General features: G+C 33.1%; 3 protein-coding genes, 1 long non-coding RNA gene and 2 pseudogenes across 25 annotated transcripts; 3 read left to right on the plus strand and 3 right to left on the minus strand.

Moving 5' to 3' along the window:
- Positions 1–634: 634 nt before the first annotated feature.
- LOC143254421 (uncharacterized) lies at positions 635–49,062 on the minus strand. 20 transcript variants are annotated; one of them, XR_013030215.1, is made up of 5 exons: positions 48,435–48,600; positions 44,051–44,645; positions 38,905–38,978; positions 7,573–7,663; positions 635–2,183 (listed from the first exon to the last, which is right to left on the minus strand). It is a non-coding gene; the product is annotated as an uncharacterized LOC143254421 (long non-coding RNA). The 20 variants fall into 20 exon arrangements; XR_013030195.1 differs by lacking the exon at positions 48,435–48,600 and adding an exon at positions 40,080–40,311 and having other exon boundaries at positions 44,051–44,097; XR_013030203.1 differs by lacking the exons at positions 635–2,183; positions 7,573–7,663 and adding exons at positions 34,990–35,361; positions 40,080–40,311.
- Positions 17,583–35,566, plus strand: LOC143254414 (alpha-(1,6)-fucosyltransferase-like). Of its 2 annotated transcripts, XM_076509540.1 has the most exons (10): positions 17,830–18,028; positions 19,042–19,208; positions 21,259–21,392; positions 21,925–22,108; positions 23,425–23,539; positions 25,077–25,314; positions 26,248–26,485; positions 27,653–27,829; positions 31,848–32,001; positions 35,108–35,566. In XM_076509540.1, exons 1-10 carry the CDS (start codon positions 17,996–17,998, stop codon positions 35,432–35,434), a joined length of 1,767 nt encoding a protein of 588 aa, XP_076365655.1. In that variant the 5' UTR covers positions 17,830–17,995; the 3' UTR covers positions 35,435–35,566. The 2 variants fall into 2 exon arrangements, with proteins under 2 accessions (XP_076365663.1, XP_076365655.1); XM_076509548.1 differs by lacking the exon at positions 31,848–32,001 and having other exon boundaries at positions 17,583–18,028; positions 35,108–35,282.
- LOC143233931 (U4 spliceosomal RNA) lies at positions 29,578–29,703 on the minus strand (annotated as a pseudogene).
- An 18,474-nt stretch (positions 49,063–67,536) lies between the features above and the next one.
- On the minus strand, positions 67,537–113,767 carry LOC143254492 (poly(A) polymerase type 3-like; annotated as a pseudogene). Its single transcript, XR_013030224.1, has 22 exons — positions 113,562–113,767; positions 111,601–111,797; positions 111,076–111,142; positions 103,951–104,032; positions 103,447–103,556; positions 99,507–99,560; positions 98,922–99,033; positions 97,839–97,928; positions 96,690–96,828; positions 91,788–91,860; positions 91,508–91,628; positions 85,752–85,836; positions 84,534–84,587; positions 82,141–82,254; positions 81,305–81,405; positions 76,122–76,191; positions 73,856–73,919; positions 72,696–72,860; positions 71,018–71,203; positions 70,616–70,747; positions 70,093–70,169; positions 67,537–68,677 (listed from the first exon to the last, which is right to left on the minus strand). The product of XR_013030224.1 is annotated as a poly(A) polymerase type 3-like (transcript).
- Positions 113,768–123,792: 10,025 nt separating this feature from the next.
- Positions 123,793–124,683, plus strand: LOC143232666 (zinc finger MYM-type protein 1-like). The gene has a single exon (XM_076468362.1). It carries the CDS (start codon positions 123,793–123,795, stop codon positions 124,681–124,683), a length of 891 nt encoding a protein of 296 aa, XP_076324477.1.
- Positions 124,684–124,703: 20 nt separating this feature from the next.
- LOC143232671 (uncharacterized) lies at positions 124,704–125,255 on the plus strand. Its single transcript, XM_076468376.1, has one exon. It carries the CDS (start codon positions 124,704–124,706, stop codon positions 125,253–125,255), a length of 552 nt encoding a protein of 183 aa, XP_076324491.1.
- Positions 125,256–144,179: the final 18,924 nt, after the last annotated feature.

A 144,179-nucleotide genomic window follows, 5' to 3' on the forward strand; every position in this document is an offset into this window, starting at 1 on the left:
ATAAAAGAAAGTATTAACTGTAATATGTCATAATATTATTCATGTGGTTGTCACATGGCCTGAAATGTCATATTTATCAACTTTAATGACATAATTGTACATGGTAAAATATCTGATCAATTTTATGAAGGGTTAAGGAAATTTCTCATTCATTTGAGGAAAGAGATATTTAAACTGGATCCTAAGAGGCAAAAATTGTAAATAGTGTAAAGGTGGATTTCCTTGGATTCCCATTACCAACAGTTAGAATTCACTGACCCACCTAAGATTGACTCTGTTCAGTATTGGCCAACCAAACAAAGAATAACAACAACCACATAGTTGTCTTTACATATGAAGTTTACTAATAAAGATGACCTCTCCAATAAATGTAAAACTGTAAAAGAATATGTAAATATGACATGGGCAGTCAAATGTATATTATCATGATTAGATTAAAATTAATGTTGAAATATCTTTTACTCATTGATTTCCAAACCAAGTTTTCCTGCAATTGTGAAAATACAGTTACTGGAACATTTTTTTTGAAGAAAATGTAAATTAATAAACTAAAAAATTCTGTTAAAACTAAGAATCAAATATTTTATTTATCATTACTATAAAAACTTTTATTCATGATTAATCAATCCCTTTTTTCTCTATTGGTCAAAAATGAATTTTTATTGATGGCTACATCATACAAAACTACAATTACAAGGAACTTATTAAAATATTTAAAATACTCAAACAATAAATGTTTTCTTTTGTTTGTAATTAAACACAAAGTTAAACATGGGGTTACATGTGCTCTGCCTATCATGGGTATTGAAACCAAGTTTACAATATTATAAGTGTACGGACATACCACTGTGCCAATGGGGGGGCTGATAAATTTAATACAAAATTAAAATCTTTAATGAAACACTGGTAGAATATTTTATAATGTGCAACCATATACATATAAAAAGCTATTGGTCATGTAACTGTTTAGTTTACATAATTAAAAACAACAATGTCAAGTACGTACCATATTATATTCCAACCCTTCATCTTTACTTAAGATACAATTATTTTTACTGTGTTTCATAAAATGCACATTTTATGGTACATGTTGAGGCTAATTATGTAGGGAAAGATGGATATGGAGACCTCACTGATAAGTATAGAATCCTTGATGGGCTAAGAAGCTCCTCTCTGCCCTTTTAAAATTTCATAAATTTATAGTTGCTCTTATATTTCTAGCCTTTGTGTTATTTGATTGAGCCAAATTAAAATATTTTTCCCACTGTATTACAAGACCAGTGTTATTTGTTAGTTTGGCCAATGTATATACAATTGCATTCAATTATTTATGTTATAAACCACCCATTAGAGCATACAGATGGTTGGGTGCATTATACTCAGTGTGTACAGAAGGTACAAATCATATTCAATTTTATCAGTACCCATTCTTTCCATTAGATTAATTTTACCATTAGTTTTATTCAATATTTGACTAATTTGATTCAATCAGAAAAGTGTTTTTTTTTGTTTTTTTTACAAAACATTTTACACTGTAAAACTGAGGATTATGTAGAAACAATATTTCTTAATTATTGATTTCAGTTTACTTTTTTTACCATTATTTGTGATTTTGTTAAATTTTTCTCATGGCTATTTCAACAACTATTTAATGTTACGTACTGTGACAAAACAATATCACAAATGATGACTAGAAAAGTAAACCTAAATCAGTATATATAAAAAAAAAAGAATGTAATTTTCAGTATACATCCACGTTTTGTCATGTCAAATAGTTTTTAAATAAAATAACAATCTTAGGGTTTATAGACCATAAGAATAATGAAACACAGTCCTAATAATTTCATCTCAAATAAGTTTGAAAGATTAGAAAGTCAAAAGGCACATAGATGAATGATTTTTAAGTATGTAAACCCAGTATTTACATAATCAATGGACACTGTATTCTTTGAGTATTTTAAATATTTTAGCAGAAAAATTTTTTCACATCGTCTGTAGAATCCAGATTAACATTTGTACTTATTATTACTGTATGATTACTGAATTTTGTTACTCTATTGTTTAAATTTTGTTTCAATTTTTATTTTCTCATATTGTTGCAACAGAAGTTCTTGATTGTGTATATATACACAATGCTTCCTTCTGTTCAGTTTCTGAAAATTTTGGTGATGTCAAAAATAAGCCTGTTTGAGAAATCAGTTATGAATAAATATGTTTTCTCTTCATCAAAACAAAACATAAAAATATTAAATCAAAATGTACATATTCTCTCTCCATTTTAGTGAGAAAGAAATGACTTCATAATATAAGACAGGTAGCTTCTTCCCCCTTTTAGTAATTGAAGAATGACATTAAACTTAAGATGAACAGGCCCTCCCAGTTACAGTTATTTAAAAATGACATCAAAATTGAAGATGGTAAGCTCCTCTCCATGTTTCAGTGATTAACTACACATTTATAGCTGTCACCTGACCACCCATTACTGACATCAAATTTCTTGACAATCATAACTGTAGCTTGAGGCATAACATGCCAAAATAAGAGAAAAAACAGATCATGTGAACTGCAAAGTGAATATTTTATATGCTTTTTTGTTTTTGTATTGGAACAAAGCTACAAATTAAATAACCATGTTATGTCTATCATAGGGATCAAACCCAAATTTCTAATAATTCAGATCTGAAACAGCTAATAACTATCACTAAAAAAAGTGTGGAAAAGTGTAGTTTCCATTGTAAGAAAGTACCAATGTTTGAAACTAATAACACACAGAAGGATGCTTAATTCAATATTTTCTATCAAATTTAGTTAATTAATGTAAAAACAGGTGAACATTAACATGCAAAAAAGATAAATAATTGTAAAACAGGTGAAGAACAAGAAATTATTACTATCATTATTACAGATATAGAAGAGGTTGAGGACTTGAAAGCATTGTAAAAATAATTACAGAACCAAAAAATATAAGAATTATTAACACAATTACAGAACAGGTAAAGTAAATTTAGCATATACATAGTACATGAATACAGCACTGCTTAATAAAGTAACTAAATGTAAGAACTAGGATCCAGCAGTATACAAGTAACATTATTATATAACTTGAATCCAGCAGTTTATAAGTAATATTGTTAGATAACTTGGATCTGGTAGTTTATAAATAACACTGATAGAGAGCTTGAATCCAACATTATACAAGTTGTGTTATTATATAACTAGATCAAGGGGTATACCAATGACATTGTTAGATGACTCTGATCCGGCAATATACAAGTAACATTGTTAGATAACACAGATCCACAAGTGTACAAATAACGTTATTTTATAATATGGTGTGAGCAGTATAGAAGTAACATTATTAGAAAATATGTATCCAGGAGAATACAAGTAGCACAGTTTGAATATTTACATCCAACTATATAAGAGTAATATTTTTAGATATTTAAACCTAGCTGTATACAAGTAACATTGTCAGATATCTTTGATCCAACAGAATACAAGTAATATGTTAGATAACGTGGATTTGGTTGTGTAGAATCAAAATTATTAGATATCTTTAATTAAGAAGCATAGAGATAATATTTTTGTATAACTTGAATCCATAAACATAATAAAAGTACTTACTTATGAATTTTAGATTCGGTAAGGAAGTGACCAGTAATGGTTCTCTTTTTATATGATAATTTAAAGGGAATGTGTTATCTGAAGTAAAATCCATGTAAGATGTTTTCTACAAAGACAACAGGTGTATTAAATGCATAATAATATAAATATTTTGAAACAAAGGAATTTTTTAAATAATTCATACATGTTATTTTTTATATATCTGCAACAACACTGCTTGTTCTATTATAATGTACTGATTTTGGATAGGTACATTATATCGGTGTTAAATGGAATATTTAACATACAGGTAGAAAATGCGACAAAACAGAAAATAAACTATGAGTACATTGTAATCCAAACGTTAATGAATACAGAGGATAGGGTATATTATAAACCATACAGTATACAGAACATTGGGTAAGTTATAAACTAGACACTTGTGTTGTATATCGAGGGTTGGGTACGTTATAAATCAAACATCAGAGTATACAGATGTTTAGCTGCGTTATAAATCAGAAACTACAATATACAGAGGATTAAGTATGTTATGAACCAAACATTATTCTATCTGTATAAACGACTGAAGACACGTGCACAAATAATTCTTCCACTGTGTAAGTGTTCCATCACCATAAGTCTCAAGCATATGGAGAAAGAAATGAGTATTTCTGCTCTTTCGTACAAATACATTCCAATTAATTTATCCTTGGAATCAGACTTCCGAAATAGCGTTCGGGAATCATCGCTTTGTTCACTAGATTGCATAAGTAAAGCAAACAAGTACGAGTTTGCTCTTAACCAGTGGTTCTCAACCTTTTTTTTGTCAGCGGGCCACATGATGACACGATCTGGACTCGCAGGCCGCAAGTCACTAAATTATAGTAAATTCTCTGATAAATTGATGCCGTCCTTTTACATCTGATTGAATGGTTCGATTATTAGAGTGGTTACCTCCTATTACACTTTTAGTTGCATTGCAACGTATGTTATGAATTATTTCTTGTGCGGAGGAAGCCAAAGAAAAAACGCTGAATATCGTTTCACTTTGGTCCACGTTAGTATGTTATTAAGTTGTATACCGATACAAATTATAAGTAATAATTATTTTAAGAGGTGTAAATAAGTAAAATGTCAGTATGACCAGACAGACAATGGATTTATTGAAAATATATACAAAAATATTCCAAGTCATATCCAGCACACTCGAAGCTATTCAAACCAAAAATAAATTTTAACACCCAACCATGAACCTGCAAGTCTTTGTGAATTAGTCAATGTGACTGTTGGAATTGTTTCTGCGAGTCCACCAAGGAATCAAAACGAGGAGTCATTGTTGTTGAAGCGACTTGAAAAAGCTGGGTCATGTGACTGTCAGTAAGACGACTGCGGAATTTCGATTTTATGCGAATTAATTTCGAGAAAACCATCTCGCAAGTATATGTTGATCCGAATATGCACGCCTGACGGTAAGCATTTTCAAGGAGCTGAGGAAAAGTTTTTTGAGGCATGCGTCGCCAAAAATCGATGAGAGAATTTCCATGGAAGGCAGTCTTGAGCGAAATATCTGCCTGCAGGTCAATCAGCTCTAGCTGGTATTGTGCGGGTGCATCACTTGGGTTGCATTGAAAAGGTGCGAAGAAAAAATGCAGTTCCTCTATTGATGTCTTGAAATCCTTGAAGCGATGATCGAATTCAACCTTGAGATCCACAAGTACTTCTGTATATGAAAACGACGAAGCACTAAATTCAGCCAAAGTCGGAAAATGAAGAGTACTGCCGCGCTGAAGCTGAGATATCCACAGCTCTAACTTCGATGTAAATGCAGTAAAAGTGGCAAACAACTCGTGACACATTTTATCCTTTCCTTGAAGTTGCAGGTTAAGATGCGCCAAGTGACCTGTTATGTCAACAAAAAAAGCGAGATCTTGAAGCCACTGATTGTCGTTGAGCTGAGGAACATCCTCACCTTTTTCCTGGAGGAAAGTCCGTATTTCTGGGAGTAAAGCATGGAATCTTTTTATGACAGACGATCGGCTCAGCCAGCGCACTGCCGTGAAAATGATGACGTCGCCGTAGTCTGCGTTGATATCAACAAGAAACTGCTTAAACTGGCGATGATTAAGCGCATTCGCACGGATCCAGTTCACGGTCGAGAAAACTATGTCCGTAACATGCTTAAATTTCAGCGATTATGCAACTAAGTTGTCTTGGTGAACGATACAGTGGTGCCATACAACAGGTTTCAGTTCCTCGGCCTGACGCCATCTTGTAATGTGACCCTCTGCATCTCCTCACCGAGGCCAAGCATAGAAGGAGCACCATCGGTTGCTACGCCGACTAACTTCGCTGGATCAAGCTCCGCATCCTTGAGGACAGTCATCATCTGTTGGAAGATCTCAGCACCCTTAGTCGAACCATGAAGAGAGCGAATAGAAAGAAGTTCTTCGGTGATGGTAAAATCAGGCTTAACTCCGCGAATGAAAAACGCGAGCTGCTCGATGTCGGCAATGTCTTTCGTACCGTCAAGGGCAATCGAATAGCAAACGAAATTCTTCGATTCACTCATCAATTGTTCTCGTAGGTCGTTTGAAATGCACTCAACCCGTCTGGTCACTGTGTCGTTGCTCAGCTGCAGTTTCGTTGCCTTTTGAGTTGAAGTCGGGCAGCAGTTTTCAGTGAATAGAAGAATGCCTTGTTTCAGGATCTCACCATCGGTGTACGGTCTCATGCGACTTGCCAACAGATGACTAAGCTTGTAGGACGTCAGAGTTACATCCCGTGATTCGTTTACAATTCTTGTGAATATGTTTGTTTGAGTTCGATAGTTCTTTTCAGGGATTCGAGTTTGGCCTCACGTGCATGTTCCTTGTATTTATCCAGGCTTGAGGAGTGAAGCGAACGATAGTGGCGTTCTAAGTTAGATCGCTTCATCACAGTTATGATTTTATTGCACAGAAGACAACAACATCTTCCTTCTTTTCTATGAAGAAAAATCTAATTCCCACTCGGTGTTGAAACGGCGATTCTCGTCTGAAACAGTGCGGGCTTTCTTCGGCAGCGGCGTGTTCATCTTAATGGGGTCTTTACAAATAACAAATTTTCAAGCGACACGCCTTAGCGTTCACTGTATATTGTTCCTATGACTACCACCTCACCTAATTCAAGCCCTTCGGAACACGAGATTCGCGACAGCCGTTTCCGACAAACGGGGAGAAGTGAGAAGTAGGTCACAACAATAGTGCGTCACGAACTCGAACAGCTAATCAGCGTCTTAGAGGAAACAATGGAGAGAAGATGAGTCATGGCGAATACACGCAGGAGCGGGCGCAATGGGCGGTGAAACCAGAACGAACGTGATCGGAGGAAAGCTCGTTGCTGTTGGCGACGCGGTAGAAACGTTGGAGAGATATCGTCACTATTGTCGACGCGGTATCGAGTCAAAGTTAAGTTTCATTGCATTTGGGTCAAGGCAATGGCTAGGAAAGCGTAAACAAAGGCCGAGGCAAATCGCAAACGCGAAGCATCATAGAGATATTAAAAGTAATTGCTATTCATCTTACTTGAAGGTTTAGATTATTATCTGCACACACACACACACACACACATACCACAGTGAGTAGCCTACATGTACATGTTATATACAGTGCATATTTTTAATTTTTGATTATTTGAGTTATATTAGGATGTCATCATTGGAAAGTGATCTGCGGGCCGCAGGTTGAGAACCACTGCTCTTAACGGACTGCTGTATGATGGAACATTTGCAAAAGAAACTATGCTGTCAGTGTGCACGGCCATCAGATTGAACGTAATCGAACATAGTGGCATGAATTATAATGACGTCGTGAGGGTCCAAAATAGTTTTAATATAACGTGTACTATAGTGAGATAATTTTTTTATTCTAGCCATCATAGGTCACCTATCGTAGCTAGGGACCGAAATATATTTTAACAACTATTACTTACACTGTCTACTTGTTTTAGCAGGTGATAATTATAAAATCCTTGAGCTGGCCACTTCCGTTCCAGCTTCACTTCGGACACTGGTCGTGTTTTCCTAGATATACATCACATAGAACAAAAGTTTAGTTTATCTACTGTTTTCAGATTGTTTTGATACGTTTTTATTGAATAATTCTCATCATATTTTTAGTACCACATTGTTTGTGTGAGACAGGAGTTAAATTTACAACACAGTGACGTAGACTTTGAAAAATCACATTGTTTAGTAACAACTCACTCATATGCACTTTTATGTGTATTTGACGTTGTTAAAATATCCCTTACAATGCTTGTTTGTTTTTGAATTTGGCGCAAAGCTGCACGAGGGCTATCTTCGCTAACCAACAACAATTGTGCAGTGTAAGACCAGAGGGAAAGCAGCTTGTCATCACCACCTACTGCCATCTCTTGAGCTACTCTTTTTACCAACAAAAGTGGGATTGACCGAAGTTACAACGCTCCCATGGCTGAAAGGGTCAGCGTGTTTGTTGTGACGGTGATTCGAACCCGCAACCCTCGGATTACGAGTCGAGCGCCTTAACCACCTGGCCATGACAGGGACAATTACTGAATAGAATAGAGCAACGTTCTGTGTATTAAAAGTAGTCGTGGCATTAATTAAATCAATTCTTAATCTTTCTTTAAGTATTATCAATAAGTGATCAAGATATATTTCTCTTATATTGCTTACACATTATGAGATTATTATTGAGCTTGAATGCAAACTTTAGAAGATTTTTCGTCACCTGCTGTAGGTCTGTTGTACAAAATAATTTGCTTTCTTAGTTACTTTTAACCATTTTCGCCTTGCTACGTTATTAGGAATAAACATCTTCCACAAATGGAAGAAAACATGTTTCTGATGTGGGACTTTGTGGGCTTGAAAACCTATCAAGGTCAGGATTGGAGTATTTCATTGTGAAACTAAACGTAATTGATAAGAACGCAGAGAAAGCTGTAGCTGGAAGGATTATCCGTGAAACTAAACACCTACTGCCATCATCATTAGTAGATGATTAACAAGGTAGACAAGCAACCAGAATCAATGCTGCTGAATGTGCCGTTGTTTTATATATAGCAAGACTTTAAAGCGGGTCATAACACTTTGGAAGTAACTTTAAAGCTGTAAGATCCCTACAGTAGAGCTGAGCAGTCCATTTGTTTTGACAAAGAAATCAAAACAAGTGTTAGTATAACATGTGAAATATAGGTTTTAGCAGTACTACATATCAAAAGATGAATCATGAAGGACAGAAGCTGTAAGTCAGATTGGTTCATCATTATCACCAGTTTGTTTCAAGTATAACCACTCTTGCTAGTTCTATTTGACACATCGTCCCTAAATTTCCAGTCAGATGTTGTTTTTTAACCTTTACTGTAAGCATTCCAGTATAGCAGAGCAGCAATAAAAGCAAGATACAATTAGCTCTTAACATGGTGACTCAGTGGTGCAATAACACAAGAATGGTTATCAATTATTCCAAAATACCGCCTTGTTCTGCACATTCAACAAGAGATAAACTGGTGATGACAAGCCTTTAGTGTTATTTATAGACAATGCCTTCCCCCAGAAGAAACACTTGGGATGGCAGGAATTTTCAATAGACAATTAACCCAATGTTAACAAGAGCTACTAGCGAACTAAACGTTTTTTCAGGAAATACAGCTGAATAACTTCACCTGTTTATGCCGTATAAAAGCCTATGTTGATGCATTGCCGATAATAATTGTGAGCGGTGAAGAACTAGACATGATATAGAAAAATATAAAACCTTTGTTTAATAAAGGAGCATATAGGTAGTAGCCAACAAATTAAAAACCTCTAAGTAAAGTCACTTAATACGATGTTGGGCCATAATGTGTGTCCTGTATGCACCGTGACATAGAATCTACCAGTATCCGAAATTCTTCAGGGGAATGCAGCACCACTATTTCAGGATAAAGTCAGTCAACTCATGCCTAATTTATGAATGTGGAAAATACTGTTTGAAGCATTGTTTCAGAAGATCCTGTACATACGCTCGATTTGGTTCAGATCTGATGACATATGGATAATGCAAGGGTCACGCTCATCAAACTATTAGGTAACTATTGGTGCTCTGTGGATGGAGACATTGTCATCTTGAATGACATCCCTCTCTGGAAGACATAAATGCTATAATATTAGGTGAAAATGATAACTCAGTACAACTGACACTAACTTTGGTTTTGAGGGTATGAAGCACCAAAACCATGCTTGGAAAATGCATCCCACACCATTATGGAACCACCAAATTGTCACTGTTGGAATCAAACACTCAAGACTATCGAGTTCTTTAGGTTGGCGTCACGCTCCGTTCTCGGTAATCTACAGCCTGCTCTCTTTGCGTCACTGGATGCACAGCCGTGCATTCTGAGGTGTGATAAGTGGTTCGGGTGCTGCAACCTTCCTATGGTATCCCGTTATGTGGAGCTTTCAGCAAACCGTTTTTTAGAAAATAGCTGCTCTTGCCCCAGGTTGAAACTTGCCATCAACAGATCTGTGAACGATTGCCTGTTTTACCTTGCAGTTCGAATTAATGCATTCAAATTAATAACAGACTTCACGATCATGAAGTATGCACTTCCACCCACTTTTACTCCTTCCTGATGATGTCTTTCCTTTAAAGTTGTATGTTGATATCACCTCAGACACAGTTGTTCGTGAAACATCAGAAAGTTTATCTGTCTTGGTCAAAGAAGCTCCTACCAAACACGCTTCAACAATCACCCCTCTTTTAAAATCACTGAGGTCTCCTGTGCAGCCATGCTAGTCGTGATTATAGGCAACCAGGCTTGTGTAGCACTTTTATAAATAATCTTGTACGATGCTTTTTTGTTAATTAATGGATGAGCCACACTTGTGTGGTAGCCTCTGCATTCAATATACTTGTTGTCCATCATTTACGGTTCCTTTTTTTTTTCTTTTTTTTACAGTATCAGTACTTAAGCCAATTTAACCAGTTACAGTTCGCAGCAATACCGAACAACAATAATGCCTTCATAAATTTTTCTTAATTAGTGTAAAGGCTAAACATTTCATCATTTAACCACCGTCGTCTTCATTTGGGGTGTTTCAATAACAAAATCAACAGAACAAGGAGTTGCCTAAATATCGTCAGGAGACAGTCACTGTGAGACAAGTGCTGTAAAGCCTTTACTGAGATACTTCATTACCGTCAGATCTCGGATATCTTCATGATGAACAAACATCTAATACTACTTTTATCTATGAAAATCAGCATAGGAAAATGGGCAAAGATTAAAGCAGAAAAACATGTCTGCACCTCTTGAAATATCACAGTAGACAGACAGCTGTTGTTACAGCTACAGATGGTTCTTTCACCAAAGATAGCGAGAGAATTAGTTGAGCGTTTATCAATTTGTGGAACAAAAGATGAATCTGAAATCCAAAAAGCAAACTTTTCCCTGGATTGCTGGGGGCAATGAATCACATACACACACATATATATATACAGCGCTACCAACATAATATTGTAACTACCTCATTCAGGACAGTTATTTCTTCTTAATGAATAGCAGAAAGAAAAACAACTGAATGTCTGCGTGGGCTTAGTGAGATTTAAAAAAGAGAGAAAGAAACAGGTAAACGAGGAAGCTCTCCAAGAGAATCCCTCTAACAAATCCAACAGAATTTCGTATTGGAGAACTTCCTCGTTTACCTTTTTTTTTTTTTTTAAATCTCACATGACAAATATTGGTAACTATTTTGTATTCAAGGATAATGAATTTGTTGTAAGTCAAAGTACTATACAGTGTAGGTAAAAAATATAAGGAATAAATAAAATAGTATTCATTTACATGTGAGGATTGTGAACAGAAGTTATCAATCATCACTCATAATATTTACCACTTACTTGTGGGTCTTACTTCAGTAGGGTATATTATACTTTTCCTATGCAGTAATTCAATAAACGCTTTTGTTTCTCTATGTCAGTGGTTCCCAACCAGGGGTGCAAAATAACGTTCCAGGGGGTACGAGATTACATTTCAGTTTCTTTTTTTTGTTTATATTTGTAATATTTTTTCTTTTCCAAATGTTTCGTTTTTGTTTATATATCATTAAAAACTAATTATAAAAATTTGTTTTGGCCACCTTCACCTTTATTCTTAAATAATTACTGTGAGGGGTGCGAGAACATATTAAAAATTTTTAGGGGTGCGGGGTATAAAAAAGGTTGGGAACCACTGCTCTGTGTTTCATCTGCAGGGCCTGGCATGGCCTAGCGCGTTAAGGCGTGCGCTTCGTAATCTGAGGGTTGCGGGTTCGCGCTCAAGTCGCGCCAAACATGCTCGCCCTCCCAGCCGTGGGGGCGTTATAATGGCACGGTCAATCCCACTATTCGTTGGTAAAAGAGTAGCCCAAGAGTTGGCTGTGGGTGGTGATGACTAGCTGCCTTCCCTCTAGTCTTACACTGCTAAATTAGGGACGGCTAGCACAGATAGCCCTCGAGTAGCTTTGTGCGAATTTCCAAAAAACAAACTTCATCTGCAATCTGTTCGACTTTGAAACGATTTGAAAATGTTAACCAGGATATGGAAATAAAGAAAGTATTGTATTACATCATTTTTTGTATTACATGATATATATATATATACTTTCAAGATAGACCCTTATATTAACTGAGATGCTTTGAAATTATGTTATATATATTGTTCTTAAATAAAAAGGAAGAATTAAAGTTAAAAAAAAAATTATTTAAATAATCAAGCTTAGTATTATTACGTACTTTGCCCGGCATGGCCAAGCGTGTTAAGGCGTGCGACTTCTAAACTGAGGCTCGCGGGTTCGTATCCCCGTCGCGCCAAACACACTTGCCCTTTCAACCGTGGGGGTGTTATAATATTACGGTCAATCCCACTATTCGTTGGTAAAAGAGTAGCCCAAGAGTTGGCAATGGGTGTTGATGACTAGCTGTCTTCCCTCTAGTCTTACACTGCTAAATTAGGGACAGCTAGCACAGATAGCCCTCGAGTAGCTTTGTGCGAAATTCAAAACAAACAATTACGTACTTTTAATCTTTATTTTGGAACTGCGATATTTCGGAAAATAAAACAAACCTATTTTTATATATTTATAACTGTTAATTTTAGACACGTTGTAACAATATGGAACGTTTTAGCGTTCGAATCAACACTCAAGCCTTTTCTAACAATATTAGGTTGTATCGATTTAAATACTAAAACGTTCTTTACCGTTAAAACTGGGCCTGGCATGGCCAAGGGCGTAAGGCGTGCGACTCGTAATCCGAGGGTCGCGGGTTCGTGCCCGCGTCGCGCTAAACATGCTCGCCCTCCCAGCCGTGGGGGCGTATAATGTGACGGTCAATCCCACTATTCGTTGGCAAAAGAGTAGCCCAAGAGTTGGCGGTGGGTGGTGATGACTTGCTGCATTCCCTCTAGTGTTACACTGCTTAATTAGGGACGGCTAGCACAGATAGCCCTCGAGTAGCTTTGTGCGAAATTCCACAAACAAACCGTTAAAACTTTTGAACTTGAGAATGATCGCACCAGTGACTGAAACGTAGTACCAGTACTAATAAGAATCTCACTTTAACATTGGAATTTGTATGTTTATGTAATTAATCAGTAGGCAAACTCAAAGGAAACTATTAATTTGCTATTTTGTTTAGACCCATTTCACAGTTAGTTCTTGATATAATCAGAATGTATGAACTCTTCCATACAAGTACATTAACTGCGAACTGGGAGAGCAAAATGGGGATTTCTATCTATTAAATGTATTTCACTCATATACATGACAAGTTGAATAGGGCTAACTACCCCTCCTTGCGAGACACTTGCCTCCGGAATAAAATGTACATAGTTGTTCGACACATTAGCCCTTACTTTTCTACTAACAAGAACGTTCGAAAGTTATCATTTAGATAAGACATTATTTTAAAGTAGAGCTTATTTTAAATAGAAGTTGACAAAATATTTAAAAACGATCAGAAACTACGCTTTGAACAACAAACTTTACTCTCTTGCCACAAACGAAGATACATCTTAATATTTCTAAAACTCGTTGTCTAAACTTCCCCATTCTTTCAAGCGTCTTTTCAATTCAAAGTGCAAAAAATTATTATTTTGGAACGAGAACGTTATTGGTTGTTTTGAATTTCGTACAAAGCTGCTCGAGGGCTATCTGCGCTCGAGAACGTTATACTTTTGATATTATTGCATTTCGATATTGTTTTTATTTCAATTATAGCAATTTCTGAGGCATATTATTACACATCACGTGTCTTTTTCACTGTTTCTGTTCTGTTGGAAATGAATTGTCAGTTCGTATACAACAGACAAAACGAGAGAATACAGGTGCTGAAATTGGGAGAAATAAAATATGAAAGGAAATAAAACTCCAAAAATATTTTGTTAATGGTGACTTACAAAAGACAAGTGGTAAAACTCTCTGGTAGAACAACGGTATACTTTGGATGTGCAATGCTCTAGTCAGGGTTCGTTTCCCGTCGGTAAAAAGAGTATATCCCCTGATGTGACTTTGCTATTATAAAATATATAAAAGTGGTAAAGTCGCTGATAATGTGTGTTTATTTGTGAAGTTATTTTCCTGACGAAAACATGTATTTCTTTTCAGTAAAGAAAATATATAATCAAGCAGTATGTGTTCTTACTAAAAGAAATATTTGGTTATGTTTTGTTATATCGAAGACACATCGGACTATCGACTTGTGTCCACCAAGGTGAACAGAATGCCCCGATACTAACGTTGTTAATCAGAAGACTTACTGATGACCCACCATGGCACAATTAAATACGTTTTTGGCAAGTGAAAAGTGATGCGTCTATAACATTTTAAATACGAATTTGTTATTAATTGATTATAGTACAATGAAATTATTTAATAACAACGTTCCTAAGTAAATTAATAAAGTGAGCATTTCTGAATTAGCTTAAAAAATTTCGATTTTGAAGCAACATGAAAAAGCTTCTATTATTCTGTAAACTGTCGGTATTATTGTGTTTTGCGCTTGTCACGAACCATTAATCTTAGGCCTATTATACTTTGAACAATACATTTTCTATGAAGTTCTTTACGAATTTTTCAAGGCTCCCCAGTGGCTCAGCGGTATGCCTACGAACGTACAACGCTAAAAACCGGGTTTTGATACCCGTGGTGGGCAGAGCAAAGATAGCCCATTGAGTAGCTTTATGCTTAATTCGAAACAACAACGAATTTTCAAGTATTAGATGAGTCTATAATAATAGTATTTTGATTACACGATATTTGTCATATCAATTGCCGACGAATTGTTCAGGCAATAAAAACTGTTGTAAAAATAGCTTATATAAATACTTCACCAATCATCACTGTGTTTCTTGTTTTCTAGCTGGCTTCTAGAATGAATGAAACTCGTTATCGGAAATGGACAGTAACGACATAGTGTGGTTGTCGCACAGATTTTCAACTTTCTAATCCTTGAAAATTCCTTAGGGACTTTATAAAAAATGCAGCGTTAAATTGTTTTATGGTAAGTATAACTACTTATAATCATGCTTCGACATTTACATCATAACAAGTTTTATGATTTGTTGTTAACTCTTTAATAGCAGTTGGTTTTATTTAATTACAAGCAAAAGTTCCTGTCCATAGTAACGGGAAAGTTTTAGGTTAATCTATCAAATGAAATTATTTCCTGGATTTTAAAAAAATTGTGTTGCACTTTTGATTACATTTAGAGTAAAAATTCTCATATTCTTATTAAAAAACATACAGTAAGTCTACATTTTATTTTTAAGTCATGTCATATTTTAAAATTTGAATGACAGTGTGATTACTTGCTAGCAATTCTGTGTAAAATATCCTGCTTGCAAAATAAAATTTCGAGTCAATATTATTGGTTTGGTTTGAATTTCGCGCAAAGCTTCAAGATGGCTATCTGCACTAGCCGTCCCTAATTTCGCAGTGTAAGACTGGAGGAAAGGCAGCTTAGTCATTACCACCCACCGCTAACCCTTGGGCTACTTTTTTACCAAGAAATAGTGGGATCGAACCATAACATTAGAATGCCCTCTCGGCTGAAAGGGCGAACATGTCTGGTGTGGCGAGATTCAAACTCATGACCCTCAGATTACGATTTGCATTGCTAAATTAGGGACGGCTAGCGCAGATAGCCCTCGTGTAGCTTTGCGCGAAATTGAAAACAAACCAAATAAATCATATACGTTCGAAACATCGCTTTACAGAAACCTTCGTGTCTTTTAAAGTAATTGTTCTAGGAAGGTGTGTAATAAAATTTAACATTTGCATTGATTTTTTTTTTTTTTTGTTCCTTTACTTCATACATATGCCCCCCAGTGACTCAGCGGTATGTCTGTAGACTTACAACGCTAAAAACCGGGTTTCGATATCCGTGATGAGCAGAGCACAGATAGCCCATTGTATAGCTTTGTGCTTAAATTAAACCAACAAAAACAGCTTCATACATAATACAGGGGCTGGCTCCCTAAAGACAAAGATTGTATAACGTACAAAGCATTTAGTATCTTATGATATAGTCATCTAATGTTCATCTGTTATTGACTGGTAATTCCTGTTTTACAGTGTATTTCAGCTTTTTAAACGAACACCACACATTTGTAAGAAAACTAACTAAAATACTGATGTTTATTTAGTGTACATAAAATATGTCACTTGCATGATTTTTGTTCATTTATATATGTGTACAGCCTTAGCAGTCAATAGTGAAGGTTTTATAATGTTTGAACCGAATCGTTACTGTTTTAAGGTGCTTTTCCCTTTTAATGTTCTTTTAGGGTTTTGTACAATTCCTTGCGCTTTCTATTTTGAAGTCCCATCGTAGTTAACCATATTTTGTTATCGTTAACAGGATATTGACGAAAGATTTCAAGTTGGCTCATACTTGCAAGCCATAAGTTCACAAGTTTCCAACCACATTTTGAAGTTCACGGTTACCAAAGAAAAGGAGTTGAAAAGTATATTTGTTTTCCATAAAGAGATAAGTTATTTTGAGTAGAAGCGTGAAATGAAATGCTGTGAAAGACAGTTTGAAAATATACATAGGTAAATAATGGCAATATTTTATCGAATATCTTATTTTCAGTTATTGTTAATTGATATTAAACAAAATGCACCTGTTTCCATGTGTTAGAACTGACGATTGTTATTGCTGTTTATTGAAATGCAATCCCACACAATCGGTTGTCTTTACTCTGTCTAATACAAGAAATCAAACCCCGAATTTCAAATCGTAAGTTAGGTAAGATTACTACTGACCCACTGAAAACGTTGTTTTTTTGTTTATAGCAAAGCCACATCGAGTTAGCTGTTGAGCCCAGCGATGGGAATGGAACGCTGATTTTAGCATTGTAAATCCGTAGACTTAGCGCTGTACTAGCAGGGCGTGAGATCTACTGGAGAACTAAAAGTCTTGAACTAACTTCCTCCAGCAAGCATTATTTTAATTTTTTTCTCATATGTCTGTAGGGTATGTGTGGTAACAGTAACAATTTATGAGCACTCGATGTTATATAAGAAACAGTGCTTACTTCAAACCGTGTCTGGTGTAACGTTTTAACTCTTAGTTGTTTCACAATAAGAACATAATCAAATATGCCTCCGCAGATGGTCTGGGAAAACCTTTCTTGTAGAATGAAATTAGTTGTTTATATAAACTCATGCGGCTATGCACGTAATGTACCCAAAAACTCATGATGAGATGTGATCACGTTTCTTAAATTTTGATAGTCACAAACTGTCCCGTAATTTGGTAAAGAAAAACAAAAAGATATGTTGAAGCGTTTTTGTTTTGTTTTCTAGAATTACTAGTATTTCAACTATAGTCAACACGTGTGTCCTTCATTAGGAAGTCAGTGTTATAGCGTACTATGTTCGTATATCAGATTCAGATAGTCCACCCAATATTGAGACTTTAATGTATGCAACTGTAGGCAAACTTTCTTCTGACGATAGGTTGTGAAAAATCGTCATGTGATAGAATTATCTTTGCAGCCGGTTCATAACCTTAGTTCTATAGATTTTGTACTGATTTAACATTGCTTCGCGTATGTTGCAGTAATTCCATCATCTATAGCAGAAAAGATAACAGAACGTATTAGATCTTAATATCTTAATATTTTATTGTTTTCATAATTAAAACCTAAAATACACGAGCTATTGTAATCAATGACCTTTGTACATTGAAATTACATATATAGTTACGTCTTGGTTTATATAGTAGTTGAACTGTAAAAAATCCTGAGAACACGACAGGTGGGAGAGGAGCTGAACCTGTAACGTCTGTGCGTGTTGGTTAGTTGAAAATATGATAACATTTCCAAACGCACAATATCACACAAGAACATGGGGCTACAAGGACTTCGCAGAAACTGTAGGGTAGGTACTGTTTCGAATTACATGATGAAATATTTTTGTTTCAGTTCAGGTGATTTAAAGTATTTTCCTCAAAGACGAGCTAGAAAATACAGCTCGAATAACTATCAAATAGCTCTGATCTCAAGTTTCTGCTGTAAACATAATAGTAAATAATAAAAAAGTAGATAATTAGATTAGCATAAACTCTAACCCGTAGTTGCTATTGCAAAATTCCCTTAGAAGCAGAACAGTTTAACAAATATCATCCTACATAACTATCGCCTCTACTTTCTGTTATACGTACTATTTAACCAATAACACGGTTATAGTATCTGCTCAGACTAAGTTCACATCTTCAGACAAGTTCTCACCTTTAAATTCGCCTGTGTATTATATGAAACACCAATTTTGGGGCAAACCACTGCTTAATCTGGCGAACTACAGCTGAACAAAATATAGTAAGTGGCGAATTTTATAGTATGTATTTGTGTAGTAACTAATGATATTCCTAGAAAATTAGAGAATAACACGATATGAAATAAATTGTAAACATGGAGCTGTAAACTGGGAGTCTGGTTGAATAAAATGGTGAACTCATTCTACTCAAGTAATGCTTCCAGAGAAGAATGCATAAATCATAAAAATGAAACATGTTTAACAAAGTAAATTCGTAAAACCGTGAACCTGGAGTAGATAAGAGTTGCTTGTTATATAATATGCGATGAATATGATGAATCTTTATTGCACTAAACTACAACTGTAACATATAATTCTGTGCGAGTTTCACAAGCAGATATGGTCGATACGAACAAAATTATAGTATCGTGTAACAAAGGGCTTACAAACTACAAACAGCCAACCTCTTTATTTAATAAAATTATTTACTTGCAGTTGAGTAAACAGACAAGTAATGTGTTAGTCAACAGTTCAGTACCAAAAATGTCTGCCAATGTGTTTCCAATTGTTGGATGATACATGTTTAAACTAGCATTTTATCTGAAACGTTTCACTGTAATATATATCTGTTTCTGAAGATTCTTGGCCTTGTGAAGATTATTGTCCTCGTGACAGTTTTGTGGATTGGTTTCGACAGTATTATGCAAGGGTCTATGTTCTGCAAAAAAGGAATGGCAAAGAAACAAGTGGTGGCCAATCCTATCCAAGAACAAAGTACTTTGAACAGCATTGTAGATTATCTCAAGTTAGTAGTGATGGTTTCGTAAATCCATTTCTTTGTATGTTTTAAGACATTAAAATGAATGTAAGTTTTCGTGTATTTTCGTTTTCACATTGATGTCAAGTATTTTTTGTGTGATTTCCAGTTTTAAGAAGCAATTTGGGACTTTGTTATGAAAAAAGAAAGACACCAGAAGTACCTTTAAAGTACAGCTCACTTGAAACTTTCTCAAACACTTCATAACACTTTCACTAAAAAAATTTAAAACTAATATATTTTGTATTCTAAGCAACTTACTGTAGGTGTAAATTTAAACAGTTTCCTAAAGTTCAAAATATCTCATCAATGTTTGTTCTTAGTAGATTACGTCAGTTAACGAGTAATACAAAATCGAACGATTCTTTCTTATTTCAGATGATCGTTTCACTGAAACTCTGGTAAAAGTCAATATCAGAGAAACTTGATCTGAAATCTGAAATCTACAGGTTGCGAATTCATAATTGTAATGAATAAACCGAAAATAGAACTCTATCATAACTGCAACATATAGGCCGCAAAACAAAACTCAACCAAAACTGCAATTTATAAGATATATGATTAATATGCCCTATTTAACAAAAAACTTGTTTACATAAAGCCAAAATCTCTTAAAGCACCAACAATAACAATTGCGCATTATCTTAACATACTCACGTAATAAATTTGAGCAATCATATATTAAACTGGGCGCGATTTAAGATATTGTCGCTAAAATCAATTGGGTGGGTGTGTTTGTGTGTTTTTCTTATAGCAAAACTACATCAGAGTATTTGCTGTGTCCACCGAGAGAAACCGAATCCCTGATTTTAGCGTTGTAAATCTGAAGATTTACCGTTGTCTCTGCGGGGAACAAAATCAGTCGGAAAACAATGCATTAGTTCAGTACAAAGGAAGTAGCCTCTCCAAACGCAAAACGACTTACTTCTCTGTTGAGAAACCCAACGCTTTATCTAAGATGCATCGGTTATGTACAAAAGTTCAAATCTTGCTAAAGATAATAAAAGACATAGGCCAAACATTAAAATTAACTTCTTTTATGGGCTTCTCTAAAAGAGGGGACCCTGTTGACGGCATTGAAAGTTAGATTTCAATGGATTTGTTAAAAGGCTGACCTGAGAATACGTCCACTTCAAGGCATTTAGATTGTTTGTTTTGGAATTTCGCACAAAGCTATTCGAGGGCTATTTGTGCTAGCCGTCCCTAATTTAGCAGTGTAAGACCAGAGGGAAGGCAGCTAGTCATCACCACCCACCGCCAACTCTTGGGCTACTCTTTTACCAACGAATAGTGGGATTGACTATCACATTATAACGCCCCCTCGGCTGAAAGGGCGAGCATGTTTGGCGCGACCGGGATGCGAACCCGCGACCCTCAGATTACGAGTCGCACGCCTTAACACGCTTGGCCATGCCGGGCCGACATTTAGATGTATTGTTTGCTAGAGTGAACACTGGATCATGAATGGTTGGGCATTCATCGGTCGCACCAAACATGTTTCTTTCAGCCGTATGGGCGTTATAATATGATGGTCAATCCCATTATTCGTTGGTAAAAGAGTAGCCCAAGAGTTGGCGGTGGGTGGTGATGACTAGCTGCCTTCCCTCTAGTCTTACACTGCTAAATTAGCGATGGCTAGCGCAGATAGCCCTCGAGTAGCTTTGCGTGAAATTCAAAACAAACAAACAAACAAATCATGAATGGTTTAAATTAAAAAGCGTTAGGATTAAATGTTTGCAGAGGTGTCGCTAGGCACTGGCGCGCAGAGTACCTTGAATTCACAGTTAAAGTCTTAAAAACTTAGAATAGAAAGCCGTGATCGATATTACACTGAAACGCCGAAAGTTCTCGCACCTACCGGCCTGATCCATGAATCTTTTAAGCACCTAGCGACGCCTCCGAATATTAATAAAGGTTTTCTTAAGTTAGTGTGAAACAATGGATATTATTTTGTTAAAATCTTTGTAAAGAAAATGCTAATCTAATGATATATTTATGTTTACATACTTTACGTTTCTTTTTTATGTATTTGTTCTAGAGTTCTAGTCTCATCTGAAGGTAAGCTAACGGAAGAAGAGTTTAAAGAACTTAACAAAACATTAACAAGTATAAGTAAACTTACGAGGAATTTACAAGAGAAACACGAAGAACAAGTATTTACCTACACAAAAGGTAAATATCACGAATATGAGGCCCATTGCTTTTCAATTATCACTAGTTTTCGACTTTTAAAACTGTAACTTTAAGCGATAATTTTAATAGTGACGCTTAAAAGCATCTTTTCAATACTTGTTAATGAAACAACCTTATTTTCTTTATATTCTTAAACATTTCTATTCAGGATTTCAAGTATGGTTTATTAAAACCGTTACAGTTTAAACTGATGTTGTGGAATATTTTGTTGTTTTTTCAGAACTTTTAGTGGATATTGTAGTGAATTACACATTTTGGTAATAAAATCAAACAATACCTTTACTCTTGAGATAATAATAAATAAAATATTTTTTCCGACATATTACCAGTGCGGTTTTATCAGAACTAGTAGTACAAGTTTTTGTAGTACTAGTGTTGTTGAAGCCATTCCGAAAAATGTTGGAAGAAATAAAATGTTCATTGTTATTATCTGAAGAGCAAAGATTGTTTTTTATTGTTAAAACGTTCGGAAATATTATTATTTAATGTAGATGTTTATCTGTTATATCAGTGTTAGATCAAAAGGTACCTACTACAGAATACGAACGCACAAGAAAAAAAGTGGAGGAAGATGTCATTGACATGTGGTACTACCTTCGATCGAACATTAAAATATTAAACGAGATGCTGAAGTCAGGCAAGAGAATTACAAATACGTTAAACAGTCTCTTGGAGGATACAGATCAGCGTACAGGGTAAATAAAGTTACGGTTCGAAGGTACATCTGTATTTCTACCATTGAAGAGAAACCATAATGAAAAATTACTGTTTAAGTGCAAAAAAACATTACAGTTGTACTTAAGTAACGATTTTGTGGCTGAACAATCAGGCTTTACTAATCTGTACTTTCTTTAATTCTACACCAAATTTTAAATCCTTCTCTGCTGTGGCTCAGCGATAAACCGAAAGGTTTCTAATGCTGAACGACAAACAGTTAGTTTCATAAAAGGGTTTCATTCATATTTATTTATTTATTGCTAATCGCACAGGTACATAATGGGCTGTCTGTGCTGTGCCAACCACGAGTTTCGAAACTCTGTTTTTAGTGCCCCCCAGTGGCACAGCGGTATGTCTATGGGCTTAAAATGCTGAAAAACCGGGTTTCAATACCTATGGTTGGCAGAGCACAGATAGCCCATTGTGCAGCTTTGTGCTTAACTTCAAACAAACAAATTGTTTTTAGCAGGAAGACTTATTCCTACTGAACCATTAAAATATTTTAATCAAAGTTGGAATATTTACATTAACAGCATTAAAATTAAGAACTTTATCCTTGTTATTCTACAAGAACATATTCATTGAAAACAGTAAGACGTCACAGAGTAAAAACACTTTAACGCAAATAACATCATAATGTATAAAATTAATCAGATCCAAGTCTTTATTTCTAAGATCTAGGTCTTCTATTTTAAAGAAATATAATAAAAATTACTTATTTTAGATCGGAGATGTAAGAGAAATGAAGAAAATGTAAAATTACGATATCGGATAGACACGTGAAACTAACACATTAATTTGATCAGTGTTTTGCGTTTTGATGTCTTGCTTTCTTCTTTTTTATTTACTATTTTAATCAACCAATTTGAAATAATGTAATTGGTTAAGTAAAACAAAAAACAAAACCACGTTAACTCGATACACCAGTCAAATGAACTACCTAACAAAACAGAGTGACCTGGTGTATTCAGTTTAAACACTTCGAACTATATAGAACAATACAACATAAGAACAAAAACTTTGTACTCCATAAAAATGACTATTTCTGTATCTTTTATTGCGAATGACCTTAAACAACAACAACAAAGTTAGACTTAAGTGTTACCAAAATTCTTCTGAAGATAATATGAAGCACATTTTATTTTTTGGTTTCAAATTTTAATAAATAAAAATATCATTTGAATGGTATATTAATGCTGATATGTGTATCAGCTAGAAGCAGCGTTTATCAATCCACTAGTAACTAGTGGGCTACCCTATTCGGTTTTGTAACGATACGCCATCTTTTTTGTAGGTCTCTTATGTTTAACTTAAAAAAACTCCAACAAGTAGATGGCATGGAAACATGGAGACAAAAAGAATCCCAAGAACTTAGTGATCTAGTCCAGCGGAGACTTACATATCTGCAGGTATGTTCCCTATTCAATATGCTAAATGAAGAACATCAGTAAGAATAATTTATATCATAGGTTTTTTTACAAATACAGGAAGTTTTCAAATAAATATCAATTTAAACATCTCCAGACATCTTCGAAAAACAATAAACGAACTATATATGTTCGAAAAATCACAACTTTACAAATGAAATACAAAATTGCTTTCAACTTACAAAAGAAAATGTTAAATAGAATTTAAGGATCACGTAAATAGTTAATACTACTACAGTAAAACCTGTCTAAGGCGGAATCGCACGGGACCGAGTAAAATTTCCGGATTAAGCAGGTTTTTCCGGCTTAGATAGTGAACCTGCATTTCGTTAATTATATATAATTTTTGAGCGGGACGTTATAGTTGCTTGACTCAAGAGAAGTAAGGCGTTTGTGAACAAATTATTGTACTGTTTATGGTGTATTTATTACAATAAGAACAAAAATAGACATTCAAAATATATATAAGTACGCAAAATCTTAATCAAATTTATTTGAAGAAATTGCCCAGTTTCAACCGTTTCGTTGTTTTTTTTTTTTAATGGGCTTTCTCATGTGGTTAAAAGGGAACTCCAATTCTACGGCCTTTTCATAAAGTTCATTTTCCCATTTCATTTTTGCATACAATTTGATAGCGTTAATATAACTTAAGTCTAGTTAAGTCTAATATAAGTCTAATTTATTAGTTTAGGATAATTTCAATTCATGACAAAATAAAATTCGTCATCAAGCTTTATTTAAACGGTGAGATCAAAGGCATCGCTAGGTACTTAACAGATTCGGGGTTAGAGCCCATAAGCGCAAGAATGTTCGGCGTGTTAGTGCGAAATATCATGGTTTTTAATTCTGATTTTGTTTAAGACATCAACTGAGAATTTGGGGCACTTTTAAATATAACCAGGGTGTGAGCTCATGTGCCATCGCCTAGCGACGCGTCTGGATGAGACTAATTCATTCAGTTATTTATTTTTCTAACCACTATGTTTACTTTTGTACAGATAAACCGAAAATACACACTGTTGTTAATGCAAATTGCTATATTGAAGTTCTGAAAATGCTTCCATCACAGTTGCTGGTAAGGATAGCAACGTTAAAAGGCTTCGGCCTATCCCTAAATACCAGACGATTGGTTAGTATTCCAGTTCTATGAATTATGTTTCAGTATCTGTTAGATAAAATTGATTTTAGCTTCATCAGTTTGTATCATAAAAGCAAAAAACAAACATTAGTTTATTTTGGCTTTAACTCGCAAAAAACAAATATAAGATCGAATTTTTGCATTATGGTATAGTCAGTGCTTTGAATTGTAAAATAAATTTAGGAGTATAGTGTGTATCGTAATATCTTGGTACTCTTTATAAACAGGTACACAGACTTAACGAAACTCATTTTGTTATTGTGTAGAACCATCAGTCTTGTGGACGTTTTCCTCCTCTCTAACCTTATTTTAATTTCTAGAAATTCACGGTGGTTTTATAATAGTTAATGCAGTAAAGGTTCTTTATGTTTCCACATTTAGAATCCCAAGGATTGCAGCAAGACTAATAAGTTAGTGTGTGACATCGATAAAAACTGTGGTTTCGGCTGCCAGGTTCATCATGTCGTATACTGTTTTATTGTAGCATATGGAACTCAGCGTACCTTAATTTTGCGATCTAAAAACTGGAGATACTCAAGAGAAGGCTGGGAAACGATGTTTAAGCCAATCAGTGTCAACTGTATTGACGAATACGGGGTTTCTCGAGCTAACTGGTCAGGTATAAACTCAGTCTGTATATATCTATGTAAAAATCCGAATGAAAGATCTGATAATTACCTAAACTAAATTTCTTGTGCTAAAGCTGCATCAGCATAAGCTATAACCATATTCCAATTTTTACTATAGATGCCGACATTGTGAACTATAACCGTACTAAAATGCCAGTATCATGACCTATAATAGTATGCCAATTTTGTACTAAAAGTGCTGACATCACGAGTTAAAGCCGGATGCAAGTTTGGTACTAAGGATGTCAACATCACGTGCTGTCGTTGTGTGCCATTATTATGAGCCATAACAATTTGCGAGTTTTGTTTTTCTTGAAATGTTTTATAGCTACTAGCTGATGAAAATAATTCATTTACTGTTACCACCTTTCTCTGAAGAAGTTTGTTAAGTTCAGTTAATCTAATTCGGCTGAAAAGTACATGATAAGATAACTTATAAGATAAGAAAATTTAAACATATAGGTTTAAGCTCATCACAGAAACAATGTTCAAATGTTTTGAAGTTTGAATTATCTGAATGTGATTTCAACAGCAATACAGAGGTGCTGAGTATTTACTTGGTTCAGTTGTTGGTGACTAGAGTTTTACATCTTAGACCAATAAACTGATCTTATGTTTAGTAAAAGATATGATACATTTTTCTTGTTTTCTATTAGTAGTGTTAACTCTATTCGTACATAAGGCTCAAGGAGGATCACAAATATAAAGCCTTAGTTTCTAAATGAATGGTATCAAGATTTTTGGAGAAGAAACTAGGAAGATTTTAAGCAGTTTCGGTCGGTACGTAAAATTCTCGTGTGGTACACTAATAACATAATCCAAGCACAATTGTTATTTTTAAATACTGGCATTTTATTGACTGAATTCCTGTATTGTGCGAAAATATATTATTAATACATGTATGTGTTTGTGTCTTCTTTCAGAGTCAAATGACGCCCAAGTGATTTATCTACCGATTCTGGACGAAGTCCATCCACGTCCTCCTTACCTTCCTCCTTTCATTCCTAAAGACCTGTCTGATAGACTGATCCGTCTCCATAGCAGCCCTATCGTGTGGTGGATTGGTCAGTTTTTGAAATATCTTCTACGTCCTCAAGGAAGCTTATCAAAGTTCATTAAAGAAGCAGAGAAAAAAGTGGATTTTAACCTTCCAGTGGTGGGGTGCGCATTTAGGTGCTATTTAATCAGAGGTTAAATAAAATTATATATTGAACGTTCAATCAAAAACGCATATGTGGGAGGAAATGCATACTTCTTGTATATTCATTTTTTAAAAGTTAAAGAGGTGGTAAAACTTGATTTTTAAGATTATTATCTTATCTTCCTTGGAGTTGTATAATGAAAAAAAGATAAGTATGTTGCTTATTCTGGGAAGAGATGTTCTTATAGTGCAGTACAATTACTCCAAAGAGAGCCTTAACCTTCAACTAGTTGCTTTAAATCTATTTTTTTAACTGTTTTGGAATCTCAAACCATTTGTCAACAACACTTTAAAGGCCGAGAAAAATCTAAAGTTGGAAATATTTTCTCTACTCTGTTTTCTAAAAAACGCATTTCCAAATATAATAAAACATTTTTATGAAAATCATGAAGTAAAAAGGCTTACCTTTATTGATAGTCACCAGAGCTTTCTTCTGAATCTATTGATGCTTCCGCCATTTTGTTAGCAATACGACTATAATTCTGTGAAAGGTTTGTTTGTTTAAAATTAAGCACAAAGCTACACAATGGACTATCTGTGCTCTGCCCACCACGGGTATCGAAACCCGGTTTTTTTGTGTGTAAGTCCGCAGACATACCACTGTTTTACCGGGGGTTCTGTGAAATGAAATCAAGTTACGATAGACCCAACTGACGAAATTTGAATGCAGGTAAAACAGGGTTCCCCATTCTTCTAGATTTTTAATATTTTGTTCAATGTAGTTGTATCTACTAGTTCACGGGAAAAATATTAAAGAATTAGTTGCAAGCTAAAACGATTTTTTTTTTTTTTTACTATTAATCATTTATGTTGTAATCTAATAGAAATGGTTGATTAGGAAATTGAACCACTTGTTGCTAAAATATCAAAGAAATATATAGCCAACATGACTTATAAATTCCTCGTTTAATTATTCTAAGTAGTACATCTGGAATATGTGGGAAAATAATAAAATGATTAAGTGTTAGTTAATTATAATAAAGCGCGGGACCTACACTCGTATTAGTAAAAAAGTGTAACCTGATGCCTTATTTAGGCTTACTAGGGAAAATTTAAGTCGTTATTGTTCGTTTTTGCACTCAAACAGTTTTATTTTTATTGCTAGACTTATACATTTTAATTTCTAGAATCCACGTGCGACGAACAGACAAGCTATGGTCGGAAGCAGCTTTTCACAAACTAGAGGAATACATGAAACATGTAGAAATCTTTTATAAGCAGCTGGAATTGAAGCAAACAGTCCAAAAACGACAAGTGTACATTGCTACGGATGATCCTAATTTACTAGAAGAATGCTGGAATAAGTAAGTGCTACTGTCGAGTTTGAACATCCCTTGTAAATACTTCATATATATCTCTAGATATGAGCACAATCCGAAAAATTAATAATTGCTTAAATGTTTCCTTTTGTGAATACATCACAGAAATTATTTACTAAAGATAATGTATGAGGTTCTTTTTTTTAAATTAAAATAGTTACACTAAACTTAGTGTTTTGAGAAAACAACTTTGACGCTTGATTGAACTACCAAAAGTTCCAAGACATTTTCTGACATATTAACTTTCCTGAGTGAGAAGTTACAGGTCTTCCTTGAACTTTAACACAGCGAAATACTTCGGGTAAAATTAGTAAAGTATTGGATCTACGATTTAAGAAATATTTTCAATGAGTGAATTTTAAAATATAAATTTACAAAATTACTTGTTACACCCAATAAAAATCTGTTGCTGTTTTCATATCATTAATTAGAAAGTAGTGAAAAATGTCACGTAGACTACTAAAAATAAACTAAAAGGTTTTTTCTATTGTTCTTTGTATCAAATATTTGATAGATGTTTACTTTTAGACCCAAAACAACACTCTCTCTATCCAAGGTCTGATATTGACTTTTAAAACAAAGTAATCAAATGTAATGTTTCAACATTTATTTTTGTAAATAGTGATATGGTTTCAGTTGTGATATTTCGAAAACCGTTGGCTGTCGTCCATACGGTAATATTCTGGTAGGTTGTTACCTATTTTGTCCAAGAGGTAGCGTGGAGAGACTGCTTTCCCTCTGGTCGATATGCGCAAAAAAAATTTTATGTAGCTTTTCTGCGAAACTTTTATTTTACTGAAAATATAAGCTAATCTCAAAATAAGAAAAAAAAACTTTTCAACTGTAATTCAAAACGACATGTAAAGATTAACAATTGTCCGACGCTAAAATCAGCAGATCTGTTCCCTGCAGTGGTGACAGCAGATCGCCCAATGTGACTTTATTCTAAAGAAACAAATAACATGAATACGCTAACCTTTCAAATCTTTTTCGTCATTTCATTAAAGATATTCTTAATCTATTTCTTTTGAGTTTACTTACTGATAAAGTATATTTGATTACATTTTACAGTAAGTAAGATTAATTTTTAGAACATGTACAATGTTTCGAACGTTGCGATCGTTATGAAGAATAACATAATGTAAAATTAATATATTTTAATACAATTTTGTACTTGAAAATAATTGCACTAGTGTTCCAAAAGTCGCAACTGTTCTAAAAACTAAACTTACTTACTGCAAAAGCTGTAAGTTGCAATAAAATATTCTTAGTCGGCGTTACTTTAAGAACTGTTAGTTGCCTTCCTGTGATACTGCCCCCCCGCTAGTACAGCGGTAAGTCGACGGACTTACAACGCTAAAATCAAGGGTTCGATTCCCCTCGGTGGGCTCAGCAGACTTTGCTATAAGAAAAAACACACACACACACACACTCCTGTGGTACTTTTCATTTTCCACTTATACTGTTTGAAGTTTAAGAAAGTTAAGTTGAGGTTTCTTACGAAATACGGCCTGACATGACCAGATGGCTAGGGCACTCGACTGGCAATCTGAGAGGCGCGGATTCGAATCCCTCTGTCACCAAACATGCTTTCCATTTCAGCCGGGGGACATTATAATGTTACGATTGATCCCACTATTTGTTGGTGTAAAGGTAGTCCAAGAATTGATGATGACAAGCTGCCTTCCCTCTAGTCTTACACTACTAAATTAAAGAGGGCTAACGCAGATAACACCCAGGTAGCTTTGCATGAAATTCAAACAAACAAATGAAACTGTTCTAACTAGAAAGTTTTCAACTAGCGATAGTCGCGCCTCAGATAAATTTCACTGGCAGTGACATCGTCTTTACACAACAAAACATCTTACCAGACCCATCACAGTAACAAAAATACAATGAAACATAAAACCTTTGAAAAACAAAGCACCAGAACAAGACAAAACTTAAAATATATTACTCAAAGGGCCTTTGGGATTATTAGAATACTTCACATCTTTTTACAATTTATCTCTAAAACCAGGATACGAACCGACCACTTGGAAACAGACTGATGTTATGTTCCAGAAGGAAGTAAAATCAGTAAATAGCGCTAAAAGTTACATAAATTCAACAAGCAAACTAGAAAAATTACTCGAAAAAATAATAAATAGTAGACTCGTAAATTACCTTGAAGCTAAATCAACACTCCTAGAAATACAAAATGAGTTCCGAAAAGCAAGACAAACAACAGATCATCTTATAAAATTAACAGAAGAAATAATACACGAATTTAAATGTACAGTCGCATGATTCCTCGATGTTGAAAGAGCATTTGATAAAGTTTGGCACAACGTACTCAGATAAAAACTGTCCAAACTGGGACTCCCCACAGAAATTATTGGCTGGGTTTTTAAAGTGCCTTGACGATAGGAGTATCAGAGTGAATGTTGAGGGCATTTATTCCGAGTGCTGCACTCTGGTGACGAGTGTATCTCAAGAAGGAACACTTAGTCCTACCCTGTTTATCATGTATGTCATTGACACGCTTCTCAAAGACCTAAACCACACTTTTTGCTCACACTTCGCTGATGATTTTGCAGTCTGGAAGGATGCTCCAAACTCAACTACAGACATATGCATTATACAACCACAACTAAATGAAATAGAATTGTACTGCAATAAGTGCAGAATTAAAATAAATGCGCACAAAACAAAAGCTATATTATTTACAAAATCGTATAACACAAGCTAATTAAAACCACAGTTATAACTAGACTGGACTCTTTTACAGATAGCAACATCAGCAAAGTTATTAGGGATTACATTTGACTTAAAACTAACCTGGAAACTACACATTAACAGCATAAAAATCAGAATTTGGAAAAAAGCTAGTTACCTTAGGAACCTGAGAAGCAACAAGAAGCTTCACCATAAAACATTAAAATTTAAAGAACATAAGACTACTCATAAAGTATGCCTATATAACATGGATAAATGTGTCAGAAACACTTTAACAAACTGCAGCAAATACAAAACTATTTTAATGAAAACATATAGAGTCCCATGATCAATAAACTGAGTATTTCCACACAACTACTCAAACACGCCAACACTATTAGACAGACTCCTGGATAATTCGCTTGTACATTATTACTAAAATACTAATAAAAATAAACTGATGAACAAACTACAGAATTATATAATACATGGTGAACCAATTCTTAAGTACTTCTTCTCTCTAAACGTTATAAATAAGAATCTCACAGGCCAAACAGTATCAGGCTAATTGAATCCTAGACACAAATTAAGCTCTATTTTTAAAAGGGTTTTGTATATAAAAATAGGATTGAGTGTGTGTGACTGTAAAGTCTATTGTGATCATGGACTAATAGTGCGATTATACATAAGTGAAGCTGGTAAAAATATACGAGTTAACATTATCTCATAAATTGGACATGGCACGAAAAGTGCATGTTAATTAAAACTGTAGACAATAGACAAAATTTAACATATTGCGAGTAATGTAACAACGTAAAAAGGGTTATTACCTAGGATTCAGTTACACTGCAAATAAAATAATTCCTGAGGGAGGAAGAGGTCAAAACATGGAACGAACTCCGTTGATTTCTTTGTTTAATCTCAAAGGAAAGCACAAAGCTATATAATGAACTATCTGTGCTCTGCCCACCATGGGTATCGAAACACACTTTCAGGCGTTGTAAGTTTGCAGACATACCGCTGTGCCACTAGGGGACTAATCCTGTTTTTACCATCTTTTTTATATATTTGAGAGTATTACGATATGATACACAAGATGTTCCATAACTTAAAAACAAGTCATTAAACTGAATAGAAAATAAACATTTTTCTATATAGGTTCGTATCTTTCGGTTTTAAAATACGATCTAAGCAAACTGTCTTCCTTTATGGCTTCAGATGAAGACCTTAAAAACGAAACAACTAAATATGCGGTTTACTAGTACTAGTATACAAAACAACATTTTTGTCGTTATTTGTTTTTAAGGTTTCCTGACTACACTTTCATTGGAGAACGAGATACAGCTAAAGTAGCAGCCGTCACTGATACACGTTATTCTCCTGAAGCGCTGAAAGGTGTTGTAAAAGATATCTACATGTTATCGAAGACTGACTTATTGATCTGCACCTTTTCGTCACAAGTGGGTATTAATTCATTAAAAACATTCTGAATCAAGTGTTACTGCTAACACTGTGTTATTTTTCATTTTATTCTTATACTTTTGAGATTAGTAGTGCGAGATGTACATTTACATTTGTCTTCTTAACTCAAAATATTGTGAAGGAAATTTTTTAGTATTTTGATACATAATAGCAAGTTCGTAAAGCTAACTTTAGACCTCACTAGCACTAATGTTGCCCAGATATTTACCGGTCACAAAAAACTGACCCCACTAGGCATCTCGACAAATTTTGGAATATTATATCCCAGAAGACATTGATTGGTAGAAATAAACTACTTGTCTCTGCTATTCAGATTTGAAATCCATGAAGTATTTTTGTTTGTTTTTTGAATTTCGCGCAAAGCTACATGAGGGCTATCTGCGTTAACCCTCCCTTATTTAGCAGTCAAGACTAGAGTAAAAGCAGCTAGTAATCACCACTGACCGCCAACTCTTGGGTTACTCTGTTACCAACGGTTAGTGGGATTGACTGAAACATTACAACGCCCCCACGGCTGAAAGGGCGAGTATGTTTGGTGGGACGGAGATTCGAACCCGCGACCCTCAGATTACGAGTCGAATGCCTTAACTCACCTAGCCTATTTTTATATGGACTACCAAATTTTGAAAAAAAACACAACAAAACTGTCTAATTTAAGTAACATTATAGCATATCTAATTCTAAGTACAGTTTATTGAAGTATTGATATCTGTAGTGAAAGATAAAACTATCTTTCAGTTTTAAGTTCGCGAGGCATTTAAAAATGCTGAAAATTTGAATTAAGACGTTTTTATAGGCAGTTTTGACGTTGAATCATCATATGCAGAAGAAAGTATGGATTCATGTAATAAATTTTCACTTTTTACTTTTTCTGATATTATGAGTTGTTTACCAACTTTGATTTTCTACATTAAATTGATTTCGTACAGAGAGTCGCGTGGTCACGTCACTCTACTGATCAAATCTGCATGATAATAGCTAGCATCAAGAATGACCACCTTATTTTAATGATTTTATAGAAAACGTTGGTCACACTTTTAAACCGCTTTATCAGAGAAGATATCTTAATGAAAACTTTGGCCCAACAAATGTTAATATTAAAATCATAGTGGAAAAATATAAATCGAGGTTACCCTTTTCAGATACAGTTGTGTATAAGAATAGTAAGATTTTAATATTAGAATTTATCGTAAATTTATATTTACGATTGCTGTATTATCGTGATTCTTATGATTATTCATTTCAACTTAATCAAGAATTTTATTACTGCGATATGTAGACGAACTAATAATTACGAGTTGCTTCATGATGAATTACCAAATATTATTATTATGTTTGTACTTTAATTTTCTCGCTATATCTCATATATGTTTCTTTTAAACTCTTAAAAAGGGACGATCGTATCCTAGGGATTAGCTATTTGTTTGTTGCCCTTCCCCCCAATAGCACAGCGGCATGTCTGCTGACTTACAACACTAGAAACCGGGTTTCGATATCCTTGGTGGGCAGAGCCCTCTGTGTAGTTTTGTGCTGAACAACAAACAAACAAACGTTTGTTGCATTTTGTGCAAAGTTATAGAAGAACTATCTGCACTAGCCGCCCTTAATATAGCAGTGAAATACTAGAGGAAAGGCAGCTAATCATCATCATACATAGCTAATTCTGGGCTACTCTATATCAACGAATAGTGGAACTGACCATCACGTAATAATGCCTCCATAACTGAAAGGAAGAGCTTTTTCGATGACAGGATTGGAGCTCTCAACCCACAGTCGAGCACCTTAATCACCAGTCAACGCTTGGTCCAGATGCTATCGAGATCGGCAGCTTCAAGGCTCAAATCCATGATATCACCCTGAACATTCTCCGCACTTTCAGCTGAAAGAGCAGTATAACTGACATTAAATCGCTATTCAGTTCAGAGTAGTCGCTCAAGCGCTCCTCACTCTTTGTCCTTCTTGGGTCGTTAGTTCTAACTTATGGATGGCTATGTCAGAACCTTGGGGAGTTTTCACTGATTGACCGTTCAGTCCATATGTCGCATAAGGTGTCACCCAGGTTGGAAATAACAAAGTCAACTTGTAAAAAAGTGATGTTGAATTCGTACATTTTAAAAACATTAGCTTATATTCTACAACGCTGAAAAACTGTACACCCAGTAGTAGTAACTTCCAAATTACAGATGAGCCAGATGGTCACGTCGATTTGCATAATTTCGCATTACGTTTTCAAAGTTTGCCGTTTAACATTCATTTCTTTTTATAAACAATTGGCTTTCGAAGGCATCTTTGATCGATTCTCATATAGATCGTTCCTGCCTCTGATGCAGTATTTGTCAGAAAAGTGGCCCGGCATGGCCAGGTGGTTAAAGTAACGCACTCGATTCGTAATCTGAGGGTCGCGGGTTCGAATCCCCGTCACACAAAACATGCTCGCCCTTTCAGCCGTGGGGGCATTATAATGTGTCGGTGAATCCCACTATTCGCTGGTAACATAGTAGCCCCAAAGTTGGCGGTGGGTGGTGACGAGTAACTGCCTTCCCTCTTGTTTTACACTGCTAATTTAGGGACGGCTAGCGCAGATAGTCCTCGTGTAACTTTGCTCGAATTTCAAATACAAACTAGCTTGTCTAATAAAAGTAAACAGATTCGTCTTTAAAAAGTCAAATTAACACTATCATACATTTATATTTGTCATAAGACATTGGTGTTAGTCTTATTATAATTTTAAACATTAAAATCTTTTTATCTACTACCTAAAAAAAGAATAGTGTTTAAAAACATAATAGGCCTAATATCGATGCCATGTTTGTTTGTTTTTCACGGCAAAGCTACCCTAGGCTTTTAGCGTTATAAGTTCCTAAATTTAATGCTGTCACACAGAAGGATATTTCGTATGTTAAGTATAATTATAACAACACTTCGCCAACTCGTAAACATCGTTCACACCATAACAATTGTCATCGTACAGTGTTATAATCTAGTTTTTATTTTTGAGAAATGAGATTTACAGGTGTAAGTGTTAAAACGTTTAGCTACTGATCCATTAACATTTTAATTTGATTTTTCATTGATCTCTCTCAGATGGGGCGTTTGGCTTACGAAATTATGCAGACTAACCACCCTGACGCTTCAAGCAGCTTTCGCTCACTGGATGACACACACTACTATGGTGAACAAGGATCTCCATATCAGGTGGTTATCTATGACCATCATCCTCGCACGTCAGAAGAAATCGAACTCAAGAAAGGAGACATAGTGATCCCCCGTAAAAACCTTTGGAATGGATTTTCCACTGGAATGTCAGTGCGCAACAATAAATCTGGAGTTTATCCTTCCTACAAAGTAGTGGATCAGATCCAAGTTCAAGACTTTCCACTTTATGAAGAAGCTGACGACACTAATTCTTAATAAAGCACAACATTAATGACTTATGATACAAGCGATAGAACTTTAAAACATTTTGTCTTCATTATACTATGAACTGTTTACATATCCTGTTATTTAATTGGAGTAAATATTAAAGTAAAATCAACAACAAGAGGTGAAAATTGTTTATGAAACACCTATGTCCTACTATTGTTCACTGTATGTTTAAGTCCTAAATTTGATCGACTCTTTCACCCATGACCTTGAAAAGCTACTCAGATCTAGCAATGTATGGTAGTACATGCATACAAGTTTCTTCACTATCTATTCATTCTGTACTGAAATATCATGCTCACAAAGTTGGAAAATATTTCCTACGTACCCTTCACTTTTGATTATGACTTTCAAAGGTTAATCGCGTCTAGAATTTTGTATGTAGTAGTAGTTTTATAAATTTAGTTCATAATCCATTCTTGAAGTATTCTGTATACAGATCAGGGCAGACGAACGAACAGACATGGTCAAACCAATAAGCCTTGTTCTTCGCTAAATAGTAGGGGCATAATAAGTATGAAAAAACCAAAACTTTGTAACTCTCCTTAAAAATCTTTTGCGTATTTTCCAGAAACTCTCCTGTTGGATGACCTAAAAATTAATTGATGTATATAACATTTTTATGAAATATGTAGTTTATTTTTAACCTTTTCAGAGAAAGCGGTATCAATAACTTAAGATTTTTTGTTAAATTGAAATGACAGAATATACAAATCTAAATTTTCAGTTTTAAAACCTCAATGATGTAAAGGGCCCAACTCTTGGCAACATAATACTCTCTTATAGGTGCAACGTAGTTGGTGTTGTGGCAATGATGAATTTGCTGACAGACCGTTTAACAGCATAAAGTCACTGTCGTTTTTTTTAAACGGAAAAATACGCAGTGAACTATCTGGGCTGTGCTCACTGCGGAGTCAAACCCCGCATATTTACGTTGTAAGTCCAGAAACTCACACCTACCCCACTGGGAGACAAGTCATAAAGTAAAGAGAATACTCTATTAGCACAGCTATGTCATTTATTAAAAACAAATCAGAAATGCTTACGGCTATATTCGGTAATTTTGAGTTAGAAAATGTCCCTCAACGTTTTATTTAAAAAAAATTAAATTTTCAAAGGTTCATAATGAAATGTTTAGTTTATTAATACTCTCGCCACCCCACCCATGAGGAATCAAGTCCCGGATTTTAGTGTTAAAGTCTAAACTTACTGCTGGTCCATTTGGGAGCAGTGGTGGTTGAAAGATTGTATGTATCAAAAGGGTAATGTTTTCCACTCTACCATATACCCTCACAGTACTTTTAGTAACTTCTTGGCCTTCCATAAAAACTTTGTAAAATGCTGTGTTTATTTACATAAATTGAATTGGATGTAATCTTTAGAATACGTGATTTTTTTGTTTAATACACTAAGAGTTTGGCGTCACAGATCGAACGTGATTAAGATATGTCAACCCACTCTGAACATTGCGACTGAAAAATTTCCTAAGCAGTCAGAATTTACAATTTCTTGTTAAAATTAACATACTAGCCAGCTTTTAAAGGCCTTTCGTTATATACAAATTTGTATATTACCCAGGAAGTATACAGATTCAATAATAGCAGGTCATAACAGTGGTTGACCTTTAAAAATCACCCACTATGTTATCTGCATTGCTTATATTTTCCTTTATATACATATAAACACTCACACACATAAACTGACAACGTGAATAAAATAACTTAATGTGAAAGATATTTCAATTATCTGTATCCATAACAGATTATGGTTGTAGTAGCTTCAACTGAGAATATGTTGAATGGTGGAAAAACATATTAAACATCTTTTCTTACGAGTTCTTGAAAAACCCTTAGCAATGACCAATCTTTTATAAATAAAGGGTACAATTGTTATCATATCTCTGGTGAAATTTTGTTCTTCTGGGATAAATAGTTCAGAAAATATAACAGAATAATTTTTATAATCATGGTGTATCAAGAATGTATGTTAACAAGAATATTCACAGGATAATTTTACACCCTAAATTTTAGTAGCTTTCAAGGTTTCGTATTTTGAAATTTTTACCTTTAAAGATATCTGCAAGGATGTAAAGATGAGGATGCATTAACTGATTAAATGTCCACAAATTTTCAGAGGTTTCTATGCTTGTTTATAGAAATTACCACTTTTCTTTTTACACTTAATGATCAGTCAAGACTAAAATACAATAGTTTTTAAATGCTAAGTCAAACAACTTAAGTCTATGTTAACATGAATGTAACAGGCATCTAACTTGTAATATTCAGAATATCAACATACTAAAGTTTGGAATAAATGATGGTTGAAGCATGTGGAAAGAATAAAAAATACATAGCAAATTCATACTTTTTTTTCTCATGGAAAGAAAAAGACAACATACACACATAAATGCTACTCTGAATTGTGCTAAAGAATAAAATGTGTATATATGAATGGTAATATAATACATTAACACTTATGTTTGCCTAAAAACAAAGATTTTTCATGGCATACACCTATAAAACAAAATTACAGTTTGAATTGAGACAACAGTGAGTTAATGATTACTACTGGAAGTTGCACATAATTTGCAAGCCATATACTACTTACACATTCATGTTTCTACTCCAATATATTAAATAAGTGTGTCATGGTAATACAGAAGTACAATAACTTTATTTCTTTGTACAATGTAAGCACAAAGCTACATAATGGGCTGTGCATACTATGCCTACCATAAATATCAAGACCCAATTTTTAGTGTTATAAACTCTAAGAGTTATTGCTGACCCAAATATACATTTTTAAATTAAATAATTATATAACTAATCCAAATACAACTTTGGTATCTGATACCAAAGAATGGTATAAAAAGAAATTTGACAAATCTGTTGGGAAAACAGTCAACTCAGTCTAAGATTTAGAACAGATTTATGATAATGTACAGTCTAAACTATATTGACCTTTAAGAATATTAGTACTAAAATAGAAATACCAGTATTCAATTTAAAAGAAAAAGCATCAATTTTAATGATAAAGCTGTTAACTGTCTTAACAGGAAAGTCAGTAGCTCAGAAATTGTACATATTATAAACATGTTTAAATGTAAGTAGTGAAACATTCTTTAAACTATCTTAAAATTAACAAACTAGTTGGCTTGGTAAATACTGATCAAAACCAAGCACTCCCCCAGAAATTATACATTAAAAGCATTTTTAATATATTAAAAAAGAATGTTAACTATCCAGCAGTTGGTGATAGTGGTAAAAACATAGCTTATCTGAAAAATGGTATGAGGTCAACAGATCTGATAAAACTTGTATTCAAATAATAAAAGTTTATAAAATATCATGAACTAGCAAACTATCTGTGTAAAAATGTGGAGGGACACTTTCTGAGATTTAAACTGTCATACAGATCACATGATCCAGCTAAGAAATAAATAAATATGACACTTGTACCTCAAGTTCACTCCTGATGATGACATGGTAAACAATGAAATATGTAGTCCACACCTTGGAGGTCACAGATTGGCCTGAATTAAAAATATTTTTAATGATACATCTGTGTGTTATTTATTACTTTAACTAGCTTAAAAGTTGTAAAAGGAATTGTGGTATCTTAAAAGTGGTACTAGATCTGCAGTTTTGACAAAAGTTACAGACTATCTTAAAATGTTGAAAGCTGAGTTTATAATTTTGGTCACATCTGCTATCTTTAAAATAGTACAAGACTGCCATTTTTAGAAAATTATTATAAATAGTCTTAAATTTATATCTGTTAAGTAAAATATATACATTTGCTGAACAAGCAGACAGATTAAAAAGTGTAGATTTTTACTATGATCACCATGTGATGTTAGCAGCTACAAAGATGTAAAATATCATATAAAAGTGGTACCACTTATACACAAGTTAATCACAGTTCTTAGTTGTTTTACAAAAATATTACATGCCCTTCAGAAAAAAAAAATCCTGAAATACCAGCCAAATGCTTGAAAATGAATTTTTTGGATATGATTAAATGGTTTTACTTCACTCAGTTTTTCAACATTATTTAGTGAACACCAATAAGTTACCTACGAATTTCCTCTTCAATATTTCCAACAATAAGGCATACATTAACAATCTAATATTACATCAACATACTGTCCCCTAGGTAGAGCAGTGACAGCTATTTTTTTTTTCTCTTTGTAGCTACAGTTGACTTACTTTACTCGAGTTCCTATTTGCAAACCATACCTACATATCCAGTTTCCACTGTCTATATTTATATTACACATATAAGATTATACAGTTTCACAATTCTGAAGTTAAAAAATTGTTCATTTAAGAATTAATTTCATTAAGTATATAACCAACAGTAAAAGAGAATGACAAACATATTTTAAAAGAAATGCATTTATTAACTTTTCACCAGTGCTTAAAGATTTAATATGAATTTCACTATTTTATTGAAAGAAAATATTTTACTCTACTTTTGTTAGAATTTTGAGCTGGTATTAATACAACAAGTTATCAACTTTGAGTAAATTAATATTGAATTTAATATGATACTCAACAAAGTATCATAGTAGTAAAGTACAGTCAATATTTCAGGTATGAAACATAAATCTGAAAGGCAAATATATTTATACCTTCAAAGAATGCTGGTGTAAAACCCCATCTCAATAGCAAGTGCTGAGCAGGGGTAGATGGGATTAACATTGTCTGTTATCCTATACTCGATGCTTATTTTGGGTGTGAGAAGTATTTCCTGTGAAGCCACACTAGTAATGTGGCAGCTTCAATAATTACCTCCAGATACACAAACACAATAAAGTGATTGGGTTGGCTGCAAAAAATATCAACAGCTCATCTCCTTAGAATCTGTAAAAACAAGAAAATGGCAATTGCAAGGAGATGAAAATCTGTGACAGAAAAAACTACACTGTGGTGTAAATAATGTGATATAAAGGTCTTAGGAATCATCCAAATCCTAGCTGTAAGATCTTATCTAGGGAGAAAGAAGCTAAAGGCAAAAAAATTTGATGGTAAATCACATGAAAATGGCAAACAGCATCCTCGCTTATAGAGAGATGAATTAGCTGGAAGAGCTGTTTAACCTAACCCAGTGAAAGGAAAAAAAAGTCACAAAAGGATGAGAAATTCCACTATAAAAAAAAGTGTCAATTGCTTCAAAAGAAGTATGACAGGCAGGCAAAATAAAAATGAATGAGCTGCCAATACATGAAAAAGGAGACAACTGTACAAAGAAAAAGCAAACTGAGCATGACTAGAGAAAGCAACCTAAATCTGTGAAGGAAGGAGTTGTCTGGAAACAAGATCAACCTGTTTGTGTGGTAAAGAATGTATAAAGCATTAAAGACAAAATTTTCAGAGCAAGGTCACACATAACTGAGAAACACATATCAGAGAAAACTGGAACAGGAAACAAATAAACAAAAGTTCAAACATGGTAATATGAAAGTCCTAACTGCTAAACAAAAAGAATCAAATGAAGAGAGACTATAAAAGAGGTTTATAAGAACCAGAAGAAAAATTTTAAAAAATGTCCGGGAAAAAATAGAAGGAAGGTCATTCACAGACATACAGAGAAGGGCTGAACCAATCCTTTCTTAGAGCATCCAAAGCCAGAGATGCAGAGTTCTAGACAGGTGATGAGAAAAGTTGATACTTTGTAGTGAGGAAAGTCATAAAGGTGGCAATGAAAATACTTCCAAAGTAGCAACAAACATGCCAAGACACCAGAGGATATAAAGACTACTCTGTGGGAAGTCTGAAGGAAATAGACAGGTTAAAAATCAAATGTGATGTTTATATACACACACAAAAAAACTTATAGAGTTAGAGAGTAAAGGTCCAAAAAGCTAATGCTCTGTGTCAAATGATGCAAGAAATAACAGAATTGTTTGAATGGATCAAAACAAACTGACCAGATAAAAGATGATGGCAAGCAACAACTTGAGGATGTTGGTATAGAGAAACCATTCTGCAGAGACCTCTGAATAAAGGTATCTGTGAATAGAAGTAGCTCCAGGTATGATGGGAGAGAAAGAATGCCTAGAGTCATGTGGTACTGATTGAATCACCACAATAGTGAAAAGTGAAGAAAAGGACGAAGATACACAAGAAAAAACAGAAGCTCTCTGGCTATACTCCAGCCAGAGTCCAATGAAAATAATGCATAATGGCATGTTCAAGAGGAATAAGGAACATGAGAGAAATCAGAATTTCCAAAAGACAAAACTTTTCATTCAGGAAGAAAAGGAGAAGTGTGTGATTTGGTAACACAAAGATACAGTATGCCTTGCAAATGGGTTGAAAAAGACCCAAGTGAATTTGATACTAAGTGGGAGTCAAGACTGATTTAGAGAGTTTGAACTCCCCCCTCCAAAACAAAAAGTAATAAAAAATCTCAAAGGTAAAGGGAGGATGTTTATTTGGATGGAGTGAGAAGAAAGTCATTGTACACAACAGTGGAAGAGTAGGCCAACAAATGCATTGTCCATGCAAGTAACCTCTTAACCTAATTAAGAACATTCAAGGCCATAGCCAACCCAAAAGAAGAATCTACAAATTAAAGTTCCAACTATAGCATATGAACCGGAAGAAAATGATGGGCAGTTGGACAAACTAGAATGTGAATATGAACATCCTAAATAATATCCTTGGTTATTCATGGACTGCAAGAAAATACCCAACTAAGATTGAGAACCAAATACAAGAAATTGGTTCAAGGATAACAGATTTATGATAGGTCACTAATTTTTCATCTTCTTCTGAATGACAAAAAAATGTTAGAGTCAAACCCTAGAATGGGTTTGAGGGCTTGTTGCATGGCATTCATAAGCTAGAGAAAAAATAGTCTCTTCCAGGCAACAAGGGAGAACTAAGCTCATAGCAGACCAGAAAGAAGGGGCAATTTCACAATCTATGGCAGGCAGCCCTCTAAGAGGGTTGATGTCATAAAATAGTAAGGGGAATAGGAGCAGAAGAGAAAAATAATACTACAAGGCTCAAAATGACAAGAAACCTGTTGTGACCCCTTAAGTAAGCAAAGATTAATGTTGATAAGCTGCCTCAGTTCAAGTTGCAAATGCATAAAGGAATTCCCCCAAAACCTCTATACACAGAGGTCTCCGATATTAGAGTGAAAGAGGGAAGTTACAAAAAGCAAAACATTCCAACCAACTAACTCCCAAAAACAAAGTGGGACTGCAAATGAAGAAATCAAGACTATAGTGGAGAACAAGGATGTGTAAATGTTCCCAGTGAAGCTGTCAGGATCACAGAAGAACCCCCAAAAGATGCTGAAGCATGGACAAATAATGAAGAAGATGACAAGACTAAAATAAGCAGAGTGAAGGCAAGAGAAAGACAAAGAAGGAGGAAATCACTAAGTTAACAAAACAAATTCACAGTAGTGAACCCGAAAGTAAAAAGCAAAATCACAACCAAACAACGGATAATGAGGCTATAAAAGTCTGGATGGACAAAACTGTTGAGGTTCAGTACAAAGCTGACACAAAATGGTGTTAGCATGAACATAAATATAAGGGGAGAGGTCAAAAGAAGAGAGTCAGAAAAACAAGAAGGCTCATGCAGCAAAGTAGCCTGAGATTTTAAAAAAACAGTGGAGAAAGAGGAAGAATATCACAGGAATAAATCAAATAAATGAAAGAAAATATAATAATTAAATTCCAAAGTTTTAACTGAAATGTTTGAAATTTTGTATCTTATTTCTCCAAACAAGAAATAAAGGGAAGAAACATCACAAATTTGAATAATAACTTACAGTTTAAAATAATAAGCAAAACATTTTGGGAGCAGTAATAAAAACAAAGGTCTCAAACCAAGCAATACTAATGAGAAAATGAGCCTTTAGTATGCACTGTGTGCTCACAAGGCATTCTGGACATGGAAGATATGCTGCTCTACTACTGGTGGAAGGCTATAGTTTAATGTTAATTGCACCACAGTCTGGCACAGTATATATTAATGTGTACGGTGGTGCAAGTTTTATTCAAGGCTTAGAACATGTGCAAAAATCCTTTAGGATGAGTGTGCAGTAATAGCTCTCTTTCTGTGGAAAAATGAGATGCATTTCTTAACTATCTTCCATTACAATTCTCCTTATAATAAAATCATTGGTCTAACTGCCTAAGCAAGATAGTTGTCTCAAAACCAAAGCAAGATGCAGGAAACAGAGATATAAAAGTATGCTCAATAGCATGGATATCACTTAGTTTTACCTAAATAGAACAAACTTTGTGTGTAAATCCATGACACATAAATAGTATATTATATTCAACATTAATCTGAAGAGCAAAGCTTTAAATGTACATGAAACACTCATTTACTTGAAGTTATATTTACTATAATGTAAAAACAAAAGAAGTTTGAAATGTTTCAACACATTTTTCATTCCCAAAGCAGGCACACACATCATGTTCTAAATTATCATGTGTGTGTGTGTGTATATAGAAAGAGAGAGAGATAATGCAGAAAAGAATTTCATTGATAAAGATTCTATTAGAACAATAATACATCTATAGTTGAACATACATGTAGAGACAAAAAATGGCATTAAGAAAACAGTACTAACTTTAGAGAGTTCAAAACATCATGGAGTGGATATCGACTGTAAAGGAATATCGACTGTAAAATGAAAAATCCAGGAAGATTTTCATACAGCGAGATGTTATCTTTAATGAAACATAATTTGGTCAAGAACCTGTGACAAATGAGTATATCTCATCAAGTGAACAGATAGTGGACCAAGAAACAGAAGTTAAAGCTAAAGATAAAGCTGAATGACCAGCAAGAAACAGGAAAACCCCTATCTGCTATGGATATGATGAGTATGCTGATATGGCAGCAGCAAATGAATCCGTTTGTCACACTGCAAACTTATGCAGTATGTTAGAGCCAAGCACATTAAGTGAAGCAATGTCAAGTGACAATGCAAAGGAGTGGAAGTCAGCCACAGATCTGGGAATTTGAGTCTTTACAAGAAAATGACACCTGAGATCTGGTGAAATTACCAGCTGGAAGAAAACCTATAGGTTGTAAGTGGGTATTCAAAGTTAAGTATGGAAATACTAGAAATGTTTTGTTCTTTTAAAACATCCAGCTCCTCCACAGATCGAGTGAGACATGCAAAAACTTCATCAGGTTCTGTGTTGTAAAACAGAGGTCCACTAATGACAATAACAATAATAATAAGCCAGATTAACAGCAAACCAAGAATGACCTTACCAATACCAATTCCCATTCTCACAAATGGAACCTACTTAACAAAACAACATTAAACAGTACTTTAAAAAAAGTTCTACGGAACAGTGTATTTGATAGAACAAGATATCTCTTTAAACAATAAGTCCTAACAATTAAAATACACATACAGATGTAAATGCCATCCCAGTACAAAATGTAATTTGATATGGTGTAATAGGACACATAAGAAAAAGATTGCATTCATGTCTGAAAGTGTTTTTCTTCTTTTTCTACAAAATCAAGACTTGATATTTTTTTGATATCATGATAATAAACATATATATAAATGTTTATGTATAGTTAATTTGAGAAACGACTACATAATGTATTGGATAAACCTCAGTGATAACTGAAATATGTGAAAATGTTTAAAGGATTCAGTATAAAGCCAGACAATTAAGCTTATGATAAAGTATACTGAACAGCAGTCTTATCAACTGTAAAGTTTCCACAATATAATCTTTTAAACAGCAACAGTCTAAAGTTTGCAAAACAATAATAATGTTACAGCATCTTCCATTTTGTTTTTCTTACCTTTTGTATCCTTTCCCCTATGAATTGACGAGATGCAATAAAACCTTCACAATGTTAAAAATACATAACAGTTTACTAAAAATGACACCAAGTTCACTAGACTATTACATGTTTAGATGGTACTACTACACCATCACTGGTAAAGTTGTCCAACCCTGTATTTTTAGTTTATTCAGTTAATACAATTTGAAAAAACATATGAACAATAAGAAAAACAAACTGAACAACTTTCTTGGTGACAGTGTAGTAGTACTGCCTAAATTTGAGGAATTACTAAAGAGCCTGGTGCCATTGTTAATAAACTAATGATCAATTTTTAATTATATTGTTTGCAGTTTGTTTATAGCATTTTTAGCTTATTTAATTTATTGACATATACTTTTTTCCATCCTTGCATTAATCACTTTTATCATCAATTAGGATCCAAATGCACTGAATGTTTCATATTCATGTGTGATGCATCAAGTGGTAAACCAACCAAATCAGTGTGTGTGTGTGTGTATTTACTAGTAAATTTACTTTAAATACAATACATAAATAATCAGAACTGCAGCAGTATCTCCATACCAGTAAAATTATTCAGAACTAAAAACTTAAACCTTTCAAATAAGCACCATAATAAATGTCTATGATGAAAGAGATGATTTACACAGTAGAACACTTAATTTGAATTTACAAATACATGTACAAGTAATTAATTTTAAAACTACTAATATTTAACTTATAAAATTTTCATATCCATAATACTTTATGATATTAAATTTAAAAAAGAAAACTGTTATACAAGTATATATTTTTCAAAACCCAAAGAAATTTACAGTATCTTACACTTTTAACCTACATGGAGCTAGAACTATACTTCATATGCATATTCCTATAATGTGGCAATTCAGTAAATTCCTAAAGGGTTATTTATAATAGTTTCATATCTTTAACAATATTTATATAACTCAGGTATACATATCTTGTACACAAGTTGAAATATTATAAAAGTACTAAATGTCACATGATGAAAGCTGACGTCTTTTCAAACACGTGCCTTACTCTTTTTTGTCTGTCTCGTAATTCAGTAATGGTTTTATGTGAAGAATAAATAGGCCAATATTAGAAATGATTGTTACACACACACACACACACATCTGCATATATAGTAAATATTAGTAGTACTTTTATTTTAGTCAAAAATGATATTGTTTTTGAATAAATCTTAATGAACTGACTGACAGTTTGTCAACGTTTATCTAAAACAATATCAGGTTTAAAAGTTTTTTTGTTTTTATACAAGTTAGTTAAATCTAGAGTAATAGAATTATCCATCATTATTTATTTTTAATCAATATTTCTATCGTTACTAATTAAGTCAATGTTGGTTATTATTTAAGTTCTTAAAATATCTATTATGTTCTAGTTAGAACATTGACTAATTTAAGAGCAACTAGATTATATTTATAACTAATTCTAACTTTCCTGAAATACAAATAAACTGTAAAGTCACTATCTGCATAAACCTTTGTTTTAGATTGGTTTGAATTCCATGCAAAGCTACACAAGAGCTATCTGTGGTAGCCATCCCTAACTTAACAGAGAAAGACTTGATGGAAAGCATTTAGTTATCACAACCTACTGCCAACTCTTGGGCTACTCTTTTACCAATTAATACCATCTCACCACTGAAAACACTTGCGAGAATTTGACAGAAACTCCAAGACGTTACAGTAACATGGTACATTTACATCCATCACAACTACACTGTAAAAGATTTTAATATACAAATATATTCATCTTAAGAAATAACAAAACCTTCACATGTAAAAACTGGTTTATTACCATCAAGATCAACATACAAGTCTATAAACCACTATATAAATGTTGGTACAAAGAAATAGAGAAGAATCTAAGTAGTAATAAACATGTACTTGATTTACCCATCATTTATAAAAATCTGGCATGCCTAATGAGAGAAAAACTCAGTACTAATATACTTGTCACACATTTTTTATAATAAACTAGCTTGCACAAACACTGCTAATCACCTTTCTCACAGTTCCTTCTTAGAAATAAAAAAATCTGAGAAGTACCTCAATGCTAAAATAAAGGGAATATAGTTTTAGTTTAACATTTTATAATAATAGTCAAAATATCTGCATTATCCTTCCTTGAAAATGCACCACAGCAAATCCTTAACCAAGAGTAAAGGTTAAAGCTTGTTTTTTTTGCAACTTAATACTTATTAATAATTAGAATATGCACAAGTTTAGTAAAATTGGCTTTAAAACCTATTTCCTCAAACCTCTAGTAAAAGTTTCATCTCTCATTTTTTAACATCATTCTAATTACTGTGACTGAAATAAAAAACAAATTATGATCTGACCATTCATTATTCAAATTCAAAGAATGATTCATATAGCCATGATTTTTAATAAGCATGTTGCATATCTCAGAAATATTTACAACTAGTTAAGAGAAAATGAATTTGTTTCATTCAGAAATGGACAACCTTTTACTGAAATATAATTAAAACATTGTTTTGTACAAATATCAGTAAAACAAAAGAAAGAAAATCTAGCCATAGTTATTCTTTCAAAATATTAACAATTAACAAGAAATTCTTCATTTAATACAATCTTTATTTTTAATACACAATCATAGGTGATTTTGCGATTTTGAAATGTTTGCATTGTATATAATTTGATAATTCTGTTTTTAGACTCTCATCTTCTGCCTAAGATAATTTACACTCTACTGAGTCTACTCTATACACTACAATAAATAGAAAATAATAACAGCTTGTAGTTGGAGTTGTGCTTTATAAATATTGATTTAACAAATACGGTTACTGTTTTGGCTAGGCTTATTATTAGTAATACTGGTAATTTTAATCTCCAAGCCGATGTTTATAAGAGTTAACTTAGTTAAACTAAAATTAACCATAAACAGTACATTTTACATCAAAGTGATAACTTAATTACGAAATAGAGCAAACTCCATTTAAACTCCAAAATTTACGTTTCGAATTAAATCTAGATACAGTAACAATTCTACTATCAGTAATAACAGTAATACAAAAATTCTTGATTCAGTAGTACAATAAAATAAACCACTGACAAGACCTTAACTTCGACTATAAATAACAATCCTGTATACCACAATATTTAGTAGGAGTTTAAAACAACCCCTACGGTAAATAAAACTTTTCTCATTTTACTAGTGGCATCACAGATATAAATAATTATTAACAGCCTGAACTCTATATTACTCAATTTTATTGTATTTTCTTATAACAAAGCCACATCCGACGATCCACCATATCCGGCGAAGGGAATCGAAACCCTTATATATCCGAAAACTCACCGCTAGCCGTATCACGAATATTCAACATTCTCATCACGTGAAAACAACCATTGGCGTATTTTGGTAGTGGCCACTGGGAAGGAAGTCCTAGGGCCATGGTCTTAATGGGGACTCATTGATAACTTTATTCAATGTAAAATTACATGGGATGTAGAGCACACATAACTTTAAATCCGCCACTGACAACAAGAACAGATTTTTAGTTATATTTCTTCACACAAAAAAAACAACACGAAAATATGATTAATATTATAATTTTCATATAACTGATGCTTCTATATTATAAATATATATAAAAAAATGAAATAATCAACCGTAAGTATAAAACAGTCTGATTAATTCGCGATACATTTCTTTAAACATCCCCAACACTATCTTATCCGAGTCTTTTCGGTATTAGAATAAATATAAAGCTCTCTTAGAGGCTATGTTCAGTTTCTACTCATAAAACAAATACATTTAAACCACGTCAAAAGATAAGATCGTCAATGATATAATTTATTCTACTTTCATTTATAAATTATGGTAATATTATGCATTACTGTTTATGGCTGTTTTGTTATTCAATAAATGACGAATTCGCTTATAAAATTTCACTGAAGTCTGGTTGGAGTATTAGTTATTGATGCTCAGATCATTTTCATTTTTTTTTAAACATGTGACGGATTTACTATCATATATATATATATTTTGATATTTATGTTTGTTTTAGTTAAATATAAATTTATAAGTGCATGTAACTAATACTGTTGAATGTGTATTGCGAAATTTCTGCCTCTTTCATAAATCTGTAGAAGATCCTCGAGTATAAGATTCAACAGTGTATATATATATGCATGTAGATACTATAATTGTTACCACTGAAATTTCGAGAACCTCGCCTAAAGTTTACAAATCGACGGGCCAAAAGACAGTATACTGTTACTGGTTTGCTACATTTGAAATGCTTTCAACCTTGAATGATGCAACTCTGATTAACGCTTATTAATCGCGAAACTACAAATACTTGATCAGGAACGTCAAAATATTTCGAACATTACAAACTGTTTAACTTCATCAGATTAACTTCAGACTTTCATATTTTTATAAAGACATTACATAGCTTCAATAGTGAACGTTTCAACCTGTGATAAACGAACACTGAAGAATGTAAAGCTATCTTGCCGTTCAATAAATTGAACTGTACCGATATTAACTTGAAATTTAGTCTCTCATCGTAAACCATCCATAAAATAGTCAGTTCCAGACCAGATAGAAAATTCAATATTGTTTGTAAGTTACAACTTTTGTACATAAGTCATTATTAGTAGTAACTATTTGTAAGAACTATTATTATAAATTGTATTATTGTTTGTATATTAAAGTATATTTGTGTTAAACAACTGTTTATAAATGTTGTCGACAAATAACACAAATTTCACACATATCAACATTTAATTGACTTCTATATTTAAAGTAAAATGTAAACTAGTTTTACACTATTTTAAATTATAAATATGTGTAACATTAAATTGGGGGCTTGTCTGGAATCTGAATCAGAGAAAAAATTCAATCTAAATTAGAATTCAAACCTTAGTTCAATTTATATTTATCAGTGTCAACAAGAGTTGTTCATATCTAGTTATCAATGTTTTTTTAATTGCCTTCCCTAGAGAAACTAGAAAGATATAACAAAAATAAACTGCTTGAAATTGCCAAAATTTTAGAAGTTAAGAAATAATAACAAAAAATGAACTGAAAAGGCATATCACTGAAATACTAGTTGATGATGATTCGTTGTATGAGGACACATTAGGGTAATACTATTGTATCTCCATTAGCCAATCTGAGTTGAGTGATATATACTAGTCAGAGATCCAGTTAAAAGTCGAGAAATTAGCCTGAAAGAAATGGAAATTAGACTCAACTTTTATCAATCAAGGCAAAATAATAAATTTGAACTTAATCGATATGTTAAAGTACCACAATTCAATGAAAATTGATAAATATTTCCAGTCTTTGAGAAAGATAGCAAAACTATAGAATGACCCACGAAAAAATGGTCATTATTATTACAAAGTGTTTTAACTGGTAGAGCATAAGAAGCTTATGCTGCTTTCTCTTTAGAATATTATACAAATTATGATAAGGTTAAAGCAACTATTCTTTAGCATACGAGTTAGTACTGGAGGTTTATAGCCCGAAGTTTCAAGGTCATCGCAAGTAATAAAATCAAACTTATATAGAAGTTACCCACGAAAAAGAGGTTTATTTTGATCAACAATGTAATTCTATGCATATTAGCAATAGGTTTCGACTGGTCATGTTGCGTTTGGTTGTTGGTGAAAAATAAAAAAGCTAAGTGTTCATACATGGATGTAGATTACAGTTGATGTAGTCAGGGAGGAATTTAAACCTTTTATGTCTATTGGTTCTGTATCTCTGACAAATGACACAGCTAATCACATACCCATACGTATGGCACGGGGTACTGAGGCGACTCATTCATTGTTGTTAGAAGGTATATTCTCATTAGATTTGAGTTCTACCACTCACTGGTGTGTGTGCCATTGCTCAAGGTAGAGAGAATGGCTTTATTAACATTCCTCTTCATAACATTTATTTAGCATCAGACCGAAATGTGGGAGCAGTTGTTGATGGAGTAAGGCCTGCTCTGCCAATTAGTGTACCATTATTGTTGGGAAACAATTTGGTTGGGGGAAAAGTTGTTGCTGAACCCAAAAACTGTTGGATCTAAGGATGATGTTGTCGAGGAGAATCCGAATACGTTTCCCTTCTCTTTTGTGACTAGAACTCAGGCTAAAAATAAGCCAAAAACAAATGATAAACTCGTATTCAGAGAATAATATTATAAGATACGTCTAAGACATTTTCGGATTCGATGAGGATCTTGTGAATAATTGTCCAACTGACAATTCCTTGGCGAGTGACAATGATAAACGTTAAGGATCTATTTCACCTAGTGAAGTTCCATTTGAATGAAGTAAACTGATTACCAAACAAGATGATGATCCACAGAAATCTTCATATTTTAAACATGCACTCCCAAAGAATGAACTGGAGAAGGTTACAAATGTTTTTAGCTTTTTTCAAAAATGGCGTGCTTATGAGAAAACAGAGCCCATCTCATGTACCAGCTTCAGAGGACTGGACTGTAGTTTATCAAATCCTTGTTCCGAACGCATATCGCTCTGAAATATTGAAAGTTACCAATAAACTCCCCATGGGAGAACACTTAGGTGCTAACAAGACATTTGACAAAATTATGAGACGTTTCTTTTAAACAAAAATTTGGCAAGATGTTTCTCAGTTTTGTAAAACTTGTCATACCTCTCAATTATTCGAAAACCTAACAAAGTTTGGTTTGTTTTGTATTTCGCGCAGAGCTACAAGAGATATATCTGCGCTAACCATCTCTAGTTTAGCAGTGTAAGACTAAAGGGAAGGAAGCTAGTCATCACCACCCACCGCAAACTCTTGGGCTACTCTTTTACCAACGAATAGTGGGATTGACCGTAACATTATAACGCCCCCACGGCTGAGAGGGCGAGCATGTTTGGTGTGGCTAGGATTCGAATCCCCGATCCTCAGATTATGATCGAGCGCCTTAACTACCTGGCCATAAACCTAAGAAGATAATTTTTATTGCTCCTTTGAAACTTATCCCACATTTCCCAAAACCTCTCAGTGGTGTGATTATTGATTATGTTGGGTTTTTACAAAAAAATAATATTTGTGTTAATGCACTTTCATGTGCAAAGTAATTTTATGACCATAAAGTTATTTGTATTGATTGTCACTTTTTTAATAATGTATTGTTTGCTTTGGACATGTATATATAATATCCCAGTTAAAAATTGGCGTTATACATGTTTGGTCAAAGTAATTCTAAATAATAATAAATCATTCATACAACAGGATGAAAACGTCTAGATTATAAGAAAAAGTTAAAAATTTAAAGATACATATTCGTAACAGTATGAATAATCTAAAACTTTTGATTAATATTCAGTGTTACATACTTAGAATTTCTTTTTAAATTAGGTGTTGTGAATGTTTTCGTAACTTCTAACTCGATGATTAATTACTTCTACCTTCTTATAAAATTGTGCATTTATGAGCTGTAAAAATTTATTCCCGATTTTCGATAGTATCGCACAAGTAGCACATATTTTGTTTTAGCTTATTGTTATATTTTATTATTATGAAAGTGTTATTAGTAGTTCTTATTAGTAGTATCCTTAAAAACAAATTATTAAGAACAAATACTATAAAGATTGTGTGTTGATGTGGAGTTCTGTATGTTCTGGTTTTGATGTTTCAACCAGAATGCTTCCAGATCTTAATTTTTGGACAGATCTGGGAGAGTAAGGGAGCCCTCACAATCTCTTCTAAATAAAAGATGGAGACTTTTCAGATAGTAAGTGTACAATGAGGAATCCGAGTACATTATCAACTGTAGCTTGGGACCAAGTAGTAAAGCTCTCCAAGTGTGATCGCTTACCAGTCAAGGATTGTTTAACTTTATCAGCGAGTCGATGACAGGTGTGAGAAGCCATGAGAAAGAGAAAAGTTTGATTTCCATTGACCCCTACCCATAATGAAACCCTACGAGGGAAAGCAAAAGGCTCTGTAACAAAACCAAGGTTTCGTGGGCATTATACCCAAACACCAACATCAGACATAAGGTACAAAATACCTGTTGAAAACGTGCAATACTGGTATTCAGTTGACCCTAGATTCTGGGGCCACCCATCTACAGGATTTTAAGAACAAAGTGGTGTACTGGAGTTAGAGCATTTAACCATCAGGATCCTCTCCTCGCCTTGACGTGTTGGTCGCCATGTGTGGCAAACACGTTTAGATCCCAAGAAGAGGTAAACTGAAAAGATAGAATCTTCTATCGGAGACCCATTCATCACGTACAGGCATTCACATCGAAGGTACCCAGGCAGGAGTGGAAAATATAACCAGCAGAGTTGAGTGCTAGCCGCAATGCAGTCTTTGTAGTGCACATAGGGGTTACTAATGTAAGGAAAAGTAGACCAGAAAAGCTCATTGTTAAACACATTTTGAGGCCTTTAAAGATAAGGGTCATAATAACTTAAGTCTTCGAAGTATCCCTGACAGACTTAAGTTATTATGACCCTTATCTTTAAAGGCCTCAAAATGTGTTTAACAATGAGCTTTTCTGGTCTACTTTTCCTTACATTAGTAACCCCTAAGTGCACTACAAAGACTGCATTGCGGCTAGCACTCAACTCTGCTGGTTATATTTTCCACTCCTGCCTGGGTACCTTCGATGTGAATGCCTGTACGTGATGAATGGGCCTGTCAGGGATACTTCGAAGACTTAAGTGTCGGCGTTAAAGTGTAAGTAGGTTACTGAAGTGCTAAATTTGAGTTAACAATTAAAAAAGTAAATTGGTTGGATTTATGGGACAAGGGAGTTTTTGGAATGGATGGTTTACATTAATATAGGTAGATGCTGACTTGTTTGGAAGAACTATTAATTGACTTGTAAAGATACATGTGAACTAGGATGGGATAGTGAATAGGGCCAAGATAATTAAAACAAGTGATGTAGAGAACTGTTTTGTGTGAGAACAATGTACAAAGGTAATTTTTTGTGGTAGGTTAAACTGTTATTGTTGTAATGCTAGAAGTATAAGAAATAAAATGGATGACTTCAGAGTATTGGTTGAAACAGAAGATTTTGATGTGAAGAAAATAACTGAGACCTGCCTAAATACAGAAAAATCTTGATGACAAAAATGTCTGAACTACAAGATTGGAAGTTGTTTAAAATACAATAATAAAAAGGGGTGGTTTTATATATACAATGTGAAATATAACCTATTGAAGTTGAGGATATGAAAATTAACAACAATAAGGATGAACCTGTTTTGGTTTCATAAGGGGTGAAGGCTTTTATTTGGTATTTTTTAGATACCACCAGAAAAAAGTGATGAAATTAATAAATTAAACAGTTAATGAGGTTTAATTATAGGAGGTTTTAATTTTATACATATATCAGGTCATCCCTTAAGTAATGCTCGATCTTAGGTTCAGAAAAAGAGAAAGGATTTCAAACGCTTTTGGTGTTATTTAATCAATAATGTATGTTCCATTATTATTAATTACTTCCTGCCAACGATTTAAGCTTCTGAATGTCACTTCAATAAAATTCTTGGGGTTTGGAGGAAAAGAATGTAGAGAGCGTAGTTCTGACATCTTCATGTGTTTCAAGCTCTTTTCCATCAAGATACTTCTGTAAACTTCGGAATAGATGTTAATCAGATGGATCAAGATCTGGAGAACAAGGAGGATGAGAAAGGTTTCCAATCTAGCTCTTCAATCTTTGCAGATGTGATCTTTGCTGTATGGGGCCGAACATTATCCTGGTGTAACACAACACCTTTACAATTGATCAAAGCACAACACTCAAGCGCTCTAACTGTTGATAATAGAAGTCGATACCCGTAGTGGGCAGAGCACAAATAGCCCATTGTGTAGCTTTGTGCGTAATTCAAAACAATAACAACACATTCCTTAAAGAAAAAGAACCCTCATGCAGTTAAACATCTGAGCTGGCTCTATATCCCTGAGACAAATTAGAGAAGACTAAGCCACACAAAGATTGGAATCTAAAATTAGCAACAAAGGAATAAGATATTAAGTGGGGTTAAGAATGAATTTTTTCCAATTTAATAAGAAAATCTCACTCGATTAACTTCCTAAAGAAGTAAGTACGTGTGATTGATCAACGAGGAATGAGAAGAGGCAAACAGGATCTAATCATCCATGGCAACAAAACTCTGAAGACACAAGTGAACATGACAGGCAAAAAAGCATACCACTCGACAAAACACGTGTAGTCAAAGGCGGACTGAATAGCAGTACCAAATATTGGGAGACATGACCTTCATGGATGAACCAAAGAAAACAACGTGTCACTGTAACACTAAGAATAGGAAAAGGCAACTGTCACGATAATTTGGTTTATCCATAGTTCCAGTGAGAGGTTGGATTCATAGAGAAACGAGGCTGCTACAGATAAAAATACAACCAGAACAGGTCTCCAATCTCCATTCTTTCGAGAGACAACAAATTGCTGTGACTAAAATCCTAGTAATAGGTCTTGAACAGACGAGGCAAGGTGATTGGAAAAACTATGATCCCGAAGATCAGGGAAGAAGATAAGGGTAAGTGGAACTGAAGGCAGAAACCTACAGACAATATCCGTAAAACCCATGGAACTGTTGTTAAAATAGCCAAACACATATAAATGAAACATAATTAGAGAAAGTACTTAATACAAATGAACTAGCAAAACCTAATAATTTTAGAGTCTACAAATTACATAAAAATAATGAACTTCCAAAACTATGAAATTGGACCTAAAACAATAAGCAACACCTAAAATACAAAACCACTGAAGAAACTTAAACTTAGAAGATAAAATACATGTAAATATCAAACTGAAAATCCACTCAAATAATAAAAACTAAGCACTCGAAGTATTCTTTCACAAAATAAACTAATTAGTAATATTTACACTAAACAGTCTTTTATATCATGACATAAACCCCTCATCAAGAGAAATATTTACAATATTTTGTCCTTATATACAAAGACTGTTTTCAGCTGACATACAGGTTCTTGTCTCTCCTAGGGTAGGGTCTACAGTATGGTTCTTCCTTGACAGGATCTCTTGTATTCATCTTGACCTTGTGTTTGTGTTGCCCGAGGTCTGTATTTTCTGATTTATCCACATACTGACAGTAGATTTTGCTCTTCTTCCTTCTTGTCAGTCAGTTTGACATTTTCAATTCAGTGCTTTTAGACTTAGTGAATCCTTATCTTCTATAATAAAGTCACTGCTTTCAGATTTTGCTTCTATGACAGCTGGATTTATCATGTCTACTTGTACATCAATAACTACACTCACAAGGTCTTCCCTCTCTAAGTATCTCTTCAACAGATTGGCATGGCAGACCTTAGTCATTTCATTCACTTTATATTGCATCCTATCGACGACATCCTATACTGTGAAAGGTCCTTTACACTGCTGAGTAAGTTTGTTATCGTTTGTAGGTAGCAGAACTAAAACCTTCTGCCTGATATTGGAATACCAATTCTTGGCCTTATTGTTCAGAAATGCTTTTGATTGTCTTGAGATACATATAAGTTCTGCCGAGTAGCTTGGCAGGTCTCTTCCAGTTAGTTTCTGAGGTCTAACACATACCAATATGTGTTCGTTATGTCTGGCTCTTCTTCTTCTTCTGTTGATAGCTCTTTCAATATCTGTATCAGACCTTATACTGTTCACCCATACAGTAACTTGAAAAGTGAAAATCCTGTACTTTCTTGTGGGACTTCTCGATAAGCAAAAAATATCGCCTACAAGTACTTATTCTAGCCAAGTGGTCCCTCTCTTGGCACATCTTCTTTAGCACGCTCTTTAACATGCCATTGAATACTTCACAAAGCCCATTAAATTTAGGATTGTACAGGTTAATAAAGAGCTACAGAGTAGTGGTGAGTCTATACAGTTCTTGCATCATTTCTGAAGTAAACTGGGTTCCTGTCACTCCAGATTTTTTTTTCAGAAAGCCTACTCTGCAAAATATCTCCAGTAGGGATACTGCTACTCTCTCTGTCTCCATCCTTTCCAGTGCTATTGTTTCTAAATATGTGTTGGATAGTCAATTACTCTCAACACATATTGGTTGTCCTTGTCAGACACAGGTGCTAGTGGGCTGATCACGTCTACAACAAATTTGCTGAATGGCTCTTCTATGAAAGGCATTTTCCCCAACGGCACTTGGGAGATGCCACACCTGCAGAATCTACTCCCCTTTCATAACTTCCGGCCAATGGAAGTTACTGGTAATTCTGTCTGAAATTTTTTTGTTCCTAAGTATCCTCCCACAAATGATTCATGAGTCAACTTCATCACCCGAGCACAATATTCCATTGGCACGTTAACCTGTTTAACTTATCCAGTATAAACACCTTGACAGATTTAGTATAACACTCCTTTCCGATCCTCTATTCTATCTTCCCCTTTGTCTTGTGCTCAACTTTCTCCCAGGCACTGTCGCAAAGTTTCTGTAGTGACGGGGCTTTCCTCTGTACTTCTTCAAATTTCTGCAAACCTACATTTGGGATATCACCTTTTGACACATGCAGGGGCCTAATGTTTTGTTTGTTCTTTTCTTGAGCTCTGGTTGTAACAGCAGATGTTTCATCAATCTTCTTTCTACATAGTTCCTTCAAATTTCTATTACCTGGTACATTTCCTCTCAACAAGTTGCACATTGGTTTCTTCATACACATGGCTTCAAGGTCTCCGACATAATATAGAATATCTGCCTTTATTTTTGCTACGGGAAACTTTCTCGCTGTCTCATCGATTAGCACACACATGTAATTTGCCTGCTATCTGATCATCGGATACTAGACTGGTTCTCACTGCTGCACGCACTGTCTAGCACAACCTTCATTTTCTTCACACATAGGCTTATTATTATTATTTGTTAGGACATCTTGATGTTTGTCACATGCTCCCATCACTGATGGCACTGTTTGTTACGTATTAAAATAGCCTGAAACCGAGTTTAATTTTGAGGTTAATTAAATGTTGAGATGTTTTAAATTTATGATATTTGCCAACAAAACTGATATAGACAGTTCTCTTTCCTAATACAAATATATTTGTACATACAAACAATAATAAATAAACTAATAACGGTTAATACAAATAATTATTATAAATAATGATTTATATACAAGATTTACAAAGTTATACACAATATTCATTCTTCTATTCCATCCAGAACTTCCTTGACGTCTTATTCAGGGTTGACGATGGGAGAATTAAGGCTGATTTCATAAGGGATCTAACTAGCTCTTCACAAGTGAGTTTTTCATAGCTGAAGCTATACAGTATTTTCGTATAACTATTAACGCTCGAAATTAATATGCTGAAGTTAAATGGTGTGTAATATTCAAAATATATAAATGTTCCTGGTCAAACATTTGTAGTTTCCCGATTAATAAATGTTAATCGCTTCAGAGGTTTATACTATACCAACTGTTGCAAAACAATAATATATACTGTTTCTTGGCGTGGGGCCAAGATTGAGAGTAGATTTTCTAGAAATTTGATCTAAGAAAACAATACTGGAATTTATATACATATATACGTTGTAGATTTCTACCCTCGAGAATCTTCTACAAATTTAGTGAATAGATGGGAATTTAGCAGTACATATTGTATAGTACAAGATATGTACATTTACTAATATATATTACTTAAACAAATATAGATATTAAAATAAATATATAACAGTAAATCCATTACAACGATAACAGTTGGAAATGCTGTGGACAGAAATTCGTAATATGAAAGGAAAAAAATCGCCTGCGAAGTAAATCCTGTACTTCTTCAGCAGACATTATTGACCTGAAATCTAACGACTTGTATCAGAATCGTAGTCGACTCTTTTGGGAATTACCATCATCCACCACATTTAATCTTAAATTCACATGAACAAATTAGAATTCGGAAAACAAAATATTTTTAAAACAAGCGAAAAGTAACAATGGAAACCAAACATAAGAAGTCAAAACGTGAAACTAATTTAAAATTTTAATCAAATTTTTATTGTAATATCGAGAACGAGTTAAAACATACGTCTACACACTAGAATGTCGATCAAAAGGTGAGGTTGTTCTAGAATAGTACAGGGAGCTGCTTGCATTACTATAGATTGCGTAGTATAATATTTCTGGAAGCTAGTCACATGATCAACCCATGTTCTGAAATGGTACAAAACTGATGGCACATGAAAAATTGGGGCATTGTCAGCAAAATATTTTAGCAATGCTTAGCGAGCGGTCCAGAATCGATATAGTTTTTGGAGAGGTGAAGTAAGATCATTCCTAAAATCCTAAAAACCTCCGAAACATGGAAAAAATACACTTCTCCTTATCACGCATTACAATACAAAATCAAGCACCTTAAATATCTATTAAACCACTGCCTAATCCTTGATCAGACACCAACAATTGATCCTTACCAAGTACCAATTTTACCTTGTTTTCGACACCATATGAACTTCATTTCATATCTTTTCATCATCGAGTATTATATTAGACAATTTCAGAAAAACTATTTTTGTATTGCTTATACACTACTTATTTTATTCACTTGTTTACCACCAAAAATTCTTCCTAAGTTTTAATTAATGTACAAGTACAACTAAAATCATAATATATCGATCTCTGTTCATAAATGTTCGGTAACTAACTTTTTGTTCACAAATTATGCATCAGGTTTCATTGTATTAATTTTCCTTTTCTTCTCCAATTTCAAACCTAAAACAACATATTACGCATCAGACAGAAATAATCCACGAACAGGGCCAATTTTTTTAGTATTAGTATTATTAATATTTAAATATACCACAGTTGAATGAAAAATAGGTTTAATCATATGTGAGATGCCTTAGGGCTAGGACCTTTGCATTTTTTTTTTTATCTACTTCAATGACACAGATTAAAGAATGGTCATAAGATTTAAATTAGCTGATTATATTCAACTTTTGGATGTTGCTGACTGCAATAGAAATGCTACTATTTCACAAAAATATTTAGAACATTTGGTGAATTGGGCAAATGGCAGATAATTACAATAAATGCAAAGCAATGCATCTGGGATACCACAACTTGAATTATAAGTATAGTTTTGATGGGAATAACCTTAAGTGTAACGGAGGAGAAAGATCTCTATTAAGCCATCCAAATATTGTGTTCTTATTATTGGCAGGGCATCTAGGACTATAGATTGTATTTACAGAAACGTAGAATACCAATCGAATGAGATTATAATATCACCGAGTAAATCATTTGTGAGGCCACATTTAGAGTCCTGTGTTAAATCTTGGGCTCCTTACCTTAGAAAAAGACACCGAATTGTTGGAAACAGTTCAGGGGTGGGCTTCTAGGGCATCTGGGATGGAAAAATTGTTATACACCCTTGCACAAATTAAATCAAAACAAGATGGAAAATTAAGATTTTTTCAATTTTTTACATTTTATTTTTGAGAATCCAAAAATTACTCACAAATTAATACATCATATGACCGCCTTTATTTTTCAGAAGATCATTAATCCGACTTGACATCGAGTCCACGAGTTGACTGCAATCTTTACCAATTTTTGGATCGCGGTACCACACCTCAATTAGCTTATCTTTCGTAGTACAGTCTTTCTTTACAAATCGCCCAAAGATTTTCAATAGGAACTAAGCCTGGAGAGTTTCTTAGCCAGTCCAGCACCTTTATTCGCGTTGTAGTCATAAAATTCTTCACAAGTTTCGATGTGTGGCATGGAGCCAGATCTTGCTGAAAAATGTCAGATCCATCTGGAAATCTCTTTTTCAATTCTGGAAAGACTCTTCTCTGCAAAACTTCGATGTACTGTGGTCTTCGCATCATTCCTTTTACGATACGTAAACCTCAGACGCCATAGTAGCTGAAAAAGCCCTAAAACATCTTCTTCAAGAGATGTTTTACGAACTGATCGATGTGAGATTCTCACCTGGAGATCTGCGAACATGCAGACTTCACTGACTTTGTACGAAGAAATGAGTCTCGTCACTGAATAACACCTTCCTCCATTGTTCTTGCGTCCAGTTCTTGTATTTCAGAGCCCATTGATACCGTTTTTTCTTCACTGAGTTGGTAAGAAGTTTTTTGACTGGTTTCCTTGCCCTTCTAACGCAATTTCGAATGACATAATATTTCTCAAAATTTCATATATCCCAAAAATGGATCGACTGTACTGCAAAACACAGCTAATGACGCCGTCTGTGTGAAAGAATGACAATTAAAGGAAATCAGCGGGTCCAGCGAGCCTACACCGACCGCCATGCTGAAAATATTGTAAAATGACTATTTGTTTCAATTAATTTGCACAAGAGTCTACAATGTCAGGTTAGGATATCTGAACTTGTTTTCTCTCGAAAAATGCGAGAGGTGTGCTAATTGAGGTATTTGAAATTAAGATAATTGATAGTGTTTACGTATTATATTCAATGGGAAGAATGCTAAGACCAAGAGACACAAATATACACTTTGGCAGGGTAGATGGCATTGTCAGCTGTGACAGCATTATTTTTTTAACAGGGTGGTTGCCTTCAGATGTGGCAGATGCAATTAATTTAAGGGAAAGTTCGATAAATATTTGAATAATGAGGATCTGCTTTCAGCTAATTCTTCTACTTTTTAATTTAATTTAGTAGATGGACGAAAAGTTTCCTAATCTTTTAACGTTACATTGTGTTAAAATTACCAAAGACTGCCATCCGTTTCTGTATTAATAAGAGAAAAGGGGACAAATGTATTCTATATAAACAAGAAACTACTGAAAAGAGAAATTGTATTAACATATATTTTCAATTAAAATTTAAAATTACAGAAGAGTTTTATGGGCAGTTTTCCTTATTTATGGTTTGGTATTGTAGTCTACTTTTTAAAGTAGACATAGCTCACTGTTGCGCAATTTCTGAGAATATAATAATTGCTTTTCATCTAAAATTTTCTCTGCTAAAGGTGACTTCAAAATACTTTAGATTGTACAGTACAATGTCTTTAATAAACAACTGATTCGTACAATGAAAATTATGAAATACTTCCAATATTTTGTTACTGTATATTTTAAAATATGGTTAACACATGTACACAACAACTCACTGTTAGACTTAGTGATAAGAAAAAATATCAAACATCCAATCAGAAGATTTGTGAAACAAATATTTTCACCGAGCTGTTTTTAAAGAACTTTTTTAGATTATGCCAAAAATACTAAGTGTTTAATCTATAAAACTATAATGTTTGTCGACTTTTGCACAGGCTACTCGAAGGTTGGTTGGTTGGTTGATTTAGTGTTTTATGGCACAAAGCAGCTAGGCTATCTGCACCAAACATCCGGTAAAAAGTTAAAAGTAAATTTAGTAAAGCTACTCGAAGGCTGTGTCCTAGTTTTGAAGTGATAGATTAGAGAAAAGGCATTAGTCAAAATCACCCACTGGAAATTTGTAGGTTACATTAAATTGAGTAGAAGGATTTGACCATTACACTTCCCCAAAGTGCAGGCCTAAAACCACAGTCTATCATGCTAACCACTTAGCCATGCTTGCAGGCCCAAACCAAAATGAAAGTTTTAAATAGATGCTGCAAAACCATGTTATTGGTATGTCAACTATAATCCACAACAACGATATCTGGTGGAAGTAGGAAAGAGGATCATATAATCCTCACCTCATGTTTACGAGACCAGAGGAAATCTAGTACCTCAACTCATGAACAGAGCATGTGAATATGATAAATTAACAGATATATTCAGGAAACTGACATCCTGTATCAAAAAGATGTCTACATAATGTAAAACATCTCCCATAGAAGTGAAATTGACCACAACCATCCCAAGCTCACTAACATCCTCAGATTAAGAAACTTAGATAGTAGAAGGAAAAGAACTGTAACAATCCATAATTACCTCCATTGTAACCAACAATACTGATGGAGTATAAATGAAGGTGAAATATATACACATCTGTCATACATGTGCGAGGAATTTTCTTGGCTGGTTCTACTCTAAATCCAAAACCTGACCACTGAAAAGTGACATTCATGTGGGGGTAGGATGTGGGATCTTAGTCGAAGTGTTGAACTGCAATTTTGATGTCTCACATCCACTGTTTTTTCTTTTATAAATATCACCTACATCACAAAAACTCTATTTGTTCTACTCTCAACTGAACCATTTTTACAATCATTTCTGTATTTTGTTTGTATTTAATTAACTCATTCAAAACGATGCTTCCATGGTCCACCATCCCAACAGCTTGGAATTGGAAAGGACTCTCAAACTTCATTAGAAGAAAAAGGAGTGAAAACATGGTGGAGAGTTCAGAGAAATAATATTTGAGACAAGGATGGGCAGCTATTCCCCTCTACTTTACACATGCAGTCCAGTGTAGGTACAGTATACGCCAAGTAAACTTACGAAGCAATTACAATTATATTGCAACGATAATAAAACTATAAGCAATCACGTACAACACCCCTTCTCTGCAATGTGCATTACATGAGCATGGAATTTTAATATCCAAGTTAACATGTCTTGACAGCGTAGGTTTTGAACAGTTATAGAATATCTTGTCAAACATCACTTGTCACAGAGCAGGATTCAGACAATTAACATTAATAAAAGGGAAAAGCACCACTGAAAAGGGAAAAAATAATAAAAACTTACCTAGTCGAAATGTCATTGAATTCTGATATTCTAGAATGGCTACAGACAAAAGACAATAACCTAAAGATGAAGAAAACGATGTTTCGATGGAAATAGTGAGACAAATATATAATGGGAAATCCACATGGTTAATGAAAGAAGTATCTCCAAAGGACAACAATGAAATGCCACTAAAAATGTAAGGGGTCAAATTGGATGAAAGGTTACTTCGAACAACTAATGGCAGGAAGATGAGAAAGAAAAGCCAATTGCGTGAACAGCCAAACCCAATTGATGCAGGAGGAAGGAGAAAGAACATGAAAAGAGGGGCAGTTGCCAAAAAAGAAAGAGGCAATAACAGACGCTACAGAAGGAAGCTGTGAAGGCAATATAACAAAGAAAAGCACTAAGACATAGAAATATATTTGGATCAAAATTAGGATAAACAAAGGTGTGAAACGGAAAGAAGAGAAAACAGATAAATGGAGGAATTATCCTCATAAGCTGCTGAAGTGTGTGAGAGGAAGAGCAATCTGAAGAACGTAGAAAATATGTTGAAGGATAGAGTATGTGAAACAAACAGATGGCAAACAAATAGATCAGAAACATACACATGCATAGGTAGTAGAGGAAGAAATGGGAGATGGAAGAACTACAGAAACAACTGCAACAGCTAGAAAAGAACTATCTAGAAGAACTAAATATGGATTGTCAAGACTGAAGTAAGTCACCCACAAAAGGAGAATGGGGTGGAAAAAAAGAAACAAATATGGAGGTCCAATCCTGGCTGAAAACATAAACAGCCAAAAAAGAAGATGAGAAATCTGAAATAAATAAAAAGTGGATTTTGCAAAAAGCCTCAAAGTGAGAAGTACCTCACCAAAGTCAAAACCACTGGAAAACAAAGAGATCAAGAGACCACTCTGTCAGATAAATGTTGTGTGAACAGAAATCCAATCTGTGAAAACAGTGAAAGCATCTGGAACATGACATACAATGACAGGAATGTCAAAAGAAAATCCAATAAAAAATGTGTGCCACTCTGATAACAGTGATGAGCAACCACTGAAGAAAGTCGAAATGAATCATTATTAGACAACTGGCCAGATGGAGAAAGTGGATCAAAACATGACCTATGGGTTAGAGGCACCAGGATGTTGGTAATGATAAGACTTTTCAGCTGCAGACCCAAATCCCCAAATTTACCAGATGATCAGTTCAAGTCCCCATCCCTGAAGGGATATATCCATAAAATGTGAGAAACTGGATGAGGAAAATAATGATGTTGAAAAATGGCATATTTAGCCTAGCTGAATTTGCATGAGGGGTAGAGAATATATGGCAAAATCTGGTGTAAAAAGGCTATCAAATTTTCATTGGTCTGAACATATTCAGCTTGTTCAGGAGATTAGTAGGGCAAGTGTGGGTGAAGTGGATTTACCTATATAATGCTTAATCTCATAATGGATAATAGCAGAGAAATCCAATAACAGGTCTCCCTCATCTACAACCAATGAAAATAGTGCTAGAAATGTATCATCTGAAATGGGAGCATGAGCCACCAGAATACATGGTATGTAAATTAGACAAGTGTTTGATGTAAAATATGCAAGTGTGAGAAAACAGTCTGTTAAATTGAAAGATATATTCAATATAAAGAAAAAAAACAATAATGAAGTAACCCTACATCTGGAATTAAATTATTAAAACCATGTTTCACACAGAGTGCTAAAAGAAAAGAATATTTAAACACGAGTACTGTCAAATGAGCAGTGACAGTTCAATGGAATTGAATAGAGAGAGTCACACATGCCATGAGAGTATATCACTCTTGTTGGTGGATGGTTGACATATGATGATTTGCATGAGAGATACATTGGAAACACTCAATTCCAATGGAGGGGAGATAGAAGGCTTGTGGCATGAACAGATTTTTTTCATATAGAGGGCAACACTGAATGAGAATAGCTATTTATGTTAGAATAGGTAGTGTACTGTATTAGAAGCTAAAATTAGGATGATATTCTGTGGTATCTTATTGATTCAAGCATGGCTTGCAAGCTCTATCACAGAGCAATGCCTATATTACATTACATAACTGTACACAACGTAACAAATACATGAAAACAAAATTATTTGTTCATCACTCTTGAACAGTACAATGATTTAGCTTTTTTTTTTTTTTGTTAAAGTTCAAACTATGTTATGGTTACCTGTTAGAGGAACTTTTAATATTGGTTTTTCTTCCTCCATTTATGAAAAACTGTTTCAGCAATTTTGCAGGAGTGTTGTTCAGATATCATGGAGCTGCCCATAATTTTAGAGGTGCAGTGGAAGGAAGAAGCCCACTACTATTTTTTACATGTTATTTGTTAAATAATTTATTTTACTTTTAATTTAAAGAAAGTGGAGATAAAGGTTTTTAATTGCTGCTAGACACTATACCAACAGGGCAAACAAATAAACAAAAGGAACTGAAAATGGTCTGCATATATAGTTCAGTGTCACTGGAGAATTGTTACTTGTCAAAAATGATTAACAGCAGATGAAAAACACTGAAAATGCATTTTGAAATGATAATGTTTTGACAAAAGCTCTTAATTAGATAATGCCTAAAATCAAATAATTAAATCAAACACAACCTTGCATTAACAAGCTCATATACAACTGCAAAAACCAAATAAACTAACTTATCTTCAAAATAAATTGAAATTACAAATTATATAAAATAACATTTGTTACTATAATTTGTTCTGAAATGCTCACATTTTTCACTATTTGATAATCAACTGAATTTTCTACTTGCTATATCTAAAGAAAAACGTTCATACATTAAATTTTTGAAAAACTATATATCAACCTAAAATGAAAGGATGAGCTTCATCATGGGGTAAAAGTGACAATACACAACTATTTGAATTAAGATGGTTCAGTTATCAATAATATATAATTTACTATCCATCATAATGCACAGAATGATACATACACTCAAAATAACAGCATGTTCAAATTAGAATTAAAGCACCTAAAGAAAAAAATTGTATAAATACAAGTAATGCCAAATGAGCAGTGATAGTTTGGTAAAAATGAATTAAGGGAGTTGCACCCATCATGAGAGTATGTCTCACCACTTTTGGTGAAGGGTTGACACATGTTGCTTATCATGGGAGATGCAATTGGAAGAGTCAATTCTAATGGAGGGGAAATAGAAGGCTTGTGGCATGCACATTTTTGTTGTATATAGAGAGCAACACTGAATGGGAATAGCTGTTTATGTAAGAATATATAATGTACTGTATTGGCAGTTAATATCAGAGAGGTATTTTGTGGTATCTTATTGATTCAAGCCTGGCTTGTAACCTCTATTACAAAGCAAACTTTGGTCCATTTTACATTACTTAACTGTACATAATGTGTGTTCAATTCATTTGAGTCACGTTTTGGCAATACCTTTTCATAAGACATTACACTTTTATATGTTTTCTTTATTTTTTGTGAAAATAGAATATGACTGAAAGTTATCATTAATTGCAATTTTTAGGTTTCACATTATTTGCTTTATCAAGTTTCAACAGGATATATAAATTTATATGTTTTTCCCACTAATTCAAAATTAGAAAAACATAAAGATAAACTTTATTTATCTTTAAAAAGTCATACACTATTACAGTAATCACAAAATTTTACTGTAGTAAAATAAACAAATACAGCACTCAGAGTTTCAAAAATTATCCATCAATTACATATTCCTTATAATTCTTCATAACACCAGCAGACTAATTTTCCACTTTAAACTCAGGACAAGATGATGATAAAGTAGCCCATTTCAATCCAGAATCACTCCTAACCTTTATCCAAAAGAAGATTACAATCTGAACACTCTCAGATAATACTTTTCAATTTATCTACATGTTATTTGTGGAAAAATACAATATGATACAAAAGGATTCACTTGGCTAATAGACCAGACTCAGGACATTGAGTACTCAGATGTTGAAACAATATAATGAAGAATCTTCATGTGTGGACAGGATAATCAACTTTATCTTTGTTACTAAAAGCAAATGGAAAAATATATTCTGGGAATGTCAGCAGATATTAAGCAAATTATAATGTTCAGGCAGATGTAGCTATGAATTCCAAGTTATTTATTTTTCAAGTGCTCTTTGAGTTCTTCAGATAATCCCTTTTGGATAATATCTACTACGTGTTCTTCATGATTCCATGATGAACCTCTTGGTACATGTATTATCATATTTTCCCAGAAAAAACTTCTCTTTTCCTCACTGTGTTAAGAGCTTGAATTGTAGGGATTACAAGTGAAAGAAATGGTCTCAGGGACTAGCTAGATTTAGATAGCTTACAAGTCTTAACTTAGTACTAAATGCACCAATATAAAGAAGTAATGAGAATATGAGAAGCAATATTATTATCAGTGAAACATCCCCTATATATATTTTTAAACAGTTCCCCTTTTGATATACACACAGCTGGATTTTGTTCTGACCTTTATTTTAAATAATAATGATGATGAAAAAAAACCAAGAAGTAACAGAAAGATTCACAAATGGTTCAAAACTTCTTTTCAATGAAACAATCTGCAATAACTTTGTTGCATAAAAGACAGGTATCAATTAATTTGTCCTCAATAATTAACCTCATACTAATTATTCTACTTATCACTTCAACTTTAGTTCACCTCATTTTTATCCATCATGCTCTCAAACTTACTATGAGGATCATCTTTTTTTATAGTAGGGATCTTCTAAAAAAAACAAAAAGAGAGAGAGAGAGATTAAAGCATTTTGTTTAATAAAGGCACGTAATGAATCTTTCAACAACAACACAAAAGTCTACTACTTTTGGAAAATAGACCTTGATATTTCATTTTGTTACACTGAATCTGAATAAGATGATAAAAATGCTAAAAATATATTAAAATTCTTTAATTCAAAATTTCATTTTATTTTCAAACACCAATTTCCTAAACAATTTTTATTATTTATAAAATTCCAGTAATTTCCAATAAAAATACATAAAAAAGATAAGCAATGAAACAAAAAATTATTTCAGATGAAAAAGGGGTTATTTAGGGAGTTCATTTATTTTGTACATGATTTATTATGCTAGAAATAAAAAGTTTAGGATAGAAATGTTTCAAGTTGATTTTGCATTATTCATAAACACACATACAAACCAACTATAATTTCTAAATATGATGAGAATTCAAGAGAAAAAGTAAACTATAATGACTGAAAAAAAAAGAAAGTGGAATATACAGAATTAAAATAAAACATGACCCACAAGAATAAGACAGATTAACTTTAATAAAATACAATTAAACAAAATACAGTGAATCTCCCATGAACTTTTTAATAACAAAAGTTCTTCAAGAGACTAGTGGTAGATATTTTGTATCACATTTATTAACTTTTTGTTTCAGATTCTTTCATTAAAAATAAGAAATTTAAATTATTTTATCCATTTCATTTATTTTCTCTTTTTTGGCCACAATATTTTGTATGTAGCTGTTCAAAACTTCTTTAAGTCATTTTTTATTACCATGATAAGCTTGTGCATTGGAAAAATAGATAATTCATTAAATTACTTTTACTATGGTAATAACAAAAAAACAAACAAAAAAACGTTGAGCCTAAAGGATTTCAAAGAGAAAAAACAACTCACATAAATCTTGTTTTTTGGAATGCATTTCTACATATGTTTAATACCCAATTCTGTGATTCATTTCAAATATTTAAAGAATTAGTACAAAGTACACATTTACAAACACTAGAAACAAAAAGTACCATGATTTGAAATTTTAAATAAAAACACAGACATCTGTAAGGAACATTTAAACATATTATCAACATCTCATTGAAATTTTAAAAAAAACTTTTAATATGTTCTTTTATACACATCCTCTAATATGAAGAGATATGATAACTCAAGAATTAATCTAATATGAAGAGATATGATAACTCAAGAATTAATCTAATATGAAGAGATATGATAACTCAAGAATTAATCTAATATGAAGAGATATGATAACTCAAGAATTAATCTAATATGAAGAGATATGATAACTCAAGAATTAATCTAATATGAAGAGATATGATAACTCAAGAATTAACGAGATAAAATTCAAACCTGTTCATTTGAAAAAACAAACTTTCTTACCATACTGTCATCAGGTATCACTATAGCAGGTTTTGAGACACCTTTCAGAGGTTGTCCTCATCTTCTACACCAGATGACTAAAACACATGGGGAAAAAAAAAACCACAAAGCCATAAACACTAATGTAATTCACAGCTTTCAGTTACAATGATTTTACAGGTAGGAGATGTGTTCACTTTTCAAAATTTTTGACAAAATAAGTAGCCATAACATCTAGAAGCAGTACAAAGGCCAGCTAAAACATACAATTAAGATAAAAGTCATAATCTGAATAAGTACTCAGAGAGTACTCATTCTAACTCTGGTGTAAGATTAATTGAACTCATGGCTAAATAATAAAATATTTATAATAATATTGGAAGAACTTCAATGGAAAACAATTCCTGTTTTCTAAAAGATACAGAGGATGTTTATAACACATTATCTCTCTATAGAAGTATGATACATGTAAAAAGAATGATGCTCAATAAATCTCCAGACTTGAGAATACCACTGTCAAGCAGTGTAGAATAGTACCACCAACCTCATTTAAATCATTGTTTATATTAGAAGAGCCCATGCTTGTATCACCAAATTCCTCTACAAAACTTTCCCTTGACTGTGTAGAAGTATTAAGATTGTCTCCAGAAACAGATTTTGTTTCTAATCCACTTATCTAAAGGATGAAACAAATCTTACTATGTTGGTTAGAATGAATAGCATTGCTTATAACAGAACAAACAGTTAGGGTTAATAATATAAACATAATTGCAAAATCATCATTAACCTACAAAAAGTATACTACAGTTTTTCCAATAAATAAAAACTGTATATAAAACAAGCTCAACTTTGCTCATTACCTTCTTCCTCAGAATATGATATTAAGAACATAATAAATAATATAAAATTCACACTTAAAACTCTTGGTGTGTTTAAAATATCTTACCTGGAAGTTTTTAGGGCTTTCTTCAGGTTTATTATTATATTTTTCCAAAAACTGCACACAGGAATCCTGGCAATCATTTAAGTATTCACTGTGAAATCTTTTCATTTCAGAGTTTAAATCTGAAGATTCTACAGATCTTTTCAGTCCTGGAGTAACTGAAGAACTAACAAAGTCTGGCACATCCATCTGAAATATGGACCATTTTTTTCATACTTCAAAATTCCATAATGTATATTATAAACCACGAATATGTCTTTTAATATACTTCTCAGAATATACAAGTTCATAAATGATTAGCAAGAGATTCAGATTTTTTTCATTAATTCTTCTGAATGTTATGTTTTATCCACATAAAAAGATTCCTGGGTTTTAAGTTTATAAAGACACCATGTATATAAATAATTATTTTAAAATATTCATACAAAACTACAAAAAGGCTACATAACTAAATTTTGAGCTAACAGACTAAAAGAAAAACAGCTAATCTACAGCATCAATGCCAGTTATAACTAAATGTGGGACCTGACTGTCACTGTTATAATTGCACTTGCAGCCCCAAACTGCAGAGCCTTGAACTACATTTATTTTATAATTCAGGTTGTGCAAGACATCACATTTTTCTCTTTGATTATCAATAACTATTTTGAGCTGTTTATCAAAGTCATTTTCTGTGTGCAAACATATCATGAATCATATTTCTACTTTAAATTAATTTATGTTGACAAAGGTATAAATTTGTCAACTTAAAACAATATCTATTTACTCAAAAATAAACTATTACAAGAACATACCATTCATGAAGAGTGTACTGCTATCATGAAACAATTTCTTAGTATAGCTGAATGATACAAAAATTTACTTTGTTTACACAGTTTTTGAAAGTGAAGGTCACTAAATCTTTTAATTTTTCTTACTTTGGTTGACCTACTTAGAATGAGATTGGTTTAATATTTTTTAAACATCTTTTACTAGGAATAAATTATTTCTGGATTTTTTTTCTTTAATTTTTATTCGTAATTACTACATGAACAAAGCTCCAGCAGATAAAATAACTTTGTATGTTTTTTATTTGAGTACATATCAATCTGATGGAAATAAAATTTTGTAGTAGACAAAAGCATTTTTAGAATTTTTCTCTTCCAGAGAATGAAATATATTTCTCACTACACACCTTGTAATATTAAGAAAAGAGAATTTGTGTTTTGTGCATAAAGATAAGTCTTTCTTACCCACCATTTACACAAGAAAAAATAACTACTGTATACCATTCTTACAGAAGTTAAAGAACTGTCTACAAAGTATACAACAAAAGCTGTTCAAGTAAGAAACCACTTTTCAAGGTGGCATGATGAAATATTACAATGAGAACTTCTAAGAAGTTTTAAAAAATTAAGTTTATAATGATGTTTCAGCATATTTTTAGACTAAAAAGAACTCATTGTTGCTGATTTGCTGACTGACAGAGACAATGACTAAGGTATGTTTTTTTATTCATTATCAATTACATAAGATCAGAAAAAGCAAGACAAAATCGCTGCACGAGAAAAGAACATTATTTTACAAATTTATTTACAAAAAAAACAACAAAATCCCTGTATATTATAAATATTTTTCACACTGCCTCTAACATATGAATACATACAAAAATAAAGTATTTTTTTTTTCATAAAAAACCCACACTCGATCTGTTATGCATTTTAACTGATGGTGTTTTGGTATCCAATGTGTTAGCAAAATCTGAAACAGACTGATTCTGTTGAGATGTTTTATTGGAGTCTTCACTAAATTCTGTTATAGGGGTGGTCTTCAGGTTGTTCTCAGGCGGCGTGTTAGTAAACAATGGCTAAATAACAAATAATTGATTCAGTTTTGTCACAAATAAATGTGTTCTTTTATTTCTTCCACATAACACTGACTTAAAAGCTCATTTCAAATTGATGAAATAACTTTAGTAAAGCATCATTCAGAATTTTAAAAATGAGAATTCATTTTTTCAAACAGAAAAACACTTGAACTCCAAAAAGTTGGAAAAAAAAGGAAATAACACTGAGTTAGACTCAAATATGAAAGTCATTAAAATAAGAAAAATCAAAGAGCAGGATTTCTTAAAATAAGCAGTCTTCCCTCCAAAAGAAAAAAAAGATTATGCTAAAATAATTAGATAATAGTATGGTGAGACAAATAAACTGTTTTTTAATTATTGTGTAATAACTTACTGTTCTTAAAGCCTAATCTTATGAAAATATTAAATGGCATAATTATCATAAAATACATTAGAACTTTCTACATAGAAAATCAACTTACACTGTTAAAAGTATATGTATTTAAGTTACATAATTAAATATTTTCATCAAATCTTTAACATATAACAATAATAATAATCCTTATTAAATACACTAAAAAATACCAAAAATTTTGACATTTCCCTATAGTATTGAAATTTTCTAAATGTCATGAGATAAAACTTTAAAACAAAGGAAAATTTTAATTTTTTTTAATGACACTAAGAAGATTTGATAGTTAAATACAAAGTACTTAATAATAGTATTCCACCAACTTATTTTATAAATTGTTGCAATTTATTAAATGATTTAGCAAGCTTCAGAGAAATACAAGCTTTCAACTAATTTCATAAGTTCACACCTTTTAGATAAAATAAAAACACAACAGAGAATGCATTGAAAATATCTATACTTAAATATATAAGCTTAGACTTCTCCCAAATTACCATGTTGTTGGTCTTCTTTTCACACCTTTTAGATAAAATAAAAACACAACAGAGAATGCATTGAAAATATCTATACTTAAATATATAAGCTTAGACTTCTCCCAAATTACCATGTTGTTGGTCTTCTTTTGTTTGACTAAAATACTTGAAGGCAGATATTTGCTCAATTCTTTCCTAAAAACACAAAAGATTATGCATCATTTGTACAGCTTTCAATTTTAATTGCAAAAGTTTTTAGTTTTTTTATTACCATATTGGTATAAGTTCTCAAATTTTGTATATGTACATCTATAACAAATAAAAACTTTGACTATGAAGAACACCCAACAAAATGTGAGCTAAAAACATCATTTAATATACATAAAAATAAATGAAATAGCTTGAAATAAAATTAATCAAGTGGAATTTGGAAACTCAACTTATTACAACTGATAAATCAAAAGAAAATATCTACCATAACAATTATTTGATGAAGCTACTCTACAAGTGAAGCTTAAAAATGTCAAAACCTTACTAATATTGAATCTACTATTTCTCAATGGTCAGTTAACTTTAGCACATATATAAGAATTAAATGTGTTATTATATCATAAAATGATATAAAACTAACTTAATGAGTTTGGACTTTTTTCACTTTCAAATATCTAAATGGGTGAAATTTTGATTCTTGCTTGTTCTTCATTAAATTTTCAACAATAGAGTTGAAAGCTCACCAAAAATACATTTGAGTTAAAGATAGTTCCAAAATCCTCTACTTCATAACTTAACTATCAACTGACTCATGCTAGCTAACCTCAGTTATACTAACTGTATTGAAAGTTTTATTTAAATTATCTTCCTATTATGCTCTTCATTGTTTTACGTTATCAGAGTACCTTAATTTTGAAGTAACTAACTATTAAAGAAAGGGGTTTTATTGTTACTATTTTGTTCTAGCTAGTAGTTTAACATTAGTCCACAACCAAAGACAAAAGTAATTTGAGAAATTTAAATTTAGTGTTTGTTTTAAAGAAAAGCCATGGTGGACTACCTATTACGTTTACTATGGGGAATCAAACCCATGATTTTACTGTTGTAAGTCCATAAACTTATTGCCATTCCATCAGGAGATGGAAACTGAATGAAATGCATGCTTGTAAAAGAAAAAATATACATATATGTAAAAGAAAAATGGTTCAGACAATTTTAATTGTGATTTATAACAATATTAAAACAAGAGACAGTCTCAAATTTCCAGCTTTATACCTATCATAAAATGTCACTATCATTATATTAAATAACCTCAATGGTACCCCTGAGTTCATTTTTATGCAAACCAAGCATCAAGTAACCACTACTGGAGCCAATGTCAGTAAGTGGTCAGTTGATACTGCATTGCAACCCACCAAATAATCAGAAAATGATTAGTATGAAGAATCACCACCTCAAACATTAATGCAGGTTACACATTAAGGTGATATGTTTACGAGTGAATCTGAGCATTTATAAAAGTTTAGTCAGATTCGTTCAATGAGCATGATGGTTAGTTCAAACACTTATTCCAGAAAATTACCTCATTGGAAGTAAATTATCATTCATCCACTAAAAGCAAGTTTCGACCAACTGCATCCTCATGTGGCAACACAAATGTTTTTTTAGGGTTGCATATCAATGTCATAAAGCATTCGTAGTACTATGTCATAGCACACAGATGTCAGTGTACCCATCAATAATGATTCCTGTTCAGACAAATATGTTATCTTTGCCAAATGCTTGTTTTACCTCTATGAAAGTAGGTTGGATGAAATTCCAGCCACTATTTAAATGTGTACATACCTCATATCTGTTTGAAATGTGAAACATGATTCAGCTGTGAACAAAACATTTGTCTGAATAATTTGGCCAATTCACCACCCTTGGCACTGCTGAAGACTATTTGGTTAAAGAATCTATATTCCAGTATGCATACCAAAAACTCATGGTATAATATACTGGCAAAAATAAAATACAAACACTAAATTTTGTACTTTTGCAGAACATCCTACATGTGCTTCTTTAGCTTCACACAAAAATACAACTTGCATTAGTGTTTGTACAATTATAAAGTATGCATGCTTCACCTCAGGTCACTGGCCTTGTTCTTTAGAAACAACAACCAATGAAGTGCAAATGTTAAAGCCCATAGTTAGTAGTCTGACACTTATTCTGGATAAAAGGATAACTCTAATAAAATTTACTATGCCTTATTACAGCTAAAATATAGAAAACTCTGATGATTACTTTGAGCAATGCATTTTATACATTTAGTAGATTTTATGATCAGCATGCATTTCTTCCATACAGAATTTGAAACAATTTCAAGTATAAAGGATTTTGTTAGTACAATTCATTTTTTACCGTTTCACGTGTTTAGCTTCTATCCTCATTCCAGTCTTGTACAGGTTTATCTGTGCTGCTTGTCGCATGACTGAAACAAACAATACTAATTGAAATTTCATATTAACCATAACACTAGTATGATAACAACATTGAAAGAATTTTAAGTTTATGATACAAATATTAAAAACAACTAAAAAACTGGAGAAACTTTCCTAAATATCCTGATGAAAGTAAAACAGTCCATAAATATAATAAAACAAAGAGATAATTTACAAATCCTCTGTTCATGTAGAAATACACTGAAGAAACGGGTTGAATGATTAAACAAATACTAAAAGAACATAGGGATAAAATTAACAGCACTGGTAAAATATAATTACAAAACAAACCATATAAAAAATGAAAAACTAAGGACTCTCTTTTCATCAAATCCCACCAACTTAGAACACACCAAGGCCAGGGGAGGGAGTTCAAAATGAATTAGGATTTATTGACACCCTAAAATGCTTTTAATCACATTTATGCAGCAATTTTTCAGCTATATAATTCAGTTCCAAAAGTCAAATTCTGGCATAAAAAATTCTTTAATAAACCTATCTTCAAGCTATGCAATGACTTGATGGTTACTATTTTTATACAATGATTAAGATTTTAGTCAACATTCAGGTTAAAAACAAATGAACTAACTGATGGTATTAATTCAAAATTTAAATTGGGTTTGAATGCCAAATGAAAACTTAAGATCCTTTTATGCCCATGAATGTCAATCTTCTTTTCTTTTTATTCAAAATGTTAAAATGAGTTATAATTTGATTTAAGGCCTGTTCTTTAAATGGTCTTGAAGCACAACACATCAACATGTATGAAAGTAAATTCTTTGTGCACAGAATGTCAAAGGGCTGTGCAGACTTCATTTTTTTCCACTGCAAGTGACTTGGTTACTCTACAGAAATTTTCTTGTTCACAGGGTATGTATGATTGGCTGCTTTGTAATGAGATAATCAGTTACCACTGCTGCACATCACTATGTAATTTTTATGTTTTGCTGTTGTCTATTCTTAAAGTTTTATGTCATATGAAATTTATACAGCTTTTACAATTAACAAAACTGTGTAGTTGAATGTTTTAGGAAAAGATTTTAGTGGATTAAAAAATAGTTTTAATTCATTATGTTATGCACATTGGAACTTTTTAAAGACATGCAAGTTTATACGAGTTAAAAATATAGAAATATGCTAATCCATGGAAAAGTCTGTTAGTTTGAGGAATTAAAGAACACAAGCATTAACTATCTTCATCAAAACTTTACATACACAGCTAGTCAAAGCAACAAATCTACAGTTAAAAGGAATCCTGGGATCTTTCCCTTGCTTACTAATAGACAACAATAGCTCAAAGCTATAAATTGAAAGGCTTCTCTTTCTGTCAAACCCAGTTAAAAAGATTAAAAAGAACCAGAACAAGATCTAGAAGCAGGATAGGGATGATATAGCATCTCAAAATGTATATCATCTGTTCCAACTGATGTTCTACCACACTGGTAAAAAGGATGCTCAAGTTCCACCACAGTAAGCATAGACAAAACAGTTACAAGAAGATATTTTGGAGTATATAAACAATTGATTGTGAAAAAAATCAAAGGAGGTTTGGAATACATGGCCTGACTCTGCAATTCAAATTAACCTGCCTTTAGATTGTCAGGTGGACACACTGATGTTAATTTCAAAATGAAAAAGCTATTTATCTCTGTATGACATGAATGGTTAAAAGAGTAATAGAGGCCAAAGCACATGGGTGTCTAGATGCCACATCTAAGATGTAGTCCAATGAGGGAGTGAGGAATGATACTGAAGCTTCTGCATTTTCCACAAATTACAGAAAACTTGAATGGATTAGAACAAAAAACTTAATATACTTTACACCATGCGTACATCTGAGGCTGACACATGTTCAGAGCAAAATAATTAAAGCTTAAAAGTATTCTAATACCTGTTGAATGTTCCACTATTTTTCAAGCAATACATACTGAAAGTGATTTTTTTATCCTTGTCAACTTCTTTGATTCCAGCTTCATCATTTCTTTTGATAAGTTCTGTCATCAATTTTTCTCATTTTGTCACTTAAAATGTACATTTTCTTACTACCACTGAAACAATGAAAGCATTGACTATATTTGTAAAAATGACATCTGGATAATGCCACTAGAAATAACTAAACAGATTTCATTTTACTGACAGTTAACTATCTTAACCTCCTTTATCATTGGACAGATATTCTGACAACTGACCAAATATAAACATGGTACATTGAGAAGGTAGAAAGAACAAAACAATCCAGATTTGACTTGCATGTTCTACTTATCAATTTGGCAGTCTACATTATGACACTCCTCTACCAAATTTTCTCCTCAATTTTACATGGATCACAAATCCACACCTGATAGTTAAAAAGGCAGATATTATTGATGGAAAATTACCATCCTTGAATATGTATACCATATTTCCAAATGGAGATTTGCTTAGTAACTGGAATATCCTGACCAAATAAGGATATCCCACATGACAATAGCTCCTCTTGAATTATTAAGAGTATTGTAGAGGATTATCTCAACGCTTATTTCACCAACAATTTTCAACTTTAAGAGAAGTTCACTGTCCTATGGTTATGGTGTTTCAACTGGCAGGCCCCATACCTTAATTTGGTTACAGAACTTAAGAGTTGCCAAACCCATTGGTTAGAAAAAATGAAACAACTTGGAAACAGATGTTTCTGATAATGAGTGTAGAATCAGGTACCAGGGGTATAAGATTTTAAGAGATGATGATAGTATGCCTACAGAACTATATACACTGCTGGTCAAAATCTTAAGGCCAATGAACATAAAGAAAAAATGTGCACTTGCATTGTTAGACTCAACCACGTATTTGAGTAGAGCTTTAAAAGATGAAAAAAAGAAAAGGAAAAATAAAAATAAAACAATTTTTTAACATTTAATAGGGAAAATGTGAACACTATGAAATTAACCTAAATACTAGCTGGTCAAAAGTTTAAGACCATACTGAAACAAAGCGTTTACTGATTTAGTCATTTGTGTTCAAGCATTAGCATTGTCAACATCTCCCACTGACATCTCCTGTGTTACATTGGGTAAAAACATGGCAAAGGCTAAAAAGTTGACAGAGTTTGAACATGGCAGAATTGTCGAGCTGCAAAAGCAAGGTCTCTCTCTTCAAGGTGCCATCACTGGTGAGATTGGGTGTAGTAAAACTGCTGTTGCAAATTTCTTAAAAGACCCTGAGGGATATGGAATGAGATTTTCAAGTGGTTGGCCCAAGAAAATTTCGTCGGCGTTGAGCAAAAGGATTCTATGGGTTGTCCGACAAGACACCAGATGATCATTGAACCAGATTAAGGTCCTTACAGATGCAGAATGCGGTTCAAGAACAATAAGATGGCATCTATGAGAGAAAGGCTTTAAAAATCGTAAATGTCTTCAAAGGACACGCTTCCTTCCACATCACAAAACAGCTCAGTTAAACTTTGCTAAGAAGCACCAAACATGGGACGTAGAAAAGTGGATGAAGGTTTTGTTCTCTGATGAGAAAAAAATTTAACCTGGATGATTCAGATGGCTTCCAACGTTACTTTCACGATAAGGATATCCCACCAGAGACATTTTCTACATGACACAGTGGAGAAGGTTCCACCATGATCGGGGGTGCTTTCTCCTTCCATGGAACAATGGAGCTTCAGGTTATACAGGGGCATCAAACAGCAGCTGGCTACACTGGCATGTTGGATAGAGCATCCTTATTGACTGAAGGCCTTGTTTGTGTGGAAATGACTGGATCTTTCAGCAGGGCAACACTGCAATCCCCAATGCCTGCAGGACAAAGGACTTTTTCATGGCAAATAATGTGTTTGCCCAAACTAAACCCCATTGAAAATGTTTGGGAGTGGATGGCAAGGGAAGTCTATAGAAATGGACGTCAATTCCAATCAGTGCACAATCTTCGTAAAACCATCTTCACCACTTGGAATAACATTCCAGTCAGCCTTCTGCAAATGCTTAAATCGACCATGCCAAAGTGAATGTTTGCAGTTATTTGCAATGACAGCCATGCAACTCACTACTGAGACCTCTTGTTGGGCATTTCCTACTTTGTTTAGGACTTCTTTTTTGGTGTGATCTTAAACTTTTAACCAGCTAGTATTTAGGCTAATTTAATAGTATTCACATTTTCCCTATTAAATGCTAAAAGGTTTTTTTTATTTTCCCTTTTCTTATTTTTATCTTTCAAAGCTCTACTCAAATAAGTGGTTGAGTTTAACAATGCAAAATGCATATTTTTTTCTTTATGTTCACTGGCCTCAAGATTTTGGCCAGCAATGTATATATATTGTCATTTAGTAGTTTTTTTTCTTATCATTTGAGCTATAAGAAAAAATATAAATTCAGTAGTCACTGACTTTTGCTACCATGAAGTCCTCCAAGGGACATTCATTCTAAGATTTCACAGACATAATATTTGAGCATCAGGACCAAATATCTGACACAGAAACTCAGATCACACTATCCACAATTAACTAACTGTTTCTGGTAGGGAGTGTGTGAGCCATGTCAAGGAATTCTCTATCTGTAGCTGTCAAAATTCTCTTTTTCACTACATAAGATGACAAAAAATGGCAAATATGGCTGGAGGTTTGGGTCCCAGAGAAAGTAAGCTCTAGAAGACCCTCCTACCACAAACATGAATCCATATCCTTAAAACAGTTAAAAAGATTTAGTAGGTGTGGTTCTCATACAAACCAATAAAGAACTGTGAACATCACCTTAGTGTTGAATATTATGCCTTGTTTAGTCATAGTTATAATTTGAAAAAAGTTCTTTTATTGGTGAAATATTCCTTTAAAACTGTTAACATTTTATAATGTAAAACACATTTTCCAAAATAGCAGATTTTAATCAAAGCATTATACAAAATAAGAAACTGTTCAGGGTTAAGTCTATAAAAACAAAGAGAGTCTGACTACTTGTACATTATCTCAATGTACAAGGTTTCTTTGTTTTTTTGTTATGTACAAAGCTACACAATAGGCTACCTATGCTGCACTCACAACAGGTACTGAAGCCTAATTTTTAGCTTTATAAGTCCCCAGACTTAATGTGGGAACAATGTAAAAGCATTTCCAAAGCTCACCTGTGTCAGTGAAAGACTGAATATCAGATGTGAGATCCACATTGAGATTCTCTGTCTTGGCAAATTGAAGTCCAATAAACCAGTAGGACTGAAACATATCTCTAAACCCAAAAAACAAATTTTTACATTCTTAATAGATTTATAAAGTTACTTGCAGGACACAAACATTTTACAAAATATATCTTAAAGTTATTTGTTGCTTACAATCATAACACATAAAAACAATATTACTAGCCAGTACCTCAATAGTTCCTTGGTTATTGGACATTAAAACAAGAGTATCTAAATGTTAATGATGTCATGAGCTTTTGAAAAAAAAAAAGACTAGCATCCAACAAAATCAAATTTAAATTTTGATTTTAACTGTTCAAAATGTTCACATTAATAAAAAAAATGCAATCAAAAGTTTAATCCTAGAAATTATTATATAGCAACTCTACTGAAACATTCAAAACAAAATATCTTAGATAACCAAAAAAACAAGTTGACGTCAAGTACAATATCAAAAGGTACAGAGGATTGAGTACGTTATATTAAATTTACTAGCAGAAACATTGCCCAACAAGCAGCTGTTTGTATTAGTAATTACTAATCAAAGTATTCATATCTCATTGAAAAAAGATAAAAAAGGAAACATTTTCTAAAATAGGAATATCTTTTACAGCAGGGACTATGCTCCACAATTACCTAATATATTTCAAATAAATCAGAGAACACCAAATTTTAATTGATTTTGTTTTTATCATATAACATTAACATGAAGAATATTTGGAATAATTCAGTAATATTAACTTTCTTTACTTAAAGAGTGATGATAAGGAGAGAACAGTACTTACATCTCTGGTTCTGAAGAGGAATGAGATTCAGGATTTATATGTGCTAATGCTATAGATGGGTGTTTTTCAAGGTTGTTAATAAGTACACGAATCTTGGATTCCACTAAACCATGCCTATGGTACATCAAGTATGAGTATTAGAATTTTTAGACTGAGGTTGTTAATAAGTACACAAATCTTGGATTCTATTAAACCATGCCTATGGTACATCAAGTACGAATGTTAGAATTTTTAGACAGCAAGAAAATAAATTTCAAGGGAGCACTGTAAACCTTACAACTCAAAGAAAAATAAATACAAAATTATCAAAATAAATAAAGAACTTAACATGTTATTTTGTTTTCTAACAGAGTCTGAGAAAACAATTTGATGTTTTATCAGGCAAGAAATCTTTTTTAAACTACTGGTTAGCACCAATTTGACAATAAAAACTGCTAAGTACTTTTTTTCTGGTCCAGAATTATTTAAACAATATATTCTGAATAAGAACAATGTTTTTTCTTTTATTTATCAAAACAAATATTCTGAACATTTTAATATTTAATTGTTAACATAAAACTCAGATAAGCTTGTTTTGCACTAATAAAACTAGATATGAGATTGAACTTAAATCAGTGTACATTTACATATACACAAAGTGATATATAATTCACATAATATTATTACAAAAAACGAAAGATACATAGAAGATATGCAAAGGAAAAATAAAGCACAATTTGGTCACAAGAGAGTTGTTCAGTACTGCCAACTATTATGCTTCTTGTGTGAAGCTATTGTTAAACTATTAAATCTAGTTGCTGTTAATCTTGGAATTGTGCTTATGGTAGGATGCTTACTAGCAATATCAGTAGCTACTGCAGCAAATTATACACTCATTTTCATCATACAGCAAACTTTGTTCAGTGTGTTCTGCAAGCATAATGTATTGATAACTGTAAGTATTAAGAAAATGTCCCAGTGAATGCTATATTTTTCTTGTGAGATTACTTTCATTTCAAGTTGCGTTCTAATGTAAACAAATGGTTGTTGCATATACCACAGATATTTTTCTGATTGTGCAAATCTTGAATACCCAAAGTGTGAAACTTTACATAGAATTTTGTCTGTGGTGCCATCCAACAGATGATGCAGTAGGTTTGGTTACATACATAGATACTAGCAATATGGAGTATCATGAACTTACCTGAAGATAGCATTCAGACTGAGCTCCAATTCCTTAATTTCTTTTGTTTTTCAATGCAAAGAATTTTAAAACTTTTGAAACCAACCGCTTTACGATTTATACACAGTGTGGTCATTATATGAGAATATAGAATAATTTAATACTCTTAACAAACATTATTTTAACATAATGTTAAAGCATTTCCTACAAGATAATCTAATCACTTATTTATCTTCCTGTTGTGAATCTGAATTGGTTTATAGTTTACATTACAAACTGACTATTACAAATTTTTTTTTTCTTTTGTAATTATAATGACTTTTGCTTTTCTTAATGAGATTGAACAAAACTGAATTTTATGATGGGGTAAAGGCAAAAGAGGGAAAAACTGCAAAAATAAATAAGTTCTTGCTAGATTAGTATATCTCAGTACTCCTACCTTTCTAAAACATATAAAAAAATATGCACCCAAATGCATATAGGTTTCATTCTCCACTAGGCTTAAATAATTCAAGTAATGAGTACACACACATAAAATGAAATACTTATTGGTATGCATACCAAAATGCACAATTTGTTTTGCTCAACAGAACACACAAGTTATTATTCCACTAATTTTGTAGTTTTTTTGAAGAGTTCCTGTGTCACAAGTGCACATATATGCTTTTTTGTTAAAAATGTTAATATATTGTTTGTGATCAAACATAGGCTACTATGAATAATAAAAACAAGATGCTTATATATTTTGCAATATTCTTTTAATATTGTTTATGTTAAATGTTTTTCTACTTGGCATTATCCACTCAAAGGTCACTTCAAATACTATTTTTCAAATGTAAAGTTTCTGCCAAACACAAACCTTACAGACTTAAAAACATAAAAACGTTGGATTTTTTCATCAATTAACCCAAAGTAAAGCTTATAAAATATCAACTGCTATACCTAATGCTCCTCTTAAATGAAACTGACACTTATTTAATCATCTGATACATAATATTAAACTTGTAAATACCTTGACAAAAACACTCATTTCACACAAACACTACTAAATACACAGACACTTCTTGGTTTAAGTCGGTAATTCTATACAAAGATAAAATTTGTAATGTTTGATGTCAACAGCTTTATGAAATGCAGATGCCAACATAGTATACACAAAATTGACTTTAATGTACTTTTTTTCTTTTTTCAGTATACATTTTGTAAAAATCATCTACAATAGAAACATTACCATTCTAGATGATGATCCTTAGATGATGCTGTGGCTTGCAGAACAATGAAATGTCTATAAAAAGATTAAGCTATATATTGTTTTCAACAACAAAATGAGCCTTTCTACAAGCAATGAATGTTATTTTTTGAGACTCTAACAAGACAATGATAAGTTTATATTCATAAGTACATTCTCCAAAAAAGAATTCTTAAACTTGGATTTTTGTTTAATTTCTGGAATTCGAATAAACAGATTTTAATTAGTTCCTTATAGGAGGGTTTTCTGTATAATAGTAATATGTTCAGGTCCATTATTAAACCTTTCATGCTGACTGTATATGGCTAAGTGTTTTATAACAAACAGTATCTATTTTAAACAATAATTTGCATTTCAGAAGTTCTTTGGGTAGCAGACTCATAAAAGTTAATAACCTAAGATACTGTTAGCCTTACACTTTTTAACATTTAAGAAATAATTTTATCATTAAAAGAAATATTACCATTAGTTTCAAATATAAAAATAAATTTAATTTTATAACCATGTTTGATTTTACTTGGTGTAGATGTAACATACTACACTTAGCTATTGAACAGATTGTAACTGTTCCTGTAGTAACAGAAAAGAGTATAAATCTGGCTCACTAATAAATAACAAAATATGAAGAGTTCTATACTTTCAGGACAAGACAAAATAAATACAAATACCTAAGAACTTTGTTCTTTCAAAATATAAACTTTTATTCTTAATAGTTTACCTTTGGTAACAGAATACCTGTTTAGGTTGAAAGATGTTTTAAATAGTGATAAACTAACCACACATTTGTATTCATATCTCAAAAGGTGTATAAAGAATTTTGATATGAAAACTACCTAGTCTCACACTTGTAAACTGGTTTCAAAATGTAGTAAGACAAAATCATAGACAATTTTTAATGTTTATTATATTTCAGTAAATGTTTAGTGTGTCTGTTGAACACTTCAACTTTTTTTTAACCTTCTTTACAGTTGGATGTTGCCAGCTTTCTTCAGTCTCTGAGCTATTCTTGAAATAAAATGAAATGTTTCTTCTCTCACTTTCTAAGCACAATATTAATAAATTCTGTTTTTTTTGCAATAAAAGTGAAAAAAAATATTACAAAATTTGTTTTGTCATTTTAAAGTAAAATGTTTTCAGAGTACTTGGTTTTCTTAAAACATAACAACTTTGGCTATTCATATGTTTTGAAATGATGCTTACCTATATTTAAGGAAAAAACTTGAAGGCTCAAACAATTTTGTCCAATCTGCTTTTCCAAACATAATATCATCTGTTACTGCCAAACCTACAACAGAAACACAACATGATTCATTTAATATTTATGCAAACTTAAATATGCTAAATAATGAAACTGTATTAAAGGTTGTTTATACACCTTTTAGTTAAGTCATAAATATTTTACTTAATTCAATATATGTACAATACAAAACCTGATCCTAAATTGCCAGCATGTCAATGAACTTTTCTCACTCCACTATTTTTTAAAGATCAGCCTCACTATCACAAACATTATTCTCAGACAAGTGATGGTCACAATTAGCACAGTGAAAGATTGTGGTGACAGATAACCATGTTTTTATATTTTGTGTTAATTAAAAAAACAAAAAACATTATTACAACTTCCTAATCTATTATATTAATAAAAACAATCATGTAAGAAACTATAGATACAATAAGATTTGATAACCTGAACCAATTTTAGAAGAAAACTTGCTTTGTAAGGGAACATTACCTTTCAAAACTACTTGAATTATTATAGTTTTGTCAAAAGTAACTGGGTTTCAGTTGCATCAATATTGTCTAAACTTTAGCATGCGACTTCTGTAGACTTTAGCTTGGAATGCTCTAGAAGCTTCCCCAGTTTCTATAGGGTAGCAGATTGATGTAATCACACACATATATCTATGTATGTATGTATGTATGTATATATTTTGTAATGGATTTACCATTGTACATTTTAGTGCCCATGCTTGTTTCTATTATTTTCATTCTTTTGCATGTCATGTATACTCTTGACTATGTATCGCATAAGTCTCACCTGTTTTTGAAATTTGTAGCAGATTCTTGAAAGTAAAAAGCAACAATATCCGTTTTATGAAAACATGCTAAAACAATGTTGAAATTTCTACTAATTCACGTAATTCCTATAAAAAGCTGCTAGCCGAGAGACAGAAAATTATTATTATTGGTCAGCTAGAGTCAATGTGCTATAGGCCTTGAAAGCTATAATTGTGATTAACACTTATTACTCAGAAAACTACAGAATTGGACCAGGAACATTTATATATTTTGAACATTACAAATCATTCAACTTCAGTGAATTACTTCAGATGTTATTACTTCAATAAGGATATTAATTATCTACCTCTGTAAGAAGTGAACTTATAAAAGGAGTTAGACCAACCAAGCTAGTTAGCTAGCTGAAAGCAAAATTTGAAAATACCAATTCAGTATTAATTTATTCTGATAAGATATTCAGTTTTTACAACAACTATTAGTAATAAGAATTATTATAAATTGTATTGTTTTTATCTTTGGATATTAAAACATTTGTATTAAAAAATGTAATTCTCTGTATGAATCTCGTTCGCAAATACCAATTTCATACATATTAAGATTTAATTAACTTCTAAATTGAAATTAAAATTTCCAGTTATTTGAAATAGTAACATGTTAATATACATAACGCATCCAAAATTTGAATAGATCTGTAGAGAAAAAAAGTGTACTAGACTTCTGCAGTTTCAGGTTAACTTAACTTCTGAACCTTATTTTTCTTTTCAAATATCTATTACTATACATTTTCCTTTTACCTTATGCATATATGAACAACTTCAGTTAAAATAAGGAAAAGCATATCCTTTCTTTAATGTGACCTAGGTTGATTAATGTAAGTACACTTCACCAGCTAGAATCATATTTACCATTTTGCAACGGGTTTGGTATAATATACACAAGTGTGTCTAAACATTTGCACATGCTAAGTATTTGTATTGTAACTTTTGATACAGTATGTGTATCTGCACTAAATTTGGTAAAATTAAAGATTACAATTTTTGTTTGTACACAAAAAATTATATTTTTTTAAAATTAAATATTTTTCTAAAGATTTGTTTTTGAAAATATAGAGTTTGTTTTGTTACTAGTCTCAGTGCAAAGTGATTTTGTGTTTTGACGAAAAGAAACTACGCTTCATTCTAAACATCTCAAATATTATTTACATTATCTCTAAAACCTCCTAAATACATTTCAAATGTTTGTTTTCAGCAGAACTTTATATTTTTTTATATTCTAAGTATGTTATAATACAAAATACAAATGTTTAATCTAAGTAGCTTAAGTCTAATAATGCTATATATTTACACATATATTTATTATACTGACCTCCCAGTTGTGCCTACCTAACTTTATATAGCTTGCATTGATGCAGTGCACGTGCACTTGGGTAATCTGTCCAGTAATATAAAACTGACCTTTCATCTTCCCTGTTTTGACTCTATTTTAGTGGACTAGTATCTTTAATATACAATCACATTTCAATTATTATAATCTATATATAATGTAAATTATTACTATTTACAAATAAATTACTTTTTTTTCTTAAAATATAGAACAATAAATAAAGAAGTAAAGTAAACCATTATCTCTTCTTGCTATGACCTACATATAATTGAATAACAAAAAATCATAAATAACTATAATGTTACCAAAGAATTCCACTTTAATTATTAAGCTTAGCAATTAAGTTTTTTAATATTCTACAAAATAAATTTTGAGCAGACTAAAGACACAACCATCCTCCTTGAAAACTTGGATTGAAAGAACATGGAAGCCTTTTCAAAGATTTAAGTGACTGAGAAAACCACTCTTGGGAAATTTTAAGCTGTTGATTGGTTATTCACATATCACATACTGTAGTAACAGTATATAAGGAATTGTTTTAAAAACAGAAAAAGTTGAATGGGGTCATGTGTTTGATTCAGTACATAAGCCATATCTCAGAAAAAATAAAAAGACATGAGGTTCTTATTTTATACAGTAGCTTGTAAATATTAATAATTTGAGTTCCTAATTTATACAAAATTATAGACTTAGTATTTTGACATCACAAACATCTAATTTTAAACAGTGTTGCATTCAACATGCTGTAAGACTCACTAAAATCTATATTTAAATGTATTCATTTAATATTTACTTTTAAATTAAGAAATTACCTCATACAAAATATTAAAGTTTGAATTATAATCCACAATTTGATTCCAAACTTCACAAATTTATAAAATAGTAGTTCAATAAAATTTTGAATGCAAGTCAACAAACATGATGACATTGCCTTTGAATCCTGACCTGTTGCTAAAGGGTTAAGGGGTTTCTTTGTTATTTTGTAATCAGCTGCTTTTTAAATAAATCTAAGGGTTTTACCAGTATTTTAAAATGAATTTATTAGTAGAAGCACATTTAGTTTCAATTTATCATAGATTATCACGGTAATAATTAACACTCCTACGAAAATTAGGGCCTAATAGGCCCCAGAGCAACTTCAAAGGTTATTAATATTAGGCTAATAAATTTGTATTTAAGTGAAATTGCCATTTCATTTGATTTAATGAATCAAAAGAATATACATATTTCACATACAAAAGAATCATATCTTTTAGTGACATATTTTTAATAAACTAATATAAGGGTTTGTACATTAATATATTGAGTATTTGTTTTGAATAGTCTGTGTGCAAAGTTATTTCATGTTAAGATTTAAAATACCTTATTTCATCTAAAAAAATCTCTTGTAATCCCTAAAATCTCCTAAATACATTTCAAATGTTTGTTTTCAATAAAACTTCATATTTTATCTGTTATTTTCTATACTATACCTCTTTTACAAAGTTGTTCAACTCGACTTACCTTGTAACCCACCGAAATGAAATTTGATGAAATGAATCAAATGAAATGGCAATTTCATTTAAATACAAATTTATTAGCCTAATATTAATAGCCTTTCAAGTTGCTCCGGGGCCTATTAGGCCCCACTTTTCGTAGGAGTGTTAAACACTATGAAGCTTTACAGGTACCCATTATATGGAGCTTAGAGGGTGAAACTTTGTACAAAAAGTATTTTATATCCATATTAAAGTATAAATTGTGCAAGTTAACACTTATGCATCACATATTTAGTTGTAATTGCTTTAAAATTAAAAGATTTCAAAAGTTGCCTGTATTTAAAATAAATTTCTTATATCAGTATTAAAAATTATGAAATTATCAATCATTGTTGCTCTTTTGAATAAACAATTGCATTCTGTCATATATTTTACTATGGTTCAGAAGACCATTTGGTTGAAAGTAGCTTGCTTCTGTCTAAATAACAAGCCACAGATTAAATCTCTTGACATCGGCTTGTTTAATTTCACAGACTATGTGACCTCTTTGTACTTGTTTAAAGTCTTTATAGATTTAATATTTCTATCTTTCAATATATTGTGCATACCTCAGAAAAATTTGGAAGGCTTTCGGCAAACGTGTCTTTCACATGCAAAAGAATCATATCTTTAGGTGACGTATTTTTAATAAACTAATATAAGGGTTTGTACATTAATATATTGAGTATTTGTTTTGAATATTTGTGAGCAAAGTTATTTCATGTTAAGATTTAAAATACCTTATTTCATCTAAAAAAATCTCATGTAATCCCTAAAATCTCCTAAATACATTTCAAATGTTTGTTTTCAATAAAACTTCATATTTTATCTGTTATTTTCTATACTATACCTCTTTACAAAGTTGTTCAACTCGACTTACCTTGTAACCCACCCAAATCTAAATAAATTTAAATTTCAAGAATGACTTCAAATGTAGCATGAAACATTTTTTTATTCTAAGTAGCTTTAAACTCATAACAGTACAAATTTATTTATAATTAAATGTTATTGTTTTACTGCTTTTTGAACCATCTAATTACTATACACCCCATTATATGTTGCAAATTACGCTTTAATTGTATTACCTATGAGCTGCTCCCGTGAATGCCTCGTGAAATATTTATTATATTGTTATAATTTATTTTATAATAATACTAATATATAAACAAGAAATAAAGAACTACATATCCAATCTTCTTTTTCTTTTTGTCACTTCTTGATGAAATTTAACCCTACATTCTTTATACTAATGGTAGTTGTGTACTAAATAATGCACCAGAGTATACAGACTAACAACATGAAAAAGTAGACAATATTCTCTAACTCTTAAAATTTTTCCGACTTCCTAACTATGCAACAAGAATGGTCAGCCATCTAAAATAGTTGTCAAGTTTTCCACAAGAATGAATCATGTATTATAAGTAAAACTGATTCTTATCTGCTTATAACGTTATACAATATGTTATTTGATAGAGAAAATCTTGACTTTCTATTGGTTATAGGTAAGAGAATTATTAACAAATCCTGGAAGTGATGATGTGATAGGTGGATGTGGCAGGAAGGGTTCAAATTTCTATTTGATAACTCTGTAACTAAATAAAATTGAAATAATAAAAATTATGGTTTGTCTGAGAACTGATGATTTTATCCACTGAATGATGAAGATCAGTTTCATATAAAAACTAATGAGGATGTATTGAAATACATAGAGACAAGTGATGAAATATAGAGGAAATGAAAGATGTGCTACTTTGGGCACATAATGAGATTTGAGGGAAAGCTGGAAGAGATTCTAATGGGTAAAAAATTGAAGAAAAAAGAGCAAGAGTCTCATTTAGCTCAATGACATTAAAAAATAAACAGGATATGACTGAATATGTAAAGCTGAAGAAAATAATGAAAAAAAAACCCATAGTTTTCAAGGTTCAGAATTTAGAAAGTGTGATTTATTGCTTGTAAGTATCCATTGCATTCCCATATTATTAAATTACTATATATCACAGCTATATTAAGTCATTATTTTAAAATTTAGCATACCTTTCTTGAATTCATCTTGCATCACTGCCTTTGTTGAGCTTGAAACGTTAAAAGTTGAATTCTGCTGAGGATATGCTGGAGTGATGATAGGCATAAGATGGAAACGATCTGCTACATTTACCTATGTAAACATAAATGTAACTTATTTTAAAACAAGGTTATGTCACAGAATGTTATGCTTTTGATAAAACTTGAAGTTTATATACTAACAAAAACCAATTCTTATTAAAGGTGTCAAAGAACTTGTTTAAACAAATCTACATATAACTTAAAAACATACCCTAGGATCCCATACTGCAAAACCTAGTTTATTTTCTTCAGGTTGTTTCAGTAACACTGGATTTGGCCATGGCCTATAAAAGAATTATTACACAAGACTTATTATTGAATGTTGCAACAGCTAACTGAATATACAAAATGTATTTATTTCTTCAATTCAGAACCTGTAAACTAATATTAAAAAAACATTGGCAACTCTCTTGATAATTTAATATTTTACAGCTTTTAAATACTTTTCTTGCATGTAGTCTCAGTACATTATAGGAGTGGTACAGCAAAATACAAACCCTAACTGGGTAAAACTTGAGCAAGTAATAACACATTTTCAACCTATAATAATACTTAAGTGCAAATAAACATGTCTGTTGCAGTAGGGGTTATGTAAAGCATAAACATAAGGAAAAAATAATCAGTGGCCTAACAGAGTAATACATTAGTATAAAATTAATTACATGAAGTGCTTACTATGCACAGATAAGAATAGTTGGCTAGTATTTTATAAACTAGTGTCCTTTTGACATAATTATAGACGCAATGCAAAACCAGAACATTATATCTTTATTTGACTATAGACATACGCAGGTTCTTACATATACAAAGACTAGAGCATTTGTTTGTTCACTGTTAAGGATAATGCTAATGGATTGTTAAACTCTGCTCAGTGTAGGTATCAAAATCCAGTGTGTAAAGACTGAACCTCTGAGAAGGATGGGAGGAAGCAGACCAAAATGCTATGTGCAATGTAAGGGTACCTGGTGATGTTTAGACAACTCTAAAGGCTTTTCTATGCCATCATCTTCTATCAATACATTACTGATTAGCTTTGGTTTACATCAAATTTAAGATAGACAGTCCTGTAACAGTAATAATCCATATTAAAAACTAAATGAAACAAAAATATCAGTAATACTCATGTTCCATTTAAAACAGTAATAGAAAAATAAACTATATATCAAGATAATATTAAATTCCAAGTCAAACAATAAATGAAGGAAATTCTAAATTTCTGGGTAAATTCAGATAATTAATATAAAAATGTTAATTCTCTTTTTCTGTGTTTTAAAAAATAAATGACAAAATACAGAGAGCATGTACAGTATTGATATTATTCAAGTGAGATCAAACCATTACACAGACTAATTTTCTCTTGCCATAACAAGCAAGATGGTAGCAGAAATTTAAAGAAATGAGTGTTGATTGATCCATTATATAAAGCATAAATTATATAACTGAAATTACTTAAGTATCCACCATTGAGCTCAAATGGTGAATATTTTTATACAAAGAATTTTATATTCACATTAATTTTCTCATGTTAACATTCATGTATCACATATTTTGATGCAGTTGCTTTAAAATTAAAAGATATGAAAACTAGCCCATTTCTAAAACTGCACCTACTATTCTTTAATTCTTTCAGTTATGACTCGGTCCTTGAGACTGATCTCATTACATTTTGTGCTTGTTACAGCCTTCATTCTATTACTTTCAAATTAGTAAGTGTATGTTCATAAACTTTAGCAGATTGTTAATAAACATTACAAGACATTCATATGCAAAATATCAGATTTTTTTTTGTTAAGTCTTATGGTTTGTTAAGCAATGTTTTTCTTTTTTTTAATTTTTACATGTTGCCTATCCAACATGAAAGTAATTTTCATTAAAATTAAATTTTCATTTAATTTTCATATACAAGTTAACATACTTGTATATATCAGAAAGTTTTCAAATTTAATGTGAAATTCTTATAGTATCTGGACAGTTTTATTAAACATTTCTTAAGAAAAAACATCATATTTATGTTATTTTTACTAAAACATTTATTTGTGGGTTCAGTCAATTTGAATGATCTTGTAACTACCATATAAATTAAGAAATCAATACAAATCATGTCTTTTTTGTTCTAGAATGACCACAGATTATAAAACAAAAATATAAATGTTTAAAGTAAATAGCTTCAATCTTATAATATTATACATTTATATATATTATTTTCTATTATACAGACCTTTCAGCTGTGCCTGACTAACAATAGAGAAGTTACAATCACAAAGCACACATGCACTTATGTTACTATATCTAATAATATAAAACTGACTTTAGTTCTACAAAATAACCTGTCTCATATGTGTTTTAGTAAACTAGTGTTTGGAAAAATACGTCACATTTCAATTATTATAAACTGTGTATGTATATTGATTATTACTAATTACAAATATGTCCTTAAGCTTATTTGTCTTAAAACATAAAACAGTAAATAAAGAAATATAGCACACAATTATCTTAATGTGATTATGACCTTTGTACTTGGTTGCTGCTTACCTTAGCTTGCTAAGCCTAGAGAAATTTAACATATGAAGGATGTGAAACAAAATTTTTTAAGGTTTTATATTTATCCATGTAAATTATATATATCTATATACACTGCTGGCCAATATCTTAAGGCCAATGATCATAAAGAAAAATTGCCTTTTGCATTTTTAGACTTAACCACTTATTGAGTAGAGCTTTGAAAGATTAAAATAATAAAAGGTAAAATAAAAATAAAAAACTTTTTTAACATTTAATAGGGAAAATATGAACACTATGAAATTGGCCTAAATACTAGCTGGTCAAAAGTTTAAGACCATACTGCAACGAAGAGTTAATTGGTAAACACGTGACAAAGATAAGTCATTTGTATTCAAGCATTAGCATTGTCTACATCTCCCACTGACAGCTCCTGTGTTACATTGGGTAAAAACATGGCCAAGGCTAAAAAGTTGGCAGAGTTTGAACGTGGCAGAATTGTCGAGCTGCAAAAGCAAGGTCTCTCTCAAAGTGCCATCACTGGTGAGATTTGGCATAGTAAAACTGCTGTTGCAAATTTCTTAAAAAACCCTGAGGGATATGGAATGAGAATTTAAAGTGGTTAGCCCAAAAAAATTTTCCCTGGCATTGAACAGGAGGATTCAACGGATTGTCTGGCAAGACACCAGCAGATCATCAAATCAGATTGAGACCCTTATGGACACAGAATGCAGCTCAAGAACAATAAGATGGCATCTACGAGAGAAAGGCTTTAAAAACTCTAAATGTCTTCATAGGCCACACCTCAAAATAGCTCGGTTAAACTTTGCTGAGAAGTACAAAACATGGGACATAGAAAAGTGGACAAAGGTTTTGTTCTCTGATGAGAAAAAATTTAACCAGGATGCTCCAGATGGCTTCCAACGTTACTGACACGATAAGGATATCCCACCAGAGACATTTTCTACACGACACGGTGGAGGAGGTTCCATCATGATCAGGGGTGCTTTCTCCTTCCGTGGAACAACGGAGCAATAGGTTATATCGGGGCATCAAACAGAAGCTGGCTACACTGGGATGTTGGAGAAAACATTCTTATTGACTGAAGGTCCTCGCTTGTGTGGAAATGACTGAATCTTTCAGCAGGAAAATGCTGCAATCCACAATGCCTGCAGGACAAAGAACTTTTTCATGGTGAATAACATGATTCTTTTGAAAATGTTTGGGAGTGGATGTAAAGGGAAGTTTATAGAAATGGATGTAAATTCCAAACAGCGCATGATCTTCGTGAAGCCATCTTCACCACTTGGAATAACATTCCAGCCAGCCTTCTGGAAACTTTTATATCGACCATGCCAAAGCAAATGTTTGAAGTTATTCGCAATGACGGCCGTGCAACTCACTACTGAGACCTCTTGTTGGGCATTTCCTACCCTGTTTAGGACTTCTTTTTTCATATGGTCTTAAACTTTTAACAAGCTAGTATTTAGGCTGATTTCATAGTGTTCACATTTTCCCAATTAAATGCTAAAAACGTTTTTTATTTTCATTTTCCCTTTTCTTATTTTCATTTTTCAAAGCTCTACTCAAATAAGTGGTTGAGTCTCACAACACAAAATGCATATTTTTTCTCTATGTTCATTAACCTTAAGATTATGGCCAGCAGTGTATATAGGTATTATTTATTTATATATAATATAATAACAAAAAAAAACAAATTATTTTATCAGTAACATGGAATTCCATTATAATTCAAGTTTAATAACTAAGGTGTATTTGTATTTATAAAAAAAAAGAAAAAAGAAATTGCAAACAGACTAAAGATTCAGCTCACCAGCTTGAATGTTTGTATCAAAAGAAAGAGCAGCTGTATTTCAAAATGGCTGAAAAAAAAATCACTAAAGGGACATCCTGAAGTTCTGATTGGTTATTCACATGTCATATAAAAGTATGTATATATAAGAGACCATTTCTAAAAATGGAAAGAGATGATTGGGAGGGCACTATGTTTGATTCACTAAATATAGTGATAGCTCAGAAAATAGAAAAGATAAAAGCTTTTATTTTCTATTCTAGCTCCTAAATATCAGTACTTTGAGTTCCTAAATAATACAAAACCAAAGAGTTTGTATTTTGACATAACAAACATCTAATTTGAACCAGTGCTGCATTCAATACACCATGACACACAAAAGCCTATGTTTAGGTGTGTTTGTTTAATTAATTAAATGATGTATAGTGTAAAAATTGGAATTATAATCTACAGTTAGATATCAAACTTAAGGGGATAAATTCATAAAATAGTAATTCAATAAAACTGTGAACACAAGTCAACGAATGTGATGACATGACCTTTAACCCTTGACCTATCTCAAATGGTTCAATTGATGATAAATGTAATCAACAAAACTCTAAAATGCTAATGTAAGTGGATTAAAAAACGTTTTAGGTTTAAATGTATTTCAATATTGGCAGATAGTCAAACATAGCTCTCATGAAGCAAAACATGTACAGGTTTAAAGCTATGTAAGCTTCTCTCCAAATATTGGTTTTCAAAACATATTTTGCAATTAATTTATTCATAAAGAAAATTACTTTATGTTTTTTAACTAACCATTGAGAAAAGACCAAGAAGAATTTTTGAACTAAAGTAGCTGCAGCAGCATTTGGATAAAGTTGACAAGTCCTAGCAACCAGCATGGCCCATGACACTCCACCAAGGTAACCTAAAACATTAGAATAGACACCCCGACCTGGAAAAAAAAGTACTGCATCAATATTGATTTTTGTAAAACAATTCAGCATTGTGTTTTAAATAAGACAAATACCTTAAAAACACAAAAGTTTAAACACTTGACTTTTTATTTACAAAAGAACAACTAATATATTAAAAATTCCACAGCTTAAAGATATTTAAAATTGAGTTTTCCATGATAAAAATGTTTTGCAAAATAACAATCAGCTTTTAAAAACAAACTGTGTCATGATATTTTAGTAATTCATGTTAAAAAAAATGTCACCACCTGAAAAAGTACCTTAAATTCTATATCTGTAACATACAAATAAGGACCATTTAGTATAAAGGGAGATCAACGGTATTTTCATTATTATTCAACAAATAAGCAACATAACAGTCTTATTATATTTACACATTGAAAATCAGACAATATGGCATACCAAAACACATGAATAATAGTCACAGACATAAATAAAGACTTGTAAGTTTGCCATTTCTACTCTCATCTTCAATTTCAATTTTGAAAATTATAAAGCTAATTAGATTTTCACAGGAAAGATTGTGAAATACACCAGGAAAATTGTCTCATTCGAGAATGCCAAACTCCTATGGCACCTCAAAAAGTCATCAATATCTCATTCTTCATGTCAGTCACTGGTAATTTATGTCATGAGTTATCAGTATAATTTCAAATATATAATCTACATGTAGCTGCAAATATTAATGAAGGATTATTCTTAATTACTTATCTTACAGTTTAATGAAAAATACATATAAATGTACTATGCAAGTATTTAAAACAAAAACCTGATAATTTTCTTTGGCAGAACTGGTATACTATGTAACATGTTAAGTTGTTAGGTTTTATTTGTATTTTTATTGTAAAAGCATACACTCCCTCAGGTGTCAATTTTGTATTTCACATTTTGCAGTACAAAATTTTATTATACCTGAATTTTATGCATTCATGTTAAAATTATATAATATTTAAACAATACTTAACACTGATCACATGACACTACTTACGTTTTGCCCACAGCTTAATACCTCTTAAAGAAAGCCTGAAACTTTCAATACATGGAACAAGGCTAAGAATTTCATCAGTTACTCTGCAACCTGAAACATATCATACCATTACTGATTCCAAAGCAAAAAAATTCTTCTTTTGAGAGAACTGGAGTATGGGATCATATTACTTTTGTTTTATTTAAATATATAACAATCTTTTAAACTTTACACTTTAAAGGATAAAGAGTACTTGATAACTACTACCAGGAAATGAAACATGAAATATACTCAAAATTTAATACCAGTCTCTCTCCAGTTATGAAATATTTACACTTTTTGGTGCATTTTAAAATTTGTATTCCCTTCATTTGAAAAGAAAAACCTAAGTTTATTCAGCTTAGTGCACAGACTATACTCACCTGTTAGGATTGCAAGTTGTAAATATTATAACCTGCTGAAAACTACATTTTTAAGCAGTGTCAATTCTTATTTGCCCAGCTAGTCAGTGACAAACATTGTTACCTAACATAGCTTTATATGTAGAATATGACTTTTAAGATAAACACTTCCTCTTTGTGGGCTACAATTAATGTGTACAAATCTGTAAAATGAGAAACAGCATTTTTATCTGTTTGGATACACTCGTGTTAGTAGACCCAAAGTAAATACCAAATGAAAAGTTCTATGACTGAAAAAGAACGTGAAAATGTCTAATTTTATTTACAAGTCATCAATTAATTTCTTTCCCATCTGGTAATAAGCTATTGCAAGTGTAAATGTTGTGAACATGATAATGAATTGATAATTTCAAGTTAACATAGAATAACTTCCTTCTATTGAGATAGTTTATTTTATTAGAACCTCTGTAAGAAAAAGTTAAGATAAGAAAATACATAAATGATAGTTAAGTGCTGATAAATGAATTCAACACTGTCTTACATTAAAAGTACTTTAGCAAAATCTAATAAAGTTTTAGTATAAGCTAATGGTTTAATGCCACCAAAGTGCCAAAAAAAGAATATATATATATATAATTAATTTAACAATTTTGTTAATGAACCAATCCTAGGTTGTTTTCTTTTTCTTCAGAAAATTTCTTACCATTTAGACTTCTGACACATCGAGGATCCAAATTTTTTAAAAGATTCACATCTCACAAAGTTTGATCTTCTGGAATGGCTTTCAGGTCTAACCTTGCAAACAACATATCCAACTAGAATAACGTAATGAATTAAACAGAAATATATTTAATGCTTTAAGAGAGAGAAAAAATTGTATATACACAAGATATAGTTGACATGAACATCTTTCTTTAAGTCATGGAGTAATCATACTGAATTTATTTTTGTAAAATGAATATATGTTATCTTTCAGACAAAAAGTTTATGACAGAAGAAAAAACAGAAAATAAACAGATAAATTATAAGTTAAATTATCTTGTAAATATTCAAACCTTAAAATTATACAGACGTTTAACAAAAATATACCAGATACATGTTCAGTATTGTTACTGCAGCTTTCAAGAAAATTTAAGTTTAATCTATTATTATATTTACTTCTATTATAATTTTTATTAAAGATTTAATGTTAAAAAATCATTTGCAATAGTCTTATGTTTAACCTAATAAAGATTTAAGTGATGAAAAACTGAAATGTTACTATTAATGAAATATGCACATTGTTTACCTCAATACCATCAAATTTCATTTTTATCACAGGAACATAAGCTTCTTCAACTGCCTGTAACATTCAAAAGAAGAGTATTATACCACTCACTGTAAGTAACACTTGTACAAATTAAGAAACAAGTTAGTATTTATTAAATAAGGTAAGAAGATATTATTATGGTTTGTTTTGTCTTGAATTTCGCAAAGCTAAACAAGGTCTATCTGTGCTAGCCATCTCTAATTTATCAGTCAAAAGCAATGAGGCATCAGCATCCCCTGTGCACTCTAGGGCTACCCTTTAATCAATGAATAGTGAGATTGACCATCACATTATAATGTTCCCATAGCTAAAAGGGGCAAGCATGTTTGGTTGAACAGAAATTCAAACCTATAACTATCAGATTGTGAGTCAAGCACTCTAACCACCTGGTTATGTTGGGTGATATTTATCTACACAACGTAAATATTTTCTATAGTCTAATGTATACTTTTTCATAATCAAGCTAAAATCATCTAGCCTTATCCCAAGGTAGTTAAGTGACTCACATTCCAAGTTTAATTAAACTAATTTTTGTTTTTGTTATACCAATTAATATGCCATAAAATCATTGCTAATAATCCATACTTTAATAGTATATAAAGCAATATTGAAAGAAATCCTGAATTTTCTCTAATATGAGAAATGCAAGACATTATATCTCTAGACATCCCTTCTATAAAAAGTACAGTTTTACATGAATTAACCACTATAAAATTTCCATCATTCAGATAAACCATAATATTTAAAGCCTTCAATCTCTTTTGGTTACATAGCTATCAAGTAGAAAATCAGAACCTTCTTGTGATACCTACCTGTCACATCCTCTCTTCAAGGATTTGTTAATGTTCCCATACTGGTCACAAGCCAAAAGCCATATTGTGTTTGATGACTTGAATTCAAAATTTTATTGAACTCTATTTTATGAATTTATGTCACTAAGTGTGGTATCAAATTGCAGATAATTTAAATGTTCATATTATATATTAGTTAACTTTTATAATTTGAAAGTTAATATTAAAAATCACACCTAAACATCAATTTTTGTGTCACTTGGTACACTGAATACAGCACTAGTTTAGATATTTGTGATGTCAAAGTCTTATTTTGTACAAATTAGGAACTAAGATTACTGATAATGAAGACATAAAATAAGAATCATCTATTTTTATATTTACTGAGGTATTGTTCAGGTACTGAATCAAACAGGTCTAGCTCACCTCTCAAATTTTAAAAACGGTTCCTTATGTACATTTACTTCTATACGGGACATGAAAATAACCATTTGAAAGCTCAGAATGTCCCTTAATGGCATTCTCAGCCATTTTCAAATATAATGGTTTTCTCTCTTTCTATCAAGACAAAACATCATGATGGTATGTTGAATCCTTAGGCTGTTCAAAATTTCATATTTTTTAGACCCAAATATAGCTTAGTTACTAATCTTGATAAATTATAATGTATTTATACAGTATCATCATAGTAACTATTTTTTGGTTATTCGAATGTCTATATAAAATCTAAAAAAAAAAAAAAAAAAAAAAATTCATACACATTCTTCACTTGTGAAATTTCTTAACGTTTATCAATCTATAAGAAGTAACCAAGTACAAAGGTCATAACTAGAAGAGATAATGATTTTCTTCCTTGTTTACAGTTTTATATTTCAGGAAAAATAAGTTTAAGAATACATATAAAAATAATTTAGATACACAAACAATGTATAATAATCAAAAATGTGACTATATTACAAAATACTAACACTAAAACACAACCAACACAAGTTACTTTGTAGAGACTAAAGATCAGTTTCGTAATATTGGATTTGGTAACATGAGTGCACTTGTGCCACATCATTGTAATTTCTGTATTGTTAGCCAGGCAAGGCTGAAAAATCAATATAATAAATATATAATGTTATACAATTTAAGCTATTTAGTCTAAACATTTATGTTTATATGTTATAATATATTGTCATTTTAGAATAAAAAAATACATAATTTATATTTATTTCCTAACTTATGTTGGTTACAAGATCAAATTTCCTGCACCTGTCAGTGATTCACTAATAAATACAACAGATAAAAAAATTTCTTTAGAAATGTTTGATAACTATCTGTACAGTATGAAGATTTTGCATGTGAAATTTAAAAAAAAAATGATGCATGAAACGATTTTTATTCTTAAAATGGAAATTATTTTACATGTTGCCATCCAACACAAAGAAATAAAGGGCATGAGAATAACATTATTTACCAAACCTTAAGACTTAATATACAATATGATTTTTACACATGAAAGCATTGTAATAATTATTGGTAATCTGGCAATTTTTGTGCATAGTAATTTGAAAGTTATAGCATGAAAACTCTAACAAGCACAAAATGGTTATGAGGTCAGTCCCAGGGACCAAACTTTCACTGAAAGAGTTAATAGTTTTCTCATATCTTTACTATCTATTTTATAACCAATAGAAAGTCAAAATTTTCATCTATCAGAAAAATCCCAATTTCTCTTTTAGTACAAGCTTCATTCTCATAAGAAACACACTGATCAATTTGAATGAATTTGTAATGGTTCTTGTCACATAGTTAGAAAGAAAGAAAAATTGAGATAGATATGGTAAATAGTCTGTTTTTTACGTTATTATTCTCTGTCCTTTAGTGGATTATTTGGTTTGTTTGGAATTCTGCATAAAGCTACTCAAGGGTTATCTGTGCTAGCTGTCCCCAATTTTGCAGTGTAAGACTAGAGGGAAGGCAGCTAGTCATCACCACCCACTGCCAACTCTTGGGCTAGTCTTTTACCAATGAAAAGTGAAATTGACCATCACATTATAATGCCCCCACGGCTGAAAGGGCGAGCATATTTGGTGTGACAGGCATTTGAGCCCGCAACCCTCAGGTTTTGAGTCGAGTGCCTTAACCACCCAGCTATGCTGGAGCTGGTGGATTATTTAACTGAATAAAAATTATTTAGTGCTTTACTACCATTAGTGTACAAAAATTAGGGTTAATTACCATCAACAGAAAAAAAGAAAAACCCAGGTAAGTACTTTATTTCTTATTTTACAAGCTTATTATTTATTTATTATTATAGAGTAACAAAATTGTAAAAGCAAAAATCTCTTTAGGTTAGCTAAAGTTAGGTTAAGTAAAATAAATAATAAAAATATTTTATCAGGCACACATGAAGTAGCCTGAAGAAGGCTCATGGGTAATTTATTTTGATAGCACAGCATGAGATCCCAAGTGATTTACAACTTACAGTGGCACAAACAGTAGTTATACACAATTCAAAAAACAATAAAATTCAAGTATATATAGATGTGCACTGTTACAAGTTTATAGCTACTTAAGATAAACGAACATAGTTTTATGCCACTATCTGAATTCATTATAAAAAAAAAACGAAGGTAATTTCAATTTATTTTGATTTTTTTGTGGGTGATTATGAGGTCAGTCAAACTGACCAACCTTGTAGTGTTAGGTTAGAGAATATAAAAGATAGAACGTAAAGTATTGCCTGAAACAAACTTTTGAAGTGAATTTAGAAGGTTTAAGAAATTTTAGATTTTTGGAAATGAAAAAAATATTTTTAATCTTAACATGAAAATCACTTTGAACCATTGACTATTCACTTTGACTATTCAAAACCTGATATATTCACATATAAATCTTTTAGTTTGTTACAAATGCTATTAAAAATATCATTTTTTGTATGTGAAAGACTTGTAATGTTTACTGAGTTTCTGTCTAGTTTTGTGAAGATATACATGCCATATTAAAGGTTAGTAGTATCAAAACTATAACAACTTTTAACAAGTACAAAGTGATCATGTGATCCATCAATCTGACCATGAATGTGTAGAGAGAGTTAACTGGAAAGCCAATACAGCACTAAAACCTGCACTAAAACCTACTCTAAGATCTTGAACTTCAGGCTGCTCTTTTAATAATTCCACAAAAGAGGTGAAGAAGTCTGACCTGTGAATGTGACGTGGTGCAACACACAAGGTATCTATATCAGCTCCTGGAAAAATTAGTTCATATTTTCATTATCTAAAATTTACTGAAAATAATACAAATTAACTTTAGTTTCAAACATAATTCAATGAAAATTTACTTAATAACTTTGAAAAATTATGAAAATTTCTAATAACATATCTTTTGCATCAGATAAACTAAGCATCAGAAAAACATAAATTCAGCTACTACAGAAAAACTTCAATCAAAACTAATGCTATACAAGTAAACCTGAATGATGGGGCATAATGATGTTAATTAATATCTAGCTGTGGTAATAAAATTAGCTATCAAAACCAATCCACCACACATATATATGTACACACATACATATATATAACACTCCTAATAAACTATATTTCTTTTCATTATTTAGAACAGACTTTCATGAATCATCTTACCTTTGGTATGAACTCCGAGGCGATAAGACCCAAAAGTAAATATTTTTCCACCAATGCTTTCAGCAACATTCAGAGGCATATTCTGAAATTAAAAAAAGTATATGTAAATATATACAAAAGTTACTCAACCCTCTTTAAAAAAAGGTTTAAAGCTGGATAAATATTTATATTGACAACTTTGTATAAACCAAGTAGATGCAACATTAAATTAATGAAGAAATGATGTGCAACACATATACTTCAACAGACTTGAGTGAAAAAAAAACCCAACTAAATTCAGTATCTAACAGATCTGGGCTTTTTTGCCATTTCAAATAAAACATTTCATATACTATGCAAATATTTGTTGGTTGGCTGTTTGGTTTGGTGTTTTATGGTGCAAAGCAACTAGGTTATCTGCACCAAATATCCAGTAAAATGTTAAAATTAAAGTAAAATTATTAAAATTCATAAAATGACATTAAGATAAAACAAGGTACGGGTTAATTTCTGAATTAAAAACATGAATAGCATTAAATCCAATTTATACATCTAGTCTACAAGTTTTAAAAGACTTGTAGCATAATTGTAATTTTAATAATTTGCCAGAATGACTGATGGGTAGTTCAAACAGCAGCATTAGTCACCTGAAGTTGGCCTTTCCAGTCCTGCTTTCGAGTTATTTGATGTTACAGCCATTTTCTAATTTCAAATCAAACTAGATGCACTTTGATTCTTAAAAGGAAATCACGTTAAAACAGGTCTAATATATAAATTAAAAAACTTAAATAGTATTAAAAAGATTAATGGCCTTTAAAAAACAAACATTTCTAAAGTGGACAGTGTCACCATCACCAATAATATTGTTTGACGTTATGGATAAACATTAGGACAAAACATGTTTAAAATGGTGCCATTGTAACAATTCTCAACGATGGCAAGAGAGTGAAATGAGGCTTATTGTGACCTGAGTGTTACACAGCCAACACATTAGTGCATCAGTCCCAGATAAAATAAAACTATGAGTTAAAAAACTGTGACCAATGCATAGTCTAGTTAGAACAACTTCCTCTTTCTGACCCTTATGGAGCAAGACAGCCAGAGTCCAATAGATGGTTTTATTTGAAAAAACTTGTTTTCACATTGCTCACTCCAAGTCAACTGCTAACTGACATGAAGCCGAGCTTTGAATACAGGAGCATAGTCCATGTATGGAACAAGCACAGCAGTGATAGTACCAGAGCAGACAGATTGAGCTGCAGTGTTGGAGATCCTGTTGACACGAATACCAAGGTGGCCTGGTATCCAGAAAAACTGAATAGAAGTAGATGTTAAAGAGAAATGGGCCAGTCGGTTTTGAATATAAGTAAGTACAGGTTGAGAAGTAATGTGAAGTGATTCCAGGGCTAATAGAGAGCTAAGCGAGTCAGTATAAATAGTACAATTTAAGTACCGCTTAGCTTCTATGTGATCTAGAGCAAGAGAAATAGCATACAGTTTAGCAGTGAACACAAAAGCTGTAGAGGGGATTCTGCATGCAACCACTGAACCATAACAAACTATGGCAGAGCTCACACATTCACCTGATTTTCAATCATCTGTATAAACAGGAATGGAAGGATGGTTCAAAGGATTTTCAGCAAATAGCAGACAGTATTTCCAATCAGGAGTGTCTGCTTTCCTCAGATGACTTAAAGATAGGCCACATTTGGGGACTGTAATAAGCCATGGTGGGATGGGCTGACCAGTGGATACAGCAATGTTATCCAAGGACAAACTCAATTCATCCAGCTGTACCTGGATATGAAGGCCAAAAGAAGCAATGACAGATCGTCTGTTCTGGAAAATCATGGCCCACCAAGGAAGTAAAACACAACTGCAGTTGGAATGCTTTGGTAAGGAAAGAAGTTTAAAAGCATACAGTAAAGACAGTTGCAAATGGCAGAGGAGCAAAGGAGGTTCTCATGAGACTATGTATAAGCTCTGAACTAGGGAAGTACAGAGCTGAAGTCCCTGATGATGAATGAGGTCTAGCATCTTTAAGGCTGAGGTCCTGGCAAAACCATAGACCAGTGATCCAGTCTAGTTTTGATCCAATAAGAGCAAGACATATATTTAGCATAGAACATCAATCTGCTCCCCAAATGGTGAACCAGAAGATACGGAGGATGTTTTACCCATAGCTGGTTGATGTGTGGTATAAAGGTCAACTTACGGTCAAAGATAAGCCCCAAAAACTGTCTCAAAACCACAGGCAGCACAATTTCACTGATACAGAATTCAGGATCAGGGTGAACACCCTGTTGGTGGCAAAAGTGCATGCAATCAGTTTTAGAAAGAGAGAAGTTAGAGCCATTTGCTGTGGTCCACTTCAGTAAACAATTGAGGACAGCATGTAGCTACAGCTCAACATACCTCATGTTCGATGACTGACAGAAGCTGTGAAAGTCGTTGACATAAATCCTATTTGCAACAGTAAGAGGTAGTTGTTCAGTGATGGCATTAATATTTATACTGAAAAGTGTGACACTCAAAACACAGCCCTGAAGGGCTCCAACTTCCTGTATGAAAGAACAGGAAAGTGTTGAATCCACACAAACTTGGAATCGCCTGTCTATTAAAAAATTAATAATGAGAAAATGGCCACGTAACCCATATATATGGAGGTCTCACAAAATGCCATACCTCCATGTTGTATCATAAGCCTTCTCAATGTCAAAGAATATTGATAAAAGATGTTGTTTGAGAAAGGCTTCTCTGATTGACATTTCAAGTTGAATCAGGTTGTCCATGATGGAGAACTGTCATCGGAACCTACACTGGCGAGAGGAGGTTGTTTGATTTGAAGAACCAAACAAAATAAGCATTAATCGTCCTCTCTAAGGTCTTACAGAAACAGCTCATCAAAGTAACTGGATGGAAGTTGGAAGAAATCTTGGAATCCTTCCCAGGCTTAGAAAAAGGTCGAACAACAGCTTGGTACCAGGCATCAGGAAAAACATTCTCCTGCTAGATCCGATTAAAAACAATCAGAAGAACAGCAAACGAAGCAGGAGATAGATGGTGCAGCACTGCATAGTGTATATCATCAGGTCTAACCAATGTACTGCCAGACCAGTGAAGGGCCAGTTCGAGTTCCATCAGTGTAAAATGATGATTATAGTCATGGAAATAATCAGCTTGAGAGGAAAGAGGTGATCGCTCTGCCCCAATCTTTATGGCTAACAAGGTGGAGGAAGAAGCAGAAGTGCTAGCTACCTGCCAAAAGTCTCCACCAAGAGTATCGGCGATGCTTCAGGTATCAGCTACTTCTTGGCCATCAGAAAGTAAGATCAACAGGGTGACAGAATTATATTGCCCACTGACCTTTTGAATCTTGTCCCACATAACATTGGAACTGGTGGTAGAAGATATGCTGGTTATGAACTTAATCTTAGAGTCCTTCTGGCTTTGATGTTTTACCAACTGAGCATGTCCACTGGCCTGCTGGAAAGAGACGTGGTGTGAGAATGTGGGACACCTGTGAAAAGTATCCCAGATGCGTTATTGATCTTTCCGTGCCATGTGGCAGGCAGAATTCCACTGCGGATGAGGATATTGTGGAAAGCGTGTTGAGGTTTTAGGAATACATTGAGCAGCTGCCTGTATAATAACCAGTTACTACTGTCACAAAGTCATCTATTGATATGCGAGAGCAGTGAAAAAGGGCCAGTTTACTTGATCCAGCTTCCACTGAGGCACGCAGGTCAGGTGGCATCGACCAAGTCCAGTATCTCTAAATATTATAGGAAAATGATCACTGCTTTGTGAGTTATTGTTAGCCCTCCGTGAAAAGTAGAAGAATAGTGAAGGGGAACAAATTGAGAGATCAATAGCAATAAAGGACTGACTAGGTGCATGAAAATAAGTATAAGAACCATTACTGAAAAGAGAAAGGTTGTGATCAGAGAGCATACACTATGGAGTGACCCCTCCCATCAACGTCAGCACTTCCCCACAGGAGATGATGTCTATTAAAGTCCCCCAGTATTAAAAAGGGAGGCAGCAACTGTTCAATGAAAGCATCAAGGTCTGATTGACAACAGGTAGAGAAAACAAACAGTGATGGTATGACCCAAGGAAACATGGATGGCTACAACCTTCAAGGGTGTGTCGAGTAACAAAGACAGGGTAAGCACATGATAATCAACCAACAGTGCCACCACTCCATGCACTTGTCCATCATACAGCCTGTCATTTCTGTACAAAGAAAACTGCCAAAAGGTGACTGTATTTGTAGGTTTCAGAAATGTTTCCTGTAAGGAAAGATACACAGGATGTTAGGAAGTAATCAGTGCTTTGATGTCATCCAGATAAAAACATAAACCTCGACAGTTCCATTGTATCAAGGTGGCCATTTTTATTTATGTGTAGACGAATTGGGTGGAGAGCCCTTCTGTTTATGACCATGTCTTTTTTCTTTGTTGTCTTTATTTGATGAAGGTCTGTCGACCTCCAGGAATCCTGCCCTGGGTTAATTGGGCAGAACTTTGTTGCTGGAAGAGGATTCCAGCAACTGAGGATGTGAAGTATTGATCCTTTTGCATGTTGTGGTGGGAGAAGATGTACTCAAGGAAATGCCCGTACTCAGAACCAAAGGAAGTTGATCTTGGGGTTTGCTGGCATGTATGTTAGGGAGAGAGATGGGTGTTAACATTGATTCATCAACTTTTTTACCCATGGAAGTCAAAAGATTTTTAATTTGGTTTGAGAATGATTCTTTTGGAGTCACAGAGAGATCCATCTGCACTCCCACTGTAGAAGTGAAATGAAGTGCAGCAGCAGTGTCCAAGATGAAGTGGTGGAAAAAAACTTTCAAATGCTGCACTTCTTTTATTCCAACCATTTTGGGCAAGAAAGAAAGTAGGACAGGTGAGAGCCATTGCAACTGATGCAATGAGGGTCCATTTCACACTCATAAGCATTGTGGTCCTAGCTACCTCAACAAGCACATGCCAAGAAACCATGACATAATATCTGTGAGTGACTGAACTGCTGACACTGGAAACATCAGAGAGGGTTTGGAATGTATAGCCAAACCTTGCAATTAAGATAATCTGCCTTAATGGTGACAGGTGGACGTGGTGATGTTAATGTCAGAATGAGGACATTGGATTGGCATAATAATTCCATCTTTGCAAGTGGAGATATGCCTCACTTCTTGGGTGGAGAAACCAGACCAGCAAGAATCTCTGACTTGGGGATGTTCTTTAAATCCCTCTCAACAATAACGCCTCATGATGAATTCAAAGTAGCATGAGGCGTAATCTAAATAGGTATATCCCCAATTGCCTTTGAATGTAAGAGTTCAATGTATTGATATGTGGATGTTTCCACAAATATGTCACCAGAGCAAAGCTTCTTTACTGACTTTGCAGAGCCAGCAAGACCCTCTAGTCCCTTCTGAATAAAAAAGGGAGACATTTGCCCTAAAGGTTTGTCTGAAAAAGAATGTAGTATAAGAAAATGAGGTACAAATATTACAGATGTTGCTCAGAATCTTCAAGATGTGGTCGTTTACCTATGGACTGTTTTTTCTCCATTTCATTTAAGTTTTTATTTGGATGATCCATACAAAAAATAAAAAAGGATATTTTGGTGCCCACTGACCCCACCCACCATGAAGCTCTATGAGGGGATGCAATACAATTCCAAACAAGGACACTGCAACAAAGCCAGGGTTTTGTGAGCACTATACCCAAACACCAGTATCAGATACAATGTTTACAACACCTGTTGAGAACATTCAACACTGGTACTTGGTTAATCCTAGCCCAAGTGGACCAGCTTACTGACCACCTACAGGAATTCAAGGCCAAAGTGGTGTGTTAGGGTTGGACCCCTTAACCATCAGGATCCTCTCCTTCCCTTCACAGGTTGCCACGCATGGTAAACACATGGGTGGATGTTTAAATCGCAGAGGAGGTAAACTGAAAGAACAGAACCTTTCCTTGGAGGTCCCCTCACCATGTACAGGGATCAACACCAAGAGGATTATGCAGAGTATATAGGTGTAGATGTACCCGATACATTTATCATGGTCAGGTTCATATTTTTCAGGCCCAGAATATACATTATGAAGCATTATAATTAAGGATTATTTTTCAGTTTAACAAAATTCATCACTGAAAAACATTTAAACAAAGCCAAATCTTCTTGTTAAATGTTTTAACTATTTATTAAAAAGTACATTAAATCAATTTATGAATATAAAAATCTCAGGGAAGTTTATAACTATAAAATGTATAAATAAAAATTGAAGTTAGAAGCAAAACAAAGCTTCCTGCAATAAGGGAATAGTATATGTGAACATATATTATTTAACTTGCAAATAAACAATTTCATATGTAAAAGAAAAAAACTACAACTACTTGGTCTAAAAACTCAATATTATAAAATATTACATTATTCATTGTAGTTGGATCCAAGAACTGGGTATTCCTGTTATCTGCTATGAATATAACATCCTATAAATCCTAAAAAGTGACTAACACCACTGAAGATTAGGAGCCAGGACAGTGGCATAACCCAGAAGGAACAAAGGAACTTATCCATCTCATTCCTATCCTGCTCCAAGAAAATCAATGACCTAATTTTCACTTTTATAAAGGTTATGCACTTTTCACAAATGCACCTTTCCTTGAAAAGCTTAAGATTTTTAATTCCTTTTGTTTGTCTTTTAAATTTTGAGCAAAGCTACACAAAAGCTATCTGTACTAAAAGACTAGAGGAAAGACAGCTAGTCATCATTATCCACTACCAACTCTTAGACTACTCTTTTACCAACAAATAGGAGGATTGACCAAATATAACAACACCCCCATGGCCGAAAGGATTAACATGTTTGATGTGACGGGGATTCAAACTTGCTAACCTCAGATTACCCTAGCCACCTGGCCATACGATTTTTAATAACAATGAACTCTTAACACATTAAGCAATTAAGCTTGGAAACAGAGAAAATTCATGCCCTCTATTTTTAGTCTATAATGTCATTCATAACTGTGTGTCTCTATGCATGTTAAAATATTACAAAGGTACTTAAAACATCATAGGTAATTTCACATACAAATACACACATACTTATTCTACTGGAAATATACTTGCTTTTCTTAAGCTGACTTCTTTAATCCAATCTTTTACCAACTGGTTGATCTTTCCCAATACTTCCATCCTACAGTGTAATCAAAGAAGGATGTTTAATTGACAGCTAACATTACACAACTTAAAATCACCAATTTCATGAGAATGTGAATTTATGGGCAATGAGTACCTTTGCCTCACAACTGAACTAGTTTTTAGTTTGAGTGTAAAAGAAAAAATCCATGTCACACAAAAATAAAATCTGACTTTAATAAATTAAATTATAAACTTCATATTCGTTTCTGCTATTTTATTTCTTTGTTTTTGCACAAATACAAAAGTTTAACAACTGCACAAAATAGTCATCTTCACACAAAACTGTTGGCTTTAATATATTTTTAAAATTCTGAAGATTTTTAATTTAAAACATGAAATTTACTGATGTCTTGCAAGAATGTGTAGCATATATTATTGTGATACATTTTTCTAGTGTTACAATAACTATAAAAATTGCTATGGAACATGAAATGTAACTTAATAAATATGAACCTGTGTGTTAGTTCCTCATCTGTTTCAAACAATCCATACTGTTTCAGGATTTCCTCAAGTTCTTTTGTTCTCTGTATTTCTATTGGTTTTGGGCTTGCAGTGTTAATTGGGGATGTAACTCCTAGCATTTTATTTTCTATAAAAGTTGGTAGAAACTGCTGAATATCTGATGAAAATAGGCTCCTCCAATGTTTTATCTAACTGAAAAACATTTAAACTGATTTAATATTCTAAATAAAAGAATTCACATAACTGGCAAGTTTATATAAAAATATAACATCATACATTTAAAACTTGTTCACTTCAGTTAGTTTAGTCATATCAATGTTTAAAATATTATGGTTTGAAAGTCTACATCCTATTTTCTTTCATAATGTTTCTATTCAAAAACCAAGTAAATTCACCTGCATTTTAAACTGTGAACAAAAATCTCACAAAATAACTTCAGTTCTGACATTTTTCTGTACATATTCAGCATATGGCTATAGGTGTATGTAACGACACACAACTAGTATACATTCACAAATATATTCTGTAACATCTTTTATCTTAGCCAAATGAAATGCACAGAATACCAAAGTAACTCATAATAAAACAAAGTACTAGTGGTTTAATACTCAAAACCAGATATATTTTCCAAGATCAGCACAACTACAATCAGTGATTCAAATATATAGAAATTAAGAGCACATTTTCCCACTATGGTATGTTGGAAGGGAAATACCTAACATAACCTTAAGGGATAGAACTGCTTTCACACAACGTAACACAGTAAAGTAATATCTGAAATAAATTTATCCTATTAAGACTTCACACAGCTGCTACATGTATCATCACTCAACACGTCATCACACATGAATATCAAAGAAATAAACTCTTACAATTATAAAGAAGTGTTCTATAAATTAATTACTTATTACATTACTCTTTCTTCTCATTATAGTATACATCTTTTTTGCCTTATCAAACCAGTTGTTAATCTTTTTACAAAGATTTCTTTTCAAAAAGAAATTTAATATTAAAATTCTCATTTGTTTTAACAGGTACCACTAACCAATTCACAGCCTTATTTCAAGGGAAAAATTAAAGAGGCATACAAATCTAATATCTGGTGAAGTTCATATTAAAATTTTGGTATACATTTAAAAAGTGATTTTATAAGGTAAAATACTCTATCAATATCTTAAAGTAAGTTTTCCATTACCTTACACTGAGAATGAAAAATTACATATATTTCTGTCACCCATGAAATTTGAAAACTATGAAAGGTTAATTTGTAATATTTTTTTTCCTCTGGCCTTAATTACTAGGGTTCCATTGTAATTGGCATATTATCAAAATAAATACAAGCAGTTAGCCTACATCACTGGGCATAGATTTTGTTAAATGGGAATATATTTAGTTTTGGTATCTGAGCAATTTTGTTTTTAAATTTTTATTTGAGACTCCCTATACTATTATTACCATTTGATTTGGTACTGAAGACACCCTCTTCATACTAATATAATTAAACTTACCTTATAAATATAATTAACTATTCTGTTGTTAATGCACTCTCACCGAGTCTGTTTGGACTCTAGGCTAATTTTTTAGTTATACGATGTTAACACTTAAATATTAAAGTACATTTCTTTATAACTGAAAGCGAAATACTGCATGATAAATTATACTAAGATTTATTACGATTATTATAAGGCTAATTTACTGAGTCGCCATTTCTTAGAAATTTCACTGTATTACCAATAAAAGTGTTAGTAAAGATTTAATATTAGCTTTAAGTTTAATTAGCCTAATCATACACTATTCACTATATTGTATAAGCCATTTCTGTACTTATCTTTAGTTGAATGAATGTGTTCAAATTATACAAATTAACATTTAACAAATATGGCAATTAGAAATTACGTTTCATCAAGCAGCACTAGTAATATTAATAAACACAAGTTTATAACGTTATTCACCTATTGTCTACAACTCTCTCGGGCTCATATCTGATGTAGCTAACTTTAGAATAGTATTTGTAAAGACTAACAAAAAATTAATTATGAAAACAAAACATTATCTTATTTTCTTATAACCGGTATTAATAAAAACTCTCAAACTTTAAAACTAATTTACTGCAAAATTAGGTAATGTACTGGTAGTTCCATACAATTCTTTAGACCTCTATCGGTTTTGTGTGTGGTAAATCAACGCGCTTTAATTATTACAACGGATAATATAATTTTAAATTAGCTTTATTCATTACTGGATTAATATTTAGTTTTCATTTCTATAGACAGTTCCCCACCGGGACAGCTGTAAGTCTATGAATTTATAACGCTTAAATCAGGGCTTCGATTCCCCTCGATGGATTCAGCAGATAGCCTAAGGTAGCTTTGCTATAAGAAAAAACACGCACACACTTCTATAGACAGCTTGCTTTTGTGGTATTCAGATCTACACGTATGCAATAGATACGATTAAAAATATCCAAAACATGCAGATTTGAGAAATGCTATGCAAATAACAAATCAAATTCAGACAGTAAAGTAAAAATACCTACGGAAAGAAAGACGTAAAAGAAAACTTTTACTCGCGGTAATTCTGTAAGTTATAACTTACTGAATGACTTACAACTTTACGTTCTCTTTTACTGGCTACTAGAGTGAATAAGGGCTTTTCCAAAATTTCTATATCAGGAAAACGCAAAGAAATTGTGACTTACTACCCAAAATAAAGGTAAAAAATGTAATTACTGCAACCAAATGGCGCAAACAACACTGACTGCAAAATAACACATGTGGAAGGTTGATTGCGTCGTATTCAAATATTTTGAATTTGCGAATCATTATGTACAGCAACAATCAAAGCCGATCTAAAATCGCAATGGTGTATCAACCCTATATTTTAACTTTGTTTGGCGTTCTGTATGTGATGTGATACGACTAGAAACAGGTTACTTTGGGAAAGGATATGCCATAGTCATTTCTGACTCAAAATAAAAGACGCCAATTGGAGAAAGTGGGAGACTAAGAGCAGCCACTCGCATAAGTCTTAATTTTTGTTTTGAGAAATGTAAAACGTCTGGTTTATGGGCTACGTTTATGGGAGATTACTAATATTAATATATAAAAAGTGGACTATTATTTATAGTCCACTAGGTCCTCCAGAGCTATTATAGTTTATGCATGAACTCCAAAATACGCTACGTCATAACAATTCATTTCATTAGAATTCAGCTTTACCCCTTCTCCATCCTTACATTCTTACTGAAATTATGCCACTGCAAAAAGTATTTACACACTTAGATTATAATCAGGGATTTAGAATTTATTCCTGATGGGTAAATATCCAAAATGGGTAAATGACCATAATTTATACTTAATGACCAGTGGTTTTCCTAGTGTGAAGCTGATCACGAACTGCGCTCATGTAAAACATCTGTACAGTTGAATATTCACCTATATTTTTTAAAATAATTTCAATTCAAATGAGTATATATTAAAAGAAAACATGCTTAATATTATAAAATTTCATTCCGGAGTTGATAAATAAATGTATTTGCTAGAACATTTTTCATTTTTTTGGATCATTTGTTACTAAGCCGATATACATGAGGTGCAATAAGACGTCATGTATTAAAAATGAAGAGATAAAATATAATTGTACTGTTGAAAAACATCTTTTGGAAAAGCTATGTCAAAGAAACGAGAAAACAAAGGAATAAGACTCGACTTGATGCATTAAAATTATCCAGAAAGAAACCTACCATAAATTTTACCAAAGCTGTAGTGAGCAAAGTTAAGCGCCTTGTTACAGGTAAAAAAACCATGAGCCCAAAAGTCAGTAGCAAAAGCTGTCCACATGCCTCAATAAAAAGTATGCAACATAACCAGAAAGTATCTCAGCTTAGAATGACGACATATCTGGTGAAAAATCACAAGCTTGGGAATATTTCAGTTTTTAGCCAAAATGTATATATTTCTTTACCAGCATTAAGAAAAAAGAAAATGGTCGCACAGAAAACGCGATCTTCTCATTTGCTCCAAGATAAATAATTTAAGTGATTTACATGAAAGTCAGGTGTATTTTGTTTTGTTTTTAAATACAATAGTGTACCTTTTAGAATGTTTAAAATATTGAAATGATTGTTTGTTTATTTGCTACACGAGGGTTATCTGCACTAGCCGTCCCTAATTTAGCAGTGTAAGACAAAAGGGAAGGCAGCTAATAATCACCATCCACCGACAACTCTTGAGCTACTCTTTTAGCAACGAATAGTCAGATTGACCGTTACATTGAAAAGCCTTCATGGCTGAAAGGGCGAGCATGTTTGGTGTGATAGGGATTCGCATCCGTGTTCCCCAGATTTTGAGTCAAGTGCCCTAACCACCTAGTCTGAAAGTTGAAGGCTATAAACACTTTGTTTTTATACTAAGCCCATACCAATTTTGTAAACATATACAGTTTTATTGCTAATGTATGTTTCATAAAGTTAGTTCTTAGCGTTGACACAGGTTATTATTATTTGAAAGGATTAACTTAAGAATTACAAAATACAAATTAGTTTGCGTAACAATTACTTTAAGAATCTTTCTATGATCCTATTCTCTCTTTAAAAAAGAAGTAAATATAATTAACCACGATAAAAACACTGTAATTAAGAAATATAATTCTAAGTTCATGACATGAAAGAAAATTTCACGACGTCTTCTCTAAATAATGTATAAGTTGGCATTTTTGTAACCTTTTCTTTAATTTTGAACTTTGAAAATAAACAATTAAGAATAATGCATATTTGATAGCTTGCTATTTTTTATTTGAAAATTAGGTTTAAGTACAGTAATTTAGTATGTAATTTCTAAAAATATTTTACAACCAATGAATTATTGGCCCTGTGATGCTTTTTTGTGTGCTGTGTGTTTGTTGTTAAGCATAAGGCCGCGCAATAGACTATCTGTGTTGTGGCTACCATGGATATTGAAAACCGGTGTTTAGGGTTATAAGCCTTCAGGCTAACTGCTGAGTTGGTTGGGGTGGTAGATTACTGGTATTAAAAGTAGTTTTCATAATTATTCTTTTTCCAACTGAATTATGAGTTAATCCATTTTATTTTAGATGCATAATATTTAAAAAAAATGAATGAAACAGAAAAAAAAAACGTTTCATGTGTGTGTGAAAATAACATTTTTATTTTATTATTTTCCGGATTGCACGAAACAATAGAATGAGTATGTTATCACCAATAATAACAGTTTTTAAATGTTTCGACGCAATTAAAGTGAAATAAAGAAGTTTCAAATATAAATATTATATATCTTATGATAATTCAAGATATATTTTATAAATGCTATCAAAATTTTACCATATAAAAGGAGCTATTTACTAATGTAAATATTTCTGCTTTATAAATATGTTGCCTTTATGGGCAGTGGCTTAGATTTGTTACACTCGATTGGAGGGATGATTTTTGTAACCACTTATGTAGACTGTTCAATTTGCAAATTGGTAATCTCTGATTACGTGAACCTGAAAGCTGTAAACATGCAGTCACAGAGTAATCTTATTGCCACGATACTTCAAGGTTTCCATGTAGGTTTGTACAAGTGAGGTGTTGTGAACAATTTTCAAAATGTTAATAGAATAAAGACAGATGTGTCACAAATTAACTGCCACATGAATTTATTCCTGCACACTGCACAGTATAAAAGATGGCCATTATACTTGACAAGATTACTAATAACTTTCATTGCATGAATTACGTTTTCAAATATTAATAAAATTAGTAATTACCCTTGATACGTTTAGATCTACTGAAAAACTGTTCATGTTGTTTGATAAAAATAATTAAAATGTCTTTGCGAACTCTTGAAAATTACACATCAATACAATGTAGTACATAATTATTCATACTTTTCATTGTAGTAAGATTCATTTAGTCCTCTAGTCTACATGTTCCCAAACGCAGACCTCCTTTGTGATGATCTGTTTATGAATTCTTTCATAAGCTCTTCTATATTTATCTTGTCGACCTTATCTTTGTGAGTCTGACAAAGTGCCACATGGTTGAGGCGGCACTGAAACATAGTTGACCTTAATTACATCTCCAACCGTCTTAACAGAAAAGCTGCGTTCACATTCGCAACTGGATACTGAACATACAAGCAAATTTTCATGAGAAGAAACATTTCACTAAACATCTGCTGGCTTGTTTCATGCATTTTACAGTAAGCATCCTTTGTACCTTTTAGAGATACTGCTTTTGTTGTTCCTTTGAACATGGGCAACTGAAACTCGAGCCGTTGTGCAGAGATTTTTGGTTAGAAGTTAATAACTAAGTTTTCAATCTTGCCAGATGTGATCATGTTCTCAAGTGCCAGATATTGCCTCAAGTCATTGTTGTCTGCATTGAATCTAGTGGTCAGATGTTCTATGACTGTGTCTACAAATCCAAAATATTTGCTTCTGTAGTAATCTCTAGCTGTTGCAGAATGGTGTGCTGAGCCATCACCTGTGATTCTTCTGAGAGGTCTGCGAATGCGTTGTAGTTCAATAAGCACCAGATCTAGGGAAGTTACCTTTTTCTCAGTTTCATCAAATATCTTGTTGTAATTTTCCTCTGTTCGCAATACCCGCAATTGCTCAACTGTCATTGCAGATGCTTCTATCATGCCAGATACTGTTGCTGATTTTGCTTGGAATGCACGGTTTAGTTCCTTTAATGTAGCTAATGGATGCTGAGCCATCAACAATCCAAAAACTGTCTTTCCTTTGTCAAATCTGTTCAGCAGTTCTCGTGCTTTCACTGCTACATTTGATTTTTCATTTGCTAATTCAGACAAAGAATCAACAATCTTACTGTAGTGATCATTAGCACATGTAATTGCAGATAGGCGGCACAACCAGCGTGTTGGACACAGTAAGCGGATGTATTTAACTGGACCATTGTGGCTGTCTGACGATATTTCGAAAGATTGTCTTGTATTTGCCTGACCTCTGAAGCAAGACACCAAGTTCATGTACCCACTGGATAGACTCTCGAACACATTCACAAGTTTAACTGCATGTTGCATTATTAAATTAGCCTTGTGTGCTCTGCACTGAAAAAACAAAGTTGACGGTTGCTTCTCTTTTATTGTTGCCTGGCATCCACTGTATGCACCACTCACGTTAGCGGCTCCATCATAAGTTTGTGCTCTTAATCCTGACAGTGGTAAATTGAGTCAAGTCAATACATTAAGTATAGTCGAGGATATTGTTTCACCAGTTGTACTGGAAACACTGTAAAATCTACGTATCGTACGCATATTGCTTCCTGTTCGGCACCTGTAACATCTTGAATGCCATCAACCATTAATGCAAAGATTTTACTTTGCTGCACTTCGTGTGCTATGTTCCTCAGTATTTGATGGCTGAACATCTCCATTATTTCATTCTGAGCCTGGGGTGATATGAATGTGTTTTTATTTGACAAGTAGGCCGTCAACTCAGGATCTTCCTCTTCTAGGAGCTTGATTAACTATAGGAAGTTCCCTTCCATATCAGTATGTCCACATATTGCAAAACCTTGACGCAGTAAGAAACGTAAACTTCTGAATATTTTGGCTAGACTTCATTTGCATTCTTCCTGCTGCTTCTTTTTTTCATCTTGTAGCTGGACAGTCACTGGAGTTACATCAAGTGAACCTTCTGGAGATATAGCGAATTTGTGCTGAGACGAGGATTGGTGTTCGTTGAATTTCTGTTTTGCCTATTTCAAGTTGCAAAAACCGGTGGATATGAAGGTATACTCCACTGGCCTCTCCAATTTCCCTGTAAAAAGGCCTCTATTTTCCGCATTGACACAATGAAAACAAATGATTTTTTGAGCCTGATTGTCGAAGTGCAGCCATGGGAACTCATCAAACCACTTGACCTGGAAGTTGATATTTTGAAATTTTGCTTTCTGTCGTGGTATTAGTTGTGCGTCTGGATGATATGGCTTTCCACACTGTATCTGTGGAGTGTCAGATTTTTCATTACTGCACAAACTTGTTACACAACTATCTGGTGGTTCATGATGTGCAATAGTTGCACAAGCATTTTCAGACTCGTCCTCTGATGAACATGGAATTTCCTCTGTATGGCAAGTTTATATTTCTTTGCTTGAGGTTGTTGGATTATCTGCATCTGCATTGTCACTCGTAGTACCGATAAGTGGCTTGCAGAACTGTCTAATATCGGAAAGTTTCAGACGCTTGCTTGTCATAATTGGAATCTGTTTCCCAGATGACTCAACAGGCTAAAATACAGTCGTTATTGAAAAATTTTAACGTACAACGAACGAAGATAGAACAGAATGGAAGTAGGACTGAACTGTACAATGTATTTAAGTCGAACGCGTGAACCTCACAGTGACTACCGAGCCGACTGAAAGCCTGGGCATCGCTGGGACAATAATGTGTACTAGTTACAACACAAGTAATTCCACGTTTTTCGAAAAATACTTAAACAATCACAAATATATTATATTCCTGTTAAAGCTCATCAAAAGACAAACACGTTGCGATATAATGTCTATAAGCATGTTTATTAAATAAAAACACCTAAACAAAAACTAGCAATACAATTCAAGTAAGGGCTTCAGACCGTTTAAATCGCTCCTTTTATGTTCTAATTATACAAGAAAATACAATATTTTTACTATCTATGATAAGAAAATATATTGTTCTTTTACCATAAAGCATTAGCACTTTATTAGAGGGCAGTGATAATCTGAAATTTCATGGATTAATGAGGGCCACAAACACAGGTCTAATGAGCCCTGTTGTAAAATCGAGGCTCAGACAAAAGGGAGCAGAGGGGGGTGATGTAAGGCGCGTCTGGATCCGAGCGGCTCGAACCTGTCGTTAACTGTACACTAAGCGTACACTATAATCAGCGACTTCGACAGCTAAGGAGAGTAAGGCGTTCGACAATAAAACCGGCTAGACATGCATAAGAACAAATAGCGTAGGAAAACCACACACTATACACATAAGATTGATGCAGCTACAAGCTACAAATGGCCTGCCAGATCTAGATCACAGAAGTTTACGCTTGGGAGTAATATTTTCGAATTTCATGCTCTGTTCAATCTGTTGTGATGAAAATTTTACTTAATCTTACTCTACGTACAAGACGTAGGTATATTAGGTGATAGTGCTTGCAAGCCTTGCATGTATACTTAGGCCTACTGACTGATACTTACGAACTATCGCTTAGATCGAAAAGCTTAGAAGCACGCCTATATTAAAGATGTACATTTCGGCTACTGAAAAAGCCTACATCTAGGCCTAATTATGTAATTCGATTGGTAAGAATCACAAGAACAAACACACAATTTGTAGGCCTGTAATGCAATAAAACAATTCAACAGACCAAACTGTAGGGGCGATGATTGTATGCACCATACCCCCTCACCTAAAATGAAGGGGGGATGTATCCCCCATCCCCGTAGGATCTACGCCCCTGCTTATGGGAAACTCAGCCCCTCGCTAGTACAACGGTAATCTACGAATTTACAACGCTAAAATCAGGGTTTCGATTCCCCTCGGTGGGCTCAGAAGATAGCCCGATGTGGCTTTGCTATAAGAAAAAACACACACACATGGAACACAGTGGCGTAGCTAGGGGGCAAGGGGGTACATCTGTCCCCGGGCGCAGCATCGGGAGTGAGGGGGCGACAAATTGATGTTATATAATTCTCAATGAATTTCAGAATGAAATGCTTTTCCCTCTTAACCAATTAATACCCAGTGTTCCATATATGGGAGTTGCAACGTCATATGTTGCCACAACTTGGTTGTGATTTGGTCACGTTATACCATAACACTGTCTAAACGTTGCGAAAACGTCATATTGCAACGTCACTTCCTGAAGAATAATGGATGTTGCTATGTAACATTGTCACAACGTCGTAATTGGTCACATTTTTCTATTAAGTCGTCTAAACGTTATGAAACGTCAAAATGCAGTCACTTCATAGCGAATAATCAACGTTGTGATGTAACATTGTGTAAACGTCGTGAAATGTAACATTATATGCTGTAGATCAGTAATCAGAACGTATATTACATGGATACTTCACCGAACAAAGCCGGTAAATTGTTTATTACTTGATCCAGTTTTCGGAATGCTACCATGGACTCAGCGTCCTTGTCCTTCGGGCGTAGCCAAACGGCTATAACAGTTAATTGAAATGGGAGTTTAAATGACTTTATCAGACCCCCGCAAGTCTGGTAAAGCTGGAAACGAAGCCGAGGAAATCTGACTGAAGTATCTAAGCGAAGCCAAGAAAATCTAACACTGTACTAGATTGTGAATAGCAGATCATACGAGTCCGGACTTTACGCGCCTTTTCGGCATTGATCTTAAAATTGAAACAGGTGAGCGCAACGGCTGATTTGGAATCTTACTTACAAAGAGACCAGGTCGCGTCCAAGGTGGTGGATGAGTGGCACTCGTTTGGAATAATTTTTATCAGAAGTTCGTGGATAGGTGCATCTCAGGTGCGTAGCTACTTTTGTGACAAGAATGATTTAAATGAGAGAAAAATTGCTCAAGCAAGGCCTTTTTTAGGCTTCTGGATCACATAACATTAAAGTAAGCAATTACTCGGCTTCCATAAAATTAGTCACACCTCAGGAGGGCCGTGAGTCCGATATGTTTATGTCTTGAGGTGCGGGGGTAGAGTTACGCGTTTCGAGATAGGGGAGGTAGAGGTTAGAGTGGATAGCGGGAAGGTATGAGTTTCTGGACTGACATGAATGGTTTTGGGGTTGGGGCGGGGGAGGGAAAGGTTGCGTGGCATTCGGTGGTTCCAGAATTTAAATATCCAGGCACAGTAGGGGAATGTTCCGCCCATAATGTTACTGTAAGAGGTCCATAGTCATATCTCAAAAGGATAAAATGTCACTGGTCATTTCCGGTTTCATTCTGAAATGTAATGTTCGTTTATTTGTAAGTTAATGTATGGGAAATTTTTCAAATTATACTAGTTCGAATATTTATAATATAAACAATAATTAAGTTCCAACATGATGAGTTATTAATTTTACATTTCTGAAGCAGAAGGAAGAAAACGAAGGAAGGCCCAAGATGAAGGATGTACGAAGTCAAGCAAAATTCTGACAGCATTGTTGAAAAGAGGAGAAGATTCTGAATCATCGACATCAAAATCAGTAGAGGATGTAACGAGACACACATCACATGACTCTACGAAAAGACTTGAACAAGAAGACTTAGAAGAGAAGTACAGCAATGAAACCGATTCAAAACAGCCATATTTAGATAAAATGGAATACTAAGGTTCATCAAATTCTGAAGAAGATTTGGATGATGATTTACCTTATCCAGTTCAATAATACAATATACTAAAATTGTAGATGATGTGATTTACCATCAAGACTTTGGATGTATGGATATTGACAAAGCATCAGGAAAAGCAGTCGTGTCAGATACACTTTGCATAGAAATAGTGGAGAAAGGGTCGATTTATTTTCAGAATAGTGCTGGGCCTTCTGCACAAAAAATAATAGATCAATGACTTAAGCATGGTTTACAAAACAATTAGGAAAGGAAAAGGAGGTACAGTGAATTATCTTGGTTGGTGTATTCCCCTGTGAAGGGGGCAGCATTTTGTTTTTCGTGTCTGCTTTTCCCATCGAAAGATGCAGTCAGTAACTGTTCTTCTCTGGAAACTGAAAATGGTATAAATAGTTGGAAAAAACAGAAAAAAAATTACTGCACTAGAGAATTCCCAAAGGCATTGGGATTCTTTTACAACATGGAAGGAAATGGAAAGGAAGCTAGTAAAAAAGAAGGCTTAATAGATGCACAGCTTCAAAATCAAATTGCTAAAGAGAAGGAAAAATAGCGACAAGAACTTAAGAGGGAGTTATGCTGCATAAAATATTCAGCCGAACAAAATTTGGCCCTAAGAGGCTACAGAGAAAGTACCACTGAAACTGAAAAAGGGGAGAGTCACAGAAACGCTGGAAATTTTATAGAACTTCTGAAGCTAGTTACAGAGTTCGATCCAGTCATGAAGGGCTTTTGTATGTGCGGCAAAATTCAGGATCAACTACGTACCTTTCACCAGAAGTACAGAATGAGTTCATCCAGCTTTTATCATCTACAGTTAGAGAAAAACTTGTGTGTGTCATCCAGAGAGCCAAATACTGTTGAATAATGTTTGATTCAACTCCTGATGCTGCTCACCAAGAACAAATGTCGGAGACCATTAGGTATGTAGATATAAACTTCGAGAAAAAAACTGTACTTGTGAAGGAGCCTTTCTTAGGATTCATCCAAGCCCATAAAAATGATGCAGCATGTATTGGAGATATAATATTGCAACAACTGGAGAAAAATAAATTACCTTTCGAAGATTGTCGATCACAATGTTACGACAATGCATCTGTAATATCTGGCTACAAATCAGGAGTGCAACAAAGACTTACTGCACTCAACTCGAAGGCTACATTTGTTAACTATGATAACCACACACTTAATTTAGTTGGGGTTCATGTTTTTAGTCATGAGGTAGCAGGCGTGACATTTTTCAGTACTGTGCAAGCTATCTACGTTTATTTTTCGCGGTCAACTCTTCGATGGGAGAGACTGAAAACTGCTCTTGATGTGTCAGTGAAGTCAGAGTCAGGAACTCGTTGGAGTGCCAGATTTGAAATTGTTAAACCGATACATGATCAACTAGAACAATTGATAGAACTACTGGAAAATATTGCGGATGATCAAGAGGAAAATTCAGATACAAGAAGTGATGCAGTTCATCTGTTACATCGGATTCTAACATTTGAGTTTTTGGTTCTTCTTCGGTTCTGGAATACTGTACTTGCCAAGATTGACCGGGTTCAGAAAAGGCTTCAGGACCACACCATGAATTTTCATAATGCTGCTCAAGACATTCAGGCTTTACAAGGGTATTTCCCAGAAAACAGTGATGCCATATGCATGAATTCTCTTAAAGAAGCAAAGGAACTGTGCAGTTCTTGTGATATCCAAATTGAGAGACGGCAAAGGATGAAGAAAAAATGCCCGGAGAAACAGCAGAGGATGTAGAACTCACATCAGAAAATGAAATGCTACGACTGATGAAAAGTATGATTGACAAAATACACACAGAGATGGGAGACAGATTTATCAGCTTGAAGAAACTGGACTCTAGTTTTGGCTTTCTTTTAGAGATAAAGGAACTGATGCCCACAACTAATGAAAATAGCTTGAAACAGATATGCATTTTTATGGGAAGCTCTTATGATACAGACTTGAATGGCTTGGAGATGTTCAGTGAAATAATGGACTGCCGAATTCTACTCAAGACAAGGGCTGGTGTTAAGCTTTCGACACCAGAGGACCTGCTTCGCTTCATTGTGCAGTATGGGGATGGTGTATTTCTAAATCTGAGAGTTGGTCTGCAGATCTTACTGACTGTTGCAACATCTATTGCCAGTTGTGAAAGGTCTTTTAGTAAGTTAAAACTTATTCTCTCTTACTTGAGATCATCTATAGGACAGGAAAAATTGCCAGCCTTGGCTTTGCTGAGTGTGGAGCGAGAGGTTACCGACAGCATAAATTTTGAGGAACTAATCGATAAATTTGCAGCAGCAAAGACAAAAAGAATTTCTCTTTGAAGTTACATAATTACATCCAAAGCATTATATAAAACTATTTTTTTTTTACTTTATGTTAACTTTTCAGGTTACTATATCCAAAGTAATGTTTTAAGTTTTTGCAATGTTATATTTGACTATTATTTTAGTATAAAATAATTTTGGATTAATTTTTAGATGCTTTCTTGTTTCTGATTCTGTCCTTCTCTGTTATTCAATTGTATCTTCAAAATACCATTGTTGCCTCAATTATTTCACTTTTTCATCTCCTTCATACCCTAAAAATACGCCACAAAATGCAGGTTTTCATGTTCTAAAACTCATAAATTTCCGGGAAAGCATGACAGACCCCCTTATGGCTTATATTTTGTTACGAGGGGGCGCGAAAACTGACTTTGTCCCTGAGCGCTGAAAACCCTAGTTACGCCTCTGATGGAACACTAAAACAAATCTTGAAGTCAAACTAACATCTTTTCTGTGTGCGTTAAATTAAAACGAATCTGAGTGTGCAAATCTGCGAGTCACGTGATAATCAGAGCGGATATGAAGTCGTGGTGCAACTGAATGTATCATAACTACATTTTGGTATTGTTTGGCGTTGAGTAGATAGTGTGATGTAACCGAAAACTGATTGATTTTGGAAAGGCGAAGAACATAAAATATTCACACATTCACATCATAAAGATGTGTTCAGACAGAGGATTTAGAGCATTCAAGACAAATATCCATTATTAGAAAACAAAGGAATATGGATAAACTTAAAATCCACAAATCCAAAATTCAGTGGCAAACGCTGTCCATATGTCTCAGGAAACAATACACAGCATAATCAAAAATGATATCCGTCTGGAAACATAGGTAACAGGATATGGTTTTACCGAGATAAGGCTTCCAAATCTATCCCCCATTCAACTATTATATACTTCAAGCATCTATAGATGAAATAAGTATCTATGTTGTTCCATACAGAGACATAACAGTCAAGTTGCCGAACAGAAAACATAAAACATGCATTTCCATGTGATTGGATAGTTGAAATGGGCGTTAGGAATCTGCCGTCCTCTATAGTAGATGGATAATAGGAAGCACTCGGCGGGGAAAGATGATGCTTTAGACATGACATCCTTATGATGCAGCCTTTCACAATGAAAATTGTGAACGGGATTGCTTCATGATGTAGTAATAAGATGAAACATGACCGGATGTGACAACATGTGCTGTAACAATGTGATGATGTTCCAAAATCGTACTTAGCATTTATAGGTAACAATCACTAGATAGTTTTATCTTAGTTTTCAGCTGATAATGTGCTGCTGTCTTTAAGTAATCTCTGTGGGCTAAGGATGACTGGAGTTACGTTCTAGGTATTCTTGATGAAAGTCTAGTGCATCATACACTTGACTTTGACCTTTCCCAATAGACTTTGAACTAACTAACTATTTGTATGTTTTCAAGAGAGGCATTCAAGATTTTCTGACTTATATGCTAAGTTTACTGAGCAAGTTATCAAGTAAGCAAATTTTAGAAGTATTATTTCATTTTTCTTTTTCTCGTGTGTGTCTCATATCATGTTACTTTATTATTATACCAACTTATTATGTGATTTTCCTCTCTTGTACAATAGGTTATCACCGAGAGTTCGGCATTACTGCGTCTTTTATTTCTGTCATATTCCTAAATTATAATTTTTTGCCAGCCATTCCACCTCCCCCTCAACGTATTGGAATCCGTGGGACAGGTGCTGTAAATGATGGGTTTACTATCCAGATGATTTGGTGTATGCGAATACTGTTCCGATTTTATGTTCTTTACACATCCATATTTTCAGTGAGATCTCTGACATAGGAGAATATGGCTGAATGGTTGTAATTTTATGTATATTATTCAAAAGATGACAATAATAATAAATTAGTATAATTTATAATAATAATAATAAATTAGTATAATTTATAATAATAATAATAAATTAGTATAATTAGTATAATTATAAACATTTCGTAATATTGTACAATAATCCCTTCATTATTAACCAAAGTTTTAAATTCTTATACAATATTACGAAATGTTTATGCAAAGTGCAAGATCAGTATTATATAATTGTTGTTAAGACATGATTATCGAAATAAAAATGCAAAATTTGAAAACAAACATATTTTACAGAAAAGTTGAAATTTTTAGATTGTAAAACTTTTCAATAGATCGCACCACCACCGAAACCTTTATATACACGCACATACACACACACACACGTGTTTTATTGTTTTTTCTTTCTTATTTTGGATGTGGAGTATTTTGACTTTCATTGATCAATGACAGTAATTTTCTTTCGTATTTCCATAGTTGTACACTATATTAAAGTTAAGGATCCGTACAGGCAATGTCACACGTTAAAATGTAGTTTTACTGATTGTTTAGACTGTGTACTGAGAAGTTGTCACTTATTGGTATTATTAATTTCTGTGAATGGCATTTTAAAAATACTCAACAGAAATTCGGGATTTAACAGATACTAGCTTATTGTCTGTGACATTTGGGGTCTGTTTTGTCATCTCCTGCAAGTAGTCCTTGATTAGAAGTTTGACTTATATATGTTTTATGTTACATTTAAATCTTCTTTGTAAAGCCTCACAATATGTTCGTATGTTTATTATAAACCACTAAGCTACACAAAGAGCAATGTGTACGCTGCTCACAATGGGTATTGAAAGCTGGTATCTAGCGGTATAAGTCCATAGACATACATACCACCGTGCCACTAGGGGACGAAGCCTAACAGACTGTACTATATGAAGAAATTAATTCTCAAAGAAATATTCCTACATCGTGTCCCTGAAATTTATTAATTGTAATGGCAAAAGCAATCACTTTTATGGTTAAGGGCAAATGCTTGAAGATATAACGTTTTCTTAAAATGATTATAAATGTTTTGACTAAATTTTTAAAAATATCTTACCTTACGTGAAAAATATCAATAATAATCTATTTTATTGCCATCTCTTGGAGTGAAAATATATTTAAGTTGTTTTTGAAACATGTATTCACTGGTGTTTTTTATTTAACATGACATTGTCCCTGATCTGATTCATAATTCTATTCATATTTTTGCCAATATTCAAAGAGTTTGTTGTAAATATGTCTGGATAATACAAATATAAACAAACTTATATTATCGCAGCACATGCTACATTATACTTCACTGTATTATCTGATAGAAGATAACCTTATTTATAAGATAAAAAGGTAGCAGTAAAACAGTTCCATTTAGTTAAAACGTAGATCATGAATACTATATCTGGTTTCTACACACTTAAATATATTTTTATAGGTAAGACACGTGATAATCCTTTTACTTAGCTACAGCTACAGTTTACATACAACAATGCATACTCATTTATACCAGTTTGGCCTTGTGGCTACTTCCATCTCTTAGGGTGAAGCAAGCTCATCTCAAGAGTTGACACATATACACTTGTAAAAATGTCCTCTTCCTGTAACAGTCGATGATTTAAGTAATCCACGGATTATTGGATACTGCACTTAGGACCTGTCTGACTGCAATGAACAGTATAACATAATTCTTCTGATGTGAATATACTTCTTGCTGTCCTTGTCCAGTACGAAAGTTTAAAAAGCAACCAATATAAACTATAAAAAAATAAACAGTTCGGTAACTAAATACAAATTTAGACAAATAAAGACTTTATTGTTTTTGTGTGTGTGTTTGCTTCTATTTCCTGTGCTATCCATGTTGATTTATTCTCTTCATAAAATTTCTGGAATCAGTTGTATTGTGAAACCTTAGACTTCTTTTATATGCCACTATTCGTTAATACTATAGGTGGACGACAAATTTTAAAGGCCCAAATAAATAACTTAAAGGTATACAAGCTCATGAAAGATGTCTGCAAATGTTATAGCAAGAAATCACATTTGCATTTTTTTCTCACGGAGGAAACTGTATATTAACTTGGAAATGTGACTGGGTACATGGTTTTAATGGACTAATTTCTTTATTGGCATATATGTATGAAAAGTGTTATTTCGTTGCTGAATAACAATCTCAGTACGTTTAGCCTGATTGTATCCGGAATTTACCTTAATATAAATGAAATAAAAACCTTTTAACCCGAGCGCTTTCTATAAATGAATCTTTCTTCTTCAGGGGCAAACTGGGAATTCACCTCGGTATTCCTTTTAATACTTCATTTTATGAATGTTTTACGATCTTCAACAATCAAGAATCCTTTGAAAAACATTTTCGACGTGCTCTGTACCATTTTTGTAAATTTTGTGTCAACAGCAGGATGATAATAAATTGTCCAAACTTTTATACATACTCAAGTAGAAACATTGCTCGTCTAATGTAATAACATGCTAGCACTTGTCATATGTGAGATACTGTTTGTACATTTTATGAAAGTTGGTCTTCGTTCAACTAAATGTTTTGAGGGAAGCTTGTGAGCATGGCTATTGCATCCCTCTTTTTAGTCCTAACTCTGAGTAAATTATCTTAATTACAGTTACTATTGATGTCTTACTTTAGTTGCAATGAGTCTCGGTATTTTTGTGTTACTTTTGGTGACAAACTTTTTTATATTTTTCATTACTTACGGTGTGTGACTGTTAGCCAATCACAGAAAAACTTGGCTTTTCTCTGCTGGAATCATCCTTTCCTTTGTTTTGCCAATATGTTTCAACACTAAAGATATTCCTTTATTCAGATTCTAAAATTTTGTCTTTTGTATGTCTTTACAATCGCATTAGAAAGTTCTGAAATGTAAATTCACCTAAAATGTTGAAATCTAAGCATTATCAGCACTTGCAAGTCACCATATCGAATTGTAATAAGGAGGTCAGGGCTTTTAATGTTTATGGTAAGAGGCTACAATCGCATTAGAAAGTTCTGAAATATAAATTCACCTGAAATGTTGAAATCTAAGCATTATCAGCACTTGCAAGTCACCATATCGAATTGTAATAAGGAGGTCAGGGCTTTTAATGTTTATGATAAGAGGCTACGAGAATGACCAGGACCAAGATGCTTACATATTAAAAATGTAACCATTGTTCGTTACAGTTATATAAAACTAGAGAGCTGGTTTAGCTTTATATCGCAGTTGGTAAAGCGCTCGCTTGTACTACAAACGTTGTAGGGTAAAAATCATGTACGTGAGAGACTCAAACAATTTAACTCCTCACACTTTTACTACCTGATAACTTGTCCAGCAGCCGCGACTGTCAACCAATCTACGCCATCTCTGTTTGATCTAGACCAGTCACGTTTGTATAATTTATTAAAATGCACATTCAAAAAAACGTAATAAGATTTAAAATATTTTCTTAATAATAACAATAAAGTGATAATAATAGAGGTAAATTACCTTCTAGAAATTCATTTTATGATATGTTAAATATAGAGTAAGCTTTATTAAATTAAAATTCAAAATATTCTAGATATTTTAGGCTAGAATGCTAGAGTTTTAAGCCCACACACTAACTCTAACGCACTCTTGGTCGCTACCTTTGAAGGAATAGTAATAATATATTACTCGGAAGTCTTTGGACAATTCCATTATTCCACAACCAGCCTGTGATGTTTGAATTCAATCAATATGTAGAAAATCTTTAAATTATGCGCCAGAGAAGATCATGAAAATCCTCACAAGTTACATCTTTCCAGATTCATAGTTCGGCAGCTAACCGGGCGTAACCTAGCGGTTAAAGTGAAATGAGCTTTATAACATAATGTTTTGGTACAACATGACATTATATACGTGCTGAAACCCACAACACCTTACATCTTTACCATCTTTTGCTCTCAAGTATTACCATTAATTATTACAACAACTTCCTAATATAACATGTGCGAAATAACCTTGATTAAAAACTGACCTCATTATTTGATAGTAGGTACCCTGATTTATAATGATACAAAGATAATATTTAAACACATTCATTTAATACAGAAACTTATTGTGAATATTAAATATCGTTTCGACATACTTAAAATATTTTTCGGAGAATACTTATCTTTATGGAGTTAGACTTAGGTATCATATCAGACGTATGACAATTTAAACCGTCGTATAATCAATATCTCTTGGGTCATTCCATGTCAAATCATGGTAAAAATCTGTAAAGGCTAAATAACAGGTGACATGGTCAAACTGTGGCTTGAAGTAGGGCTATTTTTAGCTAAATCATAAAAAGCATGCAGCTACATTTTTTACAGGAGATCTAACAGACTTTGAATTACAATAATTGCTGATTTATCAACTGATATGTTATAGGAAATTAGTAAAGAAAATTAATCTTTGTAGCATATTAAGTCTTAGAACTATAGCGTATTACATAAACCAATGTTTTTTACGATTTTGGGTTTTCAGGTGATTTTACTGCCTCACTATGAAAATTCTAAGAAAGATAAACTTGGTATGAGACCATTTTTGAATTCTATGAGATTAATTCGGTCAGTATAGCAAATTTCAGCCTTCTACCACCATTACTCTTGCAGCTTTAAGCAGCTAAAGTTGCCCGAAAATGAATTCGCCAAAAATTAAAAAAAATTAATTAAATTTTACAGGGCTGTAAATCAGAAACTATTAGAGATATTGATCTAATCTTTGGCAGTTTTTCATTATATGGGTAGATGAGCACATGTGAATTTTTTCAAGGCATTCTGTGGGGGCCACCTGCAGCCCCCTGGATGATTTGACATGGAATGATCCTCTTTAATATTTGTAATTAAACACAATGCTACATATTAGACTATCTTTGCTCTGCCCACAACGGGTATCGAAACACGGTTTCTAGTGGTGTGAGTCTGCAAACATACCGCTGTGCTTCTGGGGGGCTTTTGGGTAATTGTAAGAATATGTTAACTGACATCGAATAATTTTAATAGAAATCTGGAATATAAAGAATTATAAAATATTTAAGGTAAATATTGCTTTCTCAGTGTCTCCCGCTGGTACAGCGATAAGTCTTCGAATATACAACGCTGAAATTAGGGATTTGATTCCCCTCGGTGGATTCAGCAGATAGCTCGATGTGGCTTTGCTATAAGAAAACACACACACACACATGCTTTTCAGTTTGTTTTGAATTGTAGAACACAGAAAGAGAAATACAGTTACTTATCTGTGTTTCTGTGTCATTATGCTGAATTAATATTTATTTTTTGAAATACACATAAAGCACGTAAAAGCCGTGGTACATAAAAGAAGACACACTGTGAATGAAATCCAGCATTGTAAGGACACGCTGCTTGATATCGATTCTGCTTCCAAGTGGAATAAACAGCCATTAGACAGAGTATTACATGTCGACGTAGACAGAAATAAAATTTTGTGATAGAAAGAGAATTTTGTTTGCCACCATAAACATTGCACTATTATTACTTCACTTTGTAGTAGTTGGTGAAAACGAATATGATAAGAATTTTAATGCCCAACAAAAATACTTACATTTCAGTGAGGCAAAAATGAACATATAGATTCCACCTTATCGAAGTCAATGCATGATTTGAACACAAATATATCCTTATAAATTGTCACCTACAAGAATCAAAAACAAAATGAAATACAAAACATGTATGGAATAATTAAGTTTATAGTAATTTTTGCTGTGTAAGAAGAAATCCATTTACTTTTAAGGATATGAAACGAAGATGTGTTATTTAAAATGAACATTCTGAGAAAAAAAGAAATAAAGTTATATATTTAAGTGTATACATTCTATATTTATTTTTGTACTTTTCTAAATTAATATTGTCTGTGATCATAATATTCCTTCCGGTATTTGCAAAATATTTGTTGCAAAGACTGGAGTTAGGGGTTACTGCAAAACTGCCTGGTTAACAATGTTGTTAATGAAACTTAAACTAATTTAAAGTTGAATTTTAAACGAAGTTAATGTAAATGTCTCTAACAAGACTCTCAAGATTACTTTTGTTGTTACTGTTTTAGTACAAAGCTACATAATAAGTTTCCTGTTCTCAGTCCACCAGGGGAAATCGAACTTCGGATGTTGGTATATTTAGCGCTGCCCCACCAGGAAACCTCAAGTTAGAGTAAATCACTACACACTAATATCGAACTGAAACACGAAAAGGTATGAAAGTTAAGACCGAATCTGGTATGTTCCCTGAATCCTATGACAGTTTAACTTCAATATAGATATGGATTTCCTTGAAGTATGTATCTATTGTAATTAGACGCCAAAAGAGAATATTCAAAATAAAGCAAAGAACACTATAGATTAGGAAGCTTCTAAGATATACTACTAGCAAAAAATAACTTTGGCATCTTTGTAATCTCAGCTGATCTTAAAAGAGGGACCTAGATCTTACTTATTACTCTCAAGGTTAACATAATGTCATCAATATGACTTGCCGAGCAGTGTTGTGCGTCTTGCACAAAAGTCAAGTCATAATAACAAGAAAATGATAGTCTATTTACTTCTATGTTTAATTTTGTGAGTATAAACTGAAAAATATAAAATTTCTTATAGAATGTTGTAAACAAGACACTATTAGTTGCTTTTAGAGCATCAAAAGAAATGTCTATTCCTAAAACTACATATTTTTGTTGATTGATATAAGTACAAAGCTGCACAATGATCGAACCAGATATTTAACGTCACAAGATCACAAGTTTAGTCTTGTGTCAAAAAGGGAACTATTGGTTTGTTTTTAAAATATATATATTTCTTATTGTCTTATTTTGGTGTTTCTACGAGAAAATTTTACATATTAATTAATAAAAAACATACATGTTTTAATATAGTTGGTGTAACCTTTATAAACAAATTGTGTACGATTTCTTAGCTTAGATCGGCGAATTAAAATACTATCGAACCTTTTTATCCCTAATATTTATTTCATTTAAGTTAGCAAAATCTACGTTGTTTAGATTAACTTTTTTGTGGTGTTTTTTTTTTTTCATCTAAAACTAATTTCCTGACAAGTAGTCCTCTAGTGGCTCAGAAACAATGCTGTAAGCTTACAACACTATAAATTAGAGCACAGACAGAACATTGTGTAACTTAGCAACATCCAAACCAAATACGACAAATATCAGTCAGGCAAACACATAACTAACAGCAGATTCGACCAAGAAATAATGGGAGTATTCTATAGTTGATAGCTTGGCTATATTTTAAGTTGCGAGAAAAACAAACAGATTGGACATTTTTAATAGAGGGAAAAAAACCATTTCCCTACCTGTGTAAATAGGTGGATGATTGTTTCTATTGCATCAACGCGTTGCAGCTCAGCAGCTCTCCGTCTCTCAAGATGAATCTCTGACGAACTAATCACGATGAAAGTTAAGCAGAATTGAACAATGAAAGCATATTTGTTTTTAAAATTTACATCGCTTTATTTGTCCAGTGGACTCCGTCATCTTGCGGTCTCTTTTATTTGACAGTATTGGTAACTATCAGTTTCAGTTGACTCACAGTTCGGCTATTAGAGAATTTTCCAGTTTTAACTGTTCCAACTCAGGCTTAAAATACATTGGAATATTCTTGCAGACAGAGGGCATAGCTTAACAAAAGAACAAAGGGTTGAAATGGCTATAATAAGATAATATTAGACACTCTCTACCAAGTGTTTCCATCATGATAGTGTGGACACTAATTAATCAATAATTTGGAATAACCTATTGTTATTATAGAAGAAAGGTAACATGGTACGCCTACACGCTGGCCCAGCATGGCCAAGTGGTTAAGGCTCTTCACTCGTAATCGGACGGGTCGGGGGTTAAAATCCCGGTCACACTAAACATGCTCGCCCTTTTAGCCGTGAGGGCGTTATAATGTGACGGTCAATCCCACTATTCGTTGGTAAAAGAGTAGCCCAAAATTGGCGGTGGGTGGTGATGACTAGCTGCCTTCCTTCTAGTCTTACACTGCTAAATTAGGGACGGCGAGCGCAGATAGCCCTCGTGTAGCTTTGCGCGAAATTCAAAAACAAACAAGCCAAATAAATGGATTTTTTTATTTTAAAAGTTTGTGAATGAACTGCTACTATTACACAATTTCAATTTTGTAACTTAAAATCTTTGCACGATTGTTGTTTCCAAGAAAGAAATTTACTTCATGAATTTATTGTACATGTTTTATGGCCCTTGTGTAGCTTTGCGCGAAATTAAAAAAAAAAACCAAACCAAAATGCCACAGTCTGTCTACATATCGATGAACTTTGTAAACTGATCTCTATAGAATGTTTTTTTTTTTAAATTTAATACCACAAAATTTTGATAGATATGAATTTAGTTTATAGTTCCAAGTCTGATTCTGCCTTTCGAAAACCCTACTCTTTCGAGTACATTAATAGTTCACAGTTTTGGGAAGTTTGCAATTGGAAAATGACTGTATTCATAATGTTTTGGCATTTTAGGTTGAAACTAGAAATATAAGTTGTGTACATGAAAAATAGCAGATTTTGACAAGAAATAAGAGGAGTGTTCTGTAGTTGTTAACTCAACCTGAGTTCCTTTATTTTTTTCTAGACCACGTGCTGCCACATGACAGTACAGAAACTTAATAACATTGCACAACAATTTTTTGAAAAGTTTTTGCTGATTGTGACAGGTACCTGGTGGGTATGCACAAATATAGTTTTGGTTTTGCTTCATCACGTTGGAACTCTGAGAAATAGACAGTTAAATGTTTACCGGCAATAACGTATTTGATTGCGCTTATGTTTCTAATACGCTATTAAGTTCAACATAATTAAGTGTTTTGTTCCTGATATTCGTTTGTATTCAATGTCCGGTGCATCACGTTACAGCGTTCAACAATAGTCAGCAAGCATTGACGGATTCCAGTTGCCCTGATATCGTTTTTCCATTGTAGCAATGTCCTGGTGAAACCTTTCACCATGTTCGTTACTGACAGCACTGAGATTTGCAGGGAAGAAGTCCAAGTGTGAGTGGAGGAAATGAATCTTGAGTGACATGTTGCACTTCATCGATTTGTATGCTTTGAGAAGTTTATCTACCAGCTGAATGTAATGTGGGGCTCTGTAATTGCCAAAAAAATTGTTAACAACGTCTTTGAAGGCTTTCCAGGCAATCTTTTCCAGCCCAGCTAACAGATCTTCGAATCGCTTGTCACTCATAACATGTCTGATCTGAGGGCCAACAAAAATTCTCTCTTTGATCTTGGCCTCAGTTATTCTTGAGAACATCTGTCTTAAATAACGAAAACCTTCGCCTTCTTTGTTTATTGCTTTCACGAAATTCTTCATAAGTCCCAATTTTATGTGAAGAGGAGGCAAAAACATCTTTGCCGGGTCGACAAGCAGTTCGTGCGCCACATTTTTCTGTCCTGGAACTAACTTTTTATGGAGTGGCCAACTCTGTCTAGAATAATGTGACTCTTTGGCACGACTGTCCCATTCACAAATGAAACAACAGCACTTTGTATATTCGAGTTGCAGTCCCAGTAATAGACCAACGACTTTCAGATCTCCACAGATATTCCAGTTATACTTGCTGTACTGGATGTGCTTCAGCAACACTTTCATGTTCTCATAGGTTTCTTTCATGTGTGCTGCATAGCCAAGGGTGAACGTTGTCATTGTGTAACAGAACAGCTTTGAGGCTTAACATTGATGAATCAATAAAGAGACGTCATTCTTGCGGGTCATGGTCACAACCCAAAGCAGAGAACAATCCTTTGATGTCAACACAGAAACAGAGACTATCATCTTGTGCAAAAAATTTAGTTATATCATCTTGGCGGCTTCAAAAAACAAAAATGTTCATACCTGTTGACAGCAAACACCATTTTTGCAGTCTCGAACCCAACAATTCGGCTTTTGCTATTAACAGATCCAAATCTCTGACCAGATCGTCTAATTCTGACTGTGTTATGAGATGAGGATCGCCTGAAAAGCACGGTTCAAAATCTGGATCAATGTCACTGCCAGTTCCCTGCATTGCAGTTTCTTCATCTGGTTCGTCTGAGGTCCATTCCTCTGGTGGTTTTGGAATTGGAAGACTGTGGTCATGTGGCACGGGTCTCATTGCTGAAGGCACATTAGTGTATTCAATTGACTTCTTGTTTTTGGCAGAAAAACCAGACACATTAGTCAAACAGAATTAACAGTCCGTCACATGGTCTTTCCGTTCTCGCCATACCATCGGGACAGCAAACGGCATTGTCTTTCGAGTGCCTCTGAGCCAAGCTCTCAGACAGACAACACATGTCGCACAACAAATGTGAGGCGCCCATTCCTGGTCTTGGTCACCAATTTTACAAACGAAGTACAGATGATATGCTTTCTTCACAAGAGCAGTCATTGAGCGACTCTGATGAACAAGCGTATACTCGCCACAAATATAGCAGAATGTATCGCGGCTGTTACGACATTGACGAGACATATTGACTGACACCAATCGTCCTGTAAAACGTCTAACATCTAACTTACTTGTTACAGCGCTACTGAGGCAATGCTATATTCTGAAACAATGCGTACACACTATAAGGTCTATATTAATCCAATGAGCAGCATCTGTGTATACAAGCCACTTTTATAGCCTGCTGAGACAGTGTCAAGCTGGCTCCAGCCTGCCCGGGCTGCATACTTCCACAGAGCAGCTTTCAACCTGGCCTGATTTCATGTCTGGACATGCCCAGACTACACAAAACATTGTTCATAGGTCTCTCACAGAAACGAAAATTTTTGGACACAAATATGAGAAAAAACATGACAAAACTGAACATTTCGATGAAACGGTACGTGATGGGCAAATTTGGAAGTGATTTTCGTGATCAGCAGCCAAAAATCTATAAGGAACACCCAACAGTGTTCAAGAAGCAAAAATTTTGTTGTGCAGTGTAACCGAAAAGGATTTTTAGTTTCTATTCTACTATAGAAGGTGGATACTACATGATACATCCGCTATCATAACGAATATCCCAAACGAAATTATACTGATCTTTTTCAAATGGCGTAAATACATACATATTTCTACACACACACATGTATATACGTATAAAGAATATTTGAAAAGTTTGAAACTATAGGCGGTTTTAAATACAATACTTTAAAATCCGATGAAGTTTCTATGGTTCCAGACGTTTCTGACACAATTTATATATTTATAAAAGATAATCATTATTTACGCTCTACATTTTTGTTTATTTGCTTCGAATGAATAAAGTAGCTGATAAACCAATTAGTCAAATCATTCGTTATTAAAAACAATAAATAAGGTATTTTGATTATCAATACTTCGCTGTCTTTCGATTTTCAACGCCATATCGCATAGCAGCTAATATAGGATTTTCTCTTTAAGCTTGCACTGAAGGCCCAGAGTGTGTTTTTGATTGTACAGGGTGTTCGGAAAGTCACTGTGCACTTATATACTTATTAACAGACATGTTTCAATATAGAATACAGGAGGTAAATATGAATGACAATTATAAACAATGTTGAAAGTGACCACCGTTGGCATCAATACAGGCCTGAATCCTTCTTATTTTGTTTCTAAACACCGCTATCAGTTGCTGGCTTGAAATAGATTGAATACAATACGATTTCAAAGCTGCACAGTGACTTTCTGAACACCCTGTATTTACAGACCATGTGGATCAATAAATTGAAACGGGCCTTCCTAACACCCTTGAAAATTTACCATGGCGACCACATCTTACAATATGAATGTATATAGAACAACAGTATATCCTGAAATATTTTCAATATATGTTTAAATACATGTTTTTCTCACGTGCTTTATACAATGGTGACACGATTGTGATCAAAATGACATCGAAAACATTTTGTGATACATAGTCTACACACCTTCATATTATAAGACAAATATTGATACGAGCCCTAGTTTTGTCGAGTCCCGCTGTTCTGTGTTAGAATTTCAAAGAATATTATTTGTTGAATATTTTATTGCTTCTACTTTGTTATCGAATGCGAATAGACATATATGGAATACATAAACTAGATATAAACTGTATTGTTTAAAGTAAACATTGCGTATAAACCTACTCATTTTGTCAAACAAGATCTATATTAATGTCGTAAAAATTGCTAATAAAAATTTTAAAATTATTTTTATCCTAAGATGTTTTAGCTTATTATGAAGACTATCGTCATGCAGGACAATTCCATATTGATCGAGTATTGTTTCAAGTAGAAAACCAGAAGTCAAAGGTTTGTTAATTAGACTAGCTCGGCATAGCATGATGGCTAGTGTGCGTGAATGAGTATTGAAGAGTCATGAGTTTGCCACTGAAAAAATTCTACATTTTCGTTTGTGGGCGCGTTATAAAAGTAACATAAGTACCGTCATTGGGTTGATCGTTCCTTTCGTGGCAGGTGTTGCTAGTTCGTTGCTTTCCTTCAGGTTAGTAGCTCAAAATGTATGTGTGTTTTTTTAATTTTGCGCAAAGCTACACGAGGGCTGTCTGCGTTAACCGTCCCTAATTTAACACTTAAGGTCACAGGGAAGGCAGCTAGTCATCACCACCTACTGTCAACTCTTGGGCTATTCGTTTACCAACGAATAATGAAATTGATCGTACCATTACAAAGTCCCAACATCTGAAAAGGCTAGCAATTTTGCTGTGACGGGGATTCGAACCGGCGACCCGCAGATTGGGTGTCAAACGCCCTAACCACCTGGCCATGCCGGGCCTAGTTCAAAACGAACTTTCTGATCTGGTTGTTTAGCCCACTTGCGCTTCAGGTTGAAAAGTCTAGTTTTCTTCATCATCATAATAATACCCCCTGTGAGAAAGCGCTGAATGTGTGGGCTTACAATGTTAAAAACCGAGTTTCGATACCCGTGCTGGACAGACTACATTTAGTCTTTGTATACCTTTGAGCTTAACTTCAATCAAAGCATAATAATACAGTGTCATTTAAAATGATTAAATATTTTGATCAAAATATTCCTGTTTTATTACTAATTTACTATATGTGTGTGTGTGTGTTTTTATGTCATTTTAGCAAGTTATTTTGTAGTGTATATAAATTTCATATTTCTTGGTCCTGTGAAAACATGAATGTACACAAATGTATCCTGTTCAAAATACTTGAATAAATGTATCACATGGTCTTATGGTGGAATAAGATAGCCATTTTTTTCTGTTTCTCATTCTGGGAATGTGATAATTCTGGAATATGAAAATAATGTTTATCACGAAGTTCAACTGTGAATTACACGAAGTTTGATTTAGAGAAGTTTATATTTTATGTTATCTTATTTAAATTTTTATCCAATCAATTATTGTAATATTTTAACATTTAATTCCATGTATCATATATACATAAAATTGAAATTAGACTTTTATACATTTATAACAACTTGATTATATTTACTTTGAAGATTTAATAAAATGAAAATCAGCCCTGTTTAGTTTTTGTACTTTGATAACCGAATTAAATGGAAAAGATAAACACCGATTTTTTTTTATTTGATTATATATATACATATATGTGCAGGTGCATTATATTATACAATTTTGTATTATGAATAAACTTCACATTTCTCTTTCACATGAACAACACTTAAATATCACCTTTAGATTATTAATCACAATTGTGAAATACCTTATATCGATATATTATACATGCTTTACAGGTTAAAACGTGTTAGGCAGTAATCCACTTTTTTGTTGTACCTTAAAATAAATATTCAATTTTTGGAATATTTTAACTTCTCTCAGTATAGATTCACGACTAGACAAAATTGAAGAATATTATGGTATTTTTCTTACCTACAGTAATTTTAAGTTTTTAATCTCAATGGTGATTAATAATAACAGCAACGCTACAGGTAGCGAATAAATTTTGCGTGTAAGGAAGCAACGTACTATGTTAAATCAAACTTAAAAAGAAATTGAAAGTTCATGAAATACAAAAGAAGCTTTAAATGTTTCCGAAATAAGACTCTGTAGAGTAGTACATAATTACTGATTTCATAAAAGTATATCTTGAGGAACTATTTTTAAAAATAGAAGCTCTTAGCAGAATCATTTCCAGGTAAAATCGTGGCCTGTGGGAAATATGTATTTGGCGCCCCTGTTCTGGTAAAACTATTATAAAAAGCGCTGCTAATTACAGTGTCAATTTTGACGCCCCCTAGGGCAAACGTCACTCACTTCCAGGGCCGACTCTGAGTCTTAACTCAAAACAAGGATTAACATTTTAGTGTCCACATTTCTGTCTAAAAGTAGAATATTGTTTGGTGCTTTGTGCATAATACTTACGGTTTATGCATTTACAACGTCATAATTCGGGGTTTCGATTCCCCGTGACATATAGCCCATTGTGAGGTTTTGCGCTGAGAAGAAACAAACATGCAAGAAAACAAATAATACTTATGCTATCTTTATGAATAGAAATATCTTCCAAGTAACAAAATGGTCAAAATCGGTAAACACCAAAATTATTTAAAATGCTACCTGAATAGAATTTATTTTAGATTTTGGCGCAAGGCTACAAAAAATCTTACGAGTTGATTGAATAGAGTGAAGACAGATAATAAATAGCACCCACCGCCAGCTATTATACATACTTTTATGTCGAACAGTGTGGATCGAGTTTTTGCGGTATCAGATCGCAAAGCGTAAATCGTCGAATTTGTAATCCAGGCATGCTAATCACTAGGCCACGCTAGATCCCATTTTTAAATAAAATACATAGATTCGTATTATTCAAATATTTTAGTGTTTCTACTTCAAGTCTGATGACGGTGGACTTCATAACACTCAATATAAATTACTTATATAATTCATCAGGCGTTCAAGATGCAGGAAATGTTTATTTTTTCCGTTTTAGCCTAATTTAAAGCCAATTAAATAACGTGTTTACTTTATTTTATCTTTTTACTTTAGGTTTAAAAACAAGAAAGCCAAAACTCATCAAGTATGAAATAACTTTCAATACTTATAACAAATGTCTGGAATGTATTTAAGTCATACAGTAGGCAACTCACTTCATCAAATGGATCTAAATGTTGTCTTGTTGGCCAAAAAAAAAAAGAAAAGAAAAAAAAGGTGGTTGGTGGGAAGTTAAACATTTTGTTTTTCGTTTGAGTTAAGTGTTGGTTTTTACACAACATTGGAGCGCTCGACTAACAAACCCTGGGTCACGGTTTCAAATTCCGTTGCCGAACATACTTCCTACAGTAGTCAGGGTATTATAACGTATGGCTAACTACACTTTTCGTTCTCAGAGAGTAACCCAAGATTCGACAGTTAGTGGTATTGACTGTATGACTTCCTCTAGTCTATCAAGTCTAAATTAGGGACGACTAATGCAGATCCTCGAGTATTTTTTTTTGTGAAATTCAGCAAACAAACAGTCACGCAAGACTAGTTGGTGGTTATTCGCTTTTACTATTTTTAAAATGATAAGACTAGCTGATCAACACCCCTACCGCCGACCATTTGTTAATCTTGTCAGTAAGGTTTAGCCATCACTCTTGTTATGTTTTCACGGTCCCAAAGTGAGAAGTGTGATCAGTAACGGGACGCAAACCACTAAATCTCAGCTCATAAATCCGGCACGCTAACCCTGTTATTTTCAGAAACTTTTTGTATCATGTCAGTAAAATAAAAAGTTTTCACCAAGAAAGCACAATTATGATAAAATTTAAATAAAATATTTTACGTTTCTTCTTCTTTCTGTGTTTATCATGTATGGATAAGGCTTGTGCTAAGTCTTACTATTTCAGCATTTATTACACAAAAAGAAATCGTGATTCATAGAACAAGATTTTATGATGGATTTTTCCCGATTATTACCAAATTTACTAATGTTATGCTGGTTTTATGAATATGTACGATCAAAATTGTTTTAAATATCAGGTCTTGATTTGAAAGTGTAATTTAATTAATTTTCAAGACCAAAACGACGAATAGTCTCCTAGTAAAACTCTTAGCATCATTACTATAGTGATATAAAAGAGAAAGATATATTGTACCACCACAAAATGAAAGACGACCTAAAATATCAGAAAACTCAGTGAAGGAAAATAGATGGTGATGAACAGCTTGTCTAGAGGTCCTCAGTCATTCTAAGAAATGCTTTTGTAGCCGATGTCTTGCTGTTGAACGGTTCTTTTAGATTTTTTTTCTTTTCAAGGTTCTAATTCAGTATAGAATTTTTAGAACTTATGAACTAGTTCTGTAAGGCACGAGGCAGACTGCAAACATTAATAATTAAATAAGTTATGCCATGTTAGTCCTTTGTTTTTTATCAACTTCATCCATCAAATCTAGAGAAGCAAGAAGACTTGATAAAGTCAGAGGTTGTCATATACACAGGAGTGCCGATAATATCATCTGTCATGTACAGAAAGATTAATAGGACCGATAAAATAATAATACATAGAGAAGCTAATAGGACTAATAAAATACTAGTATGGCATATATATATATGTAAACAGAACTGACAAAACCAGAATATGCCGTATATACATGGAGAGAGCCAAGTAGGATCGATAATACTATAACATACTGTGTTACGGAAATAAGTAGGACTAGTAAAATAAAATAAAAATCTATGATCGTCTTCTTTGCAACTTCTAAGAAATGTTTCATAGAACTGTTTGTACATAATGGGCATTTTCATAGTTTCGATATTAAACAATATCAGAGCTTGCTACCAATATTTCTTTGCAATACGTACTGTCAATAACTACTTAATGAATTGGGGACGACTAAAAGTTTCGCCTTCTTTCTTTTAAAAGTAATTTTGAATATCAGTTTCATTAAAAATACAAATCTTTAAGGCTGTTTTGATGTAAATATTATTAAATATCAATGCGACGTTTTTCTGAAGCAGAATACCGAATATTTGTTGCTGCCCTGAAAGTGCAAACATTGAGCTAATTCAATGTAATAACAATAAAAAAATATTTATTTCAATAATTGAATTTTATCCAGTATTACTGACACTTCTTGGAACTA

Source organism: Tachypleus tridentatus, chromosome 1, assembly GCF_004210375.1.
Source record: "Tachypleus tridentatus isolate NWPU-2018 chromosome 1, ASM421037v1, whole genome shotgun sequence".
NCBI classification, from domain to species: domain Eukaryota; kingdom Metazoa; phylum Arthropoda; class Merostomata; order Xiphosura; family Limulidae; genus Tachypleus; species Tachypleus tridentatus.

What these genes read in the sequence shown, in the direction of transcription:
- LOC143254414 (XM_076509540.1), top strand. Translation starts at nt 17,996, where the DNA reads ATGGGGCTACAAGGACTTCGCAGAAACTGTAGG. An exon ending in GACTTCGCAGAAACTGTAGG is followed by an intron (nt 18,029 to 19,041) that starts GTAGGTACTGTT and finishes CTGTTTCTGAAG; the next exon opens with ATTCTTGGCCTTGTGAAGAT. An exon ending in CTAGAAGAATGCTGGAATAA is followed by an intron (nt 27,830 to 31,847) that starts GTAAGTGCTACT and finishes TTTGTTTTTAAG; the next exon opens with GTTTCCTGACTACACTTTCA.
- LOC143232666 (XM_076468362.1), top strand. Translation starts at nt 123,793, where the DNA reads ATGTTTGATTCAACTCCTGATGCTGCTCACCAAGAACAAATGTCGGAG.
- LOC143232671 (XM_076468376.1), top strand. Translation starts at nt 124,704, where the DNA reads ATGCTACGACTGATGAAAAGTATGATTGACAAAATACACACAGAGATG.